The 119,699-nt window shown below is 43.2% G+C and overlaps 4 protein-coding genes and 1 long non-coding RNA gene across 6 annotated transcripts; 3 read left to right on the forward strand and 2 right to left on the reverse strand.

The window, feature by feature from the left end:
- Positions 1-21,354: 21,354 nt before the first annotated feature.
- Positions 21,355-25,627, forward strand: LOC146978003 (uncharacterized). Of its 2 annotated transcripts, none has more exons than XR_015036948.1 (7): positions 21,355-21,481; positions 21,675-21,703; positions 22,516-22,619; positions 23,099-23,387; positions 23,682-23,785; positions 24,555-24,663; positions 25,325-25,627. It is a non-coding gene; the product is annotated as an uncharacterized LOC146978003 (long non-coding RNA). The 2 variants fall into 2 exon arrangements; XR_015036949.1 differs by having other exon boundaries at positions 21,393-21,477; positions 21,668-21,703.
- A 2,229-nt stretch (positions 25,628-27,856) lies between these two features.
- Positions 27,857-32,182, forward strand: rbm43 (RNA binding motif protein 43). The gene is made up of 3 exons (XM_085790548.1): positions 27,857-27,923; positions 29,593-30,693; positions 32,066-32,182. The coding sequence occupies exons 2-3, from the start codon at positions 29,623-29,625 to the stop codon at positions 32,180-32,182; spliced, it is 1,188 nt and encodes a 395-aa protein (XP_085646674.1). The 5' UTR covers positions 27,857-27,923; positions 29,593-29,622.
- A 2,680-nt stretch (positions 32,183-34,862) lies between these two features.
- On the forward strand, positions 34,863-88,745 carry myo1g (myosin IG). The gene is made up of 22 exons (XM_085790788.1): positions 34,863-35,013; positions 43,879-44,087; positions 46,704-46,797; positions 46,923-47,088; positions 48,184-48,237; positions 48,357-48,452; positions 48,593-48,709; positions 49,904-50,110; positions 51,209-51,354; positions 54,558-54,672; positions 55,528-55,698; positions 57,631-57,701; positions 60,780-60,854; positions 62,393-62,525; positions 64,571-64,737; positions 65,926-66,133; positions 68,584-68,807; positions 70,722-70,866; positions 81,092-81,196; positions 81,859-81,972; positions 87,204-87,361; positions 88,582-88,745. Exons 1-22 carry the CDS (start codon positions 34,919-34,921, stop codon positions 88,742-88,744), a joined length of 3,033 nt encoding a protein of 1,010 aa, XP_085646914.1. The 5' UTR covers positions 34,863-34,918; the 3' UTR covers position 88,745.
- Positions 88,746-100,976: 12,231 nt separating this feature from the next.
- Positions 100,977-102,112, reverse strand: LOC146978006 (cyclin-dependent kinase 5 activator 1). The gene has a single exon (XM_085790314.1). The coding sequence runs from the start codon at positions 102,097-102,099 to the stop codon at positions 101,116-101,118; it is 984 nt and encodes a 327-aa protein (XP_085646440.1). The 5' UTR covers positions 102,100-102,112; the 3' UTR covers positions 100,977-101,115.
- Positions 102,113-114,868: 12,756 nt separating this feature from the next.
- LOC146978007 (major histocompatibility complex class I-related protein 1-like) lies at positions 114,869-117,455 on the reverse strand. The gene is made up of 3 exons (XM_085790550.1): positions 117,384-117,455; positions 115,491-115,793; positions 114,869-115,002 (listed from the first exon to the last, which is right to left on the reverse strand). Exons 2-3 carry the CDS (start codon positions 115,705-115,707, stop codon positions 114,869-114,871), a joined length of 351 nt encoding a protein of 116 aa, XP_085646676.1. The 5' UTR covers positions 115,708-115,793; positions 117,384-117,455.
- Between the last annotated feature and the right edge of the window lie 2,244 nt (positions 117,456-119,699).

A 119,699-nucleotide genomic window follows, 5' to 3' on the forward strand; every position in this document is an offset into this window, starting at 1 on the left:
GCCGAGGAGAAAACTTTTATCGTATCCTACAATTTTTATCCAATGAGGAGAGAGAACGGCATGCAGGGCTGTGTGTGCAGCCAAGGGACGCCGTGAATGTGGTGACGTAGGGACGAGGACCAATAGATCCATGACGAGGGCGGGAGCTGCTAACTCCATCGGCTGACAAGAAGTTATGGTGCGTTCAAGGCAACTCGTGTTTTTCCGACCTGTGAAGTCGTACCAGTTCAATCTGGTACGAGTTCACCGGTCAGAAGTTACGAGTGGCCGTTATAGTGACTTTCACCGGTAAAACAGGTCGGAAAAACACGAGTGGGTTGCCTGGAACGCTACAAAGTCGTAAGTTGTGACTTGAAGCTGTAATTTACGGTTTCAAAAGCCTGCCTGGAACGCAGCATTAGCCAAAACGACCGGATCGCTTACTTCTGCTTTACGTAATCCCAGGCTTGAGCCTTTTTAAAGTGTTTTCGTTGTGTCTTGTATGTCCTTGTGTGTTCTTTTTTGTTTCTCCACCTGACCTGGAACAACCGTACAAAAATTCTTATGTGTGTACTATGCACAAATGGCAAATAAAGATTTTGACTTTTTTGACACACACACACACACACACACACACACATGTAACTTATATCCCTGGTTCAAAGCGAAGGATCAATGATGTCGTCACTGTTCATAGATCAATAAGTTAAAAATAACTGTCTGATTGATCCGTGACGAAGCTGCAGCGCTCACATGACCAACCATCATCATCATCATATTAATAATGAACTGTCACGCATGACTAATAATAATAATAATAATAATAATAATAATAATGATGTGCTGACGCCATGTGACCTGTGACCTCAGTCTGATCAGGACGAGGAGAGACGGAAGAAGAAGAAGAGAGAGAGTGAGTGAGCGCCGCTTTAATCCAGATACAGTTACATCACCGCCGATGACATGACATCATCACAGAGCCCAGGACCGTTACATCACAGCGAGCCGGAGAGCAGCAGGTGCAGGCCTGAAGCAGGAAGTGGTGACGGCCAATCACAGAGCAGCTCCCCGAAACACAGGATGGGAACATTTACATAATGTCTGTTTGTGTGTGTGTTCTTCTCTTTCTTTGCATCTTGTTCTGTGTGTTTTATCTTTTAGCTTCACGTCCTGTTAAAGGGATAGTTCACCATTTTGTCAAATTGGCCCATCACCATAATCCCTATAGTCATAGCAGTAGGTTCGTTACCTTTCATTGTTGGTGCAAGCTGTTTTTAGAACGGCGGAGCAGAGCCGCGAGCTGCTCAGAGCTACGCTACGGAGGCTCATGGGATTTCTTGGTTTCCCTCATCAAACTCATCAAATACACAATCCAACAACTCCACAACGCTCTGGTGGACAAGTTGTGACCTGCACATTCACCACGCTATGAGATAATAACACAACGTTACCAGACAGAGTTGTTTTAGAGGGAAATGCAGAGACTGCTTGATGAAAAACTGTCCCTGAAGGCAACACGCATCAGCTGTTTTTCATGAATTTGGTTACACTTGTCAAACAGAACATGAGTTACTGTAAATATTTGAATTTTCCATCACATTCCTTTTTAGCATTTTTCTGCTAAAACACAATTTATGGAAAGTTCCACATCTCACTATGGAACGGCCTGTGAGTTCTGAGTTCTGGCCGTAGCAGCCGGACGGCGGTATCCCAGGTCTCCACCACGGGAGTTAAAGAGGTTCAACCAGCTGGTTCTGGTTCTGACTGGACCCAGAGAGGAACTCAGGGCCGAGCTCCGTTCCTCTGATCCGTTCTGGTCCAGTGGACGAGCAGCTGATGCAACAGGAAGAGGAGCTCTGACCTGCAGCTGCCGGCGCCGCTGGAGTCGCTCTGTTTTTAGCTCCGTGACCCGTCAGAGTCCACACAGATCCAACAACAGCTGCACCAGGACCAGGACCTGGACCTGGACCAGGACCAGGACCAGGACCAGGACCAGGACCAGGACCAGAGACCAGAGACCAGAGACCAGGACCAGGATCTGGTGGTCTGCTGCTGCAGGTGTTTGTAAATATGTTTGTTTATTGTGTTTGTTTTATAATTCTTCTGTTTATGTCTGTTCTGGCCTGAGGGCTGCTGTTGCCATGGAGACCTGTTGGACTGGGGGGGGGGGGGTCATGATCCGTCCTGTCTTGATTGATTGATTGATATCTTTATTTCGATCATGTAAACGACAATGTAAAAAAAAAAAATTAAAAAAAAAGATAAAATAATAATATAATAAGGAAATAAGTGAACAGCAAAAATGTATACACAAAAAAAAGTAACATCTCATAAGCAACGCAGTTTACATGAGCGAAAAGGAGTAGGAAGAAGTATAAACTTATCTAATCCTACACCTATAATTTTAACTATATGTTCTAATTAAAATCATAGCACAAGGACGTTCATTTATTATTTCATTCCTCCATTACACTTCACCTGGTGGTCGAGGTGACGGGAACCAATCAGCACCTCAACCACAGGATTTTCAGTCTAAGTATAAAATAAAAAGTGTCCAGCAGAGTTTCAAACCACTGACATCCCATAATACACAACAACAGCAGGGCCTGTACAGGAGCCGGTGGGCTGGGCTAACCAGAAATACTGGTCTCCACCGTTTCGTGTAAGTCCTCAGCAGGAAGATAATTAAGAACATCCCATAATACTCCGTTTCCCTGCAGCTCTTTGTTTCCTCTTCAACATGATGCAGCAAAAAGAGACAGAGAGAAAAACTTTATTTACATAAACTGAGTCACAGAACAGCAACAAAGAAAAGGTTCAGATGAATAAAACTGTATGTCATGTTGTTGCTGTTGTTACTGAATATATTGAATGTAACTTTGAATATATTATAGATAGATAGATAGATAGATAGATAGATAGATAGATAGATAGATAGATAGATAGATAGATAGATAGATAGATAGATAGATAGATAGATAGATAAATAGATAGATAGACAGACAGACAGACAGACTAGACTCAAGGTCCATTATAAAAAAACAAACACACATACAAATTTAAAAGAGACAGTCATACCAGTGTTTCCACATGGCTGACTGGTATCAGATTGAATTAATTTTGAATATATTGAATGAAACTTGAATGAATGAGTCTTGAATATATTGAATGAATCTTGAATATATATAATGAATTTTGAATATATTGAATGAATCTTGAATATAATCATAGGGGTTTGTAGTAGTCCAGAGTTTTTGGATTTCTATTTTGAATTTGCTCCATTTACATTTGTAGATGTAGTATTATATATACAGTACATGTAGTAGTATTTTCCTTGAAAAAATCCTTAGGCTATTTTTCATATGAAATAATTATATCTTCTTCTTCTTCTTTTTAAGTTTAAGCTTTATGCCAGGTTTAGGTTTCAAACATGAGTCTGTGAACGGAGGAGCTGGACATGAGAGGGAATTAGTATTTCAGTTTATGTTGATGTCTATGTGTGTATGTTTGTGTGTGTGTGTGTGTGTGTGTGTGTGAGCGTCATTAACATGAAACATGTGCAGTCACGTTACTGCTGCTCCGTCGGTCGAGGGAAACAAAGGCTCCTCTGTCGCTGCAGCAAAGATCCTTTGTTTGTTTGTCTGAGTCTGTGAAGTCCCACGCAGGTAGAGAGGCAGTGAACGCATCGCCTCCTCACAGGCCGGGGGGGGCAGACAGAGTTGTTTTAGAGGTAAATTCATGCAAAACCGCTGATGCGTGTTGCCTTCAGGGACAGTTTTTCATCAAGCAGTCTCTGAATTTCCCTCTAAAACAACTCTGTCTGGTAACGTTGTGTTATTATCTCATAGCGTGGTGAATGTGCAGGTCACAACTTGTCCACCAGAGCGTTGTGGAGTTGTTGGATTGTGTATTTGATGAGTTTGATGACGGAAACCAAGAAATCCCATAATGAGCCTCCGTAGCGTAGCTCTGAGCAGCTCACGGCTCTGCTCCGCCATTCTAAAAATAGCTTGCACCGACAATTAAAGGTAACGAACCTACTGCTGCTATGACTATAGGTGTCAAGTTCTCCTCACTCTAGTGAAGTTTCCTCCACTTGAAAGGGGCAGCTTGCTTCGGAAGATTTCAACTGGACTTCACTCAATGACCAGGAATCAATTCTTTCTTTTCTTTCTTTTATTTGAAAAGTTGTCATGGCCAAAAGCAGGTGAAAAACCTTAAACACAAATACAAATAGATCAAGAAAAAATAATAAATCAACATAACACCGTAATCTTAAACTACTAGAAATTAATCTGAAGAATATGTAGAAAAAAAGACCCTATTTAAAGCAACCAAAATGAAATAAAGACATGTTTATCACTCTCAATGATCATTTTAACCTTAGCAGCTTTAAAGCAGAAGTAAGCGATCTGGTGGTTTTGGCTTTAGCAGATGGAGTTAGCAGTCCCCGCCCTCGTCCCTACGTCACCACATTCACGCGCATCCCTTGGCTGCACACACAGAGAGGACCGCCCCTTTATGCCGTTCTCTCTCCTCATTGGATAAAGGTTGTAGGATACAAGGAAAGTTTTCTCCTCGGCTCAGAGCAGAGCAGAGTGACTGACAGACCCGTGTTTCAGACCAAACACTCTATAGAAGTGATTGCTGTCGGAAGATACAACTATTTAAGACTTATATTAACACAAACATTCTGCTTACTTCTGCTTTAACCTCCTATAAACACGCACAATCCATACTTTTAACTTTTTAACCTTTTAAAGTCTTTAGACATAGATTATGGCAATGGGCCAGTTTGACAAAATGTTGAACTCTCCCTTTAAACCTGTGGTGGTGCGTTCAGGTGCTGTTCATCACGGCTCCAGATAATAACTGATTATCTGAATGACTGAAAGAAGAAAAAGAAGAAGAAGTTTTATTTTGGAGGGCAACAGGAAGTAGCAGACAGACAGACTCGTCTTCATCATCATTAATCTGGATTAATTCTCCTCAGGACAGTTTGTTCTTTCACTTCTCTTCCACTTTGTGCCGAGCTCGCTCCACCAGAGAGAGAGAGACACTGACGTCAACCTCTTTCTCTCTCTCTCTCTCTCTCTCTCTCTGAGGAGCAGGAGGAGAGGAGGAGGAAGAGAAGGAGAAAGAGGAGGAGAAGGAGGAGAAGTAAGACTCAGGACTTTGTGTCTCCGTCTCTGAATGAGACTTTGTCCTGTTTCTGTTTCTCTTTGTCGTCTTCACGTCTCTTCAGTCCGTCCTCTGTCTGCTGCCGTGTGTGTGTGTGTGTGTGTGTGTGTGTGAGTGTGTGTGTGTGTGTGTGATGCTGCTGTGATGATGTCGTTGCTTAAGCAGCGATCCTGTTATTGTGTATGTAGGTTAATGCAGCTGCAGCGTCGTCTGATCCCAGAGCAGCAGCAGCAACATGAGACAGAGGAGACCGTCCGTCAGTAACCAATCACCAATAATCAATAATAATAATATTCAAATAATTGAAAATGGCTGATATAATAGAATTACAGACCCTAAAAATAATGTTTAAAGCAAAGAACAGATCATTACCAGAACATTTACAAAGCTTGTTTAAATTGGAGGAAGGGGATAAAACAGACTGAAGCTTGATTTTATAAACACACATTTGCAAGGTTACGCTTAAAACAAATGTGTATTTCTGTTGCAGGTGTAAAACTATGGCATTCACAAAGCAAGGAACTGAAAAGCTGTACAAGTATGTCTCAGTTTAAGAAAATGTTTAATGTTTAATGTGAAAATGTGTACACTATGTATATGTGCAACTATGTGAGAATGTAGCTACATACCATGAATGAAATAAATCGAAAATGAAATGAAATAATCAATAATCAAACCACCTGAGGTCACATGACTCCTGGTTCATGTGAGGAGGAGGAGGAGGAGGAGGAGGAGGTGATGAAGGAGGTCGGAGCTCTGTGTGTGTGTGTGTGTGTCTGTCTGTGTGTGTGTGTCTGTGTGTGTGTGTGTGTGTGTGTGTGTTCATACAGATTATTTTAAATCTCCACTTGTTTCAACAGATGTTATGAAACATCTGGAAAACAGATTAGAGAGCAGCAGCAGGTTACCATGACGACACTCAGCTGGACCTGACATGGCTGAACTCAGATCACACACATCTGTCTCGCCATGGTTACACTGATCGATTGATTGATCGACAGACACTGATGAATCCAAAAGAGAGAAACTCTGAACTGAGAGAAAACGAGTGAGTGAGGAGGAAGAGGAGGATGAAGAGGAAGATGAAGGAGGAAGAGGAGGAGGATGAAGGAGGAAGAGGAGGATGAAGGAGGAAGAGGAGGAAGATGAAGGAGGAAGAGGAGGAAGATGAAGGAGGAAGATGAAGGAGGAAGAGGAGGATGAAGGAGGAAGAGGAGGAAGATGAAGGTTCTGGTTCATCTCTCCATCCCTGACAGTTTTTTATTGCACTGTAGCTACTATATTTTGGTTTCGTTGTGTTCCCAACCCGTCCTAGCACAACTCCATCTAGAAACCCTGTTGTTGCATCTTCATCCATCTTATCCATAAACAGTCTTTTTTGTTTTTTCTTTTGTCATAGCAGCGTCATGTTAATTGTCTCTCTTTGTAGTTTTTTTGTCTGTTGGTTTCTGTTGGATACATGTGTGTTCTTCCTGTTTTATGAATTCTGTTGTTATGTCCTTGTGTTTATTTTAATGACTTTTAAAGCAGAAGTAAGCGATATTTTTGTGTTAATATAAGTCTTAAATAGTTATATCTTCAGACAGCAATCACTTACATAGAGTGTTTGGTCTGAAACACGGGTCTGTCAGTCCCTCTGCTCTGCTCTGAGCCGAGGAGAAAACATTTATCGTATCCTACAGTTTTTATCCAATGAGGAGAGAGAACGGCATGCAGGGCTGTGTGTGCAGCCAAGGGATGCGCCTGAATGTGGTGACGTAGGGACGAGGACTGTTATGGTGCGTTCAAGGCAGCCCGTAACTCGTGTTTTTCCGACCTGTGAAGTCGTACCAGTTCGATCTGGTACGAGTTCACGGGTCAGAAGTTACGAGTGGCCGTTATAGTGACTTTCACAGGTAAAACAGGTCGGAAAAACACGAGTGGGTTGCCTGGAACGCTACAAAGTCGTAAGTCGTGACTTGAAGCTGTAATTTACGGTTTCAAAAGCCTGCCTGGAACGCAGCTTTAGCCAAAACGACCGGATCGCTTACTTCTGCTTTAACACCTTGCCAGGAGGACTACAGTCGGAAACTAGCCGTCGGCTAACACTGGCACTTTTACATTTTATTATGTCCATTAATGTGCATTGTCCTCCTTAAATAATAAAAGAATAAAATAAAAAATAAAATAAAGATGAAGGAGGAAGAGGAGGAAGATGAAGGAGGAGGATGAAGAGCGTCTTTGTCGACGTCCTGCAGCTCGTCCGTCTCCTGTCTCCTGATTGGACGTCAGCTCCTCTGGACAAAGCTCCGTCTGTTTCCACTGTTTGTTTGACCTGAAGGAATTTTCCACTCACCCCCCCCTCCCCTTCACCCCCCTCACTCCCTCACGGAGAGAGAGAGAGAGAGAGCACCGTCTCTTCTTCTTCTTCTTGTTTTACAGTCTCAGGTGGAAGTGGGTCAGAGTCAGGGTTTATTTACCCAGAAGTCTTTGCTGCGTGTGAACCAGACGCTTCACTGGGACTCAGGTGACGGGGGGGCGGAGAACAGCTGGTTCTCTAAAGGAGCCGCAGTGAGAATCATAAATAATAATAATTAATAATAATAATCATAAAGACGTGGAGTCATGTTTGTATGAATGAATGAATGACTTGTATTATTGTGTCATGCTTCTGTAGGGGAGAGTGGGGTGAGTTGAGCCACTTTTTGTATTCAGGATCACTACATCAAGACAATTATAGTTTTGTTGCTAACTAACACATCTGCAAATAAGATGTGGTAAGTTGACCATATGAGTGGGGTAAATTGATCAACCCCCCCTTCTTTCCTTCCATCCATCTCCTACCTCCCCCTTTACTTAATATTTCACCCGTCCAGGTTACAGGTGAACACAAACTGCAGGGACTTCCTGCTGAGCCACCAACTCACTGAGATTTGGGGAGTTTTGCAATTACATTGCATCTTGGGAAGAATCCCAGATATTTTTCTTTGAAAGTAAAGTTTGGCCACACTATAAACAACTTTTCCTGTTTATAGGAACATACTTACTGTAATCACAAACATACAGAATCTTGATTTAATCATTTGGACATATACAGCCAAAATACATTCACTTATGGCGCATTTCCACTAGCACGGCTCGGCTCGGTACGGCTCGGCTCGGCGCGCTATTTGCGTGTTTCCACTAGCACGCAGTACCTGCAACCAGGTACTTTTGGTATCACCTCAGCCCTGGTTCCAAGCGAGCCGAAGCGTTACTAAAACGTGACGTCAGCCGACTGCCTTCCACTGATTGGCCGATGAGTGTCGTCACTGGAAGCGACGACCGACAACAGAAATGTTCCTGCTGAAGCCTGAAGCCTATTATTACCAGAGAATTTCTAATAGCCTATTTAGACTGGCTCTGTTATTACGTGACTTTATTAAGTTTTAATATTTTTTCATGCGAGAAAGTAACTGTTTAGATCCCCATGTGCGGTTAGTTTATCCAAACGACGGCTGTTTAGAAGTTTGCCCCGATGTTTTTCGGAGAAGTGAAGCTCCAGGTCCGAGCAGCGACCGCGACATCACAGAGGCAGCAGCCCGGCTCCTGACGTGCTCCGCCGGCCAGCCTACCACCGTCACCCCGAGGAGAAAACGACCGCTAATTAACTTCCCCGATGGCTTTTTAGAGGTTTACCACCGGCTGGTTAAACTTGGTCTCATTGATGAAATCTAACAATTGTGGCTGTAGCAGAAGTTTGTTTGTGGTTAGACAGAAGAGCAGCACTGCCTTGGGGTCTGTACGCACAGAAAACACCACATTTACATCAATAAATAAATGTTTTACAATGAACCAGGCCGATCTCAGAGCTGGCCAGACTCTCCGGTAAGGCACATTGAACGGTTAAATGCCGTTAACGGGACGAGAGCAGTCAAAACGGCGGTTTAAAGCTAGCTACAGCGAGGGTAGGTTCACTTCCTGTTTACAAAGTAAAAGCACCAATTCTATCGTAATGGCTTTCCTTATGATAAAAGGCAACGGGTGTTTTATTTTGTGAAAATAACCGGAAGTGCGTTGCTCACTACGGCTAGCTACCAACACCGACTTCATCGGAACAAAATTGTAAACAGCTGGTATTTAGTCAGTTTTTCAACACGTTGGGGATCTAAACGATTACTTTCTCGCCTGAAAATGATTCAAATGTTGCTAAAGTTATATACTTACAGAGTTTAGAGCGTTGCTCGGCGCCGTGTAAATGACGTCACGGCGGCACTAGTGATACTCAGTTGTAATGGAAACACAACCAAACCGAGCCGTGCCGTGCCGTGCCGAGCCGTATCGAGCCGAGCCGTGCTAGTGGAAATGCGCCATTTGTGTATAGGATAGGTGGCTCAACTTACCCCACAGCTACCTTAGCTTGGGTTTATTACTCCCACAGCTAAAATGGTGCAGTTTCATGCTAGGTTTACTACCTCATGTTGTAACTCATAGATACCACAACCCATGTATAAAACAAATTTACAATCATCTCTTTTGGTCTAAACACAATTCTCATGAAACTTATGATTGACAAAATTCACTCTCGAGAGTGAAAAATGATTTTTTGGTCATAAATGTTAAACCACTTTACTCACGTGGTTCTAATCTTCACAGACTCCATGAAATGATGCCTGCCTCCCAAATATTTGGTCACATGCTAATTTTTTCCTATAGTTTCCTAGAAACAAGAGGTGGGTCAACTTACCCACTGGCTCATCTTACCCCACTCTCCCCTACGCCCAGCCTGCTAACCGGGGTTACACAAACCGGGTCCAGATCATCGGCACATCAAAGAAATAAGAAAACAAACAGGTTCAAAACCTTTATCTGAAATAAAGAAAAGAAACGAAAAGGAAAACAATGTCAAGGTTCAAGAGAAATCATCAAAAATGAATGAAACAAAACAAATAGAATGTACAATATAAATGTAATGTTGTATTTAACATCTTCCCATGAGCTTCATTTACTGCAGGGAGTGAAATGTGTATCACGTGTGTACTTACAGCTACACATGTCAGCCCCCCCCCCCACCCCCCCCAGGGCTGTTGGAGGGTTAATACTTTACAATAACTTATAGGTTATTATAATGAGGTTGTAGTTGTGTTCAGAGTAACGGTGAAGGTTGGAGGGGTTGGGGGCTTGGGGGGTCAGGGCAATGATGTCATGAGGAGAGTCACGGCTCACAAAGATAGCTTTACAAACGTGTGTGTGTGTGTGTGTGTGGGGGGGGGGGGGGAGGTGCAGTGGCTCATGATCCAGTTGAGTCTCTGAACCGTCTCAGCTCCGAATGCCACGAGTCACATGCCCATAACCCCCCCCCCCCCTTTATCTCTATATCTACACACACACATTCCTGCTGCAGCCACATGAGGAGAATTATCAACGTCTCATGATGTTATGTAACAGCTTCACACCGCCGACCTTTGACCTTCACTGTGGCTGTGTCCTAAACCCCCCTACTGAGTCTATATAGTGACCAGGCCACGTTGTAGTGGTGTCTGAATGTTTAGTGATTATAATGGTCACTATATAGTGCACTGAATGTATCCCACAATTCACCGTGAAATGTAGTGAACATCTGATGGTCACTAACCGGAGCAAGATATCCCATCATGCGGCCGTTAGGATCGTGAGTTACTATTAGTCACTATATTGAATTCACTATATAGGCTAGTGAGTAGGGAGGAGGGAATGAGTGAGGGATTTCGGACACAGTCTGAGACTCTGGATCAGTGTTTCCAGACGCTCTATCCACCTTTTTCCGCTCTTCCGGTGGAATTTTATGTTTACGTTTCCATGGTTTCAGTAGTCGCGGTAAATGCATGGAATTTTTTTTTTTTTTTTTCCCAATGAAAATCTGTAAAACGCATGGATCATCACACCAGCTTTTAACAGTGGATATCACACAAATTGACATCCGTGTTAAAAGCCAGCGTTAATAGATCCGTGCGTTTACCGCAACTATGACAACGACTGAAAACCATGGAAACGTAACCGTACAATTCCACCAAACCGGCAAAACCGGCTTCCGGGTTTGCCCATAGATGACGTTCGGAAACTTGTGGATTGAAGAATCTCATCATAATGTACAGTAAAATAGCCTGTGTGTGTGTGTGTGTGGGATCAGCTGAGACTCAACAGTCACAAACCGTCATTCAGAAAGAAGCTGTGGTTAATCTGTATGAATGGATGAGCCGATGAATGGATGGGTGTGAACTGTGTGTGTGTGTCTCTCTAGTTGGATAACGCTGATCCTCAGGTCAGAGGTCAGAGGTCACAGTGAAGGTCGGGATTAAAGTAAATCTCCAGGAGATGAATGAGTCTGCAGAATGTGAGTGTGTGTGTGTGTGTGTGAGAGAGAGAGAGATAAATGAAGCATCAGTGTTTTTACAGTGAACATGAAGCTACAGGTGATTAGCTTAGCTTAGTGTGACAGTTGACAGGTCCTGTCACTGTGCCTCCAATTGATCATGCGCCCTGGCTACTTGGCCAAGGGGATGTTCCTTTGGGTGACTGGCAAGCGCACATGACTATTACCCGGGAGGTGTGGGTTCAATCCCCACCCGGGCCCTCTTCACCATGCCACACAAGGAAATAAAATAAATGTTTTCTCCTCGGCTTACAGCAGAGCAGAGTGACTGACAGACCCGTGTTTCAGACCAAACACTCTATGTAAGTGATTGCTGTCGGAAGGTATAACTATTTAAGACTTACATTAAAGGGATAGTTCACCCTAGAATGATATTTCGCTCATTATCTACTCACCCTCATGTGGACTAAGGGCTGGAAGAAGTTTCAGATTCCTCCGTGGCTTCTCTGAGTTACAGGGGGTCTTGGCGTAGCAGTGCATGTCCATATAACGGTTGCAAAGGGACACCGGAGCTCTTCGTAAAAAAACACACACAAAAAAACATCCAAATACCTCCATGATGCTCGTATGTAATGTCCGTCTTGTGCTGAAGCCCCAAATTGCGTAATTGTCCCGAAAAAAATTAAATAAGTCTATATTTTAAGCTTGTTTGTAGCGGAAGCTTCTCGAAGCTCCTCTTCCTGGTCCGTCCAAATCTCGCGTGATTCGCAGTAACCGCACTGACGCATGCTGACGCCGGCGCAAATCACGCGAGATTTGGACGGACCAGGAAGAGGAGCTTCGAGAAGCTTCCGCTACAAACAAGCTTAAAATATAGACTTATTTAATTTTTTTCGGGACAATTACGCAATTTGGGGCTTCAGCACAAGACGGACATTACATACGAGCATCATGGAGGTATTTGGATGTTTTTTTGTGTGTGTTATTTTACGAAGAGCTCCGGTGTCCCTTTGCAACCGTTATATGGACATGCACTGCTATGCCGAGACCCCCTGTAACTCAGAGAAGCCACGGAGGAATCTGAAACTTCTTCCAGCCCTTAGTCAACATGAGGGTGAGTAGATAATGAGCGAAATATCATTCTAGGGTGAACTATCCCTTTAACACAAATATTCCGCTTACTTCTCCTTTAAAATTTGTGTATGAAGCTGTGGAGCCGTGATCTCGTCTCCATGGAAACGATCAAGCCTTTCCCTGAACCAATCATGGTTGTGGTTTAGTTTCAGTCTCACCTGGAACCTGTGACATCACAGCTGCATGGTTGATCTAGTACGGTGGCCCTGAAGGTTCAACTCAGAGAAAACACACCACACTTCTGGAGACGCCATAAAGAGAGCGACGGGTCTGGAGTCTTTAGTGATGTTTTAAACAGGTAGAGGTCAGAGAGTTTTATCATCACACTATTCAATCACATTAGAAATAAAACTTTGACTCCCGTTCACTCACATGGAGACTTTTTCTGAATTGAGTTCCCATGGAGACGTTACTTCCTGATTCCGCTTCTATTGAAGAATCTCATCATAATGTAAAGTAAAATAGCCTGTGTGTGTGTGTGTGTGTGGGATCAGCTGAATGACAAACCGTCATTCAGAAAGAAGCTGTGTGTTACTGTAATCTGTATGAATGGATGAGCCGATGAATGGATGGGTGTGACTGTGAACTGTGTGTCTCTCTAGTTGGATAACACTGATCCTCAGGTCAGAGGTCAGAGGTCACAGTGAAGGTCGGGATTAAAGTAAATCTCCAGGAGATGAATGAGTCTGCAGAATGTGAGTGTGTGTGAGAGAGAGATAAATGAAGCATCAGTGTTTTTACAGTGAACATGAAGCTACAGGTGATTAGCTTAACTTAGTTTGACAGTTGACAGGTCCTGTCGCTATGCCTCCAATTGATCATGTGCCCTGGCTACTGGGCCAAGGGGATGTCCCTTTGGGTGACTGGCAAGCGCATGTGACTCTTACCCGGGAGGTGTGGGTTCAATCCCCGCCCGGGCCCTCTTCACCTTGCCGCATTAGCATAAAGACTAGAAACAAACAGATGGAATGAGTTGACTGACATCAGCTCAGCTTCAGCTATGGCTTTCAGCATTCACACGCATTTTCCTTATGGAAATGCTCTTTCTAGTAATTCTCACATCTTCCGGCCTTTTTTTCAGTCCGACTAGCCCTGTATACTTTCTGCTACTTCTACAATTAAAACATCAAAATGTGCAGCTTCTTCTGGACATTTAAAAAAAATACTATTTATACTCTTTTTCAAATATTAAACCTTATCAGATTTTTTTTTGTCCCATAGGAAATGCATTGGAACGGTCCTCATGTCAGGACAGGACACACCTGTTAAAATGCACAGTCTGACAGTAACACTACGGTAAGTTACAGTAATAAATAGTTACAGTAATATCTACATACGGACACAGTTTCACACAGTTATGAATAGTTTTTTAGTGCAGATGAGACTGGATCACAGACTCAGTTCTGATGCTGCAGGACTTCACACCATCTGTGTGTGTGTGTGTGTGTGTGTGTGACCTGTGTTGTTAACAGTGTGTGTGGTGGGGGGGGGGGGCTCGGGGGCCCAGAGAGTATTTTACAGTCAGTCTCTGGCTCTGACTCAACTGTGTCTGGATAATTATAGCAGGACACACACACACACACACACACACACACACACATGGCAGACATCTGCTGTTATGAGCCTTGTTGCCGTGACGACCTCCTGCTGATCTGAGTTCACTACGAGACACATCGCAGTGATTTTGTCCTTTGATGTGTCACAACAACACGTGTGTTTTCACTGTGATCATGTGACCTGGCAGGTCTCGTCGTCACGGAGACCACGTCTCAAACATCCATCTGAGACTTTAATGACTCAGCAGAAAAACGACAGCATCCAGCTGAGCTCGCAGCCGCAGCAGCAGAGGATTGTGGGAGATTCACAGAGAGGAATCCTCTCATCGTATGAACCAATTAAAACCATTACTGTGGTCGAGCTAACGAGCTGCTGTCGCTGTGATGTCATCGCCTGAACGTTTCATCACAGTTCAGTTGTAATGACTCAGCTCGTTTCAGTGAAGCTGCAGTTCCTCCCCTAACCCTCTATCTGGGCTTATCTAAAACAGAAAATTAAAGGTAAATTCATGCAAAACCGCTGATGCGCGTTGCCTTCAGGGACAGTTTTTCATCAAGCAGTCTCTGTATTTCCCTCTAAAACAACTCTGTGTGGTAACGTTGGGTTATTATCTCATAGCGTGGTGAATGTGCAGGTCACAAGTTGTCCACCAGAGCGTTGTAGAGTTGTTGGATATTTGATGAGTTTGATGAGGGAAACCAAGAAATCCCATGAGCCTCCGTAGCGTAGCTCTGAGCAGCTCACGGCTCTGCTCCGCCGTTCTAAAAACAGCTTGCACCGACAATTAAAGGTAACGAACCTACTGCTATGACTGTAGGGATTATGGCAATGGGCCAGTTGGACTAAATGTTGAACTATCCCTTTAATATACTTTAGCTTGATAGCATTAGAAACAAAACAAAACAATACAAAATAGATGAAACAACAACAAGTCTACAAGGCATCACAGAATCTGAATTATGTCGCCTACAACAATTTTGCCATCAGAGCATTTTTTAGTTTCAGTTTGAATCTGGGCAAAGACACGTGTCTCCATGGAAACAACATGTGGAACAGGATTAACTCCATCATCAGCCTCACTTCATTGGTTTTCCTGTCTGGGCGCCGTTCACCAGCGGCGAGCGGCCGTCCCAGCAGGTGGAGCAGGAACACACGACCAATAACGAGCAGCGGAGCAGCGTGTTGTGACCTTGGCCCCGCCCCCTCTGCCTCCTCGCATCTACTTCACAATTAAAGCTCAGAGAGAGAGCAGCACCATAATACATCCATGGAGCAGCACTGAGCCGAGCGCCGCCGCCTCTGCTTCCTGTCGCCAGCTGATGATGATGATGATGATGATGATGATGGTGATGGTGATGAAGGTCACTGAGTTTACAGCACAACAGGTGATAAAGCAGCTACAGAAGCTGAGAAAGGCCCAGCATCATCAGCATCATCATCATCTGTTATCATCACAAGACTCAAACTGAACACACAGAATTTTACGACTGTGTTCATGATCACAGGCCACTTATCCACAACTTAAAGGGATAGTTCAACATTTTGGCAAATTGGCCCATTGCCATAATCCCTATAGTCATAGCAGTAGGTTCGTTACCTTTAATTGTCGGTGCATTGACGGCGGAGCAGAGCCGTGAGCTGCTCAGAGCTACGCTACGGAGGCTCATGGGATTTCTTGGTTTCCCTCATCAAACTCATCAAATACACAATCCAACAACTCCAAAATGACAAGTGATAAAACTCGCTGAACATTAATCAGTAGCCTACTCTATGATAGACTACCGAAACCATGGAAACGTAAACATAAAATTCCACCGGAAGAACAAAACTGGCTTATGTTTTTGACGTTCGGAAAAAGGTGGATAGGCAAGTAGGCTACAGTAGCCTATGGAGAAAGGTGCTGGTGGAGTCAGGAACTGCAAGTCCATGAAGACAGGAAGGAGTTGGTCATTTCAACACTGATTTATTATTTTAATTTCAACAATAAATCAGTGTTGAAATGACCACATTGTGTTCAGTGGAACAACTCCTTCCTTTCTTTACATCTATGACTAATGCTAATGCTAATGTTAGCTCACTGCCTCATTAGCTCTGAATGAAGGTGTTAGTGATGAAGCTCATTGGTGTTTTTCCATCACTGTGTGTGTGTGTGTGTGTGTGTGTGTGTGTGTGTGTGTGTGTGAGTCAGGTTTACAACCTGTGGAGCAGTAAAACCTGACGACAGATCAGTCAGCAGACGTTAGATTAGGAAACAATGTTTGAACACACGACAATAAAAAATGTTTTATCACTTTATTGTCGTGTGTTCAAACATTGTTGAACTGCTGTTTCACAACAACAACAACAACAACAACGATATACTAAATATTGTTGTTATTGTTGTGAAACAGCAGCAGTGAACAACGTCGTGTCCCTGAACGCACCACGACACTGAGAACTGGTCGTTCTGAGACGAACCTGAGGAACCGCACAGAGATAAGAGTGTGAGGATGGATGTCCCAGGACAGAGATGACGCTCGCTGGTGTGTGTGTGTGTGTGTGTGTGTGTGTGCGTAGATGTCTGTGTGTGTGTGTGTGTGTGTGTGCGTAGATGTGTGTGTGTGTGTGTGTGTGTATATCTGCAGAGTCATGGACAGCGTGTCAGGATTAAGACTCTTAGCGACGGATCTGTCCTCTTTAAATACCCTGCAAGTGTCATGGAGCCATGGAGAGAGATGGGGGGGGGTAGATGTACAGTGGTGCACGGGCAGGAGGAGAGAGAGAGAGGGGGGGGGGGAGGAGGGTGATGGGGGAGGAGGGAGGAGGGAGGTGAATCAGAGCCCCAGAGGGAACATCCTGCCTCCTGTGCAGCGGTAAGAAGCTGAGTCAGAGCAGCAGGAAGATCCTGTCCTGGAAAAGTTCTGATAATGCATCAGCACACACACACACACACACACACACACACACACACACACACACACACACACACACACACACACACACACACACACACACACACACACACACACACACACAGACAGAGACACACACACGTGTCATGTTCACATGCCAGACAGACATCAATACTGACTGAAACCTGTTATTGATTGATTGATCGATCAGTCGTTTCTGTGTTTCAGAAAAGTCACAGCATAATGAAGACTGGAGGTCAAAGGTCACAGCATGAGCTCCATGTTGTTTCACACACAGATAGCCTATATCCACCTTTTTCCGAACGTCAAAAACGTAAGCTAGTTTTGCTCTTCCGGTGGAATTTTATGTTTATGTTTCCATGGTTTCGGTAGTCGTGGTAAATGCATGGATTTTTTTTTTCTATCATCACACCAGCTTTTAACAATGGATATCACACAAATTGAGGTCTATCAACAATTAACATCACCATAACTCACTGAATATTCAATGATTTTCAAGCTGTTTGGTTTATTATAAATGTCCGACAGATATTTATGATACAACATAGAATGATAGGCTATATATATATAGTTTAAAATTTATATTAACGGTACATTATGTAAGTTCTCCTGTTATCTATTCACAAAAATCGATTATTTAGTTCAAAAGTCATTCATCGTGTTTTTCATTCATCAATAATTACCCCCATCAACAAACTGAAGTGTTCCTTTCAGCTCTGAATGAGCCGTTCATATCATTCATATCTCCATGGAGACGGTAAGCTCGGTGCTGCTGCCATGTGGTGTCGCCATGTTTTTACGTTCAGTGGCAGCGTGACGGTAGGAAACCACGGAAACTCAGCGCAGACACCGGAGCTGTCGGCTCAGGTCGAGGTGGCGTCTGTGAAAAGTCACCACGGTAACGCAGTGAGGAGGAATGGAGCGTTACACTGATGCTGCATTCACCTGCAGTCGGGCAGACGGCCGTCGCTAACGAACCAGATGTCATTTTAGTCACAGAAGTCCAGAGAAAGATGGTAAAACGTGGGTCAGGTAAACAATACGACATCGCCATGACAACATATTGTCACGTGTATTGTTTTGCCTCGTGCTTGTTTACATAGAGGCTTGTTTATGCCGTTACGTGCAGCGGCTGTTGTCCGTCTGCCGTCTGCCCAATTTCACGTGAATGCAGCATGAAAAATACGATTGAGTTGCTTGTGATATACAACCACAACGCTAGATGGGAGTAATTACTACACAGTGTACCTTTACTCCTAAACATACACTTACATACTCAGACACACACCCACATGCATTACACACACACACTGAAATGTGATCTACAGGGTCTGACTGCGTGACGTATGTGTCTGTGGTCAGAACGCCCTGACCCAAGATGGCGGCCGTGCTGACGCGCCTGACAAACCACATATCTATGGTTTCACATTAATCTTTTTGTGTCTGAACAAAAACTAATGTTTGAATGAACTCAGTGTTTCAGTCGCTGTGGCAACACTGAGTCAGACAATATGAAGCTTTGTTTACGTTCTGCTGGACTTGACCTCTGACCTCTGACCTCAATTATGAATGGTTGATTTTGGGTGAAGTATCCCTTTAAAGTCAGATTTCAATCAGACGTGAAATTGAAGTGAAACACAGTTGCAGAGTGTGTATGTGTGTGTGTGTGTGTGTGTGTGTGTGTGTGTGTGTGTGTGTGTGTGTTGATAGCGAGCTGCTGAGTCTTAAGGCAGAGTTATGTAAGAGGCATTAGAGCATTCTGGGTCGGCATGTGAATGATGCCTTTGTGTGACTGTGTGCAGTGTGTATAGTAGTCTGTGTAGTGTGTGTATAGTGTGTAGTGTGTATAGTGTGTGTAGTGTGTGTGTCCTGTGTCAGCTGACCACCATCACTGAGCCGTAGGAAGCTGCTGTTTCACATTATAAAGATGAAACAGAAAAAGAAAGTAAAAGCTGCTCGTTCAGATCGATGACTGTAATGATTAATGGTATCAGAAATATATGAAGTGTGTGTGTGTGTGTGTGTGTGCAGCATCAGATTCTCAATCTGGTCAAGACAGCTAGCAAAATCTTGGGTTCCCCTGTCCCACGCTCACCTCAAGATCTGTTTGAACAGGCCACCATTAGGTTGGCAAACTCTATTCTAGCAGATCCTACGCACGCACTTCTCCCTGAATATGAGCTCCTAAATTCAGGTAGAAGATACCGAGTTCCCCTGTGCAGGCACAATCGCCTCAAAAACTCGTTCATCCCTCTGTCCATTAAATTTATGAATGAGCAGCTTGTGTGATGATATGTATGAATGTTTGCGTGTCCACACATCTGCCACTACTTTCTGAGGCATATTGCACTTTAATGATTTTACTGTTTGTTTTTAGTACACTGCAGCACTGCTCTCTGTCCGAGAGAAATTTCTCCTACGGGAGACTAATAAATGATTTTGACTTGACTTTGAGATCCTGATCCAGATGAGGTTGCATTCGTTCTGTTGTCACTGAGCTGAGTGACGTCAACACATCCTTCTATATCTATCTATCTATCTATCTATCTATCTATCTATCTATCTATCTATCTATCTATCTATCTATCTATCTATCTATCTATCTATCCATCTATCTATCTATCTTGCACTGTAATGGGTGGGGGGGGGTTATTTTGCATTAAGCAGTCGGATGGCTAGGGGAAAGTAACTTATCATTATTACTTTAGCAAAAGATTATTGACACGAAACAACCTGGCTAAAGAAGCTCCTCCTGTTACAGCTGTAAAATACCAGACCTGCGATTATATCTGAACTACTGGGAACATAAAAAACATAAACAGTAAACTGGCAAAAACCATGAGATTATTGAACATTTTGACTGTAGTGTTTATCAGACCTCAGTGTGTGTGTGTGTGTGTGTGTGTGTGTGTGTGTGCTGCTCTGTTTGGTTTAGTTATTGATCATTCTGTTCTTATCTCATCAGGTTTTTCATTGATCTCTGAATCTACTGACTCTATTGAATGTTATTTATTGTCTCCATTGAGGAACACTGAATAAAGTTTGTATGTGGCGGCCATCTTTAACACGTTGCCGCCCCCTGCTGGTCGACCCCGTACATCCTCACATCAGAAACTTCATGCTATAACTCTTCCTTCATTTGGACGTCACTGTATGGAGATATTGATTCTGTCTCAACAATAAGATCAATAAAGTATCTTTTAAAATTATACACAGGATATACCCAACAACAAAACATTAGAAAGGTTGAAGATTAACATTAATACTCCTGTAGTTTTTGTGATATGGATGACGAAACTATTACTACTCGTAGAATTAATTAATATTTTTCATAATTTTTTTTATTTATATTTTTTTCAACTCTTTGTGTATATAATTTTTATGACTATATTACCCCTGTCTAAACAGTTTTGTTCTGTATAAAGAAGAAAGAAGAATGTCAACAAATGTGGGGCAGTGGAGAGACAAGAGACACTTGTGTGCTACAACAGGAAGTGGGCAGGATGAGATGAGTCAAGAGGAACTAGTAAAGAAGGAAACAAACATAGGGTTCATCCATCTGGTCTTTGTGACGACTGTTCAGTAGAAGAGTCTGTAGAACAAGTTATTCTGAGAGACGGTCTGAAGTGTAGAGTTAACATTGGAACATGTAGGCTATTAAAGGGACAACAAGGAGTTTCTCCATCGGCAGAACGAAAAATTCTGCGACAATAAAAAAGTCTCATATTAATGTGAATGAATCTACGTTGCCACTTGTTAATGGGCCCATTTTCGATAAATATAGGCCTATCGTTTTGTTTCTATCGTTATTTTGTTATTATTAGTGGTGGCGCGCCGGTTTCCTTACTTTCGGTTTCGCGGACACTGCCCGGCGAGTCATGAGAATAACGCCGCCGAATCGCCGTTTATGGTCGGGACTACGACGGTATGTGATCGTCTTTGAACCTCTGACTTTAATTCTTGATGAATGAAAACATGAGTCTGTCTTGCGCCGGTCAAATAATTTCACGGTGCGCAGAGGCTCATAAATGTAGTGTGAAAACGCTTCGCTTTTCCAAAACTCCTCGTTGTCCCTTTAACCACTGGGTTGGGAAACTTCTTCAGTTTATGAAAGACACAGAGTTGGATAGAAGAATTTATTTATTATTATTATTATGGGAATAGGTGACTCTGGTTCACACTCCAACACAGTAGGTGGCGGTAATGCGCCAGGTGCCCCCGACATAAATGCCAAAGAGGTACGACGTCACATCCTGCGGAGTTACGTCACATCCGGTGCTCAGCTCAGCCAGAGCCAGTCTACAGCTACAGCATGGTCCTAGGTCTCTGGTCCTGGTCCTGGTCCTGGTCTACAGGTTTACAGGTTTACAGGTCTACAGGTCTACAGGTCGACTACAGCAGCAGGTGAGTCGGTGCTGAACAGAATCTGTTTCCATCGGTTTCACTCTTTAATGCGTTGAGTCCAGACCGGAAGTTACAGCTACACGTTGTTTTACTGTTGAGACGAGTTCTAGTTTCAGACACTTTAATTAGTGAGTGAGTTAGTTAGTTGAACATTAAACTCGTTATTAATAAAGTCCCGTCTCATCTCCAGACAGAAGACTGACGTCATCATGATGAACACGAGCAGGTAAAACACGTTCAGTTGTTTCAGCAACATGATGCTACATGCTACATGCTACATGCTACCACGTGGGGGGGTGGTATATAGGTGTGTGTATGTGTGTAAGTGTGTGTATGTATATATGTATATGTATAGGTCTGTGTGTATGTGTGTGCAGACCGTCCAGAGGCCTGTCCTGCTGTGGGACATGCTACATGCTACCACGTGTGTGTAGGTGGGGGTAGGGTGGGGGGGCTGTATATATGTATAGGTGTGTATATGTATATAGTGTGTACATGCAGACCGTCCAGCGAGGCCTGTCCTGCTGTGGCCTCGTCCTCTCCTGTCGTGTCTGCTACAGAGACCTGGGGCTGTTTGAGGCTCTGCTGTTGTTACTGCTCAGCAGAGTTATAGGTAAACCCCACACACTGATCAATAGACCCTTTCAGAGAGTATAAACAAAGACAGGTGTGGCTCATTAGAAAACGCTCTGCTACACTAAATGGAATGGAGCCTTAATTAGTATCCTTGGTAACACCTGTATTTGTTTATACTCTCTGAAAGGGTCTATACTGATCATTGATCATTATCTGATGGATGTGTGTGTGTGAAGTCTGTTACACACACACACACACACAAGTAAATACACATAATTAGAGTAGTTAATGAGAAACTATTACTTCATCGTTAGTTACCCTGTTTCTGTGTTCACATCAAAACTACTCATTACTACACACATTGTGTACCTTAGTTCCTCAGTAACTACTCTAACTGTGTGTACCTTGCTGTAAAGTATAGTGTTGTGTAGTAACATGTAGTGTTGTGTTGTTGTGTTGCAGGACTGACGGAGCGGCTGCAGCTCCAGACTGACGTCTCCTCACCAGTCGACTAAACTCTGAACTGTGTCGTCCTGCAGTGGAGACACGGTCCTGAAGGTGCTTAGGTGTGTATGTATAGATATAGGTGTGTGTATATGTATATGTGTATGTGTGTGTGTGTATAGTGTGTACATGCAGACCGTCCAGCGAGGCCTGTCCTGCTGTGGCCTCGTCCTCTCCTGTCGTGTCTGCTACAGAGACCTGGGGCTGTTTGAGGCTCTGCTGTTGTTACTGCTCAGCAGAGTTATAGGTAAACCCCACACACTGATCAATACTGATCAATATTGATCATATTGATCATTATCTGATGGTTGTGTGTGTGTGAAGTCTGTTACGCACACACACAAGTAATTAAAGTAGTTACTGAGGAACTATTACGGTACTTAATCGTTAGTTACCCTCTCTGTTCCCTAAAGTAAAGTGAGACATCAAAACTACACACATTGTGTACCTTAGTTCCTCAGTAACTACTCTAACTGTGTGTACCTTGCTGTAAAGTATAGTGTTGTGTAGTAACATGTAGTGTTGTGTTGTTGTGTTGCAGGACTGACGGAGCGGCTGCAGCTCCAGACTGACGTCTCCTCACCAGTCGACTAAACTCTGAACTGTGTCGTCCTGCAGTGGAGACACGGTCCTGAAGGTGCTTAGGTGTGTATGTATAGATATAGGTGTGTGTATATGTATATGTGTATGTGTGTGTGTGTATAGTGTGTACATGCAGACCGTCCAGCGAGGCCTGTCCTGCTGTGGCCTCGTCCTCTCCTGTCGTGTCTGCTACAGAGACCTGGGGCTGTTTGAGGCTCTGCTGTTGTTACTGCTCAGCAGAGTTATAGGTAAACCCCACACACTGATCAATACTGATCAATATTGATCATATTGATCATTATCTGATGGTTGTGTGTGTGTGAAGTCTGTTACGCACACACACAAGTAATTAAAGTAGTTACTGAGGAACTATTACGGTACTTCATCGTTAGTTACCCTCTCTGTTCCCTAAAGTAAAGTGAGACATCAAAACTACACACATTGTGTACCTTAGTTCCTCAGTAACTACTCTAACTGTGTGTACCTTGCTGTAAAGTATAGTGTTGTGTAGTAACATGTAGTGTTGTGTTGTTGTGTTGCAGGACTGACGGAGCGGCTGCAGCTCCAGACTGACGTCTCCTCACCAGTCGACTAAACTCTGAACTGTGTCGTCCTGCAGCGGAGACACGGCCCTGAAGGTGCTTAGGTGTGTGTGTGTGTGTGTGTGTGTGTACATGCAGACCGTCCAGCGAGGCCTGTCCTGCTGTGGCCTCGTCCTCTCCTGTCGTGTCTGCTACAGAGACCTGGGGCTGTTTGAGGCTCTGCTGTTGTTACTGCTCAGCAGAGTTATAGGTAAACCCCACACACTGATCAATACTGATCATTGATCACTCTGATCACACTCGGTACGTTTACATGGCCTTAATCCGACTGCGACTGAAGTTCATGTATAAACGTGTTAGTCTGTCTAATATAGGAGTTCTCCTAATCAGACTGAGACCAAGATGATCTGATCAGAGATCAGTTTCCTTCAGCGTCTTCACCCTGATCAGAGTTAAACTGGACGATGTGTGTTAACGCTCCACAACAGTAGAGACGACACAAAGTGGAGCAGAGGAAATAAAATAGTGAGTGTGTTTGACACGGTTCAACCGGTGGAGCGACCAGGCTGCTCCTCTTTCACCCTGAAACCAGACCGGACCGGTCCAGTCAGGAACTGAAGCTGAGAACAAGTTATTCAACAGGAAGGAGTTCATATGAACCTGATGACACAGCGCCCCCTGGTGGTGAGGAGGAGGAGGAGACAGTAGATTTACTCTGGGACTAGACACACATGGAGCTGAGACTGTAAACGTACTGACTGATCACTATGATTGATCATTGATCACTGATCATTGATCATTGATCACTCTGCTGCTGCTCTGAGGAGGTTGTTGTTGTGTAGTAACATGTAGTGTTGTGTTGTTGTGTTGCAGGACTGATGGAGCGGCTGCAGCTCCAGACTGACGTCTCCTCACCAGTTGACTAAACTCTGAACTCGGGTGTGTTGTCCTGCAGCGGAGACACGGCCCTGAAGGTGCTTAGGTGTGTATGTATAGATATATGTGTGTGTGTGTTGTTACGGCCGGAAGGGGTTCGGTCCCCTCTGGGCCAACAGAGGACTGGGGCGTAACATGTGTGTCTATATGTATAGTGTGTGTACATGCAGACCGTCCAGCGAGGCCTGTCCTGCTGTGGCCTCGTCCTCTCCTGTCGTGTCTGCTACAGAGACCTGGGGCTGTTTGAGGCTCTGCTGTTGTTACTGCTCAGCAGAGTTATAGGTAAACCCCACACACTGATCAATAGACCCTTTCAGAGAGTATAAACAAAGACAGGTGTGGCTCATTAGAAAACGCTCTGCTACACTAAATGGAATGGAGCCTTAATTAGTATCCTTGGTAACACCTGTATTTGTTTATACTCTCTGAAAGGGTCTATACTGATCATTGATCATTATCTGATGGATGTGTGTGTGTGAAGTCTGTTACACACACACACACACACAAGTAAATACACATAATTAGAGTAGTTAATGAGAAACTATTACTTCATCGTTAGTTACCCTGTTTCTGTGTTCACATCAAAACTACTCATTACTACACACATTGTGTACCTTAGTTCCTCAGTAACTACTCTAACTGTGTGTACCTTGCTGTAAAGTATAGTGTTGTGTAGTAACATGTAGTGTTGTGTTGTTGTGTTGCAGGACTGACGGAGCGGCTGCAGCTCCAGACTGACGTCTCCTCACCAGTCGACTAAACTCTGAACTGTGTCGTCCTGCAGTGGAGACACGGTCCTGAAGGTGCTTAGGTGTGTATGTATAGATATAGGTGTGTGTATATGTATATGTGTATGTGTGTGTGTGTATAGTGTGTACATGCAGACCGTCCAGCGAGGCCTGTCCTGCTGTGGCCTCGTCCTCTCCTGTCGTGTCTGCTACAGAGACCTGGGGCTGTTTGAGGCTCTGCTGTTGTTACTGCTCAGCAGAGTTATAGGTAAACCCCACACACTGATCAATATTATCAGGTATTGATCACTCTGAACGTATTGATCTCTGATAACTCTGCTGCTGCTCTGTGGGTCTGAAGCTGTTGTCTCTGTCTGAAGCTGTTGTCTGTTCAGTCTGGTGGACTGACCCCCCACATGTTGTTTTCTTTACCTGAAGAACTTTAATGGACTGTATCGTTATCATGCTTTTATTTTGTAGAGGAAACGGGAAACAGGAAGTGGAACCAGACGTTTCTCACCTGGTGGCGTGTGCCCCCCATGGTGCCCCCCCCCCCTCTCCTGGAGAAGAACCGGAAGTAGCAGCTGGAGATCAGAGTTCCTTTGTGTTTTTGTAAAGATGTGAAACATGAAATAAAACTGATCTGAGCTCAGTGTGACGCTGCTGCTTGTTCTCTCATTAGACAGTCACATTATACATACATACTTTATATTTAAATAAAACTGTTAGAAAAGGTTTGTTACTGATCTCTTCAAAATAAAAGTCCTCCTGGTTCCACCACTCAAATAACTTTACAGTGAAAAGTATTCAACAGGAAGAAGAGACGGTTTATATTGTGTGTCCTATTTATGTAACTTATTATTGTGCACTTTCGTGTATATTTTGATGACACATTTATCTACACACGATCAATCAGGTGACTTGCTTTCCCACCTGTCTTAGTCTGAGGAAGTTCTAACCTTTTCTGTTGTTGCTGTGCAGACTTTACTTTTTCTTATCTGTGATTAAAGTAAAAACACGTCAGGTCATTAAAGAGTTAATGGATCTGGAACAGACTCAGTTTTACAGTTTTTCTCAATTGCTAAAACACTAAACCCTGTTGTCTGAACCAAATTCTCAGTTGCCTGAACCCACTGATTGAATCAGTCACTTCTTTTGGCAAAACCATCAGCACTTTTCACCTGTTTAGACACAACTTACCAACACATTTTCATTGTGATGCACCTGTGTTGCATAATGCTGAGCACAGGTGGAAAAAGTCAAACACAAGTAAAGCACAAGTTTCACCGGTTGAACACAACAACTCAAAATTGATCACACTTGTGTCCAATGATGTGAGGGAACATAAACTGTAAGTAGTAGTTCAGGATGAAGTCCCGTGGCCTGACCCAGTACAGAGAAATGATGCTGTGGCTGAGTTATGCACTTCTCATTTCTATATTTTTGTACTTTATTTTTTACAGTATGTAGGCCTACTGCATACAAGTGCTAAATGCACAAGATTTGTGTTTATTTTTGTACTGTACAAGTGCTACCTGTACAGTAAATGCACAGGATTTCTGGTTTTTGTACTTTTTTTTTGTGCTAAATGCACAGGTTTTTTGTTTTGCAAGAGGAGAAGATGAGAGACGACAGGGTGAAGGAAGAAAGGATGAGGGAGGGAGGGGTGAACTGGGAAGAAAAAAGAAGAAGGAAGGAAAAGGGGATGGAATGGACGTGGGGAGGGAGGGAGGAGGGTGAAAGAAAGGGAAGGAGAGAAGTGCTACAGTGTAAATGCACAGGTTTTTTGTTTTGCAACATGCATTTAGCTACAGTGAACGATAAACATTTATTTCTACAGCTTCATGTGCTGAGCATTGTGTTTTCTATTTTTCTATGTAGTGTTTAGTAGCTGCTCAGTAGTGTTTTTAATTTTGATTCACTCGGGGCACGATTTGACAACAGAGTTCAGTTTTGAGCACAGAGTGAACTGTTTTGAGGTGAAAGTTTGGTTTTGCAAGAAGAGTCTGAGGTTTTGTGAATGTAGCTTGAAAATTGGGGTTTGTGTTCACAGTTTAGAGAAAATGAGAGAAGCTTTCGAGAAATGTGTCTTAGCAATCGAGAAAAACTGTAACATGAACTTTAATTCAAGAAGAAAAATACCGACATGGAATTTGACTTGGAAGTTTTATTTTGAAAGGTATTGTAGCCTACCTGCGGACCGGATGTGACGTAGTCAGTGTTGTTAGTTTCGGTTTGGGGTCGGAGGATCAAGACGCTCAAGTTTTTCTTCCAGTGAAGAAAAGAAGAAGAAGAAGAAGAAGGTGAAACAGCGACGTCAGTGACGTCACACTCTGTCACAGGTTGTTGTTGTTGTTGTTGTAAACAACTGTTTGTTTACGTTCTGACGTCACTGAGGTAAACATGAGGTCATTGTCACATTTCACCTGAAGCTGAAGTGTCTCTGTGTGTGTGTGTGTGTGTGTTGCCTTCACTGTCCCGTCCTCAGGTGAGAGAAGGAGGTTGTTTGACCAGCTGATAGAGGTGAAGCTGCTCTCCTGTCCTCAGTGACCTCTGACCTCTGACCTCAGAGCAGCTGGTGAGTGCTGGATTTTATACCAGTCTTGTTTAGTCCGGTTCAGTGGTGGACAGTAACAGAGTAAATTTACTTGAGTACTGAACTTAAAGCAGAAGTAAGCGATATTTTTGTGTTAATATAAGTCTTAAATAGTCATATCTTCCGACAGCAATCACTTACATAGAGTGTTTGGACCGAAACACGGGTCTGTCAGTCACTCTGCTCTGCTCTGAGCCGAAGAGAAAACATTTATCGTATCCTACAATTTTTATCCAATGAGGAGAGAGAACGGCATAAAGGGGCAGTCCTCTCTGTGTGTGCAGCCAAGGGATGCGCCTGAATGTGGTGACGTAGGGACGAGGACCAATAGATCCATGACGAGGGCGGGGGCTGCTAACTCCATCGGCTGACAAGAAGTTATGGTGCGTTCAAGGCAACTCGTAACTCGTGTTTTTCCGACCTGTGAACGCGTACCAGTTCGATCTGGTACGAGTTCACGGGTCGGAAGTTACGAGTGGCCGTTATAGTGACTTTCACAGGTAAAACAGGTCGGAGAAACACGAGTTGTGGGTTGCCGAGAACGCTACAAAGTCATAAGTCGTGACTTGAAGCCTGCCTGGAATGCAGCATTAGCCAAAACGACCGGATCGCTTACTTCTGCTTTAATTCCTAGGAAGGCTGAAAAGTACTCGTTACTTTCAGGTCTGCTCTTTTTTCTTTTTTTTTTCTAAAATCCTATTGGACACAAGCTGTGTTTGTCAAAGAAGGAAACCCTAACCCCTAGAAGCAGCACATCAGTGCAGCTGGTTTCAAAGAGTTAATTCTCAGAAACAAGAGTTAAAAAGCTCCTTAAATTCATTTAGAAAAAAATATAGTAATTCATTGATGTGAAAAATAAGAAATTTACTCTTACTCTTACTTTTACTTACAGTAAAGGAGCATTATCACAAATTACAATTCTTTGTTTCTGCCACTAGATGGGGCTGGTGGTGCAGTGTATCTGAAGTAAACATCCTACATAGCAGGAGCGGCCGGGCTGGCTTGTCTCACAACAAAAAGAAATTCTGCATTTGCTCCACATACACTACACTGTGGGCTATATTTTGTATACATATAGTCAGGGTGTGATTTGTGAAAAAAACAGAGGGGGGGAAAATCCCCACCACCCCCCCCGGCAAATCGCACCCTACATATAGTTATGGCTCCCCTCAACCTATTTATTGCATATTTCAGTTTTTTTTCAACCCTCCGGTGTAAAAAGATGAGAAAGAATGTATTTATTCCTTGTTTTCCAAAAGTATCCAATTACAGGAGTAATCCAAAATCAAAGTTTTCTCATTCAAAAAGGCACTACGGCTCCATCCTCACCAAGCCTCAACTGCCTCTGTGTTCTTAAAGCCACAGTAACAAAGGTTACAAAAAACCTTTTTAATTTATCATGAATTAAATCACATGAATTTAATTAATCTAATCAGATATTTATCCAATCAAATCAATTATTTATTTACACTCATATGAACTTTACAATATAAACTCCCACATATGTAGTTATGCAAATTATATGTTAATATAAATAGTTGTGACTGAAGTGTAAGTTGTACAGAGCCTCTGCCCCTGCCGCTGTGCCAGTGTAACCCTGTGTGTCCTGCCCCTGCAGACGTGCCTGTGTAACCCCGTGTGTCCTCCTCAGGTGGTCTGACCTCTGACCTTCTTCTTCTTCATGGATTTCCCTGTGGAGTTCACGCTGGACCTCCGGTTCTTCTCCGACCCGTCGGAGGTCAGAGAACTGCTGTGGTCCCATGAGCTGGTGACCTCTGACCTCGGCGCCGGCCGTCTGAGGGTCAGCGGGTCGTTCCTCCGCCTCCGAGCGGTGAAGCTGCGTCTGGAGCGGCGAGCGGCTCAGACCGTGGTGGCGGACGGCGATGTGTTCAGGTACGCCGCGCGGCTCAGGAGAGGAGACGTGGACGCCATCATGAGGAGGTCAGAGGTCACGGCAGCGGTGACGCAGGTGGGAGGAGACGCCTCCGTCAGGCTGGAGGGGAGCGGGGCGGAGTCGGCCGCCGCGCAGCTGCAGCGGCTGCTGAGCGGCCTCAGCCAATCGCTGCGCACGCAGGAAGTTCCCCTGAAGGACCTGGGCCCTGAAGGCACCGCGCTGCTCCAGAGGCTCCGCGGCCAGACGGCGCCGAGCCACGACCCGGTTCTGGTCCAGGACTCGGTTCTGGTCCGTGAGACGCAGGACGGACTGCACCTGGTCGGACCCTCGGCCCAGAGCTACCAGCTGCAGCAGCGGCTGCTGGGGGCGGCGGCCGGCCAATCAGGACGCAGCGGGAGGACGGACGACCAATCAGGACGCAGCGGGAGGACGGACGACCAATCAGGACGCAGCGGGAGGACGGACGGCCAATCAGGACGCAGCGGGAGGACGGCCCACGGCGGCGCCAGGGGGAGGAGCAGCTCCCTGCCGCCAAACAACCGCTCACACAGGAACAGTGGTGGAGCTGCAGACTCCTCCCCAGCGGGAGCAGGAGGAGCAGGAGGAGGAGGAGGCAGAGGAGCAGGTTCCTCCTTAGCAGCAGCAGGAGGAGCAGGAGGAGGAGCAGCAGGTTCCTCCTCAGCAGAAGGAGGAGGGTCGGGAGCAGCAAGAGGAGCAGTAGCAGGAGCAGGAGGAGCAGGAGGAGCAGCAGTTTCCTCCTTAGCAGTAGCAGGGGGAGCAGTAGCAGGGGGAGCAGGAGGAGGAGCAGGAGGAGCAGGAGGAGCAGCAGTTTCCTCCTTAGCAGCAGGAGGAGGAGCAGTAGCAGCAGGTGGAGCAGGAGGAGGAGGTTCCTCCTGGTGGCGGCCTGCTGGGCTGAGAGCAGCAGGTTCAGCTCTGTGGGGGAGAATCAGTAAACGACGTCCAATCAGGAACCAGAACGATGACGTCACTCAGACCAACAACAAGAGCAGGAAACAGAAAATCAGTCTGAGACGTAAAAAATAATAAACTTTATCATCATCAGAGCGTTGAAGCTGTTTGATATTTAATCACTTTATCGATCATTGATTATCGATGAGCTGTTTGCTCTGGTTGATCATCAGTGATGATGTCACTCTATGACACAAAACACTCCAGACTCTTCATCACTGAGTTCATGTGTCTGATTATTGATTATTGGGACACTGGGACTGTTTTTATTTCCTGTGTGAACATGTGAACCCGCTGATGTTGGAGGAGGAGGAAGAGGAGGAGGAAGAGGAGGAAGAAGAGGAGGAGGAGGAGAAGGAGGAGGAGGAGAAGGAGGAGGAGGAGAAGGAGGAGAAGAGGCCTGTGAGAGATGAAGGGATTCAAGTTCTAAAATGAAAACTGTAAACTCATGTACAGGTGAGTTACAGGTGTTTAACAAATCAATAAAAAAAAACTAAAAATCTTACTAAGAATACTTGTCTTATTTCTAGTCAAAAAAAAATCTCATTATACTTAAAGGTGTTCAGAAATGTCAGTTTTATTGGTCATTATCGAGCGGGCGGGATATTCAAAGCTTGGGGCGAGACCGAGCTCGATGTGTGTGTGTGTGTCTCAGACGTTTGATTGACGGATGACGGATCCAATATCAGTGGATGGTGAATCGTGAGCAGCATGACGCATAATCCGTGCGCCTGCATTATCCAAAGCGGAAAAAAAAAAAACACTTTCACCCCGGATTTACTCCAAAATAGAATTTTGCACAAAGTTTGGGCTCCATCGTCTGATAGATGAGTTATTACACTAATGTTAAAACCCACAGTGGGCTCAAATTCAATTTTCTTTTCTGCACAGCTTTAAAATAAGACTCATCACATTAAAAAGTAGCTAGTTTTTAGACACTTTTTACCTTTTTTCAAGCATATTTTTATTTGAAATAAGTAGAAAAATCTGATAGTGGAGCAAGTTTTTCTTACTTATTACAAGCACAAAGAACATGCTTTCACTGGCAGATTTTTCTACTTATTAGAAGTGAAAATTAGTTTGAAACAAGTGAAAATGATCTAAAAACAAGTTAATTTTTAGATGACGAGTCTTATTTTAAGTGGAAAGAGTTTAGTTTTGACTAGAAATTAGACATTTTGACTAGAAATAAGACAAATATTCTTGGAAAGATTTTGAGTTTTTGCAGTGCAGGCTTCTTGTCTCTGTTGTGTCTCTGCAGACGAGGACACACAGAGTCGTGTCCATCGGAGACTCGTTCATACTCCAGCAGCTTCGTGTTTCTCAGTTGGACGATGAAGCGGATTGGCTGAAGATGAGTCAGAGGAGGAGGAAGTGACACAGGAAACCTGAGCTGAGGCGATATGGTTCTTTGTTATCAAACCACCCAGTGTCAGTGAACGCATCACCAGCCTCAGTCAAACGTGTGAACAGGTGGAACTCGGTCAAAACAGTTAATAACATCAACACAAACACAGAAACATATAAATGTTGGTGCAGCTCCTCCAGGAAGAGACGTATAGGAGATGATATCTATCTACCAGATTACAGTGTGAGAATATGAAGACAGTTAAATATCACTTTGATTTTTGTCTCTTTCTCTCAGAATAACAAGTTTAACATTGTCAATCTGTTCATACTGCTGGGTAAATTCCAACATAAAGTTAAAATGTCCATATATAATATTGAAACTAACAGAAAATGCTCATCAGCTCTTCAGTTTTACTAAAATGACATTAAGTGAAGTTGTCTGTCACTTTATTATTTATCTCTTTCCTTTTTTCAAAATTTATTTCAATTTATTTTATTTTTTTATCACTCCTACATTACTTAATAATTTTTAATTTATTAATTTGACCATGTTTGTCTTTATGCCTCCTGTTATCAGTTTATGCCTCATGTCTTGTAATGTCTTTTATCTGTTCCTACACTCTTTATGCTGTTGTCGAATGATTAGCATAATAAAATGTATAAAAATAATTTTAAAAAGTGTGAGGAAATGAAACGTGTCGACATCCCATCAGTCACTGAACAGCTAGCGGACGGCTAACCGTTAGCAGTGAGCTGAACCTGCGGATGAGTCACTGTGGTTGCCACGGGAACAAAATGTTGAGCTGTGGTTGCTACGGCAGCAGAGTGTTTAGGTGAAAACAGCGACGTGCTTCCTGAGCTGCAGCGGTTCCTCTGTTGTATGAGGTGTCGTCAGTGTCACCGGTGGCTCCTCAGCACAGGAACCAGAGCAGTTCCCTGTTCTGTTCCCTGTTGTTCCCTGTCTTTCCCTATTGTTCCCTGTTGTGTTCCCTGTTGTATTCCCTGCTCTGTTCCCTGTTGTTCCCTATTGTTCCCTGTTCTGTTCCCTGCTCTGTTCTCTGTTGTTCCCTATTGTTCCCTGTTGTGTTCCCTGCTCTGTTCCCTGTTCTGTTCCCTGTTGTTCCCTATTGTTCCCTGTTGTGTTCCCTGTTGTGTTCCCTGTTGTGTTCCCTGCTGTGTTCCCTGTTCTGTTCCCTGTTGTTCCCTATTCTGTTCCCTGTTCTGTTCCCTGTTGTTCCCTGTTGTTCCCTGTTCTGTTCCCTATTCTGTTCCCTGTTGTGTTCCCTGCTCTGTTCCCTGCTGTGTTCTCTGTTCTGTTCCCTGCTCTGTTCCCTGTTGTGTTACCTGTTCTGTTCCCTGTTGTGTTCCCTGTTGTGTTCCCTGTTCTGTTCCCTGTTGTGTTCCCTGTTGTGTTCCCTGCTGTGTTCCCTGTTGTGTTCCCTGTTGTGTTCCCTGCTCTGTTCCCTGTTGTGTTCCCTGTTGTGTTCCCTGCTCTGTTCCCTGTTGTGTTCCCTGCTCTGTTCCCTGCTCTGTTCCCTGTGTGTGATGGTGAGCTGCTCTGTGAAGCTGCAGCTCTGAGCTGAGCGAGAAGGGAAACCCTCAGGGACACGATGTGCTGCTGGTGCCAAGTGAAGAAAGGAAATGCCAGGCTGGTTTCAGGGTTTCAGGGGGAGCTGCTCCGATCTGGCTCCGGGTCGGCTGTGGGTTCCTGAGTCTGGGAAGAAAAGTTCTGCAGACTTCACACAGTCGGAGCTGCAGAGTTGAACAGCTTTAGAGCTTCAGAGCTGCAGAGTTGAACAGCTTTAGAGCTTCAGAGCTGCAGAGTTGAACAGCTTTAGAGATGCAGAGCTGCAGATTTGAACAGCTTCAGAGCTGCAGAGTTGAACAGCTTCAGAGCTGCAGAGTTGAACAGCTTCAGAGCTTCAGAGCTGCAGAGTTGAACAGCTTTAGAGCTTCAGAGCTGCAGAGTTGAACAGCTTTAGAGCTTCAGAGCTGCAGAGTTGAACAGCTTCAGAGCTTCAGAGCTGCAGAGTTGAACAGCTTTAGAGCTTCAGAGCTGCAGAGTTGAACAGCTTCAGAGCTGCAGAGTTGAACAGCTTTAGAGATGCAGAGCTTCAGAGCTGCAGAGTTGAACAGCTTTAGAGCTTCAGAGCTGCAGAGTTGAACAGCTTCAGAGCTGCAGAGTTGAACAGCTTCAGAGCTTCAGAGCTGCAGAGTTGAACAGCTTTAGAGATGCAGAGCTGCAGAGTTGAACAGCTTTAGAGCTTCAGAGCTGCAGAGTTGAACAGCTTCAGAGTTGAACAGCTTCAGAGCTTCAGAGATGCAGAGCTGCAGAGTTGAACAGCTTTAAAGATGCAGAGTTGCAGAGTTGCATCACTGCGTGTGTGTGTGTGCGTGTTGTTAGTGTGTGTGTGTGTGTGCGTGTTGTTAGTGTGTGTGTGCGTGTCAGGAAGAAGGCGACAGCAGAGGATGCAGAAGTGCAGTGTGTTAGTAAAGATAGCCTCCTGCTCTTTATATAGGTTAGCGTGTGGGTGCGGGCGGCTGACAGGATGACGTGCTGCAGCTTGTCGACCGCCGTTCTGTGTGACTTGACTGAGCAGCGCTGAAGGCTCCGCCCACGGCCGCGGCCACGCCCACTCAGGACCATTCTGTACTTTCTTCCTCCTTGTGCTGCTCTCTGCTCTCTGTTCCTGTCTCTGTCTCTGTCGTGTCTCTCGCTGTCTGAGCTGCCGGCGGGTGGAGGCTGATTCTCTCTCTCTCCGTCATGGCCGAGCTGGAGGGTCTGGAGTTTGGGAAGTCGGACTTCGTTCTTCTGGACGAGGTGACGATGGAGCAGTTCATGGAGAACCTGAAGCTGAGGTGAGAGAGGGAGAGAGGGAGGGAGGAGGGAGGGAGATGGACAGAGGGCATCGTCTTCATGTTGTGTCCTCAGGTCTTTGTTGAGTTGTTGTTATAAAGTTAAAGTGAAGAGGCTGTAGACGTTCTGAGGACAGAGGAGAGATGTTCATGAGCTGGAGACAGAGACAGAGACAGAGACAGAGACAGACACAGACACGAGGCCTCGGGCTCAGACATGAACCTGGTCTGACATGTGGAGCAGCTGAGTCCTCTGAATCTGAGTCCTGAGTCTGTGTCCTCTCAGTCTGTGTCTTCTGAGTCTGAGTCTGAGTCTGTGTCCTCTGAGTCTGAGTCCTCTCAGTGCTGCCTTCATGTGCTATGGTAATTATGGTAAATACCAAAAGACGACGTGAAAAGTGCACATGAACACCCTCTCATGTGGTATTTTCCACTGGGCAACTCGTAGAATTTTTTGATGCCCGAGTTGCCGAGATGAGAATAACCTTTGACCTTTTCAACATGGCGGCGAGCATCGCAAGATTCGTTAATGGTAAGCAAGGCAAGCCTTTAGAAAACAGTTAGCAGCTATTCACTTTATGTATGCCTGCATGTACAGTAAAAACAACGCTTTTAAAAAGCTAGCCAAATAGCCAGTGCTAAATCTCCATGAATATTAATATTTGCCGTTTGAGTTTTGATAATTCATCTTCTTGCTGTAAGAGATGGACTAGGCAATCCAAGATTGTTTTACCCCATAGATATATACACGTAGATGCCACACGTGTCATATACAGTATCTATGGTTTTACCCAAGTAACAAGTCTGAATCTGTGTGTCCACCATCTTTACTTTCTCTGTACAACAATAAAAGCACATGAACACAACGCACTGGTAAATACCAGGTCACAAGTGGAAAATACCAACTGTACCATAGCACATGAAGGCAGCATATGTCCCGGCTGCTCGTCTGCAGCTCCACACACCGTTTTATTTCTGTCCAGTCTCACTTCCTCAGCATCGTCTCCAAGGCATCGAGTCCTCAGGTCCAGAAGACAGAGAGACAGAGAGACAGACAGACAGACAGACAGACAGACAGACAGACAGACAGACAGACAGACAGACAGACAGACAGACAGACAGACAGACATGTCAGTTCATATTGTGTATAACTCTCTACCATTGGACTCTGTCTCTGTGTCTCTGCCTGTCTTTCTGTCCTCAGCCGTTGGCCAACACTGTTGCAGCTACAGTTTCATCACAGGCCTGATCAGACTTGTCTCTCTCTCTCTCTCTTCTCTTCTCTTTCTGTTCCGATGACCCCTTCACTGTCTGCTGGTTATTTCTACACTTCTGTTGAAAGAGGGAAAAAAAACGTACTGTATGCACACACAGCACCGGTGATGAATGCTGCCAAAAGATTTACTGAGAGAAGGACAGTGTTTCTGTTTGAGACTGAAACCTTGACTTTCTCTCAGTCAGTTTTTTGGGACCATTCACCGGTCTGCGTATGTTTGTGCACCGTTCTACCCATTATTTCTACACTCACCACAGAGCGACAGCAGAGTTAGTTAGTCATTAGTCTGAGTATGTTTTTATGGTGACAGGTGAACTCGGCCTCACGCTGCTCTGTGGCGTTTATGAGCAGGAAGGAACCGGGTGACTTCTGTATTCGGCCTCAGAGGAAACCTCAGCTCCACCTCCGTGTTTCTGCTCTCAGCTGTCGATCAACCACCCGAAACTGGTGTTTCTGACCAACACAACACGCAGCGGCTTCATAGTGAAACTTCCCAGCGCTGCTCTCAGGCTGTAAATGACCGACTGTGTGTAAGACGAAGAAGGAAGTGTAGAAAGGTTCACAGTGTGTATGAGCAGCGACTGCAGCGTCAGAAAAACCTTAATGAGACTTAATGACCTGGAGGTGGATGTTGTTAACAGACTGAATGGCTGGTTTAATTCACCTCACTGTCTGACTGTGACAGGTACAATGCAAAAACTCAAAATATTACTAAGAATATTTGTCTCATTTCCAGTCAAAAATGTCATTTGTAGTCAAAACAAATCTCATTCTACTTAAAATAAGACTCATCACATAGAAAATAGCTTGTTTTTAGACACTTTTTACTTCTTTCAAGCAGATTTTCACTTGAAATAAGTAGAAAAATCTGACAGTGGATCAATTTTTTCTTTCTTATTAGCTACAAACACAAAAACTTTCTTTCACTGGCAGATTTTTCTACTTATTTCAAGTGAAAATTAATTTGAAACAAGTGAAAATGATCTAAAAACAAGTTAATTTTCAGGTGATGAGTCTTATTTTAAGCGAAAAGAGTTTAGTTTTGACTAGAAATGAGACATTTTGACAAGAAATAAGACAAATATTCTTGGAAAGATTTTGAGTTTTTGCAGTGTACGGATGGATTATTATCGTTAGCCTCAGTTTTAATTAACAACAGCTTCTCCAGCTTTAGCCTGAAGCTACAGTTCAGCTAAATAAATAACTGAAGTTAGCGTTTAGTTTTCCAGAGTTAGCTCGTCACTTCATCACCAGTGTGAAATGTCACTGATGATGTAACTGAGCAGAAACGGATGAGTCATGACACTGAGCTGTAAACTCACATCACCCCCCCCCCCCCCCACCCCGCTCCAAGGGCCCTAGTTTGCTGGCGCAGCGCAGGTGGCGCAAGGTAGCGCAGCTGGTCTAATGCAAGTTTCGACCAGCGCAGCCTAGCGCAAAGTCAGATTGGAAGATTGGCAGATCGCGCTGCGCTGAGATAGGCGTGGCCACGCAGCAGGGGGAGGCGTCACAGATTCAGCTTGGTGCAGTGGAAGTTTTGTCCGAAAATGTCCCGCCGAGGTTGCGCTGAAAGCTCGCCACCTCCAACCAGGTCTAGTCTCAGCGCAGCGCGAAGCGCAGCAGGTGCAGTGGAAGTTTGGCTGACTGACCTGCAGTGCACACACGTCACCAAGACCTCACAGGCAGATCTCCACAGTTCCAGACACATTTCAATGCAATAAATATCCACAATAACCACTATTTAATGCAACTAACGGAATCAACACGTGAATTTATATCTATATAGATTGTCCCGTCACATCTGACGTCAGATCAAAGCAGAGATCAAAGGCTGTGGCACGCGCAATGGAAACTCCACCTGAATTAACACAACAGGGACGAACTGGCACTGAAAAGCAGCTGTGGATGTCCCAAAAGCAGGACTGAGGGTGGATGACTGCATGTCGCTGCCGTGTCGAGATACCACTCTGCCCTTGTGATGATCGCTTTATTTATTTATTTACTTATTAATTCATTAGCGGAGAGCGACCGCATCACGCAGCCGTAATGAAAAACAAAACACAAATCATCATCTCTCTTAGTCCACCACAACAGCCTCGGTATCAGATAGTCAGTATATAGCCTACTACAGTATACTCAGCATCTCTATCACAGAAAAAAAAGAGAAAAAAAGAGACGGACAGAGAGAGAGAGAGAGAGAGAGAGAGAGAGAGAGAGAGAGAGAGAGAGAGAGAGGGAGGGAGAGAGAGAGCGCGAGTCCTTTACGCTGATTTAATCCACATGGTCTGTGTTTATGTTGTGATTAGTGTACACCTGTCATCTTGCTTACATAGGGTTTGAATAAATGTGAGTTTCTTTATTAGTGTATTAGTTGTTTCTTACATTGGGCAGGGGTTCTCAGTATATCAGATCAATCCTGGTTAAGTATATTAGTAAACTCATTATTGGTCACTCTGAGCTCGGACCTCCGGACCAAAACAGCTGTTTCCTCCTGGGAGAGGTTCGGCCTCTGGCGTCGCTGTTTCCTCCGTCCATGTCCAAGTATAAAATGACAAACTTGCAGCGCGCATCACCCGCCGCGCAGTTAAAGGTGAGGAGAGGAGCTCCTTTGATTGGTGAAGATCTGACTCGGCTGTGTCAAACCCACTCCACGCCTTTCTCTCCTCCTCCTGTCTCCCTCCCGCCCTGTCTCCTCCCTCTTCACCGTTTGCGCCGGTGGGAGGGACGAGGGGAGGGGTTGCGCTAGTCTAAGTCTGACTGCGCGGCCCAGCAAACTTGCGAAATGGACCTGGGCCACACCCCGTTGGCGTGGCGAAGCTGCGCTGATGCTAGACTTCACCTGGTCGACGAAACTAGGGCCCCAAATGTCTGTTCATGTGTTAAACGGTTCATCAAGTTGGAAGATGAAATGATCCCAAAAGACATAAAGTTACAGATGTTTACATTTTAAACTATATCGTTTTGCTTTTATTTTCATCTTTTACATTTTTTATTTCATTCCATTAGTTTGTTCCAGTCCTGGGATTTAAAAGGAGCAGGATGAAGAGAACTTATAAAAAACAAACACTAACATCAGATGAAATACCATAATAATGAACCGGTTACAGCCAACAATATACAAATCAAAAAATCCATAACTGTTCTTTTTTATTACATGTTTTTATCTAATTTCCCCCTCTTTTTTTTTGCTTATACAATATTTTTTTGCTTATATTCTCTTGAACTGAAAAATATTTCCTTTGACTGTTAATAAGGAATTCCATATTATTTTAACAGCCGCCACAATTTGGTGCTTGAAAATAAATTTGTCTTCTGTGAAACTGATACAAATAAAAGTCCATGTTTAAACTACAGAAAAGGAAAAGGATCGATCCCAGTGTGTAAATAGTAAATCTCTTGTCTGATACCTTGGTCAAAGTTTCTCATTCTTTTGCTGCTGCTGCTTTGTTTCCCTTTTTCACTCTGAAACTGTAGAAAACTACAATAATACACTGATATTGATTCAAATATTGAAAAAGAGTGTTTCAAGTTTAACTTTAAGTCTTTTGGAGATCGTTTCATCTTCCACTGGATGAACATTAACAGACATTTTAAACCAGGGGGGGACAAACCTTGGAGGTGAAGTTGCCCCCCCCAGGAGGTTACACAAGGCAGTGACGCCCTTTGAACCACAAGTTTCACTTCCTGCTTTCAGAGAACAGACTTGTGTCACTTCCTGCCAGAGACACGATGAGGTGACGATCTTTATAGAACTCAAGTCTTGAGGTTTTTCATGGGTGGTGTGAAACTGTCAGAGGAAACTGCTGTTTGTTCGCTGTTGGAGCGCACACAGGTGGAAGATATCAAATATATTACATCATATACTGTATCATATAGGCAAGGCAAGGCATCTTTATTTATATAGCGCATTTCATACCAGGGGTAGACAATAAGGGAAATTTGCCACTGGCCCTCTGGGCCAGTGGCTTTTGAAGATCACTGGCCCCACCATTCTAACCACTGGCCCAGGACAATAGGTATCGATCCCCATATTAACGAAAAACAACATATCCCAGCCAATTCCTGCGGTCTCGCCATCGAGGCTGGAACTTTCTGATACCATTACTAGTCAATTTCCAACATTCTTGATACTTATTCAATACCACGATCTTGTAGTTTCTTGAGATTTTGGGGGATTATTTTGTTATATGTATTTTAGTGATTATGTATGAGTTGGTATATTTGTGTTTAATTTTTGTATGTTGTTATTTATTTGAGTCTGAGGATTTATATCCTGTATCAGATATTTTTCATTCAATTTCATTAAAGAAGGTCAAAAAAAGTGCTTTTAAATTCATCAGGCTACTTTATTTAATAAATAAATAACTGTTTCACATATTTAGCCTCCACTGTGGTTTAACAATGAAGTAAAAACAGAGTTAAAATGGTAAATATGCCTCAACACAAACATGAAGTTATGTAGTCATTACTTTTATCCTCCAAGTAGTTCAGTGATATAACTGTTGTTCTCATTCATTCACGTTTCCACAGATTGGTGCAAAACTGACTCATTGTTTCATTTTCAGCTCAGTTTTGCGTTTACACACGTTTTTTTTTTGTTGTTATTATGGTCTAAATGTCACGTGACGTGCCACCGCTGTGGCGCACACCGAACAGCTGGCGCCCCAGCGCGAGCTCTGGCCCGTGTGTAACGTTCGCGTCGGTCCCGACAGGACTCGACCCGACGCGCTGAGGAGGAGGGAAGTTTCATGGTTAAGAAAAAGGTTTTTATGGGTTCTTGTGACGACCTTCTATCAGCAGCAGTGAGTGAGCTGGAGCTGCAGCTGCAACTGCTTGCAGGTGGTGCTGACGTGCCAGGGCACAGCGCTGGCTGCGCACAGAAAGTAGATGTCTCTGTCGTTGTCGATCGGGTCGGGATCTCTTAGCACTAATTACCGAGACGATTTGACAGTTATCATTTCAAACCACAGGGATTTAATGTGAAATTAGATTGATTTATTTACTTGTTATATTTTTTTCAAGGCATTATTTTCACTGGCCCCACCGGGCCAGTGTTTGGAGCGTTCTGGTGGCCCTGACGGTTTGAAAAGTACGTCCGGGCCACCGGGCCATTTATATTGTCGACCCCTGCATACCAAGGCAACTCAATGTGCTTTACATAAAGACAAAACATTAAAAAAAGAAGAAGCATAAAACAGAATAAAAACAAACAAAACACTAAAAACAGAGTTAAAAGCAAGAGCAAATAAAAGTAAAAGAAAAGAAAATAGATAAAGTTTGAAGTTCTTAAGAGAGCTCAGCTACTATGCTATATGCTATATCATATACGGTGCTGTGAAAAAGTATGCCCCTTTCCTGATTAGGTTTTTACATATTTGTCACACTTCAATGTTTATGACCCTCAAACTAATTTGGATATTAGACAAAGACAAAGAGACCCAAGAAATATAAAATGCAGTTTTTAAATGATGATTTCATTTATTAAGGGAACAAACATATCCAAACCCACCTGGCCCTGTGTGAAGACGTAACTGTTAAATCATGAACTAACTGTGATCAACCTCATTTTCTTGAAAGCTGAGTTCACATTAACTGTAGACCTGTTGATCAATAAAACACTTCAATAGAAGTGAAGGAGGCTGAGAGATTTAAAGACGATTATCCCCCGAGACCCCCTGAAAGCCTCAAAAGCAAAATTTGAAGGGAGTCTTAAATTTTGTCAAAAAATGAAAGATAAAAGACGATTGTACAGGATGAGACAGCAGCCGACAGATATGATGTCATGTTTATGGGCGACAAAGTCATTGTTAACAAAATCAACATCTCTCTGTCCCTTCAAATTAAAATTTGTGAGGTGTGTGATTGGAGCAGCTGCTGACAGATGTGCAGCTGACAGGGACAGTTTCACTAAACCTGAGCCACCATCCGACCCCAACTCATTCACGTCCTGACGTCTCTTGGACATATAAAGACATAAACCTCTGTATATTCTGTGTTATTCCTCTCTTCTTCAACCGTCTCGTTTCAGTTTTTGCCGGTCGGCAACGTGGAATCTGGTTCTCACCTGTTTCTGTCTCGTTGCTCACTCTCGATCCGCACATGGAAAATAAAAACTAGTGAGGAAGAAATACAGACGCATGAAATTGAAATAATAGTTACAGTATTTCGATTTCATGTTTGCTGTGGTCACAAGGAGTTATTATAACTCCTTGTGACCACAGCTGGTCACCTCACCTGTCAACGTCTCCATACGGGCTTCTTTTATTTATTTATAAGAAACTAAGAAACGAGGATTAACGCTCGTGAGTCCAGCTGCATCGGGTCCAGGCTTCAACATCTGGACCAGACTGGGTCTCTGAGAACTCTGGCACGAACGAAGAAGCGGCTTAGAAACGGTGTAAACGGGCGATCGCTGGCTAATAGTGGTTTTTACATTCACCAGAACTTGCAGAAAATAAAAACAGAACTTGCTTTTAAATGAAACCGGCTTTTATTTGCTCAAACCTGAAGCCAGACCAGATTGAGACTTACTCTGCGGTATTGCGCAACAATATTGACGGGTAGCCCATTTCACACACTGGTAACACATTTTTTTTTTTTTTTTGCATTGTTTGATGTGATATTTTGTTTTATGTTTGTTTTGTGTTATACTGTGTTTATATTTTGTAATGTTTCTTTGTCACAAGGAACAAGTGTCTTGGACGCAAGAACAATTTCAGAAGTGATTCTGACAAAAAAAGTACTCAACTCAACTCAAATATGTAAAAAAAACTAAGAATTCAGGAGGGTGTGGGGAATCCTTTTCTACAGCTCTGTGATCTGATACCGAGAGAGCAGGGGGGTATTGCACAAAAGTTGAATAAAGAAATCCAGGATAACTGAGCAAGCGCAAATTCCTTATAATCTTAAGTAGCCTACATAACAAGTAATACAAGTTCATACAGCTAAAGTGGCCAAAAGTTCAACATGTGAAAATGAATTACCGGTAAATATAAAAACATTAAGCAGTCTGCTGCTTCAATAAATTGCTGATAACAATGTTCACATGAGGTGTATAAATTATTTGGAAGGTGGTTGCTCACAGTCACTCAATTTTATTCTCATTTTCTTACCTCAACCAATATTTAGGCCAATATATTAACATTTTATAAAAATAAATCTATATGCCATTTTTGCTACATTGCTTTTTATGAGAAGCCAGTGATGTATAGCTACTAGTGGTCATAAAATATCATAGATGGACACAGATTTGTAAATGTATTTAGTTTGTTTAGAAATCAGGCCAATATGTACCTACATAAGAACATGGAATAACTGTATGAAACACGTGGATTTCTGATCAGAGTAACTGCTGACTTCACAGATAAAGACAACAGAATCAACTAAGCCTGGCTGTTATTATGGTCTGGAGCAGGCTAGCTGCAGAGAATGAATCACCATAGTAACTTGACCAGGATAGATTTAGCCTGCTTTTGAACAACCGACTTGAGGCCAAATTAAGCCAGGATAACCAACATATCCCGGCTTAATCCCTTATCTAGGTTTTGTGCAATACCCGGTGTGACCTGTGCTGCCGTGTGATTGGTCGACAGGTTTGAGAAGGGGCGGATCTACACCTACATCGGGGAGGTGGTGGTGTCGGTGAACCCGTACAGACAGATGGACATCTACGGTAAAGACAACATCGACGCCTACAGAGGCCGCGAGCTCTACGAGAACCCGCCGCACCTGTACGCCGTGTCCGACGCCGCCTACAAGGCCATGAAGAGGCGCGCCAAGGACACCTGCATCGTCATCTCAGGTGGGACAGGAAGTCACATGGTCAAACATCTCAAACACAACAACACACGATGCCTTCACTGACCTCTCGGAGACGCTGTGTGTAACCAGTGTTGCCAGGTCAGATCGACAGTTTCCAGCCCAAACCACCACGTTGCCAGATCCCCGCGTAAAACCGTAAAATCATTACACATGCAATAGAAAACACTTGTATGTATCCAGAGCTTCATATCTCAGATACATGGTGCAGGAGATAAACAGGTTAAAGGGATAGTTCACCCAAAATTCAAATTTCACTCATTATCTACTCACCCTCATGTCAACTAAGAGCTGTGAGAAGTTTCAGAGTCCTCCGTTCCTTCTCTGAGTTACGGGGGGGTCTGTGCAGCAGTATTTGTCCATATAATAGTTGTCAATGGATACCTACTTTCTTCGTCCAAAAAGACACACCAAAAAACATCCAAATACCTCCATACTGCTCGTCTGTAATGTCCCTCTTGTATTGAAGCCCCGACATGAGAAATTGTTCCGAAAAAAATTAAATAAGTCTAGGTTTTAAGCTTGTTTGTAGCGGAAGCTCCCAGCGTCTCAGTTCACTGCTCTTCCTGTGTCAGTGCAAATCTCACGTGATTTGCAATGACCGGCGGAACAATTTCTCATGTCGGGGCTTCAATACAAGAGGGACATTACAGACGAGCACTATGGAGGTATGTTTTTTGGTGTGTCTTTTTGGACGAAGAAAGTTGGTATCCATTGACAATCATTATATGGACAAATACTGCTGCGCGGACCCCCCCACCCCCCGTAACTCAGAGAAGGCACGGAGGACTCTGAAACTTCTCACAGCTCTTAGTCGACATGAGGGTGAGTAGATAATGAGTGAAATTTGAATTTTGGGTGAACTATCCCTTTAACAACGGCAGCTGTTGCGTGTAAAAAGGTGGAATTTACTTTGGGCATCAAGACCATAGATCAACACCAACTTATTTCTGTGTAACCCACCGTTGCTAGAGACGCTGCTTGGATCTGCTGCTAAATCGTTGCAGGTGCAGATTTATATAGACTAAATGATGCAATTTATACGTCAATAAACGTCGTATTTTTATCAACATTGTCAGGGTTCCCACGCATCCTGGAAAACCTGGAAAACGGTTGACCAATTTTCCAGTCATGGAAAACACATGGAAGATGAGAAAATCATTGTCTTGGAAAATGATCAATCACATGGTGACATCAGCGACCAGAGATCTGTCTGACTTTTTCAGACCTCACTGAGGATATATTCTCCCCCCAAAAAAGAAAGAATAGTGAGAAAACCTTAAAGGGGTAGTTCAACATTTTGTCAAATTGGCCCATTGCCATAATCCCTATAGTCATAGCAGTAGGTTCGTTACCTTTAATTGTCGGTGCAAGCTGTTTTTAGAACGGTGAGGTAAATGTAGAGACTGCTCGCTGAAAAACTGTCCCTGAAGGCAACACCCCATCAGCGGTTTTGCATGTATTTCCCTCTAAAACAACTCTGTCTGGTAACGTTGTGTTATTATCTCATAGCGTGGTGAATGTGCAGGTCACAACTTGTCCACCAGAGCGTTGTGGAGTTGTTGGATTGTGTATTTGATGAGTTTGATGAGGGAAACCAAGAAATCCCATGAGCCTCCGTAGCGTAGCTCTGAGCAGCTCACGGCTCTGCTCCGCCGCTCTAAAAATAGCTTGCACCGACAATTAAAGGTAACGAACCTACTGCTATGACTATAGGGGATTATGACAATGGGCCAATTTGACAAAATGTTGAACTATCCCTTTAAGTTGATGAGTGTTTTCAGTGTTGGAGCGTGAACATTATGGTTTTCTCTCTCCTCTCCTCTGCTGAGTGACAAAGAGAGGAGATATCATCAGACTTCTGGGGCTGAGAGAGGAAGAAACACAGAAACAAACTGGTTCAATGTACAAAACAAAGTTCAACTGTAGAAAAGAACTCTTCTCCAAAGCCTGAATGTGTCGGTGTTCGATGTGATAACACGTCTGTCAGACTGTAACAGCTGAAAAAGTCCTGGAAAATTATTTCAAGAAAAGAGTGGGAAACCACTCTTTCAGTCGGATTACTACTGAAATAAATAATCTGAAGCAGCCCACACTGCAAAAACTCAAAATCTTACCAAGAATATTTGTCTTATTTCTAGTCAAAACGTCTCATTCTACTTAAAATAAGACTCATCATATTAAACAGCAGCTTGTTTTTAGACACGTTTCCTTCTTTCAAACAGATTTTCACTTGAAATAAGTAGAAAAATCTGACAGTGGAGCAAGTTTTTCTTTCTTATTACGAGCACAAAGAACTTGCTTTCACTGGCAGATTTTTCTACTTATTTCAAGTGAAAATTAGTTTGAAACAAGTGAAAATGATCTAAAAACAAGTTCATTTTTAGGTGATGAGTCTTATTTTAAGTGAAAAGAGTTTAGTTTTGGCTAGAAATAAGACAAATATTCTTGGAAAGATTTTGAGTTTTTGCAGTGCAGACTCATCTACACACCCGATGCATTGATGCCATCAAACGTATCTGCAACAGTGAAGCAGCTGCTCATCACAGGTGTTGTTGTGTTGTTGTGTTGTTGTGTTGTTGTGTTGTTGTTGCTGCAGGTGAAAGTGGAGCAGGAAAGACCGAGGCCAGTAAATACATCATGCAGTACATCGCAGCTATAACCAACCCCAGCCAGAGGGCCGAGGTGGAGAGGTGAGGAGGGGGAGGGGGGGGGTGATATCAGCTACTGAACTGAAATAAAAAATAAATAAAAAACTGAAAAACTCAATAAAAGTAAAAACTATTGAACATTTTAACACTCTGATAACCTTCTTCAGCGTGAAGAACGTGCTGCTCAAGTCCAACTGCGTCCTCGAGGCCTTCGGCAACGCCAAGACCAACCGCAACGACAACTCCAGCCGCTTCGGCAAATACATGGACATCAACTTCAACTTCAACGGAGACCCGACGGGGGGACACATCAACAACTACCTGCTGGAGAAGGTGTGTGTCTGTCTTATTTTATTTTATTTCATTTGTAGTTATTTATTTCTTTTTAGTCTTATAGCCTATTTATTGTATAATTTGAGTTATTTTTATCATGTCTTTGCACTTATGCTAATTTGTAGTTCATTTTATTTATTTGGTTTTATCCAGTCCCTGGTGTTTCCTCAAGCGCTCCAGTTGCTCCAGTTGCCTTCTTTTAAGATCTATAAATGAGTGTGTGTGGGTTTTATTTTTGCTTTGTTTTGTCTGCTTTTATGGTGTAAAGAACTTTGTGCAACATTTCATTTGTATGACAAGTGCTCTATAAATAAAGTCTGATTGATTGATTGATTTATAAATCCAGTGGAGAGTCTAGACGAGGTCCCTGAAGGCAGCGCGGCCTCAGATTAACCGAGGTCCCTGAAGGCAGCGCGGCCTCAGATTAAAGGGATAGTTCACCCAAAATTGAAATGTCACTCATTATCTACTCACCCTCATGTGGACTAAGGGCTGGGAGAAGTTTCAGAGTCCTCCGTGGCTTCTCTGAGTTACAGGGGGTCTCGGCGTAGCAGTGCATGTCCATATAACGGTTGCAAATGGATACCAACTGTCTTCGTAACAAAAAGACACACCAAAAAACATCCAAATACCTCCATGCTGCTCGTATGTAATGTCCGTCTTGTATTGAAGCCCTGAAATGCGAAATTGTCCCGGAAAAAATTAAATAAGTCTATATTTCAAGCTTGTTTTGTAGCGGAAGCTTCTCGAAGCTCCTCTACGAACCAGGAAGAGGAGCTTCCGCTACAAACAAGCTTGAAATATAGACTTATTTAATTTTTTCCGGGACAATTTCTCATGTTGGGGCTTCAATACAAGACAGACATTACATACGAGCAGCATGGAGGTATTTGGATGTTTTTTGGTGTGTCTTTTTGTTACGAAGACAGTTGGTATCCATTTGCAACCGTTATATGAACATGCACTGCTACATCGAGACCCCCTGTAACTCAGAGAAGCCACGGAGGAAATTTCAATTTTGGGCGAACTGTCCCTTTAACCGAGGTCCCTGAAGGCAGCACACGGCCTCAGATTAACTGGTCTCATTGTGTTCAGTCCAGGGTGGTGCAGCAGCAGGAGGGGGAGAGGAACTTCCACTCCTTCTACCAGGTACAGTCTCACCTGAGGATGATGATGATGATGATGATGATGATGATGATGAAGATGTGTGATGCTGACCCGTGTGTGTGTGTGTGTGTGTGTGTGTGTGTGTGTGTGTGTGCGTGCAGCTGCTGCGTGGCGGCTCAGAGGAGCAGCTCTCATCCTTCCACCTGCAGAACGACGCTGCAGTTTACGTCTTCACCAGAGAGGGCGCTGCAGCCGCTGTGAGCTCATCCACTCTCACTCTCTTCCTCTCATTTAAAAAAAAACCTAATCAACCTGATCAGATCCGATCCGATCAATAGAACCGATCGGAAGCTGCTCAGCTGATCAATGACCCTGCATGTGTCTCTTCTCTGTCCAGACGTCCAACAACGACCGGTCCAGCCACCGCGCCGTGATGAGCGCTCTGGACGTCATCGGCTTCTCCCAGGACGAGATCCGCTCCATCTACCAGATCCTGGCCTCCATCCTGCTGCTGGTGAGGAGCTGCACTCACCAATAATCAATAATCAATATAATCAATGATAACTGATCAATACACTGCAAAAACCCCAAAATCTTTCCAAGAATATTTGTCTTATTTCTTGTCAAAATGTCTCATTTCTACTCAAAACTAAACTCTTTCCACTTAAACTAAGACTCATCACCTAAAAACTAACTTGTTTCTAGATAATTTTCACTTGTTTCAAACAAAATTTCACTTGAAATAAGTAGAAAAAGTTTTTTGTACTTGTAATAAGAAAGAAAAACGTGCTCCACTATAAGATTTTTCTACTTATTTCAAGATTATTTCAATCTGCTTGAAAGAAGTAAAAAGTGTCTAAAAACAAGCTACTTTTTGATGTGATGAGTCATATTTTAAGTAGAATGAGATTTGTATTGACTAGAAATAAGACACATATATTCTTGGTAAGAGTTTGAGTTTTTGCAGTGTAATTAATCAATGATCAATAATCAATGATCACTGATCAATACACTGCAAAAACCCCAAATCTTCCCACGAATATTTGTCTTATTTCTTGTCAAAATGTCTCATTTCTACTCAAAACTAAACTCTTTCCACTTAAACTAAGACTCATTACTGAAAAATTAACTTGTTTTTAGATCATTTTCACGTGTTTCAAACAAATTTTCACTTGAAATAAGTAGAAAAAGTTTTTTCTGCTTGTAATAAGAAAGAAAAACTTGCTCCACTATCAGATTTTTCTACTTATTTCAAGTGAAAATATGTTTGAAAGAATTCAAGTGTCTAAAAACAAGCTACATTTCATTTAAAAAAAAATAATTATTTAACCTTTATTCAACCAGGCAGAATCAATTAAGAACAAGTTCTTATTTACAATGATGGCCTGACAAGAGGCATAAGCTAGGTTAAAAGACAATAGCAAATATGCACAACTATAAAAACATTCAGCAAAAAAACAAGGCATAAAAGTTAATAACAAGGATATTCAAGCATAAAACGACAAGATGTGATGTGATGAGTCATATTTTAAGTAGAATGAGATTTGTTTTGACTAGAAATAAGACACATATTCTTGGTGAGAGTTTGAGTTTTTGCAGTGTAATTAATCAATGCTCAATGATCAATGATCAATCCTCTCTAAGACGTGTGACTCTAGTGCAGCTGTTGGATGATGGTGTGTGTCTGTGTGTGTGCTTGTGTTTCCAGGGTAACCTGAGCTTTGAGAGCGATGGCGAGGTGGTCCAGGTCGTAGGTCAGGAAGCCGTGAGCCACATCGCTGAGTTGACGTCCACGGACGCCGACAGCGTGAGCAAGACGCTGCTGTTCCGCACCGTGGCCACCGGGGGGGGCGAGGTCATCGAGAAGGGCCACACGGAGCAGCAGGCCTGCTTCGGCCGCGACGCCTTCGCCAAGGTCAGACTTCCTGTTCCTGCTGGTTCAGTGTAAAGTAGTCTGGGGCCGTTGACTCGTTGTTTTGGTAGGAAACAGATCCAGGGCGAGAGAGACAGGCCTTTCCTTCAAAATAAAAGCACCGAGCTAATAAAATGCGGTAAAACTCTTTAATTTAAGGAATATAATTTACAAGAAAGTCCCCGAGCCATTAAGTTAACATTTTGCTTTTATTGTATCACAAGTTAATGTTTATTTTATAAGTTTTATGTTGGTGAACACTTTTATTTTGGTGAATTTGGTGATTTCGGTTTCCGCTACAGACGGGAACCAGAATGCAGACGAAATTCGAGGTAACGGACACCGGGCTCTTCGCTTGTCTGAAGAGCCTGGTGATGCGAGGCTAGTGTAAAGCACTGGAAAAGAGAGTAACGACACGCATTGGTCCAATGGAAGCGCCTCCTGATGGAGGAATATGGGTTTTGCAAAAGCGCCCAAGAACTGACATCTCTGCATTGTTGGTGAATGAGCAAGTGTGGTGTTTTCAATAATTTAAGGACATTTATAGATCACCCACGTTAATAGCATCATTGAGGACCGTTTACAGATGAATATTAACACATAGGCGAGTAAAAAAAACCCCCAAAATACCAGTTGTCTGAATTAATGTTTAAATCTACATTTTGTAATAAACAAATTATAAGTATAATTTGATATGACCAAGACACCTAAAAACAAAAACACGGCCATTTTCATCAAATTTTTTTTTTCGTTTCATTTATTTCGGTCAATACATGTCATTAAAAGACAAAAAATAAAAAAATAACATCGATCAGAGTAAACAATAAGTAAGCAGACAAAGAAAATTTGGACCGAAAAGGCATAGGCAATTTACAAGCAAGTGGGCAACACACATAGGCTACATTGGAGTGAATGAGTTTTCTAGGCGCTTTTGCAATACCCACATCCTGCCACTAGGGGCGCAAAACCCTTAAACCCTTACCACGGGAGTCAATGGTGGTGTCGTTACTCTCTTGTTCTAGTTCAGTGTGGCGCTGCTGCAGGTGTTCAGGTGTTTGACCCCCCCCTCTCCCCTCTCTGAACCCCCCCCCCCCCCACCAGGCTCTGTACGAGAGGCTGTTCGCCTGGATCGTCGGCCGCATCAACAGCGTCATCGAGGTCAAAGACTACAACCCAGTGCTTCATGGGAAAAACACGGTGATCGGAGTTCTGGACATCTACGGCTTCGAGATCTTCGACAACAACAGGTCAGCTGGTTACTGCTGTTGTTGTTGTTGTTGTTGTTGTTGTTGACAATGATGATGTCGTTGACGATGTTGTTGACGATCGATGTTGTTGTTGTTGTTGTTGTTAACGATGATGATGTCGTTAACGTTGTCACTGACCTTAAAGGGATAGTTCACCCTAGAATGATATTTCGCTCATTATCTACTCACCCTCATGTTGACTAAGGGCTGGAAGAAGTTTCAGAGTCCTCCGTGGCTTCTCTGAGTTACAGGGGGTCTCGGCATAGCAGTGCATGTCCATATAACGGTTGCAAAGGGACACCAGAGCTCTTCGTAAAAAAACACACACAAAAAAACATCCAAATACCTCCATGATGCTCGTATGTAATGTCCGTCTTGTGCTGAAGCCCCAAAAGCCCCCAAATTGCGTAATTGTCCCGCGTGATTTGCGCCGGCGTCAGCATGCGTCAGTGCGGTTACTGCGAATCACGCGAGATTTGGACGGACCAGGAAGAGGAGCTTCGAGAAGCTTCCGCTACAAACAAGCTTAAAATATAGACTTATTTAATTTTTTTCGGGACAATTACGCAATTTGGGGCTTCAGCACAAGACGGACATTACATACGAGCATCATGGAGGTATTTGGATGTTTTTTTGTGTGTGTTTTTTTACGAAGAGCTCCGGTGTCCCTTTGCAACCGTTATATGGACATGCACTGCTATGCCGAGACCCCCTGTAACTCAGAGAAGCCACGGAGGAATCTGAAACTTCTTCCAGCCCTTAGTCAACATGAGGGTGAGTAGATAATGAGCGAAATATCATTCTAGGGTGAACTATCCCTTTAAAGCAGAAGTAAGTGATCCGGTCGTTTTGGCTAATGCTGCGTTCCAGGCAGGCTTTTGAAACCGTAAATTACAGCTTCAAGTCACAACTTACGACTTTGTAGCGTTTCAGGCAACCCACTCGTGTTTTTCCGACCTGTTTCACCTATGAAAGTCACTATAACGGCCACTCGTAACTTCCGACCCGTGAACTCGTACCAGATCGACCTGGTACGACTTCACAGGTCGGAAAAACACGAGTTACGGGCTGCCTTGAACGCACCATAATGTCTTGTCAGCCGATGGAGTTAGCAGCCCCCGCCCTCGTCATGGATCTATTGGTCCTCGTCCCTACGTCACCACATTCAGGCGCATCCCTTGGCTGCACACACAGCCCTTTATGCCGTTCTCTCTCCTCATTGGATAAAACTTGTAGGATACGAGAAAAGTTTTCTCTTCGGCTCAGAGCAGAGCAGAGTGACTGACAGACCCGTGTTTCGGTCCAAACACTCTATGTAAGTGATTGCTGTCGGAAGATAGAACTATTTACTTATATTAACACAAAAATATCGCTTACTTCTGCTTTAAAGCTCCAGTTGGTGAGTTGATGAAAGTGAAAGTAAACTCCGCAACTTGGTCAGAAATTTCAAGACGATACACCGTCAGGTCCCTTTATGAACCTCACACACACACAGACAGACACACACACAAAGTAGCCATAAACGCAACCACAGAAAATAGGCCGTTTCTTTGGGTCTGTTCACAACACTGTATGTTGTAAATCTCTGGGCAGGGCTATTATGGGCTGGCGTTGCTAACGGGAGGAGTGCAGAGAGTCTTCTACTGCAATTAAAGTACTTAGGGGCTATTTGTAGATCATACAACCCCACTTTAAGAAAATGATACTATCCCTTTAAAGTGAGATGACAATGCACGCTTGAACAAACTGAGAGTAGGGAGGGATCTGATGTTGGCAGGTAAATTATTCCAATCAGCAGGAGCTTTGAACTTGAAGGCTCTTTTGCCGATGGCCTTTTTAACCTTTTTAACCAAGTATGTCTAACTTGGTGGGTTGATGTAAAACGAAAGATACTGTTTCAAATATGGGGGATAATTTAGGGTTAAAACTTTTATATATGAATTCAAGCCAGTGCATATGTCTTCTCAAATCAGGGGAAGGGAGATTGAGGTTTTGATACAGTGCACAGTGGTGTGTATGGAAAGCACAGCCAAGAACAAATCTACAAATTCGGTTGTAAGCAGTGTTTAGCGGGGCTAGAACAGATTTAGGAGCACTGAGATAGACAACATCACAGTAGTCAAGTAAAGGAAATAGCAGTTGAGTAGCAAGTTTCTTCCTAACATTTAACGTAAAACAGTGCCGAGAGCGGTAAAGAGTGCCGAGACCAACGTTTACTTTGTGCAATATATGATCAATGTGAGATTTGAATGAAAGATTAGAGTCAAGCCATATACACCTAAATATTTAAAACTGTCAACTGTATGCAGATTTGTACCATCATTACAGGAAATAGCACAAGAGCCTGACATAGATTTTAGTTTGTCGGGTACCAAATATCAAGTCACGGACTTTACTTTCACTTTCGTCAGTTTACTACGTGGAGCCAGAGGAGCTAGATTTGGTCCTAAATGACTCATTTAAAGCAGAAGTAAGCAATATTTTTGTGTTAATATAAGTCTTAAATAGTTATATCTTCCGACAGCAATCACTTACATAGAGTGTTTGGTCTGAAACACGGGTCTGTCAGTCACTCTGCTCTGCTCTGAGCCGAGGAGAAAACTTTTCTCGTATCCTACAGTTTTTATCCAATGAGGAGAGAGAACGGCATGCAGGGCTGTGTGTGCAGCCAAGGGAGGCCGTGAATGTGGCGACGTAGGGACAAGGACTGTTATGGTGCGTTCAAGGCAACTCGTAACTCGTGTTTTTCCGACCTGTGAAGTGGTACCAGTTCGATCTGGTACGAGTTCACGGGTCTGAAGTTACGAGTGGCCGTTATAGTGACTTTCACAGGTAAAACAGGTCGGAAAAACACAAGTGGGTTGCCTGGAACGCTACAAAGTCGTAAGTTGTGACTTGAAGCTGTAATTTACAGTTTCAAAAGCCTGCCTGGAACGCAGCATTAGCCAAAACGACCGGATCGCTTACTTCTGCTTTAATGTCCAACCATCAGAATATAGAGACAGTTCCAGTAAACATGACTGAATCACTGTTACCAACTGGAGCTTTAACAATGATGATGATGTCGTGGCGTTGACGTTGACTTTTACAATGTCGATTTTGTTGACGCTGATGATGACGATGTTGTTGACTTTGATGTCATTGACGATGTTGTTGTGTTGTAGTTGTGTTGTGTTGTTGACGTGTGTCCTGCTGCTCCACAGTTTTGAACAGTTCTGCATCAACTACTGCAACGAGAAGCTGCAGCAGCTTTTCATCGAGCTGATCCTCCGACAGGAACAAGGAGAATATCAGAGGGAGGGGATCACATGGCAGCACGTGAGACACACACACACACACACACAGAGACACAAATTAAATTAGTAAATCATGTTAAGTTGAACTCAGCATGTTAAAACATCTGCGTTGAACAACTTGGTACATTTATGCTTCAGGTTTCCTCATGTAACTCCTCTATAATCATGTAAAAAACTATATTATTCCTCTTGATCATGTTAACACATTTACATTGTACTACATTTCTATAATCATGTTAATATATTCAGGATGAATGATTTTATGTTATTCTTTGTATAAATGCTGTAATGATGTAATTGTTGTAATAATTGTTGGGTTTAATGTGGAGCCCAGGAAGAATAGTCTTCATCTCTATGCACTGCAAAAACTCAAAATCTTTCCAAGAATATTAGTCGTATTTCTTGTCAAAATGTCTCATTTCTAGTCAAAACTAATCTCTTTCCACTTAAAAAAAGACTCATCACCTAAAAATTAACTTGTTGTTAGATCATTTTCACTTGTTTCAAACTAATTTTCATTTGAAATAAGTAGAAAAATCTGCCAGTGAAAGCAAGTTTTTTGATCCTGTAATAAGAAAGAAAAACTTGCTCCACTATCAGATTTTTCTACTTATTTCAAGTGAAAATCAGCTTGAAAGAAGTAAAAAGTTTCTAAAAACAAGCTACTTTTAATGTGATGAGTCTTATTTTAAGTATAATGAGATTTGTTTTGACTAGAAATAAGACAAATATTCTTGGTAAGATTTTGAGTTTTTGCAGTTTGGAGACTGATGGGGGTCCAAAGGAAACAATAAAACAAACACACAGAGACACACAGAGACAGTGTGATGGGTCTGACTGGTCACCATGACGACTGTGTCCTCCAATCCCATCCCAGATCGACTACTTCAACAACCAGATCATCGTGGACCTGGTGGAGCAGCAGCACAAGGGGATCCTGTCCATCCTGGACGAGGCCTGTCTCACCGTGGGCAACGTCACCGACACCGTGTGTCTGGACAGCATGGACACCAAGCTGGCGCAGCACCCCCACTACACCTCCCGCAAGGTATAGACCCCCGCCCCCCCCGCCTACACCTCCCGCAAGGTAGACCCCCCCCTCCCCCCACTACACCTCCCGCAAGGTATAGACCCCCCCCCCCCCCCCCCCTTTTTTTCAACTTCATTAGATACTAATCATGTGAAAAGAAAGCAATCGGTTACATGAATGTCACCACTCCTCCCCATTCAAAAGATTTTTTACTAGGGATGGGCAATGAATAGTCCTTCAATAAAAAAACATATTTTATGAGACAATCATCTTGTATGAAAAAATGTAAATGTTCCCTTTAAACCGGCGCAGAATAAGAAACATGGAAAGACTCCACTAGAAAATTCTGTGTAAAACTCTCGTCAAATAAAAAACAAATGAAACTGAGGTGCAGCTCAAACTCTGCAAGGTGCGGATTCTGACTGGAAGCGGCCGGAAAATATTGATGTAGCCTAATAGTTTACACCGGGAGAGGAGACTTCCTCGTTTAGATGAGCGCTCATTACGTAACGGGGGCTTCATTGAACGGTACCGCTGTGATCAGAAGCAGTAACGGTGAGTCTCACTGTCCGCGATTTCATTTTTAAATGACAGGCAGCTGTTCAGTCTTCATCCTGTCCACATGACGTCTCAGTGACACTCAGCTGGACAGCTCATTAACCCTCGGACGATCCCCTGGACAAAGTTTAGACATCAGTTACTCCCAAAATATTTGTGATACATAATAAGGCTGGGTCTGGACTAAACATGAAACTCACTTTTGACATATGTTTCAACATGTTTAACCCCTTCCTGGCCAGTTGTTTTTGCTGCAAAAACACATGATTTCTATAGGGCTCTATGGGCTTTAGGACTGGTGACAGTATTTTCTCATTTACAGAGTGATAAAAAGAGATATCCAAAATCCCCTTGGTGAAAACTTCTGACTCTAATATGTCAACAAAATAAAACAAGAATTTTGAAAGTAGCTTTATCCGTTGTTAAGATTTCGGTTCTGGAAATTAGCGCATATTTCATTAGATATTGCCTCATTTACATATTTAAACATAAAATTCGACAAAACTTGTAATACAAAAAATATTTGTCTTAATGTGAGTTATAAACTTGGGAAGTTTCATGGTGATATCTGTTAGTTAAAATTTTTACTTTATTTTTACATTAAACCATTGGACATTTTTGTCCGGCGAAGGGTCATGGGTGTTGTTAAAATTATTTACGGGTCCAATAATTGGACTTTCACTCTGAAACTGGGGACATTCAGAGTTTACCCAAAGATACACCTCCTCGCCAAAAACCAGGCCCCAGTGACCTTTCATTTGACCTGGACCTAAAAGCCAGACTGGATGTGTTGCAGATATCTGTAACTGGAATTAGGAATAGTCATAATTTAATTGTAGATGTTTATTATCAAGTTCGAGGCTGAATTATGATTAGGGATATCTGAAACTGGAGATATTACAGATATCCTGAATTAGAGTTTTGACAATAAGTGAAATGACGTTGCAGATTAAGGACAAAGACTGGTCATAATAACGTTTGAGGTATCTTTAACTCTCATTCTGCCTGGATATCTCTCTATGTCGTTTCCACTAGTCACAGTTATGTTACAGATCTCAAACTCAGCTTTTAAATGTTAAATCCTCTTGTCATAGTGTTTATTGATTGCAGATTATTCACTGCTGTAGTTGTAGTTGTGGTCAGTAGAGGGCAGCAGAGTTCCTCCACTCGTCACTGTTACAGTTTCATGCAGTTTTCAGTATCATGGTGACCACACTGACAGGTTCATTAATACAGCTTTAGAGGGATGAACTGTACGGTTTTCACCAGGTGATGCTCTTCTGCAGCTCATCACCAGGTTTTACTGTCTGGACTGATATTTAGAGAAAAGAGCCAAAGTGAGTGTTGACCTTTGACCTTTGACCTCTACCCCCCCCCCCCTCTCCCCCTCAGCTCAGCCCCACAGACAAAACCATGGAGTTTCAGAAACACTTCAGGATCCGTCACTACGCAGGAGACGTCACGTGAGTCTCACACACACACACACACACACACACACACACACACACACACACACACACACACACACACACACACACACACACACCATATAATCCCATTACCAGGTGTGTGTGTGTGTTACAGTAATAACTGTTAATTTACTTTATTAGTTTATTTGAATGGGACAACGTCACATTAATGGACAAAATGGACATGTAAATGTACCAGATTATAGTCCATTAGAGTCCCATAAACATAAAAACAGTTCAATAACAGTAGCTACACATTACACATAATAATGTAGGCAACACAAAGAGACAAAAAGGCGACTATATGACAATGAAGAACATATTGACAAACACATTCTACAGGTAGAGGGACCATAAGAGTTTAGTTCTGGGAGATAAAGTAAAATTAATAAAAGATAAAGTGCTGGTTGAAGTGCAGCAGTGCTGGTTGAAGTGCAGCGGTGCATAGCTACCAGGTTGTGCACTGCAAAAACTCAAAATCTTTCCAAGAATATTTGTCTTATTTCTTGTCAAAATGTCTCATTTCTAGTCAAAACTTAAAATAAGACTCATCACCTAAAAATGAACTTGTTTTTAGATAATTTTCATTTGTTTCAAACTAATTTTCACTTGAAATAAGTAGAAAAATCTGCCAGTGAAAGCAAGTTTTTTGTGCTTGTAATAAGGAAGAAAAACTTGCTCCACTATCAGATTTTTCTACTTATTTCAAGTGAAAATTTTTTTGAAAGAAGTAAAAAGTGTCTAAAAACAAGCTACTTTTTCATGTGATAAGTCTTCTTATCGTATAATGAGATTTGTTTTGACTAGAAATTACATTTTTGACTGGAAATAAGACAAATATTCTTGGTGAGATTTTGAGTTTTTGCAGTGTGTTGCACGACGTCCTAAAGTCACATCAGTTTAATCAGGTTAATAATCGTCTCCACTCACTAATAATAATGTTAATAACTGTGTGTTGGTGATGTGAGTGAATCAACGTGAGCAGAACTCACACACACAGAGACACACACACACACACACACACACACACACACACTGAGACACACACACACACACACACACACACACACACAGAGACACACACAGACACACACACACACCTGTGACCCAGATGTGTGACCTACATGTGATGACATCACAGGGTTTATAAAGGACGACGTCGCTTTAAACAGCAACATGTTCAAACTGTGGAGTCAGTGCGTGTGTGTGTGTGTGTGTGTGTGTGTGTGTGTGTGTGTGTGTGTCTCAGTGTGTGTGTCCCTGTCAGTGTGTGTCCTCTCTCCGTCTCGGGGCCACGTCGGCTCCAGCTGAGCTGTCGGACCCTGTTCATCTCCTTCTGGTGGCATCACCCCCCCACACACACACACACTAATACACACTGGTCCATCCTTTACTCAGGCTAAATATACTCTCTCTCTCTCTCTCTCTCTCTCTCTCTCTCTCTCTCCATCACAGCTCTGACCTACTTCACTGCCCCCCCCCCCCCCAGCAGCTCTAACATTCATCGTTTCTGTCTCAACACAACTTTATTTCCCAGAATCCTCCTCCTCCTCCTCAGCCTATTTGTGTGTCTGTCCTTGTGTTGAGTCTTGTTGTTGTTGTTTCCTCCTCCAGACTCAGGTCAGGTGCTGCTGTCACATCTGTCACCCCCCCCCCCCTCATCACCCCCCTCCTCCTCCTCCTCCTCCTCCAGATGTGACGAGGACACAGGTCACATGTGTGTGTGTGTGTGTGTGTGTGTGTGTGCGCAGCAGTAGTGGTGTAACTTAACGGCGCTACTTGTTTCAGTAACTAGTGATCAATAAAGTTCCTGTTTCCCCCGTTACAGCGTTGTTATGACGATATTAACATGCTCCGTTACTTCATTTCATTTCGATTTATTTCATTCATGGTATGTAGCTACATTCTCACATGGTTGCACATATTTACATAGTGTACACATTTTCACCATGAATGAAAAGGAGCAGGATGAAGAAAACTTATAGTAGCTACCTGCCGCTCTCTGTTGTTACAATTATATTGGCTTACTTCAACACCAATATTATTCTCTGTAATGAATTCTCTGCAACAGAACATTTGTTTTAAGCTTAACCTTGCAAATGTATGTTTAAAATCAAGCTTCAGTCTGTTGTCCCCTTCCCTCCAATTTAAACAAGCTTTGTAAATGTTCTGGTAATGATCTGTTCTTTGCTTTAAACATTAATTTTAGGGTCTGTAATTCTATTATAGCGGCCATTTTCAACAAACCCGCAGAAATAAGAAAATCTATTTGAGGGATCTCTATTACCTGCCTTGTGGATAACACTTACTGCTCTTTTTTGTAGCAGAAACAGAAATGTTTCTTACTTGACTCCAGACATCCCATAATAACATAATAAACCAGTTTCAGTGTAGGACGGTAGTCTAGAAACAGGTTGTTGTTGTTTCACTTCATCAACTGGTCAGGAACCGACTCACTCAGTAATAGTATCCCTCCACACAGACAGACAGACTCTATGGCGTATAGGGATACACACTGCAAAAACTCAAATATCTTACCAAGAATATTTGTCTTATTTCTAGTCAAAATGTCATTTCTAGTCAAAACAAATCTCATTATACCTAAAATAAGACTCATCACATTAAAAAGTAGCTTGTTTTTAAGACATTTTTTACTTTTTTCAAACATATTTTCACTTGAAATAAGTAGAAAAATCTGACAGTGGAGCAAGTTTTTATTTTCTACAAGCACAAAAAACTTATTTCAATTGAAGATTTGTTTGAAACAAGTGAAAATTATCTAAAAACAAGTTAATTTTTAGGTGATGAGTCTTATTTTAAGTGGAAAGAGATTAGTTTAAATAGAAATGAGACATTTTGACAAGAAATAAGACAAATATTCTTGGAAAGATTTGGAGTTTTTGCCGTGCATGCCTGTCTGTGTGGAGGGATACTGAGTGAGTTGGTTAGTTCCTGTTAAACGGAGCTTTAATTATAATTTGACACATTTGAGCATTTTATAAAAAAGAAACGCACTAGTTACTGTCCTTGTAATTAATGAATTTTATCATGTAACCCCCCCCCCCCCCACAGATATTCTGTTGAAGGCTTCCTGGACAAAAACAAGGACCTGCTCTTCCAGGACTTCAAACGTCTCATGTACAACAGGTGAGAGACTCCATGGACACAAATACTCTGAATAAAACTAAAACACATCATGTTCAGAGCAGAAAATACTCAGTTACCAGGAAACGTTCAGACTAGGTAAGTGAAATACTGTAGAACTGAGGGAGATTGTTTCACTTCAGGAGGAAAAGTCCAAAGTCCAAACATGGAGCTTTTCAAAATAAAGTCCAGACTCAGAACTCATGGATGTGTTATATTAATAGATCCATGAGGTCACTGCGCAACATGGAGCTACTTCCTTTATTAGTAAAACCTTTATTTGCTTGGTCTTGTTTCATTTCTCTGAAGGGGTCGGGGTAAACCCCTTCCACGTTCAAAAAGCTGCAGTTCTCCGCAGCCGACTTTACAGCTTAAAAAAACATATTTACAGCCTGGTACATTTTATTGTTTTGGTCTCTACCGATAGTTTCACTGCAAAAACTCAAAATCTTACCAAGAATATTTGTCTTATTTCTAGTCAAAACAAATCTCATTCTACTTAAAATAAGACTCATCACATAAAAGGTAGCTTGTTTTTAGACACTTTTTACTTCTTTCAAGCAGATTTTCACTTGAAATAAGTAGAAAAATCTGATAGTGGAGCAAGTTTTTCTTTCTTATTACAAGCACAGAAAACTTGCTTTCACTGGCAGATTTTTCTACTTATTTCAATTGAAAAATTAGTTTGAAACAAGTGAAAATGATCTAAAAACAAGTTAATTTTTAGGTGATGAGTCTTAAAGTGGAAAGAGATTAGTTTGGACTAGAAATGAGACAAATATTCTTGGAAAGATTTTGAGTTTTTGCAGTGTTCCACCTCCGTGAACACTGTGTGTGTGTGTGTGTGGGGGGGTTAGAGTTTTGAGTGACAGCTTCGCGGACAGTTTACCGGCCGTTGATTGGTTGCTTCAAGTTCAGTGGGCGGGTTCTCAGCCGGCTAACCGCCGCATCTCTCCAAATATGGAAAGTAGACTCCACCTAAAATCCAAGATGGCGCCGTTCAAATGCCAAACAGACTCTGTGGTTTACACTGCAAAAACTCAAAATCTTTCCAAGAATATTTGTCTTATTTCTTGTCAAAATGTCTCATTTCTAGTCAAAACTGAACTTTTTCCACTTAAAATAAGACTATTCACCTAGAAATTAACTTGTTTTTAGATAATTTTCACTTGTTTCAAACACATTTTCACTTGAAATAAGTAGAAAAATCTGCCAGTGAAAGCTAGTTTTTTGTGCTTGTAATAAGAAAGAAAAACTTGCTCCACTATCAGATTTTTCTACTTATTTCAAGTGAAAATCTGCTTGAAAGAAGTAAAAAGTGTCTAAAAACAAGCTACTTTTTATGTGATGAGTCTTATTTTAAGTAGAATGAGATTTGTTTTGACTAGAAATAAGACAAATATTCTTGGTAAGATTTTGAGTTTTTGCAGTGTAGACCTGGGCTCCGTCAGAACCGGTTCTGTCTGAGTCCACAGACCCAGACCAGAATCTTCTTCTTCTTCTTCTTCTTTCTCCTGATGAACGTGTGTTTGGGTCCACAGCGCCGACCCGGTTCTGAAGCAGATGTGGCCCGACGGCCAGCTGAGCATCACCGAGGTCACCAAGCGGCCGCTGACCGCCGCCACGCTCTTCAAGAACTCCATCGTGGCTCTGGTCGACAAACTGGCCTGTAAGGTCGGTGCTGGTTCTGGTTCTGGTTCTGGTTCTGACCCGCTTCCTCTTCCCCCTCCTCTCAGTCTGGTCCTGGTTCTGGTTCTGGTTCCTGGTCCTGGTCCTGGTCCTGGTTCCTGGTTCTGGTTCCTGGTTCCTGGTCCTGGTTCCTGGTCCTGGTCCTGGTTCCTGGTTCCTGGTCCTGGTCCTGGTCCTGGTCCTGGTTCCTGGTCCTGGTCCTGGTCCTGGTTCCTGGTCCTGGTTCCTGGTCCTGGTCCTGGTCCTGGTTCCTGGTCCTGGTCCTGTCCTGGTCCTGGTTCCTGGTCCTGGTCCTGGTCCTGGTTCCTGGTCCTGGTCCTGGTCCTGGTTCCTGGTCCTGGTCCTGGTCCTGGTCCTGGTCCTGGTCCTGGTCCTGGTCCTGGTCCTGGTCCTGGTCCTGGTCCTGGTTCCTGGTTCCTGGTCCTGATCCTGGTCCTGGTTCTGGTTCCTGGTCCTGGTCCTGGTTCTGGTTCCTGGTTCTGGTTCCTGGTCCTGGTCCTGGTCCTGGTTCTGGTTCCTGGTTCTGGTTCCTGGTTCTGGTTCCTGGTTCTGGTTCCTGGTCCCTGGTCCTGGTCCTGGTCACTGAATTTAATATAAATTCAAACTGATTCAGTCTTGTTTTCCCTGAAGGCTGAGAGGCTGCGTGTGTGTGTGTGTGTGTGTGTGTGTGTGTGTGTTTACTGTGTGTGTGTGTGTGTGTGTGAGTGTGTGTGCGTGTGTGTGTGTGTGTGTGTGTGCGTGTGTGTGTGTGTGTCCTCTGCTCTGACATTTGCTGTTGTTATTCTGGGATGTCCTGCTGTCAGGACAACAGGTCACGTTGCTGCAGCAGCAGCTGCTCAGGTGTTCAGCACCTGAGTCCAGACTCTCTCACACACACACACACACTGACGGTCGTCATAGCGACAGCCGCTTCATCAGAATCAGAACAACTTTATTGATCCTCGAGGGGAAAATCACGATAGAAATGAAAATATACAGGAGGAGGAAATACAGTAGCTACCTCCATCTGCAGCCGCAACATGTAAAACACAAAGACACAAACTGACACACAACTAGACAACAGACGACACAGAAACACAGTCTACACATTTTACACATTTAAAAACACAACGCATTAGAGAACAGTTACACTATCCTGTATGATCAGAGAAAAGAAAAGCTGAGTCGTCTACATGATACAAAATACATAAAACATTTAAAATGAGTTCCTGAAGATCAGAATGATTCATTACATTTAACACATTAAAAGGTTCTAGGAACTACAGTAACTGAGCTACGAGTGTCGTTCTGGTTCTCCGCTAGCTGTTGCTGATGAATACTCTGGAGTAGTTTTTTATTCCTCAAAGTGCATCTGGAGACCCGGGAGGCCAGTTCCTATAGTCCAACAAAAACTTTAATCAATAGCGCCGACACGAAAACGTTCATGAAACTACACAAAACCATTTAATATTCCTCCACACTGCTCGTCCACTGTGATCCAAGTGTCCTGAAGGGAGATAGTCCAGAGTTTACTGGAAACTACCTCATTCAGGCAAGTCTGGTCCCTTTTTAAATTCAATCCAGGACTGTTTAGGCTGTAAAAATGTCCTAAATGAGGTAGTTTCCAGTAAACTCTGGACTATCTCCCTTCAGGACACTTGGATTGCAGTGGACGAGCAGTGTGGAGGAATATTAAATGGTTTTTGTGTAGTTTTATGGACGTCTTTGTGTCGAGCCCTTTTACCCTCATATAAAGTTTTGGTTGGATCATGAACCGGCCTCCCGGGTCTCCAGATGCACTTTGAGGAATAAAAAAACTACTCCAGAGTATTCATCAGCATGAGGGGGAGTCACTGATGACTGAATCTCATTTGGTGAACTATTCCTTTAAGTTATGAGAGATATTTAAAAAGTGTATTCTGCTTCTCAGGGTTTCAGGCCTGTTCCAGTCTGTAATGTCTGTCCCTGTGTGTGTGTGTGTGTCCCTGTGTGTGTGTGTGTGTGTGTGTGTGTGTGTGTGTGTGTGTGTGTGTGTGTGTGTGTGTGTGTAGGAGCCGTACTACGTGCGCTGCATCAAACCCAACGAGATGAAGTCTCCGGTTCTGTTTGACGACGCGCGCTGTCAGCACCAGGTGGCGTACCTGGGCCTGCTGGAGAACGTCATGGTCCGCAGGGCCGGCTTCGCCTACCGCCAGGTCTACCCCCGCGTCCTGCAGAGGTGTGTGTGTTCATGTGTGTGTGTGTGTGTGTGTGTGTGTGTGTGTGTGTGTGTGTGTGTGTGTGTGTGTGTGTGTGTGTGTGTCCCCCAGGTCAGTAGCTGTGTTTCCATTTCAGGTTTTCACTAAATCAAAGTGATATTTCTGAACTTTAGAAAAAGTCCAGTTGCTATTTGCAGCTGTTTCCATTGAAAGGTGTTTTTGCAAAAAAAAAAAGTCTAAAGTCTAGTCTAGTGACATCCCATAATTCTCTTCAATTCTCGTATTATATTTAAGCAATATATCACGTCGGGCCGAACAACACCCCTTAGCCGTGGTATAATGAGCACGGACTGGAGTGATATAGCCTATTGCTTTTATAAAACGGTTACCAATAAAGGTAATATGAAAGAGGAATACGCAATCAATTTCATGTAGTTTTATTTAACCAGAAATACATATTATCCAATAAAATAGCCTCACTGTGAAAAAATAGTCCCACCTCTCCAGACGTTAAGTTAGCTCTGCATCTCATCTTTTCCTCTGTCACTGCTCAGTCCCCTCTACCATTGTTAACCCTCTGGAGGTGAAAGTTCACCTTAAACATGTCAATTCAACTACTTTAGTCCGTTTTTTAACATCGTAAAAACATAAACTGTCTTTTGCTACGGACTGCAACAGTCCGTTGTCATGGATACATGACAGCAAACTTCCATTCATACCAGTCAGAGCGATTGACGCGGAGTGATAGCCTACACTGTGATAAGGCTTTAGAATAGTATACCGTGGTATATGCTCAATATACCACGGTTACAGCCAATCAGATCGCCGGATTTCACCTTTCCGTTTTATAAATATTATGTATATTATTATATTATATATATTATTATATTATATTATATTATATACTGTATATTATGTGTGAGAGTGTTGTGTATGAGGATTTCACAGATGAACTGTGGGAACAACAGTTCAGGTTGCCCTGGGATACGTTCAGATGTGTGATGTTCTCCAACCTGAATCTGTTTCCATCAGACTTTTATTTCGATACGTCTAAAACAAAAACCACCGCATGAGAGTTAAAATGTTTTAGAGGTTTATAGTTAAAATGTTTTAGAGGTTTATAGTTAAAATGTTTTAGAGGTTTATCTTCTAGCTGCTATTTCAGGGGAGATGTAAACGCGGCCACTGAGCAGCTTCTTCCTCTGCAGGTATAAGATGACATGTGAGTACACCTGGCCCAACCACCTGATGGCGTCGGACCGCGAGGCCGTGGAGGCCATCGTCAACCAGCACGGTTTCCAGGACGACGTGGCGTACGGCCACACCAAGCTGTTCGTGCGGACGCCGCGGTCGCTGTTCACGCTGGAGCAGGAGCGGGCGGCGCTCATCCCCATCCTGGTGCTGTTCCTGCAGAAGGTCGGTGTGATGTCACCGCTCATTAACGTCATGTGATCACAGCTCATCATCCTCAGGCTCAGAGTCGCCGTGGAGACGCGCTGCGTCTCATGAAGACCAAACTCCGCCGCCGGCTCCAATCTTAATGTCCTGGAACGATAATTGAGAAAATGAAGTAGAGAGAGAGAGAGAGAGAGTTCAGTTAAAGTGAAGCTGCTCTCACTGATCTCACTTTATACATCTATCTACATCTAAATCTACATAAATATCTATATCTACATGTAGCCTATATTTATCTAAATCTATATCTATATCTATATCTATATCTATATCTATATCAATATCTACATCTAAATCTACATCTATATCTACATGTAGCCTATATTTATCTAATCTATATCTATATCTTTATTTATCTATATCTACATCAATATCTACATCTAAATCTACATCTATATCTATATCTGTATCTGTATCTACATGTAGCCCATATTTATCTAAATCTAAATCTATATCTATATCTTTATCAATATCTACATCCATATCTACATGTAGCCTATATTTATCTAAATCTATATCTATATCTATATTTATCTATATCTACATAAATATCTACATCTATATCTTTATTTATCTATATCTATATCTATATTTATGGATATCTATATCTATATGTATCTATATCAATATCTATATCTATATTTATCTATATCAATATCTACATCTATATCTACATCTAAATCTATATCTTTATTTATCTACGTATATCTATATCTATATTTATATTTATCGATATCTATATTTATGTATAGCTATATCTGCATCTATCTATATCTATATTTATCTATTTATATCTATATATCAATATCAATATCTATATTTATCTATCTGTATATCTATATTTATCTATATATCTAAATCTATCTATACATATATATATAGATATATTTATCTATATTTTATATTTATCTATATCTATCTGATCTGACCCACTTTGACTCTGAACTGGAGCTGGAGCTCAGGCTGTCCTCATCTCCTCGTGTCCTCCTAACTCCTCCCCTCCGTCTGTAACTCCTCCCCTCTGTCTTTAACTCCTCCCCCTCTGTCTCTAACTCCTCCCCCTCTGTCTCTGACTCCTCCCCCTCTGTCTCTAACTCCTCCCCTCTGTCTCTAACTCCTCCCCTCTGTCTCTAACTCCTCCCCCTCTGTCTTTAACCCCTCCCCCTCTGTCTCTAAGGCCCAATCCCATTTCACCCCTTGGCCCTACCACTTACCCCTACCCCTCCGTTTTGCGCGTTCACGTGTAGGGGTAGGGGTGTCCCAATTCCGTAAGGACAGAGGGGTAGGGGGAAGTGGTAGGGCTACATACCCCTCCAAACGGAGATTTTTCAGAGGCACACTCCAAACGGAGGGGTATGAAAAGTTTCCCAGAATGCATCTTGCGGCAGCGGGCAGCGGTGGCTGTAAAACGAAAAGTTGTTTTATTTCTTGCTGTAGCGCTGTTATTACGTCACTTTCTTAAGTTTTAATATTTTTTCTTGCGAGAAAGTAACTGTTTAGGTCCCAAATGTGCGGTTAGTTTATCCAAATGACGGCGGGTTAGAAGTTTGCTCCGACGATTTTTCGGAGAAGTGAAGCTCCAGGAGGAGCGGCTCCTCACAGAGGCAGCAGCCGGTCTGCAGCGCTGCTCCGCCGGCCAAATTACGTCCTCGTCCCGGTCCCGCCGGGAGAGAAGGCGGTCGTTAATTAACTTATCCGCAGGTTTTTAGAGGTTTACCACCAGCATGTTACATTCTTTTTAGCATTTAAATGTTGGTCTCATTGATGAAATCTGACAATTGTGGTTGTGGCAGTAGCATTAGTTTATTTGAATGAAAAGTGAAGCTTCATGTGTGTATCAGACAGAGGAGCAGGCAGCGCTGCCTCTGGGCTCTGTATGTACAGAAATCACCACATTTACATCAGTAAATAAATGTTTTACAATGAACCGATCAGTCTGCATTAAGTTTTATCTTATTTTATTAAGTTATATGGTACACGCTATTTGATTTCTGGCAAAAGCTCGCCGCATCAGCTTACGTAAAAGCCAGTGACACTACGTGATGACGTATGTGACTGTTGAAGGGGTGTCCCAATTCGGAGGGGTTGACTTTCTACCCCTACCCCTTGTAGCTCCGTTTCAAGGGGCGAGGGGCAAGGGGTAGGGGAAGGGGTAGGGGTAAAAAAGAGAAATGGGATTGGGCCTAACCCCTCCCCTCTGTCTCTAACTCCTCCCCCTCCGTCTCTAACCCCTCCCCCTCCGTCTCTAACTCCTCCCCTCTGTCTCTAACTCCTCCCCCTCCGTCTCTAACTCCTCCCCTCTGTCTCTAACCCCTCCCCCTCTCCCTCTCTAACCCCTCCCCCTCCACCTCTCTAACTCCTCCCCCTCCCCCTCCACCTCTCTAACCCCTCCCCCTGTGTGTGACCTCTAGGTGTGGCGGGGGGCGTTGGCGAGGATGCGCTGTCGGAGGATGCGGGCCATCTACAGCATCATGGGCTGCTACAAGCGCTTCAAGGTCAAGTCTCACTTCTGGGAGGTGGAGCGTCGCTTCGCCAGCGTGAGGACGATGGGCGACTACGGGAAGAGCGTGGAGTGGCCGACGCCCCCGGCCGCGCTCGCTCAGTTTCACAACAACACGGTGATGCTGCACCGCAGGTCAGAGCTCAGCACTCACTGAACACACACTGAACACACACTGAACAGACACTGAACAGATACACATCAATTATCCTTAGGCTAACTTAAACATGGGCGAAGCAAACCAAATACAGGTGTCCAGAAAAAGTGACCTAACGTAAACATATAGTGTTCAGTCTAACGAACCTTGTTTCATATTATAACAGTCATTTACCTTCAGGCAAGTAAAGGACACACTTGGAGATGAAAGACAATTCTAAAGATAAAAGTAAAGAATTTAAAGTGGATAATATAGGCTACTAAACACAAAAGTAACCCTCAGGGTAAATTACTTACAAATTAGGAGGTAGAAAATACACTACATAACAACAGCAACAATCTGGTTGATTTACAATTGATAAATAAAATTTTGTGATTTCGTGTCGACCAATCTGGCGCATTGATCGGATCAGTCAGCCGTTGTCTTCGTCAGGTCATGTGTGTCGTACGTTGACTGAAGACTTTCAGGTCGGATCCAAAGCTGAATGTGTTTTATGCAGTGAAACTCAACCTGTATCTGTCAATGTTGATGCACGTCGTCATGCACTCACTCACAACCCAAAGCGACGTCGTAGCGGCGTGCATTCGGTTTGATTGATGCGCTTGTTTTTTTTCATGCACGTTGTCCGCGGTGCAAAGCTCCAGGACCTGCTCCTCTCTCCGGCGTTCTGTGTCTCTACTGTTTCAGCTCTACGGAGCTCTGACCCGTCTGAAAGGAGAAGGAAGTCGCCTCCGAGATGTAGAACGTGTAATATAGAAGAGAAACAGAACCCGTGAAGGGTTTTAGACTAAATATAATAGAAACAAGGCTGAAAATCACAGCTCATGTCTGTTCTGATGATACAAGTCAGTGTGTAAAACTCAGACATGTGTTAACCTGGGGAATATCTGAAAGTACAGCTGTCAGGATTATTTTTAATACGGCTTTATTACTATATTTCATGCACACATTGTCAGTGTATGGGTCATTCATGTGTAGTCATGGAAACTTGTTGGTCTGAAATATGTCTGAGTCCTGACATACGTTACAACACGAAGGATGAGAAGCTGAACTTGAGAGAGACGAGTAGTTTGTCACTGTTTCTAGTCTTTCAACTAAACTAAACCAGAGACGGTTTATAAACCAAGACCTTCCATGACGATTCAGCTTCCTGTATGATGTCACGTGGCTTTCTGCATGGCCACGCCCCTTTAGAGAGACCAGAGGCAGCTTGGAGTGTATTGACTCCAATGGGACAATTTACCGATTATGGTCGAGTCTTTCTCCCCACAGTCACTGAAGTAAAATTTGGACTCATTTTTCACAAGCCACATCTCTTCTGAACAGTTTGACATGAAAATGGCAATTTTCAGACGGACACATCAGGAGAAAATCCACTTTGTTCCAGACCTGTCTCTGTCTCTACGACACACTCTCGCCAGATTTAGCACAGATCTCCTAGGCAACGTCAAACAAATGGCCGCGAACTCCCGTGAAAATGATTTAAATTATTTTTGTCATGCTAAATATTAATGTTAGTAGTGTAAATATTTAATGTTATCATAAGAAAATATAAATATCTCACTTTCATCTACCTACAAATTGTATAAATCCACACACACGTTCACAGACGAGGTGGGGTGACGGTTGGCCACGCCCACTTAGAGAGACAGGAAGTGTCACCATTTCTATCGCTGGAGCAGCCTCTCATGGAGTATCTTACTGTATATTGAATATCTTTGACTAAACTAAGCTAAACTAAACTAAACCAAACCAAACCAAACCAAACCAAACCAAACCAAACCAAACCAAACCAAACCAAACCAAACCAAACCAAACTAAACTAACTGCTGTTGTGACTCAGTGACAGAATAAACCTTCCTCTTCCTCTTCTTCTTCTTGGGTGGTGTCAGGTGGTGGGCGCGGCAGATCGTGAAGAACATCCCTCCCTCCGACATGTTGGAGGTTCGGGCCAAAGTGGCGTCTCTGACGGCGCTGAGCGGGGAGAGGAAGGACTGGGGGGTGAGCCGCGCCTGGGAGAGGGACTACCTGTCTAATGTGAGTCACAACGACAACAACACAACAACAACAACAACAACAACAACAACAACAACAACAACAACAACAACAACAACACAACAACCACAATGAAACAATATCAATAACATTTATTTACGTTTCCTTGATCTCTCTCAAGTTCAAGTTCAAGTTCACTTTTATTTGTATAGCACAGTTAAAAAGACCTGTGACAGTCGTCCAAAGTGCTTCACAGAGCAGAGACAGAAACAAAGACAAATGCATGTGCAAGAAACAAAATTACATGCATACTATCACACATTCTCACACACAGATGTATGTACATATACATATACGGACATATGCGCATACATACACATACGCAAATGCAAATGTGCACAGCTACAGTAGTCATAGACAACATTGCACATAGATATTTAAACAAGAAACTCGCCAGGATCAGAAGTCCTTATGGATCCGAAGGCCAAGGAGAAAAGGTGCGTTTTTAAAGCACACTTAAACCTCTCCATGGATCCCGCATGTCTAACATGTAATGGGAGGCTGTTCCATAGTCTGGGAGCAGCCACAGAGAAGGCACGATCACCCTTGGTTTTTAATTTTGACCTCGGTGCATCCAGCAACAACTCACTGGATGACCGTAGATTTCTGGCTGGATTTCGGATTTGTATAAGGTCTGCTAGATATAGAGGAGCCAGACCAGTTAAAATCTTAAAAACAATTAATAACACTTTAAAATCAATCCTAAAGCGGATAGGAAGCCAGTGGAGGGAGGCCAGAACAGGGGTGATGTGTTGATGTTTTTTAGTGCCGGTCAAAAGGCGAGCAGCAGCGTTTTGCACCAGCTGCAGGCGACGGAGTGAGCTCTGGTCTAGACCAACATATAATGAATTACAAAAATCGAGCCTACATGTTACAAAGGCATGGATAACTCTTTCCAAGTCATTAAAAGATAAATAAGGCTTGACTTTTGATAAAATACGAATTTGGTAAAAAGACCCTTTTACCACTGAGTTGATTTGTTTCTTAAAATCAAGTTTACTATCGAAAGTAACCCCAAGGCTCTCTTATATTTTCATTCAGCTTTTAAAGGGATAGTTCAACATTTTGGCAAATTGGCCCATTGCCATAATCCCTATAGTCATAGCAGTAGGTTTGTTACCTTTAATTGTCGGTGCAAGCTATTTTTAGAACGGCGGAGCAGAGCCGCGAGCTGCTCAGAGCTACGCTACGGAGGCTAAAGGAATTTCTTGGTTTCCCTCATCAAACTCATCAAATACACAATCCAACAACTCCACAACGCTCTGGTGGACAAGTTGTGACCTGCACATTCACCACGCTATGAGATAATAACACAACGTTACCACACAGAGTTGTTTTAGAGGGAAATACATGCAAAACCACTGATGCGAGTTGCCTTCAGGGACAGTTTTTCATCAAGCAGTCTCTGCATTTACCTCGAAAACGGCTCAGTTTCGTAACGTTCCATTATTATCTCATAGTGTGGTGAATGTGCAGGTCACAACTTGTCCACGAAAGCATTTTGGAGTTTTGGGATTTTGTATTTGATGAGTTTGATGAGGGAAACCAATCCCATTAGCCTCCGTAGCGTAGCTCTGAGCAGCTCACGGCTCTGCTCCGCCGTTCTAAAAATAGCTTGCACCGACAATTAAAGGTAACGAACCTACTGCTATGACTATAGGGATTATGGCAATGGGCCAATTTGCCAAAATGTTGAACTATCCCTTTAACGTTTCATTTCTCATTAGTTTCATTTTCATCAGTGAATCTCATGTAAAGATATAAAAACAACCTCAGTGTAGCTCGACACATCCTGTGTTATAACAGTGTAATAACAGAATAACTGTATAATAACAGCATTATTACAGTGTTGGATGTTTATGACATTTCTTCACACTGTTTGTCAGATTGTTTATGTTGTGTACATATATCATAGCGTATATAACAACAGTATAGTAATAGTGTAATAACGTTGTTTTAAAGCCTCTACAACAACAACTTTCATCTTGTGTTGACTGGATACAAGTCGTCGTGTTTTAAAGTATATATACTGTATATATATTTTTTTTTTATTGCCTTTAATTGAATGAATGAATGAATGAATGAATTTATTTATTTTATTTCGGTATATATCAAGCTTATATAAGCAGAAAGGGTGTAAATAAAAAAATAAAAATTATTCTCACTAATACAAAAGGATCAGATCACAGACATTTGAAATTAATCCGTACACTTAAATTTCTAATAACAACAAAATAAAGAATAGTGCACAGTGCATAACCCAAAATAGTACAAAATCATTAAACTTAATTTTCCATACTGTTTAAAGCCGACTAGAGTACAGCATAATTTTATATTTTCAGGACAATTATTCCAGATGTTAACCGCTCTAACAGAAAGACAGGGATTTTATTTATTTATTTATTTATTTTTTACAGTAGTTCGAGTCTTTGGTTTCTCAAATAATAGTGTTCTTCTCAGGTTATAACTGGAATCCTTCATTTTAAACTGATTCTGGATATCTGGATAAGATGCTTAAAATAATATATTATTCTAATCTGATTAGCGTGGCGGGAAAACAAGGTGCAAGAAGCAGTTTTAGGCAAATCACTTTGTAAAAGTATTTAAACTCCTTCAGAGCAGGACAGGAAGCTGAGGTCTGAGGTCTCCTGCTGCAAGACGCTGCTCGCCGTCTGTGTAGCCACAAAAACAAAATCCTCTTTGTCCCGACTGCTCCACACTCCCCGAGGTTATTAATTATCATCCTAAATGCATATTTTTACGGGACGGTGTCGGTCTGAGTGCCGTGGAGCGACCGCCGGCTCCTGGTTTCACCGTTTAGAAACAGCTGATCTTCACACGATGACCTCATCGGCTGTTGTACTGTAGGTCACAGAGACGTCAACAGGAACCAGAGACTTAAAAGTTCTTAGTAGGAGCTTTAACAGGCTAGTAACACTGTAGTAATAGTGTAGTTACAGTATATTAACACTAGAAAATTTCCTCTCGGGAAATTTTGAATGGGCCGCGGGGCTACTGCCGATTTTGCCATCTCTGTCAACATGGGAATCAAACCCACGATCTTAAGCGCAAGACAGAGCTGATCAGACAGACACATGATCATCTTTCTATAAGCACTGATATGGAGGAGCTGTAACCACATTAGGTTAACTGTGTGTGTGTGTGTGTGTGTGTGTGTGTGTGTGTGTGTGTTTGTTTGTGTGTGTGTGTGTGTGTGTGTGTGTGTGTGTGTGTGTGTGTGTGTGTGTGTGTGTGTGTGTGTGTGTGTGTGTGTGTGTGTGTGTGTGTGTGTGTGTGTGTGTGTGTGTGTGTGTGTGTGTGTGTGTGTGTGTGTGTGTGTGTGTGCGTGTGTGTGTGTGACTGTAATCACATGAAGCTGGCTCTAGAGTCTGTGTGTGTGTGTGTGACTGACTTGACACATAGTTAGTTAGTAGCTGCATCCTGTGTCAGTCTGATTTAGCTGTGTCTGTGTTTATAAACATTTAAACGAGCGCCAGGTGGATTGTTTATGAAGTTAACGAGCCCTGGCCTGAGGATCAAAGAGGTTACCACGGCGATAGGGGCCCCCGCAGGCTGAGGCAGACAGAAACGTGGAGAAAAACAGCCATTTTCTGCCTCTAAACCGGTCTCACAATTAGGCTTAGCATGACAAAACGGTAACTCCTATCAGAACAAAACACAGATCAACGTTGCTCTAAGGACTTACTGAAAATTTCGGTACGATTTGGTGTTTCTACAGTAAATATTTTGGCGACGCTGGCAGTTTTAAAACATCAGGCCGTTCTGCTCCTCTCAGAAAATATTTGTATTGGACTCAATGAGGAGCAGAGACAGACGTGGCCGCACTCAGAGGCTGATTCTGTCAATTCTGTAAGTCTCTCTGATATTTTGAGCACATGACATGAGAGATAACAAGTTTGTCTTACAAATTCTGAAAAAATTATGTGTGTAGAGTGAAAATTGTGGCCGTGCTGACAGTTTATCCAGAAAAAATACAGAATGTTTCTTCACTCTCTCCCACTCTAACCGATGATGTCACGCACTCTGACACGAACATTCCATGCAATACACACCCATTATAAACTCATAATTTCTCCAAAAATGATCATGGTCATTGATCAGGGATTGATCAAAAACTATATGACCTATCAAAACGTGGAGTAATACGACAATACACAAGACTTGTGTCTACTGTTTAAAGTTTAAATGGAGTCTCTAGGTGAAAGTATGCCTGAGCAGTAGACTTTTGTTAAACTCCGATGATTGGTCTTTTTTTTCCGCCCGTCCCATTGACTTACATGCAAAAATTTTGCGCAGTATTTCGCGACTTACGTCGCGAATAATTCGTACACTGTTGAGAAAAGTAATAGCACACCGATCCCGATCAGGACGCACGTTTTGATATATAATATGTCCTGCAACTCTTCGAGTTGCAGGACTAGTAGCGAATCGAAAGTTGGCCGGAAGTGGAAAAATAACTAGAAAAAGCATTTCCAAGAATGGAAATGGTGTGACTGCTGATAGCAACTGAACGCTGTTGCAGAATTAGCAAATAGTGCAAGCAGTGATCACCATACAAATGTTTGACCAAGGTTGGAATTGAACCCACAACCTCATGGTCATTAGACTTCCACTCTGCCTCTAGGCCACGGTGCACACACAGTTGCAGAGACTGTTGTCTGTTAATGATCTGCACACTGTCAACATCAAGAAAGCTTGAGAGTCAAGCTTGAATGACTTAGAATGAAAATTTCTGTGAATTTCAGGCTGAGAGCAGCAGTTTCAACATGAAGCAAGTTATCAGAAGTCAACAGAGGACAACTGGGAAAATAATTCACTATAATTGTTGTTGAGGCAAGAATTGAACCAGCAACCTTCAGGTCTCCAGACCAGCAAGCTAACCACTAGGCTACAGACAGAGACAGTATGTGAGGGGTAAAGAAAACCTTTGATAAGAGGATCACTGGCTTCTGCTTAAAAAAAAAAGTAAGGAATCGAACCCATGACCTCATGATCAATAAACCTTTACTCTGCCACTTCGCCACAGAGAGCACAGACATAAGCATGTTTCAGACAGAGTTGTGGAGAATTCTCAGCATTGGGCTGAATGAGAGCAGAGAGCTCCCTGGCTGCATTTAAAAAATATTTAAAATTATTATCTAAGTCTCTTTGCATTTTCTCCAGTTTTGTAGCCAGAAGACAAGTGTGGCTACAAAACTGGAGAAAATAATTTGTCTAGAGTTTAATTTGCAGAAAAAGTTAAATATTTTAAAAAGTATAAATAGTTAAAAAGAGAAAAGTAACGCCGATAAAGTTCAAAAAAAGCTGCACGTTTTGATATATGAATTGTTGAAATAGCACAACACCTAACACACTAACCATATGGCCACAGAGAACCTGAGTTACAATGAGCTTTATACTATGAGGAATCAAAGACTGTCCAATGACAGCTGAATAATTGGAATCAAAAGTCAAGCAATGATGTGAAATGACTGAGGCAGGAATCGAACCTATGACCTTATGATCATAAATCCTTCACTCTGCCACTCGGCTACAGAGAGCACACTGCTTTCAAGACTGTTGTCATTCATCGTAATGTGATGATGTGCTGCAAACTGGTATGAGTAATCAAGGAGATAACAAACACCTGTAACCAATTGAAGGCGGGGGAGGAGAGCAGAATTCAACATAACATAACAAGAGTTCTTCCCTTGGATTCGAACCAGTGACCTTAGGGTTGGCAGGCAGTTACCCTAACCCCTACACTACAGTGGAGTTGTGAAGAAGAGAGGTTGAGACTTTGATGAATGTGAGATTTTTTGTGAAAAAGTTAAATATTTGAAAAAGTATAAATAGTTAAAAAGAGAAAAGTAATGCCGATAAAGTTCAAAAAAAGCTGCACGTTTTGATATATGAATTGTTGAAATAGCACAAAGTATGAAGGACTAGAAGAAGACCGTAAAAAGGCGGAAGAAAATGGCCAAACAGAAGAACAATAGTGTGACTGCTTCAGCAGTCACACTAACTAGAAAAAACATTTCCAAGAATGGAAATGGTGTGAATGCTGTAAGCAATGCTGAATGAGCTGAAGAAATTGTTGAAAGAAAGAAAGAAAGATTGAAACAAGAGAGAAAAAAGAAAAGGACAGAAAGAAAGAAAGAAAGAAAGAATCAAACAAACAAAGAAGTAAAAAGACAGAAATGGAGTGAAAGAAAGAAAGAAAGAAAGAAAGAAAGAAAGAAAGAAAGAAAGAAAAAAGAAAGAAAGAAAGAAAGAAATGGAGTAAAAACAAAGGAAGAGAAAAGGAGTAGAAAGAAAGAAAGAAACAATCAAACAAACAAAGAGGTAAAAAGACAGAAATGGAGTGAAAGAAAGAAAGAAAGAAATGGAGTAAAAACAAAGGAAGAGAAAAGGAATAGAAAGAAAGAAAGAAACAATCAAACAAACAAAGAAGTAAAAAGACAGAAATGGAGTGAAAGAAAGAAAGAAAGAAAGAAAGAAAGAAGAAAAAGAGAGAGGGGGATGATAGATAGAAAGAGGTAGATGGATGGATGGATGGATGGATGGATAGAGAGGGAAGGATAGAAAAAGTGAGTGAAAGAAAGAAAGAAAGAAAGAAAGAAAGAAAGAAAGAAAGAAAGAAAGAAAGAAAGAAAGAAAGAAAGAAAGAAAGAAAAAAAGGAGACAGAGGGGTTAAAAAATAGGGAGGGGAATAGATAGATAGATAGATAGATAGATAGATAGATAGATAGATAGATAGATAGATAGATAGATAGATAGATAGATAGATAGATAGATAGATAGATAGATAGATAGATAGATAGATAGATAGATAGGACACATGTTAAAAGCTGCATCCTATGTCCCAGGCTCCACCTGTAATTGTACTACTATTAATAGAGTTGGAAAGACTAAACGTCTGAACTTAAATTCATGAGAAAAATATAAATTGTTGGAGATGTTTACATCAAAAGTATAAAATAATTGAGAGCCTGATGAATTTGAGCTGAAAACCTGTGTGTGTGTGTGTGTGTGTGTGTGTGTCTGGGTGTGTGAGTCTGGTGGTCTCTCTGTCTGTGTGTACATGTGCAGAAAGTAAAACTGTTAAGCGCCACAAAACTCCTCTCTCCCTAATGATCTGATTGATTACACCTGTGTGGCAGCCTGCCCTCAGAAGTTACCATGGCGACTACCATGCTTACATTTTACTGTGTGGAACAGTGTTGTGTTTGTGTGTTTGTCTGTTTGTGTATGTGTGCATGTGTGACTGTGTGTGAGCGTCTGTGTGTGTCTGTCTGTGTGAGTGTGATGCCTGTGTTTGTGCGTGGACATCCTCTGTCAGTCTGGTTTATCATGTGTGTGTGTGGGGCTGTGTTTAAAAACATCTTAACGAGCGGCCAGGCTGCACCTGCACTTGTTCTATTAATAGACATGATAACGAGCTGGCCACTACAGCTGGACCAACTGCACACAGAGCAGAGCAGAGCAGAGAGATTTGAGCTCAGTGCAGCTTCCAAAAACAGCCCAGTAAAAGAGAACCGTAACTCTTATCAGAATGTGGTCTGACTACTGGGGCAAGGAGACCTTCCTGAGCGAGCCAATGTGCATTAAATGTTTGTAGGGCAAAAACTTTTCTTGCCGTCGCAAGGTAGAAAAGGGGGGCATTTCTGTTTTTCTAAAAAAATCTGCTCCTACTTTTATATTGAAGTGGATGAGCCACTGGAGCAGGTCTAGCTGCATAATTAGGCTCACTGAGACAATTCTGTAAGTCTGTCTGCTGTTTTGAACACATCAGATGAGACACGACAAGTGTGGCTACAAACCGGTGAGGAAATCATGTGTCTAGAGTTTAATTTGTGGCCGTGCTGGCAATTTATCCAGAAAAAATCCTGAATGTTTTTTCGATCCCTCTCACTCTAATGATGATGTCACTCACTCTAAGCCCTGCTCGTTAAGCGCAATACACAACCATTATAAAGTTGGATTTTGTGAAAAATTTTAATGATTTTAAAACAGCCAACAATCTAAAACTGTTGAAGATATCAATAAGATGAGTCATACGGGAATAGATTAAAAGTTTGTCTACAATTTAAAAGACAAATGGAGTCTGTGGGAGAAATTATGCTGACGTTTTAGAGGTTCAAAGAAGTAAGAAGATTTTAAAAGTTTGAAGACGTTTTCAATGCATTCCTATGGGAAAAAATTTGCAGAAAAAGTTAAATATTTTAAAAAGTATAAATAGTATAAAAGAGAAAAGTCATAGCACCCTTGTCCTGAAAAAGCCACACGTTTTGATATATGAATGGTTGAAATAGCACAAAGTATGAAGGAGTAGAAGATGTCTGAAAAAGGGTGAAAGTAGTAAGAATAATAATAAGTATAAAGAAAATGGCCGAACTGAATAACAATAGTGTGAATGCTTCCAGCATTCACACTAATAAGAAGAAAAAATCCACACAATAACAGTAGTGCCCGGGCTTCGCCCGGGCACTGGTCCCTGCAGCTATTTCATAGCTGTTGGGACCAGTGCCCGGTGCGATTGCCCGCGGCCCTAATTATAGCCTACTAACTTTGTAGTAGCAGTATAGTTACAGTTCACTAACAGGACTTCAGTGCTTCATAAACTAAAAGTTCTTTGTAGGAGCTTTAACAGGCTAGTGACACTGTAGTAATAGTATAGTTACAGCATATTAACATTATACTAACATAATATTAGCACTGTAGTAATAGAATAGTTACAGTATATTAACATTATACTAACATAATATTAGCACTGTAGTAATAGAATAGTTACAGTATATTAACATTATACTAACATAATATTAGCACTGTAGTAATAGTATAGTTACAGTTTATTAACATTATACTAACATTAAAGCAGAAGTAAGTGATATATTTGTGTTAATATAAGTCTTAAATAGTTATATCTTCCGACAGCAATCACTTACATAGAGTGTTTGGACCGAAACACGGGTCTGTCAGTCCCTCTGCTCTGCTCTGAGCCGAGGAGAAAACTTTTCTCGTATCCTACAGTTTTTATCCAATGAGGAGAGAGAACGGTATGCAGGGCTGTGTGTGCAGCCAAGGGACGCCGTGAATGTGGTGACGTAGGGACGAGGACTGTTATGGTGCGTTCAAGGCAGCCCGTAACTCGTGTTTTTCCGACCTGTGAAGTCGTACCAGTTCGATCTGGTACGAGTTCACGGGTCAGAAGTTACGAGTGGCCATTATAGTGACTTTCACAGGTAAAACAGGTCGGAAAAACACGAGTGGGTTGCCTGAAACGCTACAAAGTCGTAAGTTGTGACTTGAAGCTGTAATTTACGGTTTCAAAAGCCTACCTGGAACGCAGCATTAGCGAAAACGACTGGATCGCTTACATCTGCTTTAAGGAATGCTACAGTGCTTCATATAAACTAAAGGTTCTTAGTAGGAGCTTTAACAGGCTAGTAACACTGTAGTAATAGTATAGTTACATTATATTAACATTATACTAACATTATATTAAATATAGTAGCAGTATAGTTACAGTATATTAACAGGAGTTCAGTGCTTCATATAAACTAAAAGTTCTTTGTAGGAGCTTTAACAGGCAAGTGACACTGTAGTAATAGTATAGTTACAGTATGTTAACATTATACTAACATAATATTAACACTGTAGTAATAGTATAGTAATATATACTAACATTATATTAATTGTATAGTAGCAGTATAGTTACAGTACACTAACAGGACTTCAGTGCTTCATATAAACTAAAAGTTCATCAGCGTTGTGTGTGTGTGTGTGTGTGTGAACGTATGTGCAGCACGTGATGAGGTCACAGTAAACAGCTGTAAACAGCAGCGTGACTGTGAACGCTGCTTCTTCTAATGAGGCTCATTCACTGTTAATCTGAGGCCTGAAGGCTGAAGGCTGAAGGCCTCCCCCCCACTCCCCCAACACCCCCCTGAAGGCTGTGACACACACACACGCGCCGCTGTGACCCAGTCCAGAGCCCCCCCCCCCCGTGACCCAGAGCTTCACGTGACGGCGCTTAACGCCACAAAGACCCAGAGAGGAGATGAAACGTGCACAGAGTCTGAACTGAACCAGGACCTGGAGGAGTCTGACCAGGAAGTGGAGAGACAAGTCGACCAATCAGAGCTCACATAACGATAACCCCCCCCCCCTCTACCCTCCTGTGCCCCCCCCCCCTCTCCTGCAGGTGAGGGACTGTCCTCAGACCAGCGCCGCCTTCGTCCGTGTCTCCAAGGAGCTGAGGAACAAGGACGAGTTCTCTCAGGTCATCTTCTCCGGCTTCTGCAGGAAGGTACACAAACACAAACACAAACACAAACACAAACACAAACACCTCAACACACCGTACTGTACTAAAGGAACTAGTTACTCTGCCCAGAAAGTAACTGAGATAAAACGATAGATAGATAGAATGATTGATAGAACGATAGATAGATAGATAGATAGACAGATAGATAGATAGATAGATAGATAGATAGATAGATAGATAGATAGATAGATAGATAGATAGATAGATAGATAGATAGATAGATAGATAGATAGATAGATAGATATACTTTATTGGGAAATGACAGTGCAGCAGCAGCAGCATTACACACAGTGATGATAACAACATATGTTTATAACTTTAACTACACTTTAACATGTGTGTTGTTATTATGTATCTGGACGTTGAGAGTCAGTAACGGAGCGTTTTATCGTCAGTAACAGAGTTAAAACAGTAACTTTACTGATTACTGTTACTGATAAAAGTATCTCCGTTAGTAACAGTGTTTATTTATAACGCTGTTCCTCCATCACTGACCTGGACTCAGCTGTGACAGGAAACTCACTGAGCTGTGACATCAACATCAACATGAAGCTCAGATGAGTTCCCTCTGATCCTCTAATGAATCAATAATAGTAAAACAGATCCACTGACCCTCAGCCTGTTTGTTTGTTTGTTTGTCTCAGGTGAACAGGTTCAATAAAAGCTCCGACCGCGGCCTCTTCATCACCGACAAGTTCATCTACAAACTAGAGCCCAAGAAACAGTTCAAGGTCCTGAAGAGGCTTCCTCTGGACACGGTGAGGACACACACACATTTTCATTCAGCTTTAAAGGGATAGTTCAACATTTTGTCAAATTGGTCCATTGTCATAATCCCTATAGTCATAGCAGTAGGTTCTTTACCTTTAATTGTCGGTTCAAGCTATTTTTAGAACGGCGGAGCAGAGCCGTGAGCTGCTCAGAGCTACGCTACGGAGGCTCATGGGATTTCTTGGTTTCCCCACGACAATTAAAGCTATGAACCTACTGCTATGACTATAGCGATTATGACAATGGGCCAATTTGACAAAATGTTGAACTATCCCTTTAAACAACATTTCATTTGTCCATCAACTGATCAGCTGATCAGACAGACACATGATCATCTTTCACTGAGCTCTGATATGGAGGAGCTGTAACCACATTAGGTTACCTGTGTGTATCTGTGTGTGTGTGTGTGTGTGTGTGTATCTCTTTGAAGTTACCTGTATGTGGGAGAGGAGTGCGCGCATGTGCATGTTACCTGTGTGTTTTGGTGTGTGTGTAACTGTAACCACATGAAGCTACCTGTGTGTGTTTATAAACATGTTAACGAGCACCAGGTGGATTGTTTATAAACCTTAACGAGCTCTGGCCTGAGGCTCAAAGGTTACCACGGCAACTTGAGGTGGTTGTCAATGATGATAGGGCCCCCCCAGGACAGACAGAGGCAGACAGAAACGTGGAGAAAAAGAGTGATTTTCTGCCTCTGCTCTGGTCTCGATTTAGGCTTACTGTGACAAAACGGTAACTCCTATCAGAAAAAATACACAGACCATCATCACTGTAAGGACTTCCTGAACGATTTTGCCACGATTTGGTGTTTCTACAGTTAATATTTTGCAGAAATGTGCGATTTTAAAACAGGGGTCCGTTCTGCTTCTCTCAGAAAATCTTTGTATTGGAGTCAATGAGGAGCAGAGACAGACGTGGTCGCACTCAGAGGCTAATAATTCAAATTCTGTAAGTCTCTCAGATATTTTGAGCATATGGTGAGAGACAGAACAAGTTTGTCTACAAATTAGGAAAAAATCATGTGTGTAGAGTGTAAATTGTGGCCGGGTGTGGAAAGAGAAAAGTTTCAGAAGATTTCAGACAACTTCTCCCACTCTAACCGATGATGTCACGCACTCACACGAACATTCCGTGCAATACACACCCATTATAATCTCATAATTTCTCCAAAAATGATCATGGTCATTGATCAGGGATTGATCAAAAACTATATGACTTATCAAAATGTGGATTAATACACCAATACACAAGACTTGTGTCTACTGTTTAAAGTTCAAATGAAGTCTCTAGGTGAAAGTATGCCTGAGCAGTAGACGTTTGTAAAACTTCTTTTTCGCTCTTTTTTTTCAGCTGTCCCATTGACTTCAATGCAAAATCTTTCGCAGTTTGCTTCGCCCCGAGCACTGGCCCCTACAAATAACTGTAGGGGCCAGTGCTCGGTGCGATTGCCCCGTGGCCCTAATAAGAGTATATAGTACAGTATAATACCAGTATAATAAGAGTATATAGTACAGTATAATACCAGTATAATAAGAGTATATAGTACAGTAGAGCAGCTCAGTGTGTGTTTGAACTATTTGAGGATGAATGAGACTCAGTCTGTTAATGATGATGTTTGTTTGTGAGCTGCAGCCTCACATGGAGGAAACACAGCTGCTCTGTTCACTGCTCCTCTTCCTCACCGCTCCTCTTCCTCACCGCACACTATCTGGGTCAGTCTCACTTCACCCAGCTGTCACACACACACACACACACACACACACACACACACACACACCTTCCATCATGTTTGACCTGGTTCACTGCCTCCATCAGTAAGTGAGAGAAGTATGAGAGGAATAAAACTTACAGTCCAGAGTGTGTGTGTGTGTGTGTGTGTGTGTGTCCCTGGCTCAGTCTGATGTTAGAAAGTGGATCAGAGTTTCCCTGGAGGCTGGAGGAGACACAGTCCATCACATCTGTGTTTAACCTGCTCGCTTAAAGGACGATTCCGGGCAAATTCAACTCGGGGCTTCATGTTCCTAACATTTTAGGCCTAAAAGAAGGAATCTGAAGGTTTTCAGTTTAATTGCTCCTGTTTTGCGGTAGTTGTGTCTGTCCCCGCATCGCCACGGCAGCAATGAATGGGAGCGGATTGAAGTTCTGCTGCTTAGGCTGTTTACATCCCTCAAAGCCACAGACAGCGTCAGATGGCGACTCAAACATGCACCCAGAAGTTTATTTACTTCAAGCAAGCCGACATGTTTGTAAAACTAGATCTAATTCAAAGTCTGGCGGAGTCAAGACCCAAGTTGACGCTCGGTGTGTTCACGTGCAGTCGGAAGCTCCCGTTTGTGTCATAAACACAGGAATATCAACTCTTGACTTGCTTGAAGTAAATAAACTTCTGGCTGCATGTTTGAGTCGCCATCTGACACTGTCTGTGGCTTTGCGGGGACATACACAACTACCGCAAAACAGGAGCAATTAAAGGGATAGTTCACTCAAAATTGAAATGTCACTCATTATCTACTGAAAATCTTCAGATTCCTTCTTTTGGACCTACAGTAAAATGTTAGGAACATACACTTGAATTATGTTGAATTTGCCCGGAATTGTCCTTTAAGGTGTGTGTGTGTGTGTGTGTGTCAGTGTGTGTGCAGTGTGAAGACATGTGACTGTCAGTGTGCAGCTTCAAACTGAGGCCGATGCATGTGACAGACAAACAGCTGATGATGAGGAGGATGTAAACACACACACAGCTGATCTCTGTGTGTTGAACATGAAAAGCACCGAGACTCTGGATGAACCCGATGAGCCCGATGAGTTCTGTAACACTTCACCGGTTTCCCTCCAGTCGACTGGATGAAACACACACACACAGTGAAGTCACGTGTGTGTGTGATGATGGATGAGCAGATGAACTGATCGATCCCTCTGACTCTGGATCAGTGACCAGTGAGCAGCTGTGTCAGAGCTTCTCTGTGTTCACACTGCTTTTAAAGGGATACGCCAACATTTTGTCAAATTGGCCCATTGCCATAATCCCTATAGTCATGGCAGTATAGGTTCGTTACCTTTAATTGTCGGTGCAAGCTATTTTTAGAACGGCGGAGCAGAGCCGTGAGCTGCTAATGGGATTTCTTGGTTTCCCTCATCAAACTCATCAAATACACAATCCAACAACTCCACAACGCTCTGGTGGACAAGTTGTGACCTGCACATTCACCACGCTATGAGATAATAACACAACGTTACCAGACAGAGTTGTTTTAGAGGGAAATGCAGCCGGAACTACATTCCAGACACGGCTGCTGGGCGGAGGGATTTCAGGAGAAACCTACTGCTGTGACTATAGGGATTATGGTGAGAGAAGAAGCTGACTAAATGTTGAATTGTCCCTTTAATATCAATAACCTTTCAATGGGTCAATGACATGATACAACCTAGTCTCTAGTGGTGTAACCAGTATTTCTTCCATAAAAATCAAAATAAATCTGGACTCAGATGTGAAACACGTGTAATCCACCTTTACAGCAATGCCATGTTTTTAGGGTCAGTCCTGCTCAGTTTTAATTTAATCTTTTCAGAATAAAATATATATATACTTTTTATAAGTACACTTAAATTCACTGTAGGTGGATAAAATATTTAATATCATTGACATTTGTCTGACTTTTGTTAAAAATTGTTCAAATTTCATTTCAAATGACGTAAAACCAACATGAATTTATTTATTTATTTTGGTATATCAAGCTTATATAACTGAAAGGGTGTAGTGTAGGTTGAAGCCAAACTTATATACCCCTACCCCCTTTTACTGTAACAAGAAATGATGTTGTTCTTATAAAGTCTTTTAAAGTTGACTAGAGTACAGCATTTTCAGGACAATTATTCCAGATGTTCACCCCTTTAACAGAAAGACAGTGTTTTTTTTTTGTTTTTTTTTACAGTAGTTTGAGTCTTTGGTAGTGATGTGCGGATCGATACTGAAATATCCATACTTCCGATACCAGGTCTGTGTGCTCAAAAATTGATTCTCAAATGAAAATATCGATACTTTTGATACTTCATACATGCATATCATTAACAGGAACATGGTGGAAAGTAACTAAACTATTGAGACCTTGCCTAAATGACATGCAGTTTTTAGGAACTACTTTTTCTTCCGCCTGCGTAATGCGTAACCCGCTGCTCACTCAACAGTCAGTCTGTCTGAGTCAGTCTGTGTAGACAGAGTCAATGGCGCAGTCATGTGTGGAGCTATTTCAGCTCCACAAACAGCGAAGACGGATATCTGTGGGAAAATTATAAATAATATTTTGGTTTAATGGTTTTATTATTTTACAATATGTTCCTTTTTTAGTGTTTTAAACACCATTTTCACATATTTTGTACGATTGTGTGATTGATTATGTGATGAATTTTACTCAGTATCAGATCGGAAAGAAAATTTGTAGTCTTTGGTTTCTCCGATAATAGTGGTCTTCTCAGGTTAGAACTGGAATCATTTATTTTAACATATTCTGAATACAAAACCTAAGACAATGTTTAAAGATATTGCTGAACTGCTCCTCTTGTCCAGCCGTATTGTCACCGTGGGTTACGGTCAGGTGACCTCTGTGCTGGGGGGTGGAGGGGGTGGGCAGAGGACGTCCTGCTCCATTGTCTCCGCTGGATTAACCTGTGTGTTGTGTGTTGTGTTCTGGGGGCCGTAAGAGGCTTAGTCCACCCTGACTCCGCCCCCCTTCCCTCCTCCTCTGGCTCCGCCCCCTCATGTGACTCACCTCCAACCGTCCTGTCTCTGAGCTCCGTCACTGTGATGCTGTTTCCTCTGCTTCATTTACCCCCCCCCCCCCTCCAACACCCCCCCACAGTATTAATCCTCTGCTCCACTCATGTGTGGTCTTTGATCCTGACTCTTTATATTAAATCATACGTCGACCTCATTCCTCTCTGCTCCGCTCTGCAAATTAATTTACACCGCTGCTCTGTCCAGGAGGCGACCCTGAACGCCACTCAGTGTGTGTCTGTGTGTGTGTGTGTGTGTGTGTGTGTGTGTGTGTGTGTGTGTGTGTGTGAGTGTGTGTGTGTGTGTGTAGCCTGAAGCTGACTGTTAGCATGGTTAGCTTTAGCAATAGCATCCAGATAACAGGACGCTTCACTGGTATTATCATCACAACACTAATGTGTGTGTGTGTCTGTGTGTGTGTGTGTGTGTGTGTGTGTGTTACAGCTGAGCGGGGTGAGTGTGACGTCTGGCGTGGACCAGATGGTGGCGCTGCACACGTCCTGTGAAGACGACTTCCTGCTGTGTCTGCAGCGAGGACAGCTGAGCCCCAACCAGGACCGGGTGGGAGAACTGGTGGGAGCGCTGGTTGACCACTTCACACGGTCAGTACAAAACAACAACTACTACTACAACAACAACAACAGTTCTCCTCAGCTAACACAACTAAAACACATTTTTACTTCAGTTATAGAGACAAACTCTGTTTATAGATGAGATGTTACACTGACTTACCACTGACTGAGGCTCCTCCAGCGTTACACAGCAATAGTACTAGAGTACAGTAGAGTAGAGTACACTGGTCAATAGGTGGGTACAGTACAGTCGAGTATACTAGAAAATTTCCTGTGGGAAGTTTTGATAGGACCACGGGGGGCTACTGCCGGGCATACCATCTCTGTAGACATGGGAATCAAAACCCACGATGAAGACAGAGCTGATCAGACAGACACATGATCATCTTTCTATAAGCACTGATATGGAGGAGCTGTAATCACATTAGGTTACCTGTGTGTGTGTGTGTGTGTTTAGGTGTGTATCTCTTTAATCACATGAAGTTACCTGTGTGTGGGAGAGGAGTGCGCGCACATGTGTATGTTACCTGTGTATTTTGGTGTGTGTGTGTGTGGCTCCAGCTGGATTGTTTATAAACATTTTAACGAGCTCCAGGTGGATTGTTTATGAACCTTAACGAGCTCTGGCCTGAGGCTCAGAGGTTACCACGGCAACTTGAGGTGGTTGCCAATGACGATAGGGGCCCCCCAGGCTGAGGCAGACAGAAACGTGGAGAAAAAGAGCGATTTTCTGCCTCTGCACTGGTCTCACATTTAGGCTTACTGTGACAAAATGGTAACTCCTATCAGAAAAGGCCATCATCGCTGTAAGGACTTCCTGAACTATTTGGTGTGATTTTGGTGTTTCTACAGTAAATATTTTGCAGAAACGTGCGATTTTAAAACATCGGTCTCTCAGAAAATCTTTGTATTGGAGTCAATGAGGAGCAGAGGCAGACGTGGTCGCACTTAGAGGCTGACAATTCAAATTCTGTAAGTCTCTCAGATATTTTGATATCATTGTGAGACACAGAACAAGTTTGTCTACAAATTAGGAAAAAATCATGTGTGTAGAGTGAAAATTGTGTCCGGGAGGAGCGTGGAAAGAGAATAGTTTCATACGATTTCAGACAACTTCTCCCACTCTAACCGATGATGTCACACACTCTGACATGGACATTCCGTGCAATACACACCCATTATAATCTCATAGTTTCTCCAAAAATGATCATGTTGTGTGTTGTGTGTTGTGTGTTGTGTGTCTGTTCCAGGATCAGGAAGGTCCCGTTCCCGGTCCAGGTCTGTCGTCCGACTCTTCAGATCCACATGAGAGGGAAGCCCAAGAGCGTCGCCGTGGAAACCAAACCGGGTCAGACTGTCGCCGACTTCAAGAAGAGTCGAGACGGATTCATCCTGCTGGTCCCCGCAAACTGAGAGGGGGGAGGGGGGGGGGAGGGGGGGGGGCAGGGAGGGGGGGGTTTATACTGGAGAAGAATCTGAACGACGAGAAGAGAAAGCAACCAGTTTTTGTTGCTCAGAGAGAAACCAGAGATATTTTTGTACGTTGAAGAAGAAGAACAAACAAACAAATAAATAAATTATTATCGTTTATTCACCAAGTCTGTGAGTGTGTGTGTGTGTGTGTGTCACTTGATGCTGTCTCACTATGTGTGTTATTAACACTTCGACAGGTGTTTCCCCCCCCCAGCTGTCTGACACAGAAACCCACTGACCCCACAGAGAGGAGGGGGGGGGGGGTTAACAACACACACAGAGTCACTGACCTGTCAATCAATCAATGAGCTGTAACCATGGCAACACTGTGGCTGCTGCGCCTCCACAGAGTGAGAATTTTCACATTAAAAGTCTTGTTGACCTCTTCTAATAGAAAGGCTTTTAATGTGAAAAACATTCACACACACACACACACACACACACACACACACCTCTGACTGTGTGTATTAGACGTGTGTGTGTGTTTATGTGTGTGTGTGTGTGTGGGGGGGGGTTCAAGATGGCCGACGTTCTGCAGGACTCAGATGATTTCCTATTTTATTTCAGATGAAGCTGCAACAGAACTGGGAGGAAGCAGCAGGAAGAACCACACACACACACACCTACACACACACACACACACACACACACACACACACACACACACACACAGACACACACACACACACACACACCCACTGCTGTTAATCCAATGTGAACTCGGGCCTCTGGTGTCTCTGCATTATGGAGAATTATGTGCTGTTGTGTTTGCAGCTGAGCAGCGTGTTTGTGTGTGTTTGTGCATGTGTGTGTGTGTGTGTGTGTGTCCCATTGTGTGTAAATCACATCAGCAGCCGCTGTGAGGAACAAACACGTCGTCTCTGATTAAAGACGTTTCACTGACGGAACTGCAGCTTCTTCTACACACACACACACACACACACACACACACACACCTACACTTACACGCGCACACACACACACACCTACACACACGCACACACACACGCACACACACACACACACACACACACACACTCTGTGCTGCAGCAGCTTCGCTCCATAAACAAGAGGAGAAACTTTAAAACCAGGTCAGTGAACGTCTCACGGGTTAACTTCCTGTTTAACACTGACCCTGGTTACCACGGTTACCGTCCATACCATCAGCACCAGGACCAGGAGAGGTGGGGGGGGGGGGGTAGATGTAGAGATGTAGAGATGTAGGACGAGGCAGCAGAGACTCAGAGTTATTTCAGTCTGACGACGACGTCACGACCTGAAAAGTGAATTTAAAAAAAAGAGGCGAACGACGACGACAAGGTCGGAGAGGAAGGTCAGCACATCTCTATGGCAACAGGTCACTGTCTGTGTGTGTGTGTGTGGGGGGGGGGGGACATCACAAGACTCAGATCTGCTGTGAGTTAATGAAATCAGGTTTATTTTCCTCCTGGTGGGGGTGGGGGGGGGGGCGGTTGACCCAGAAGCTATTAATGAAACTCAGCTCATTACATAGTCATGAGCGAAGAGCTGGTTTAGACAAGAAGAAGGAGAAGAGGCGAAGGAAGACTTTCACTGTGACATCACGGTGACCTTTGACCACAACATGGAGCATCAGGGAGACAGAGCTGTGACTCAACTATAGCATTGATTATGGATCAGTTTGAAATGAACTGATGGAGTTGATCATGAAATGTTTGTTTTAAACAGAGTGAAACTATACATATATATCACATATATCACATATCACCTATATATTGTCTATATATACAGTATATAATCTCCATACAGTCTTTATGGCCTATATTAGCTGTAGTTTGTCTCTGCAGCAGCGTCTCCATTGAAAACTCACAAACTACTTTAAAGTAAAGAGCCTACCCCCCCCCCCCCCAGCTGTCCCAGCAGATGGTCCACCCCCCCAAACACACACACAGCTTCCTTCTCTGTAAACACACACACACACATACCAACACACACACCCTCCCAAAAACCAAAACAAAGGCACCACCAGACTGAGACTCATAAATCCTCCTCATGGGGAGTGTGTGTGTGTGTGTGTGTGTGTGTGTGTGTGTGTGTGTGTGTGTGTGTGTGTGTGTCACAGTGATCAATCACCATATTAGGGTTAACTCCTCCCACACTGTGACATCATCTGCACATCAAACCACTGATTGGTTGAGGAACCTCAGGCTCCGCCTCTTCCAGGTCGTATCCCTCCGCCACCCAATCTAGTTCCACTCACTTCCTGTTTGTGCATGAACCATCTGTGAGGTCACACTGACCTTTGACCTTTGAGTTAGTTGATAAAGATCGATCCACTGGTTTACTTACATCTCATTTTAAATAATCAATTTAAACTTTGTGTGTGAATTAACACGTTTTGATTCATTGATGACAGGTACTGATGGTGCGTTCCAGTTGTGCTCGGAAGTCGGGATTTCCGAGATCCGAGTCGGAACTTTCAACTGGAACGATCCCCGAAAGTCGGACGATCCACACAACCCCCGAGTTGACATTTAAAGATGGCTGCCCCGGTTGTAAATAGTAATAGAAGCTCCTGTAATAATCCTTTTATTAACACTTTGGACTATTTGTCGTCACAATAAGTCAGCCGTATACATAGTATTGTTAGATGTTTATGGAAATGCTGTCATAGCATATATATTAACATATGCGTAAACTGCATATAGGTTTCATATATGCGCATATATATCCTATACATCCTCATGAGGATATATGCGCATATATGAAACCTAAATGCGTATATATGAAAACAGCCAATTTTATATATTCAAACCTATATTAAAACCTATAGGTTCTTTCTGTGTGGGTCACAGGCGCCAACAGGACAATAACAACGAACATGTCTGATTCCACGAACTTTTGCGTCACCATATGTCCTACGCAAATTTCCCCCAGAAACACTCGTTTATTTGTTTATTTGTTTATTAAGATCCCCATTAGCTGCAGCAACGCCACAGCTATTCTTCCTGGGGTCCAACAGTATCAAATATACAGTTGAAAACACAAAACATAAACATTATAAAAATTAAAAAAAAAAAAAAAACAAGTGAGCGATATGCTTAACCTAACAAAACAAAAACAGAATAAGTGTTTACATTTCTTAACTGTTCTTCATTCATTCTTCGTTATATTAATTGTTCACATACTAATCCGATGTCCGATTACCGTTACTCGTCTACACGTAGAATAAAAAGTGAGAACGCAACGTTTAGATTGTTTCCATGTAAACATATAGCCTCAGTGTGTGTGTGTGTGTGTGTGTGTGTGTGTGTGTGTGTGGCCTCATCATTAACATCTGTATTGCCTGTTCCACACAGCTGTGTGTGTCTAACACCTGACAGGTCCACACACACATGCAGCTCTGAACTCAGGATAATCAATAATCAATATTCCTGTCAACCAGCTGCTGGAGCTCTGGTTGAGGAAGGTGAGTTCTGCTGGCGAGGACGAGTCCTACGCTCCTGATCTGGTTCATGAGGACGGGACAGTTGTTGTTCCAATCACTTAGAGCAGGAACCAATTCCATTAGAGGACGAGGCACCTGGTCCGTCTCCGTGGAGATTAGACCTGTAATGAGTCGGAGAGGATTTACCAGTGGGAATATAAAACATGTCCCAGAGCCGCTGCTGTGTTTCCCTCTAAATCCTCTCTGGTCTGGTGCAGGCTGCAGGTTCCAGCACCGCTCCGTCATCAGGGGGTGGGGGGGTCACATGCTGCAGATTACAGTAACATGAGGGGGGAGATTGGTTTTTGCTTTGGCTCGCTCTGAATCAACATCAGTCTGAATGAGTCCTAATCAGGAGAGATTTCAGGACCGGAGCGACTGGACTGAGACGGAGCGAGGACAGCGGCACGGACACTTAGCTTAGCATAGTTTAGCAATCAGGGATCAATATTAAAGGTCAACATTTAGTCAGATCCTCCTCTCACCATAATCCCGATCCCGTTGTTAATTCCTGACGTCAAAACTTTATTTCTGGGTCGACCGGCGTTATCGGGTCCATACGGCATCGTCATGGTGCCATGACAAACAATGAAAACCAGACATATTCATGAATGTATACAGAGACGTTATCGATACGTATTAAGTTTGTTTATCTGCTAATCGATGTAAACTTAACAAGTAGCTGCTCAGCTACAAAACATCGCCGTCAAAACGTAGTTGCCGGTCACAACGATTACGGCGAATACGGCAAAGACGGCTTCCTTTTTCTTTTTTCAGCCGAGTTTAGAAGGAGAATTGTCTCTAATCAGATGGACCATGTTGGGTCCAGTGTTCAACGCCGCTGTCGGACCAGGTTTTAATGTTTAGGTCCGTTTATAACTGCAGCAGCAGCAGAGACAGGAGCAGCTCCTGGATGGGGAGCCTGGCTCTGATCTCTGTGGAGGCACCAGAGTTGAACCAGTTAAGCAGCTACACTCTCTACTCTGTTTGAATTAAATGAATTCAATCCCTTTTTTACTCTCAGAGATGTGTCATGGAAGAAAGAGGTTATAGATTCACTGGTTCTGCCAACTTGTAACTGCCGGCGCTTGAACACGGAAATGTTCTTTGTACTTGAAGCTTGAAGTCTGTTCTATCCGTTCTGTTTCTGTTTCCTCTGGCGTCCTCCTCCTCGGCCTCTGGTCACAGCTGATTGAACCATCTGTTCTTGGCTCAGATCAGACTGAACTGTGAACTGTGAAGAATCTCGGTGTAAACTGACCTGAGGTCAGTTGTCAGATGATATTTTCCCCTTCCAGCTGCTCCTCAGGCTGCAGGTGAAGCTGTTTCCTGCTGCTAGATGACATCATTCCTCTGGTTTTACAGACATTATGTGGATCAGTGGCTGTTTCTGCCACGGAGCTGAAGCTGCAGCAGCGTCTCCAGCAGCTGACGTGTCGCTGGCATCAAACATCTGATCGTCCTGCTCAGCTGTTTGACATCAGCACCTTCACATACAGGACAAGATGCTTCAGGACGATGTGATCACTGAACCTTTGTTCTGCTGCTGACGCTCAATGGTCCTCTTGCTGTTAGTTGACGGCTCAGAGCGCCGTTAGCTCAGCTGATCCAGAATCAGGGGTCAAACTTCTTAGAATCACTCCTAAAAACACTGAGTCGATTTATGAGTAAAGTAATTCTTCGCTGAAAGCTGTTATCAATCATTGACCCAGACTGTTAGCTGTAAACTGAACTAGACGACGTCACGTCCATAGGAACGACCATGTAGAAATATTTTAGCAATACCTCAATGAATAGTTCAATGGCCAATGGGAGTTTATATTCAACTATATTTTGACAATAATCTATAAAAATAATACTGAACATATAGCTACACTGGGAAATAATCTAAAACATGCAGTATAATACAGAACAGATATATTATAATATAATATGGCCCCAGATCTTTTAAAATGTGTTGAAATGTTAAATGTGTTGTGTTGTTACAGATGCAGCCGTTGGTCTTGATGCAGTTTGTGTCTAAATTAGATTTCAGGACGTCGTCTGATGCCAAACTGAAGCTCTGACCCAGAATCCTCATGAGGATGTTTTGTTGGTTTAAAGTTGTGTTGGAGCCAAAATTCCCACGTCCGCTAAACGTCTCATACCAACGACACCGCGACACAGACACAAACACAGACACAAGTGAGTCGGAGCATCAGGTATCAACACACCTGAGTCAACGTTAAAGGGATACGCCAACTTTTTTTTTCGTGTCTTGCCTCAATCCCGAGTCCATGACCAGCAGATAGACACCATCCTTTCGACTGTGCGTGCAGTAACAAGGGAGATAGAGCCGTATCGCCCGTAATTAGCTTAGCTCAAACGCTGGAAGTGTATAGGTAGTGTTAGCCTGCCTCCTACCCGAGCCAAAATCACCAGTCAGAAGCTGATATCATTTTAGCTCTAAACTCTGTAAATATATCACTTCATCGACATTTCAAACATGTTTAGGCGAGAAAGTAGCCGTTTAGATCAGCAGTGTGTCGTTAATTTGTCTAAATACCAGCTGTTTACATTTTTGTTGGGACAAATTCACTTCCGGTTACTTTCACAAAATAAAACACCCGTTGCCCTTTACATACAGAAAACCATGACAATAGAATTTGTGCTTTTACTTTGAAATAGGAAGCTAACCTACCCTCGATGTAGCTAGCTTGAACCAAAATAAACCGTCTTTGCTTGAACCCTCCGTTTTGACCGATCTCGTCCCGTTAGCGGCATTTGACCGCTCAAGATGCCTTACCGGAGAGTTTTGTCAGCTCTGAGACGAAGATCGGCCCGCCGGTTTTCGTTTAGAGTTGCTGAAGAGTTTCTCTGATGACTTTAGGTGGAGGCAGGCTAACACTACCTATACACTTCCAGCGTTTGAGCTAAGCTAATTACGGGCGATACGGCTCTATCTCCCTTGTTACTGCAAGTACAGTCGCACAGTCGAAAGGATGGTGTCTCTCTGCTGGTCAAGGACTCCAGGAGTGAGGCAAGACACAAAAAGAAAACAAATGTTGGCGTATCCCTTTAACGTCACATCGACACATTTATGACTGAACACACTCGATCCGTCTCAGCGAGTGAATTACAAACTCGTCCACAATGAAAAACTTCCTGCTTCCAGTTTAGTTTCTCACGCTTTTACTGTTGTGAAGATGGCGAGCCCCCCCCCACCCCCCCACATGGCAACAATACAACACCTGTGGTCACTGAGACTCTGCTGTTTGTTGGTTTGTTGACGAGATGATTTGCGTCCTCAGAGGACAACAGAGAGTCGGCCATCTGCAGGACGGCCCCCCCTCCTCCTATCCATTGAGGGTGCATGGCCTCGGACACTCACCCCCCGACCCCCACCCCTCCAACAGGACCAGCAGCAGATGGTTCCTCCCCTGCCGTCGTCTCAGTGCAGATTTGTGACCAGATTATCAAGAATTTAAATAATGATTCTCCAACAGGATCAGACGCCTCCTGCAGGAACCAGGAACCAGGTCTCACTGAGACTCTGAGACTGGTCTTTGGTCTCTGGACTCTGGTCGTATTTATTTATCAGATTCCTCCTAATGACAATAAAGTTTTAGTCTGAAAGCTGCAGTTAAAAGTTAGTTATCAAGTGACTGAATCTGAAGCTGAGTTACCACAGGACTATGAGCTGTAAACTGAATTTAAGACGTCACTTCCATAAATCCATAGGAACGACCAATCACTGAAGAGAAAAAAAATAGAAACATCTCAGTGAACCGGTAAATGACCAATAGGAGTTTAGATTCAACTGTATTCTGACAATAATCTATAGAATAATACTAATTATATTTACACTGGGGATGAATCAAAGATAAATGTTTCCTAATGTTTCCACTTCATTAATTCAGCGTCACGTTGTTGTTGAGACGACGTCTCTTATTAACCAGAGACAGAGATGAAACCTGCTCTGTCACAACGATGTCGTCTGATCAACAAAGACAGAACGTCCTCCTGCTCCGTCTGTCAGCTCCTCACACTGGAACATCTGGAGCCTCTGAAACATCTGGAGTCTCTGAAACATCTGGAGGTCTCTGAAACATCTGGAGCCTCTGAAACATCTGGAGGTCTCTGAAACCTCTGGAGGCCTCGGAAACATCTGGAGGTCTCTGAAACCTCTGGAGGACTCTGAAACCTCTGGAGGTCTCTGAAACATCTGGAGGTCTCTGAAACATCTGGAGGCCTCTGAAACCTCTGGAGGTCTCTGAAACATCTGGAGGTCTCTGAAACCTCTGGAGGACTCTGAAACCTCTGGAGCCTCTGAAACATCTGGAGGTCTCTGAAACATCTGGAGTCTCTGAAAAATCTGGAGGTCTCTGAAACATCTGGAGGTCTCTGAAACATCTGGAGCCTCTGAAACATCTGGAGGTCTCTGAAACATCTGGAGGTCTCTGAAACATCTGGAGTCTCTGAAACATCTGGAGGTCTCTGAAACATCTGGAGTCTCTGAAACATCTGGAGGACTCTGAAACATCTGGAGGCCTCTGAAACATCTGATTGTCTCTGAAACCTCTGGAGGCCTCTGAAACATCTGGAGTCTCTGAAACATCTGGAGGACTCTGAAACATCTCGAGGACTCTGAAACATCTGGAGGTCTCTGAAACATCTGATTGTCTCTGAAACCTCTGGAGGCCTCTGAAACATCTGGAGTCTCTGAAACCTCTGGAGGCCTCTGAAACATCTGGAGTCTCTGAAACCTCTGGAGGTCTCTGAAACATCTGGAGGTCTCTGAAACCTCTGGAGTTGGAGGGATTCATAACTATGGTGCAGAAATGTATCATGTTTTATAAGAAAGTGTCAAATAAAATCAATCAATCAATCAATCAATCAATCAATCAATCAATCAATCAATCAATCAATCAATCAATCAATCAATCAATCAATCAATCAATCAATCAAGTTGATAAATAATTGTATTCTTAAATTTGAGAGTCGGACTAAATTCCACTAATTCTCAGCTCTTAAAACTGAAATCTCTAAGACGCTTTATAAATACTCTACTATATATACTCCACTCTACTATACTATAAATTCTCAGTTTTCTAGCTGAAAATTTAAAATGTAACGTTTCTATTCTAGTTGATTATTTTTCAGATCTGTCTTGTCTGGATCCAGGAGGAGAGAGGATCACCATGGTTACCACCACTAGTCTGTAGCCGATGTCATATCTGGCCCTCTACGTTGTGTTTCTCACGGCGTCTTTTATGGGTGGGGTGAGTGCACATCCGTTACACTAAGCTAGGCTAAGCTAGGCTAACCAGCTGAGTGTGAGACGTTCAGGGACCATAGAGGAGTCGGTGTTTGGATTTCAGCTCAAAACTTTATTAAATAATCAACAGTAAACAAACGTCATCGTCATGAAAAAGGAAACAAAAAACAAAAAACATCGACAAATGAAACAGTCACATTTGTTTTTCTTCAAGTTTTGACGTCAACAGTTTTTTTTTTCTTTCACAGCTTCGCAGGTGAGGAGCTGCTTCAGTCAGGTGACGACAGCTGGTTACCATGGAGATGGGGGGGGGTAGACAGGTATATACTGATCTCAGTGAGATGAAGGGGCGGAGCTACATGATGATGGCGCCTGTGTACGGTGGCCCTGAAGAGGTTTCCTGCTCTCAGGGGGGGCGGGGCTTCAGCCATGTGGGGGCGGGGCTTCAGCTCTGTGGGGGGCGGGGCTTCAGACCCAAACATCTGATTTCAAAATAAAAGCTGTTCAGTTCTAACTCCTGTGTTCTCATCTCTGGTTCTAAACATGAACACATCGTCATGACGACTTCATACCGCTGACGTCGCGTTTCCTCCAGTTTCGGTTGCTATGGAAACAATCCGTACATATAAAAGTCAGAAGCAGGTAAAAAAGTAATGTGTCTAAACTAGGCGGCCGGCATGCACGCAACGACACAGCGACGTCTCCTTCCTCACGGTGCCACGTATTTACATCATCATCGTCACCTTCATCATCGTCATTGTCATCGTCAGTGAAGGTGTGACCCCCCCCCACCCACCCTGCAGCAGGTGAGATGCTCTGATATGAAGCAGCTCACAGAGCCGCTGATAGATTCATACTCTTAACACCAGACTGGACCGTGTCTCCATCCGCAGCTGAAAGTAGTCCCAGCAGAAGAACCGATCTGAGGAGAACTCCTCTTGATTGGTTACGCTCCAAGTTTCTCAGAGTCTTTCCTCTGTCTGTCCTCAGAGGTCCTGGGGTCACAGCCCCCCCCCCCACACCTGATCTCTCCGAGGCCTTTGATTGGATGAGCTCAGGTGGAGAACAGAGTTAATTGGCTTTGAGGCCGAGAGAAGCAGCCCTGGTTCCTGATGTGTCCTCTCCATCTCCATCTCTGTCCTGATTCATCTCAGTGTCACAAACATGTTGGACTGAATCTTGTGATTTCATTAACGTGAACAGGAGACGAGCAGAGGAAGCAGATGTTGCCTTAACTCTGACCCACATTCACACACACTCACTCACACACACTCACACTCACACACACACACACACGGATGCCAACAAACAGCTCCTTTCTGCTCGTCTTCTCCTGACAATGGAGGAGGGTGTTGGTGTCAAATCTAATGAAACAGGCAGAACAACAGCTGAGTGTGTGGAGATGGGGGCAGAGAGGGGGAGGAGGGGGTGGGGGGGTGAAGACACAAGTGTCCTTGTTGCAGCCAGAGAGAGAGAAAGAGCTGCAGTGACCTCAAAATGGCCGCCAGGCTCCAGTAGAACCAGAGACTGAGTCAGAGCAGCCGGGGGGGGGAGGAAGGGGGAGGAAGGGGGGGAGGGGTGGGGGGTTGGGGGGGTAAAGGTCACATCTACTGGAGACACATGTTTATCTGTCATGTGACCTCATGTGTGAATCAAACAACACATGGGGAGGGGGGGTTGGGGGGGTTGAAGCTGATAATCAACAATTTAACTTTTCTCTGATGTCACGCAGGAAACAGCTGTTGTCATAACAACAGAGGGTCCGGCTGCACTCACTCACCCATAGAGGACGTGCAAACCGTTGTGCCAAGCGGCCAGTGACCTCTTGGCACAACGGTTTGCATCGTCGCCCACCGTGCAAGGTTCAAACCCCACCTGGGGCAGAAACACAGCGCAGAGGGCCAGATAACACCGGCTACAGTGTTTCCACTACGTGCTACCGACTCGACTCAATTCGACCTTTCTGTGTTTCCATGGCCCTGTTTCTGCTCGGCCGCGGTTCCAAACCAGGTGAAGAGGAACTAAACTGTGACTTGTGAACGCTGCAGAGCTCTGATTGGTCAGAGATTCACCGCTGGCTGAGATAAATGACTAGATAGCCTAACTAAACAACTAAACAACTAAACAACTCCTTCTGACAGATATAAGTTGGTTTTCTATAAAGTGAATCTTCAGCGCTGCCTCGGGGTCTGGACGGACAGAAACCACCACGTTTACATCAATACACGTTTTAAAATGAACAGATCTAAATTAAATTCTATTTTACTCTATTCACTATGACGACCGGCTACTGTAAACGCGCCGTCACTATGGCGACCGGCTACTGTAAAGGCGGTGAACTGTCCTGTAATGGAAACGCTCTCTAGAACAGAACCTGGTACCAGAGTCGAGCCGGAACCACAGAGTGGAAACACAGCTTCAGATCCGCGCGCGCACGTGTGTGTGTGTGTGTATGTGTGTGTGTGTGATTAGCTCTGATGCTCCCGGGGGGGCGGGGGGAGGGGGAGGGGCTACAGTAATCTGCTAATCTCATTAAAACCACGACTGTCAACAAGAGGCCTGGAACAAAGGGGGGGTGGAGGGTGGTAAACAGCTGACACACACACAAACACAAACAAACACACACACACACACACACACACACACACACACACACACACGTGTCAACACACACACACGTCCAATTTAAATCCAGATTCCTCAGGTGAGAGACAGAGACAGAGGCTCCGCCCACAGACGGACTTCCTGTTGGTTCTGATGATCCACAGAGAACAGCAGGACCAGGACTAGGACCATGGATCCCCCCCCCCCCACCCCGTCTGATTGGCTAAAAGGGCCAGGACGATGACATCACCCTGGTACCAACATCAGAGGCTAACGGCGGCGGCGGCTAGCAGGCTAACACTCAGGTCGCTAGTTTCTCATTAAAGTCTCTATGGAAACGGCTAACAGCTAATGTTGCGTTCCATTTACCTCGGAAGTCGGAAGTTGGAAGTCGGAGTTGGAAACGACATCATCACCCAGTTATAAAGTTGGAAAACAAGATGGCCGCGTCTACGAAAGCTACCAGGCTACTGTTAGCCACTGTTAGCACGGCCTGCGTTGTAGTTCACACAGAACCACGTTAACATGTAAATTAAACTACGGCAGCATTATTTAGTGCAACAAAAACTAGTCGGATGTTTAAATACACTGAACAGCTTCTACTTTGTTTACACACGGGGCGGCCATCTTTGAAGTCAACTTGTGAGGATCCTCCGACTTTCCAAGTAGTAAATCCGACCTCGAGGCGTTCCAGTTGAAACCTCGGACTCGGAACTTGGACATTCCGACTTCCAAGTAGAGCTGCAACAATTAATCGATTAATCGTTTACATAATTGACAGATTAATCGATAGTTGCAGCTCGACTTCCGAGTACAAATGGAACAGCTAACGGCTAACGGCTAACTGTTGCAGTGGGTCAGTTCCTGAATCTGTGACCTATGATTGTGGCTCAGTCTGGTGGGGGTGGACTTCACTGGGGGGGGGGGGTGAACGTAAAGAAAGGCATGCGTCCAGTGGGGTGGGTGGGGGGGGTTGGACCTGTCTCACCGGTCCAGGACGCGGCTGTAGTCCTGGGGGCCGCAGCCTCCTTCGCTCTTGAGCTCAGCGAACACCTGAGTGAAGTAGTGCGGGTCGGCGTTGATGCGCAGCATCTTGGCGCTGGTGGCGTCGATGATGGCGAGGCAGCGGTCCCAGAACGCCTCCTTCCCCGCCTCCACCAGGAAGGGCTTGAGCGGGTAGGAGATCTCGTTGCCCATGTAGGAGTAGGACAGGTAGAGGCAGGTGAGCAGGATGGCCTGCAGCTCGTGCTCCGACGCCACCGCGTCTCCGTCCACCACGTCTCTGCACAGCATGTAGACGAAGACGACGTTGGCCGGCGTGACGAAGGCCACGTCCTGCCAGCCCTGCAGCAGCAGCGAGCGGTCGACGCCGCGCAGCCACAGCACCGGGTCGGCCGGCGCCAGGTGTTTGAGGCGGTAGCAGCGGCAGCACAGGAACTCTCCGAGGCAGCGCAGCAGCTCGCTGGTCGACGCCTGCACGATGACGCGCTTCGGCGACGAGGTCACGGCGGCCGGAGGGACCGTCTTCACCGAGGACAGCGGCTGGGACTGGCTGTAGGCGTAGGCGTGGGGGGGGGCGAGGCCGTAGCCCAGACCCAGACCCAGACCGGCTGGGCCGTCGTAGCTGGACAGGTTGGCACACGACAAGCTCTTCTTCACGTTGTGGCGGTTCAGCTGCAGCACGCCGGCGTTCTGGTAGATGTTGATGCTGTTGTTGTTGAGCGGCTCGGCGAGCGGCTTCTTGGCGCCGGTCTTCTTCTTGGTGGACGCCACCAGTCTCTTCCAGGTGAGGGCGGGCAGGAAGATGGACTGGCCCCGCCTCAGGCCGCCGCCGCCGCCGCCGCCACGCTCCTTCTGGCTGTTGAGCGAGCGGCTGCTGAGGCTCGGGTAGTGGCTGAGCGAGCCCGGCCGGTTGTCATAGTAACTGGACTTCCGGGACCCGGGGGAGAGTGACAGCACGGTTCCCATGGTGACAGAGGTCAGAAGTCAGGAGGAGGAGGGGGGAGGGGGGGAGGTCGTCTGTCGCTTTAGTTCTGCAGATCCAACAGGTGAGAGGACGAAGAGGAGGAAGAGGAGGAAGAGCCGGTCGCAGGTTACATCACCTGCAACACATACACAGATACAAGTTACACACACACACACACATACACACACACACACACACACACACTGACCCTGTGTGGACTACATTACCCAGAAGACAACACTGCATCACTCATATGGTCACTGACTAATCATCGTCCTCTCACTGTCAACCAAAGTGTGTGTGTGTGTGTGTCCATAGGTGTCATGGACACACACACACACACACACACACACACACACACACACACACACACACACACACACACACACACACACACACACACACACACACACACACACAGATTCTTTAAGATTCAGTAGATTCGACCCTGATCAGCTCATCATCATCAGATGTTTTTGCTTCATCCATCAAATTAAAATCAAAGTGAGTTTAAATGTTCATCAGCTGCTGTGACGTCACAGACTCAGGGTCAATATGTTAATGAGATGTTATAAATTATATAATTAATATATAGGCTAATAGCCTAATATTAATTAATATTCATTTCCTGAGGAAGCTCAGTTTTGTTTCTATCAACAGGATCAAAACAGAAGAGGATCTGATCCTCTCTCCTGGTTTTCCAGATGTTCCAGATGTTCCAGCTGCGGCTGCTCTCTGACCTCTGGGCCCGGGTCACACACACATCAACTCCGGTTCGGTACCAGTGGACCAGCGGACACTCACCTGTTTTCTCAGAGGTTCAGGTTCGAGTCCGCTGCGGTGTCTCAGTCACAGAGCAGAAGGCGCAGACTCAGTCCTGGTCCTGGTTCTGGTCCTGGTTCTGGTCCTGGTCCTGGTTCTGGTTCTATTCCTGGTTCTGGTTCTGGTTCTGACCCGCTCCTCCTCACTGACCCCGGGTCCGGAGCAGCGTGGGTCCGGTCCCGGTCGGTCCCTGTCGGTTCCGCTGCGGCTCCATGACCCGGGAGGAAGCTCCGTGATCAGCGGCTCTGTCTCCGCCGCTGCGCCGCCTCATCGCGTCTCTCCGCCCGCAGCGTCTCCTCCGTCCTCCCGGACTCAGACCCGCAGCTGGAGCTGGAGCTCGGTGCTCGGTCTCCGGTTCTCTGGTTCTCTAGTTCTCCTCTCTCTCTCTCTCTCTCTCTCTGAGCCTCCGCCGCTCTCTGACCGGGGATCGGTCCCGGCGGCTGCAGCCCGTTGCTGCAGGCAGCCAATGAGAGGAGAGAGCGGCTCCTGGCCTCGCCCACTCACACACATACTCTCTCTCCCATAGACAGTCGAAAGCTCTCTCTCCCTATGTAAACAGATGTAAAAGTAAAAATATAAAAAAATATAATATATACGTAGCCTAATATATTTTAGCTATATAATATAACAGTGGTGGACAGCAACGGAGTAAATTTACATTTCCAGAGGATTTATACTTTACTTGAGTTGATTTATTCGATAGGTTAGCCTATTACTCTTACTTGAATACATTTCCAAAAGACAAATATTTTTACTTTTACTCAAGTTAATTTCTAGGAAGGCTGAGTACTCGTTACTTTCAGGTCTGCTCTTTTTTTTCTTTTTTCTTTTCTAAAATCCTATTGGACACAAGCTGTGTTTGTCAAAGAAGGAAACCCTAACCCCTAAAAGCAGCACATCAGTGCAGCTGGTTTCAAAGAGTTAATTCTCAGAAACAAGAGTTAAAAGGTCCTTAAATTCATTTAGAAACAATTGTAGTAATTCATTGATGTGAAGAAATTTACTCTTACTCTTACTTTTACTCAAAGTAAATTTAAAAGCATGTACTTTTGGATACTTAAGTACCTTTAAAAGCAAGTACTTTTTTACTCTTACACATGTCGACTGATCGAGCTACTTTTACTTGTAACGGAGTAAATTTTGAGCTGTAGTATCTGTAGGCTACTCTTACTCAAGTACTGGGGTCGAGTACTCTGTCCATCTCTGTAATATAATATAAAATATATAGTTGATATTGATAAACTGTGTTATTGATACTTATTGATACAGTGTGTTCTTGTGTGTTTGGTCTTTGTGTTGCACCAAACTTCTCTACGTTAGTGTTGGTTTCTAATGAGATGGTGAAGATGAGCAGGACTCAGAGGAGCAGGTCAGACTTCACTCACTTCTTCTTCTTTTTATAACATTTACAAACGACATTAGCGGCTTCAGAGTGAAGGTCTGATCTCCACATGAGACAGAGTCTCTGTGCTGAGGAGACGTTTCCAGGAAAACACAAGATAATGATGTGTGTGTGTGTGTGTGTGTGTGTGGGGGGGGGTTCTCCTCAGAGATGGGAAATTTCCGGAAGCCAGAGAATAAACAACATGAACTCAGATCAGATCAGAGGCTGAAGACAGAGGATGAAGGATGGCGATGAGGCACAACTGGAACTGGAACTAAACCTGAACTACAGATGGAAACTAGCTGCTGAAGCTAAATCTGCTACAACCATCTTTTCATTGCTTTATAATCGATCAATGGTTTTGTTCACTGTCCTGTATTCAACTAAACTTTAACTTGTGAAGCTCCTGGAGGCGGAGCTACTTCAACATGCAGCTGAGGCTCCGCCCACTCTGTCAGAGGCTGCAGGCGACTGTGAGGAGCTGTAACAACTTTATAAACTCACACTTTATGATTGTTTCATGTTTTTATGTCTAAACTCAGTAACTGCAGCTGTCAATCATTTTAAATATGTTTGTTTCTCATTCGAAGGTTTTTCATCTCGTTCAACAACAACTCACAAACTCAGCAAAACAAAAACACCAGGAGAAGCAGACGGCCAATCAGAGAGCTGCTGACACACACACACACACACACACACACACACACACGGTGTAATTGCTGTGAATTGAGAATAATGTGATCCCAGAGGAATTTGCTGTTGAGCAGCTTTAACTCTGATCTGCTCCGTCTCCGCTTCCAGTAAGAAACTCAGTCCACTTGTTTCTGTGACACAAAGAACTGATCTGAGACCTGTTACCGTCTCTCAGCTTCTCTGGACCTCTGAGTCCTGACCGTCTCCACGGAGACCAGACTGATGGAGACACATGACGTAACCGTCTCTGACTCACTTTGACTTATAGCTGATAAACTTTCCATTGTTTTGTTGCATGTAGCATCATGCTAACAGGCTAGCTTCAGGCCAGCTCACCCCCCCCCCCCCCCACACACACTGTAACCACAACAACAGCTGAAGCTGTCAGCAGGTCTGGGGGCTGAACAGCTGTTAGCGCTAACGCTACGTTAGCCACATAGCGTTAGCAGCTAAAGTTTAAACCTCGTTAAAGATGAAACAACGATCCGAGTGAGACGCCGCTCCACATAAACCCATCTTTGTTTAGGGTCTATATCAGTGTGAGCTGCTCTCTGATTGGCTGGTTTAGGGTCTCTGATTGGCTGCTCTGGCTGTATAGGGGAGATCTCCTCATTCAGCACACACACACACACACACACACACACACACACACACACACACACACACACACACACACACACACACACACCAGCTGCAGGACCCTCAGCATCTCCTGCACAGCTGACCCGGATACACTGATACACTATGAAGAGAGCTGTTGTCCCACACACACACACACACACACACACACACACACACACACACACACACACACACACACACTGTCTCCACTCTGAGGGTTTCTAGTTGTAAGTCCTGAGCTGAGACGTAGAAATGATGAATAAACTGAGTCATCTTAAGTTCCTTCGTCTCTTTTTTTTTTGTACTTAAAGTTTTTATTTCTTTGTGTTTGACTGAGACATCTTATGCACATTACATGTAGCATCAGTGGCATAGCAAAACAAGAACATAATAAAATAAAAGTACCATGTAAATGATGTAAATGATGTATAGGGGACATATATTGATGCATTTACAACATGTTGGATACACTCAGGAAAAGGTATTCAAGCTGTAGGGCCCTTAGCAAAAAGTAGTATACTTTAAGTTCATTTTATTAAGTATGCTTTAGTAAAAGTATAACTATAAGTATAGCAAGTATACTATGGACCATGTACTTGTAGCGTAGTAGAAAGTATAGGCCTACTAATTTAATACACTCTAAAATGTGACAAGTTCAGCTTACTTAAAAAAATCTAGGAAACCGATTGCACTAAAAAAGGTAAGTAACTCTAACTAATAGTCTTAAATTAAGTTTACTTCATATCTACTTGTTAAGTTTACTTTAAATCTAGTTGTATTCACTTAATTTAGTTAAGTTATTTAAACTTTAAAAAACTAAGTATAATAAACTTGATCTTTCTAAGTGGTACCAACTTAAGTAAGTCAAGTTAGTCAGACTTAACTGAACAGTTGTGTTTACTTAGTAGAATCTAGGAAACCGATTGCACTAAAAAAATCAAGCAAGCAGAACAAAGAATGATACGTTTGCAGACTTATTTTATTGAAACAAAATGCCAAGGCCACTCTGTCATCAAATGACACAATAAAATACACCAAGGATATCTCCTAACAACCTATGAAGTCAACAATGAAGTCAAAGGTGTTCTTTGGTCTTTTTGGATCATCCAAATGAAGATCGTATATTAGTCCAAATGTAACACAAAAAGCTTGTGCATGGCTTCCAACGTCATCAACGACGATATTGCCTTCCAGTATGGTAGCAATGCTGGAGGGTTCAAGGTGCAGAGCATGTGGACCTGGCTGCTGTCTGTCTTCGGGTATGACAGTTAAGACTCCAACAGGGACTTGAGTGACGTCTGCAATGGTGTCGGTGTCCTGCAGATACAAAGGAAGGTTAAAAGCGTTTAGCTCACTTTGGTAGAGCTGCCGCCCCATGTTGAGGCTACAGTCTTCACTGCAGACAGTCTCGGTTCGAATCCCGCATCTGGCAGCCCTTTCCTGCATGTCATTCCCCCTCTCTGCCTCCCCATTTCCTGTCCCTGTCTCCACTGTACCGTCGATTAAAGGCAATAAAAAGCCCCCAAAATATACTTAAAAAAATAAATACATAAACGTCCCATAACACCTGAAACAACAGTATCTCATTTCAGTGTGTAACATGAAATACTTACTTTGGAAAAGTCACTTCCATCATCCCCGAGGAAATGGGACATTGAATGGAGACATTGCAGGACAGCAGTCCTCAAGGCTTCGACATCATCGGTCTACAATTAGGAAAACAGGAAAAGAAAAAGCTAATAAATATGGAAAAGCATTTTCTGAAGAAACTGCATCACATTTTTCCAACTTAAGTTATTTAAAGGAATAGTTTGACATGTTAGGAAATGTATTTGCTTGCTGAGCTAGATTATAAGGTCAATATCACTTTCATGTCTGTTAGCAGGGTGTGTGTGTGTGTGTGTGTGTGTGTGTGTGTGTGTGTGTAAACTAGAACACTGTCAGAAAGGAACAACTTGCACGATTTCCTGCACTTATATAAAATGAGAAGGAGTGCTTACCTTTGTTTCAACCTGGGAAAGGATCTCCCGAAGTGTCCTTCCAATTATTCAAAGAAGTCCCGCTCAAGATCTTTACTTGCCACTCTTGTGAATTCTGCAAAGACCTTGAAAGACAAACACAACCCAATCACAAACACAATCAATTATGATTACCCCTCCTAGCACATGTTTAAGTTGCATTATAATTTGATGGTACATTACAATTAATTTATATTTTAGCACAAACCATGGCACATCACACATTCACTTTTCTGTCTTCTCACTCCTTTACATTCTCTCTCCCTGTTGCAGCTGCTCCAACACAAGTCGACATGTGGGTTTTAGTTAGCTGGCTTAGCTAATGTTAGCTAACAATAGCATTAGCCTATCTCCAGAGATATTTCCCATGTTCAGAAAAAAATGCCCTGCCAAAATTTTAGTTGTACGCTAAGTTATGAAATTGTAGCTGACAAAAGACTTTGAATAACTTACCAAGAGACCCAGAAAATGTGGTGTTCCTCCAAAGCTTTTGTCCACGGCTTCTGGAAACTTCCCTTGTGCTGCTCTACTGCGCATGTGCACTGCCGAACCTCTGCGTTAACTCCAGCAACAGAATGTTACAAGTCCAGTTTACTCAGATGAACTTAGTTTCAAACCTCTTTAAGGAAAAATGACTACATACTTACATTCCATGAGTTAAGTCAACAGGATAGGGACAGATAAGTAAAGTACACTTTTATGATTTGAGTAAGCACAGTTGTTACCTTTTAGAGTGTACTTCTTTTATAAATGTATACTTTATAAGGTAATTTTAAGTTTACAAAAGTACACTTTCAAGTATACTGCCTCAGTTTTAGTATAAAATGAGTATACTTGCAGTACACTTTAATAAACTACTTTTTGCTATAAGGGGATCATCAGTCAATGTGAAAAAGTCCCAGACTGGAGCCTTGATCTTATTCCTGTTCCTGTTCTTGTCGAGCAAAACGTCATATGAAGCTGTTTGAACCTTAATGTTTATCCACTCTTTTAGTTCAGGGGCTTTAGGTGTTTTGCCCCGGCAGCCGTTTCTGGCTTCTGTCTCCTAATCCAGTGGTTCTCAACTGGTGGGTCGCGGACCCGTTCTGGATGGGTCGCAGACAGCTGGTCAAAAAAGTAAATAATATTTAATGTACATCTGATGTTGGACATGTCTTTTATTTTGAAAAATAACTTATATTGAAAGGCACACGTGTCACATGAACACATGCAGTTGTAATGGTCCTCCTCAGTTTCTTATTATTTGCTCTGAATGCAAAGATATCAGTTTCTTATTAAAGCAGAAGTAAGCGATCCGGTCGTTTTGGCTAATGCTGCGTTCCAGGCAGGCTTTTGAAACCGTAAGTTACAGCTTCAAGTCACAACTTATGACTTTGTAGCGTTCCAGGCAACCCGCAACTCGCGTTTCTCCGACCTGTTGCCTGTGAAAGTCACTATAGAGCGATTCGGCGACGTCACTGGAAATCGAACGGCCGCCATTACTGCGGTGACAACTCACAGTCAGGCAGCTGTTGGCTCTGTGCGCGAAGCGGGCATTTGAATGCAAGTGGACCTTTTCTCTTCCCTTTCTCTTCTGCGAACATGTCCAGGAAGGCTGGGAGGACATGTGCCGTCCTCGACTGCTCTAATATCAGCAAAACACAGCCCCTTACTTCAGGAGGAGTGTCCGTGTTTAGACCGTAACGTTACGTACAGCGTGTCAGCAGCAGCAGCAGCAGCAGCAGCCGCCAGCGATGCAGTCACAGCTGACCTGTACAACCTGGCTACTCTCCCTTCTCACCGTTACCTTCACATCGTGTGGACAGTCTGTGAATGTCTCACTGATCCCTTCAATATGATGTGATCATGGTCGTCTAAAAGCCGGTGTAAAATATGTCCGACCCATCCGGAGCTCAGGTAATTTTGACCATAAATCAGAGACCTGTAATTGACGTTTTTTCTGATCATCGGAGGCCAGCTGGTCAATAAAATATTCTTGAATATCTAAAACAAAGCAAAAGTTGTTGTTGTTTTTATAATCTTATTCATGTAGCCTGTCCACATGATTAAATATCCCGCTGCTGGCTTGCTAACGTCAGCACGCATAACGTACCGGTATGTTATATCGTTTATGATACAGTCTCTTATCTCCCTGTTACTCTAATCTTTCCTGCTAATCGCTCAAACAAATGATTAATTACTAAATGAATATTGGTATTCATGTAAGATACCTTAATCAGTTACTGGGGGGCACTAAACATCACAAATGCAGCCTATTTATGATGCTGTCATAGAGAATCAGTTTACTATGACTGACACATGTCACCGCAGCAATGGCGCCGCCGCAAGATGGCGGCATACACAAAACGTTCTCCGAATCGCTCTATAACGGCCACTCGTGTTTTTCCGACCCATGAACTCGTACCAGATCGAACTTCACAGGTCGGAAAAACATGAGTTACGGGTTGCCTTGAACGCACCATAACTTCTTGTCAGCCGATGGAGTTAGCAGCCCCCGCCCTTGTCATGGATCTATTGGTCCTCGTCCCTACGTCACCACATTCACGCGCATCCCTTGGCTGCACACACAGACCTTCATGCTGTTCTCTCTCCTCATTGGATAAAACTTGTAGGATACCAGAAAAGTTTTCTCCTCGGCTCAGAGCAGAGCAGAGTGACTGACAGACCCGTGTTTCAGACCAAACACTCTATATAAGTGATTGCTGTCGGAAGATATAACTATTTAAGACTTATATTAACACAAAAATATCACTTACTTCTGCTTTAATGTGGCCTGAATGCAGTGAATCTTGTTTTGTTTTGTGGGTCTTTATTTTGTGCAATTTGATATTTATTCACTTTTGTGAATATGCTCTGAATGCAGAGATGCATTAGAAGTCAAATATATCGTTTTGTTGGTCTCCATTTTGTGCAGTTTGATATTTTTTTATTCACTTCCTTCTGTACATGCAGTTGTCATGGTCCTCCTCAGTTTCATTCAGGTGCTCTGAAATGCACTTTGCTCAACAAAGAGCAAAATTAGTTTTTAAAGGCTTTAAAAAAAAATAAATCTTGGTTTGAATTCTATAAAAGTGGGTCGCGACTTAATGACCATGGGACAATGTGGAGCCCAGAGTGAGACTAGTTGAGAACCCCTGTCCTAATAGACATCCTTCGTCTCATTTTAAACGACCTGGTTAATTAAAACTAAAGTTTCCTCTCATGTTTTATTTCCTGGTGTTACTTCCTGGTTCTCTCCTCTGGCTCTAATTTTAGCTGCTCTCAGTCTTTTTGCTGCAGTTTGACCCATTTTCATTATGTAATTGTGATTTGTGCCGTGGTGTCCCACATTCTGCTGCAGTCCACAGAACTCATGTTGTCTCTCTTTCTGTCGCAGACGAAGCCCCGAGGCCGCAGCCGAGCCGACGCACCGTCATGACAACACCACCCAAACATCCCATAATCACCTGGCAGCCATGTTCCTCTGAGGTCAAGGTGTTGTTGTTGTTGTTGTTGTTGTTGTTGTTGTTGACAGATCGTCTCAGTTTGAGCACTAACAAGTTGCTGGATGATGAAAACCTGAAGAGACGTGAGCTACTTGGTGTGTGTGTTCATGTTCTTAGTGTCAGTTCAGTGTGTCGTGTGTTTCTTTCTTTCTTTCTTTCTTTCTTTCTTTCTTTCTTTCTTTCTTTCTTTCTTTCTTTCTTTCTTTCTTTCTACCCCTTTCTTTCTCTCTCTCTTTCTTTCTACCCCTTTCTATCTCTTTCTTTCTTTCTTTCTTTCTTTCTTTCTACCCCTTTCTATCTCTTTCTTTCTCTCTCTCTCTTTCTTTCTTTCGTTCTTTCTTTCTTTTTCTTTCTCTTTCTTTTTTTCTTTCTTTCTTTCTACCCCTTTCTACCCCTTTCTTTCTTTTTCTTTCTTTCTTCCTTTCTTTCTACCCCTTTCTATCTCTTTCTTTCTCTCTCTCTCTTTCTTTCTTTCTTTTTCTTTCTCTTTCTTTTTTTCTTTCTTTCTACCCCTTTCTATCTCTTTCTTTCTTTCTTTCTTTCTTTCTTTCTTTCTTTCTTTCTTTCTTTCTTTCTTTCTACCCCTTTCTATCTCTTTCTCTCTCTCTCTCTTTCTTTCTCTTTCTTTTTTTCTTTCTTTCTTTCTACCCCTTTCAGTCTCTTTCTTTCTTTCTTTCTTTCTTTCTTTCTTTCTTTCTTTCTTTCTTTCTTTCTTTCTTTCTTTCTTTCTTTCTTTCCTTCTGACCAGGTAGAAAGTTACTCAGCCATGCGGAGACGGGACTGGGTCAATAAAACCTCCATCCTCCTCCTCCTCCATCTTCCTCGTCCACCTGCTCTGATCTGATCTGGGCTCATCTCTCCTCCGGGGGGAGGAAAGGAAAGCAGCAAAATAAAGACCAGCGACAAAAAAAAAGCTTCAAACTGAGAGAAAGGAGGGCAGAGAGGAGGAGAGGAGGATGAGAGGAGGGGGGGAGGAAAGGAGGGCAGAGAAGGAGAACGAGGACAGACCGGAGTCAGACAGGTTCACCTGACGACACATCTGTCGCTGCGACTCACCCTCTATAATCCCCCTGGGGGGCGGGAGGGGGGGGCAGACTTTTATTAAACATCCAATCAGAGCAGTCGTCCAGGAAAGGGAGGTTTACCTTTGATTTCTATCTATCTATCTATCTATCTATCTATCTATCTATCTATCTATCTATCTATCTATCTATCTATCTATCTATCTATCTATCTATCTATCTATCTATCTATCTATCTATCTATCTATCTATCTATCTATCTATCTATCTATCTATCTATCTATCTATCTCCAGTCCCAGTCCTAGTCCTAGTCCCAGTCCCAGGACCATATTATGTTTTATATTGTATTCTTTTAAGATGTGCAAAATAAAAAGAAAGAAAAGGAAAAGAAAGAAAGAAAGTGACCCCTACTGCAGGGTCTAATGACTGGTCATCTACAGGAGCCATCAGATGTCAGATGGGGTTTTCTGTCTTTGTTGTTGTTGTTGTTTCACATTTCAATAAAGTTCCCACTTTTCAAAACTTCATTCCACCCTGTTCATCTGTGACTCCAGTTACAGTGATATTTTTCTTGCAATTTACCCGTCCATTCAACTGAACGTATGGCGGCAATGCTGTTTATAAAATCCTTCTTTAGCTTCAGTAAATGTGCTGCCATGGTGACTGATGACTTCCTCCCTCTGGTTCCTCTGGATTATCGGTTAGTTACCATCTTGTGTGTGATAAAATAAATGTTGAGGTGTAATTAAGTTTTCTCACAGCTTCTGTTGTCTGAAAGAAACAGTCTCATCTGCTTCGTACAGGTCGTCATACTTCACCTGACCAGGAGCAGGTCTGGTAGAAATGGCTGTTTTAAAACGTTGGAAACAGCGACACCTCCTGGCTAAACCACAGTATTGCAGGAGTATGTACTGTATGTGTAAGTAGGAGAATGTATCACATTATTACAGTAAAACTGCAAAACACAAAGAAGATTTTATTGAAAAACCATTGTCTATCGCACTGAGCTAATTGACAAGTGGCAGTGCTATGGTGGCTTCACAAATTGAGTAAGCCATTCACTCGTCGTGCAGGCAGATTTGAAACCACTGTAAGAAGAAAAGTCAGTATTTTGAGGTAAGATTCAATTCTATCTATTTTGTACATTTGTTTCACAAAGACCATCTGATGTGTTATCATAAACTCCCTCTTTGGGTCTTGAACCCACATCCTCTGACACCAAGAACCAGCGCCTAACTCACTGAGCTAATTGTCTAAGAGAGTGACTTCTCAAATAGACTCAGGGAGTCAAAGCCAGGCAGCAGTTGTCATGGCAGATTTCAAAAATGGTCAAAATGTCAGAAATTCTGTTAACTGAACAAAAATCTGATAATACATAAATTCTATCTTGACAGCATGGGAATGTTGGTGATTTGTTTTTAGCGATACGTGTTTTGTTTCTCAAGAGAAAATGTGATGTTTAGAAATGTCACTCTTAGATTGACTGCAGTTGTTCCCATGAGAGCAGAATTCAAAATGTTCTAGAAAATTCAGTTTTTGAGATAAAATTCTGATATTTGCCAAACTTCATCAACCAATTGAGTGAATCTGGCATGGGACTGGACCTTTGTGCAAAGTTTGGTGATTTTTCAGCCATGGGAAGTATGATTTCCTCGGAAGAAGAAGACGAAGAAGAAGAAGAAAGAATTCCTAGGAATACAATAGGGTCCTGGCAGCTAAGTAGCCCGGACCCTAAAGACGAAACAAAACAAACAAACAATTATGTCGCTCTCCAGTGGCCACATGAGGAAAAACACGTAAGACATAATGATCCACTGAATGATCCACTAGACAAGGTTTTATTGTTTGTGCCCCAACTGATAAAGTGTTTATATGAACTCTGGATGAAGATGTTAAATTGACTTCACTAATGAAAATATCAAATCTTTAACCCTTCGTGCTACATCAGTGTCTTTTTCTCTTTCAGTCCTGATTTCAGTGAGTTGACAGTTTGAGCAGACGTCAGGTTTTCAGGACTCTGGTTCCACAGGTCAGTTTATATTATGATTGTTGATCTGTCCCATAAGATGATTAGCAGACAGATGTAAACTGAATATTGATTTGTCCAAAAATCATTTAATTCAGCATTTATATCTGAATTTATTTGATCAAATACACATACAGATATTTACAGTTTGAACTTAGTGAATTAAAAAAATACAGATAATGAAAAAACAGGGACAAATACAGTCCAAACCAAAATGTAACAGCTGAAAGTGATCTCTAAACACTGAGTGTCCATTACTAAAGTAGATCAACACAGATGATTAACACCCCTGGTTACGTTTATGATTAAACATCATTAAGTGAACAGTAACATCACAGTTCACCTACACCTACATATTCAGTGACGTTGACACGATGATCAGTCCAAAGCTGAATCCAAAGAAACTAAAGCGTCTGAACCGAGAGACAGAAAAAAGACAAGTAGTTTCATTTGTAAACTTACTGTTTGCAGGTCTGAATCCTGAAACACAGGACAGATTAGGTAAGTAATTGAATGAAAACACACATGTGCAAGTTTTTAAGAAACAAGTTTTCTGCTTTAGCTGTAAAGGTGGAAGACCACCTCTTGACTAACACACTGCTGTTTTCCACTGGCAGAGCAAAAACCCTTTGAATATGTTTTTATGTATTCTCCCTCAGTTGCACCTGCACGGCCTGGCAGTGAAATGATCATAATATATCAACAGTGGAGTAAAAATAGCTTCTTGAAGGTGAGTCTCCATCTCCAGATGATGAATCCAGAGGTGCAGAGAACCAGCAGCAGGACAACAACACCTCCAACAACAGCAGCAGCTGGAAACTCTGAGGGAGAAACTGGAACCAACCACAACAATCACACTTTTTTGGTTAAAGGGACAACGAGGAGTTTCTATTCGGTTATAAAAAAGTCTCACGTTAATGTGGATGAATCTCCGCTACCCACACTTGTTAATGGGCCCATTTTCGATAAATATATCGTTCTGTCTCTATCGTTATTTTGTTATTATTAGTGGTGGCGGAAATGCTGGTCGAGCCGACCAACGTTTCCTTACTTTCGGTTTCGCAACGAGTCATGAGAATAACGCAGCTGAATCGCCGTTTATGGTCGGAACTACGACGGTATGTGAACCTCTTTGAACCTCTGACTTTAATTCTTGATGAATGAAAACATGAGTCTGTCTTGTGCCGGTCAAAATAATTTTACGGTGTGCGCGGAGGCTCATAAATGTAGTGTGAGAACGCTTCGCTTTTCCAAAACTCCTCGTTGTCCCTTTAAGAAAGAGTTTGTTTTCAATCTCCATCATCTCTGATGTCACTCTTACCCATGTTGGTCCTGATGTGAGCTTTGTCCAGTTTGGTGACGATGTCGTCCTTCACTCCAGAGAGCTGAAACACACAGTCGTACCTCCTCCAGTCTTCAGCTTTGACTGATGAGACGTCCAGGTCAACACTCATCTGGAAGGATCCATCATGGTTGGGGAGGATCTCTCCTTGGTCCACGTCCTCATGAAGCTCCTCTCCATCTTTGGTCCAGAACATCAGGGCTCTGTGAGGGTAGAAACCTGTAGCGTGGCAGCTGACTGGAGAGGAGGGAGTCTTCTGGAGGAGAGACACTGAGGGACGGACTGGAGAGAGAGAGATGTTAGATGTTAGATCCACATGTCACCAGAAACATCTGTGCAAAGATTGTCTGAAAAATGTGATGATGCATTGATGCAATAGTCGTCGAGACACTTCATCCTGATGTAGTGAACCTCAGTTGTGGTTGTGAATGTAGCTCACCTCATTAGCTCCTCCCCCTCCCAGGTGCAGTATAAAAGAGCCAAGATGGCTGAGCTCAGTCTCTGCTGGTTGCTTCCCAGGGTGGTGAGTAGGGTCCCCGCTTTTTAATTCATTTGAGTTTCAGTTGTTTTTCCCTTATTAATTTGTGTCTTCTGTTTTATAGGATCCCCTGCTGCTGTTCTGTTTTGTTGTTTTTGGTTAGGTTTGGTTTTGGTTTATTTCCCTCTTCTCTTTTGGACCAGTGATTTCTTTGGGCCTTTAACTTTTGGTTTATTTGGCCATTTGTGATTTCTTGTAGTTTTGATTTACTTTCATGGTCCTTTTCTGTTCTTCAGTTAAATACACTGTTTGTCAATTGGGTTGTTTTGTTTAACCTCTGTTTGCCTTTTGTTTCAGGGAGATCCTTTTTGTTTTGTTTTTTTGCAGTGTGGCCTGGATGTCATCAGCTGGGAGGCTAGTGGTGAAGACCTCACTCCTGTTGCATGCAAGTAGGCACTGGGGCACCTTAGTGCATGGTTTTGTAGTGTTTTTGTGTTGACACCCCAGGCTAGTGGGAATCGTCACATCTCTAGTAGTCTGCCTCCCACTGAGGCCCCAGCCCACTGATTTTAGTTTTGTTATAGTTAATTTGAGTGTGTTTAGCCGGCCTTTTAGATTTATTCTTTTATTAAAATTACTTTTAGATTTCTGTTAATAAAATTATTACCTTGTGTTTCCCCAGTTCTTTTGCAGCCAAAGTTTTCTTAAGTTTTATCCTTGTTTGATTTTTGATTTTGCAATAAAAATATTTTATTTACTGATTGTCTCTGCCTCCTTAGTCTTTCGAACCTGTATCCTTATAAGTTCTGCAATATAGTTTAATTTCTTTGTTCTTTATTTCCTGGGGTGCAATTCCCCAGGTGGCGTTGTTGGTCCCTTTTTAGTTATCTTTAATTATCCCCCCCTTCCCCTTTAATAGAGTTACAGTAAGCCCTTGTCACACTGACAGCAAATGTGGCTAATAATGCTGACGTTTATTCTTAAGGCCAATCCCACAACACGTACAACACATTGTATTAATGTAAAAAAAAAAGCAGAAGTAAGCAGAATGTTTGTGTTATAAGTCTTAAATAGTTATATCTTCCGACAGCAATCACTTATATAGAGTGTTTGGTCTGAAACACGGGTCTGTCAGTCACTCTGCTCTGCTGTAAGCCGAGGAGAAAACTTCTTGTATACTTCCTTGTATCCTACAACCTTTATCCAATGGGAAGGGCTGTGTGTGCAGCCAAGGGATGCGCGTGAATGTGGTGACGTAGGGACGAGGACCAATAGATCCATGACGAGGGCGGGGGCTGCTAACTCCATCGGCTGACAAGAAGTTAGCCAAAACGACCGGATCGCTTACTTCTGCTGCTTTAAGTATTAAAAAAAAGATGTGACTGTGACTCTACCTGTTCTCAGCAGATAGCTCTTCCCATATTGGACAGACAACTTCAGATATGCAGGACAAAGGTGAGTGTAGAGGTCCCTCTTGGATTGTGCTAATTCATCACTTGTTTTCTTTTTGATAATGCCATCTTCAGTTTTCACCCATTTTTGTGTCTGTCGGTCATATGCTACGTCTTCTCCATCATAACCAAGCTGCACAAAACTACTCATCTCCCCGGAATTGTCATCCCATTCACAGCCACTCCTATGCTGGAAGATGTGTCCACCTGGTAGAGAGACGGACAAAAGAGACTTAGAGGTTACTTAGATACATTTGCAAAAACCGGGAGCATACGTCAGTCCGACTGCCCACAAGTCCGACGGCTCATTTCTCCGACTACCCATTCTACAGTGTTGAGGTTAGGTTTAGGGTAAGGTCGGAGAAGTGGGAGGTCGGACTTATGACGCAAAAATAAAGAAATGTATGGTCGGAGTCGGAGAAATGGGTAGTCGGACAGACGTCATGCGCCCTGCAAAAACAGGATGTTGATATCTGATAACAGATTCATAGCCCATTTTTACAAACGGTTTGACTGAAAGGGCTTTACGCAGCATTATTACAACATCCTCTCTTTAGACCAGGGTGTCAAATGGCCCACAGGGTCCAATCCAGCCTGCAGGATGAATTTGCCATGTGTGAAAATTACATAGAAGACAGAAGAGGCATATTGTTGAAATTGCATGTATTTCTCTTGAGAAATTTCAGGTTGTTCATGCTTTTTTTTAAGTAGGCTATATTTTTGGGGGGCTTTTTTGACTTTAAAGCAGAAGTAAGTGATATATTTGTGTTAATATAAGTCTTAAATAGTTGTATCTTCCGACAGCAATCACTTACATAGAGTGTTTGGTCTGAAACACGGGTCTGTCAGTCACTCTGCTCTGCTCTGAGCCGAAGAGAAAACATTTATCGTATCCTACAGTTTTTATCCAATGAGGAGAGAGAACGGCATGCAGGGCTGTGTGTGCAGCCAAGGAACGCCGTGAATGTGGTGACGTAGGGACGAGGACTGTTATGGTGCGTTCAAGGAAACTCGTATTTTTCCGACCGTGAAGTGGTACCAGTTCGATCTGGTACGAGTTCACCGGTCGGAAGTTACGAGTGGCCGTTATAGTGACTTTCACAGGTAAAACAGGTCGGAAAAACACGAGTGGGTTGCCTGAAACGCTACAAAGTCGTAAGTTGTGACTTGAAGCTGTAATTTACGATTTCAAAAGCCTGCCTGGAACGCATCATTAGCGAAAACGACCGGACCACTTACTTCTGCTTTAATGTACAGGAGAGTTGAGAGAGAGACAGGAAATGGGAGGCAGAGAGGGGAATGACACGCAGGATAGGGCTGCTCGGCGCAGGATTTGACAGGAAGTGATGAAACTACAAAGGCATGAACACTAGTGTCAAGATAAAAGAGAAAGTCCATGAATTAGAGTCCTGACAAAAATATTTTGTGTCCCTCCCCTGAACATCAGCACAATCCTTGTCACTGCAGTCACTTTATAACAATGGATGCAGTTACACACTGTAACTTACCTTGACCATGGCTGAAGATCTGAGTTAAAGAAGTAAGGTACTGCCGGTTTACTTCAGGCTGAACATCAACACACTGTGTCCTGTACCACTCCAGATGGGCAGGGTTGTCCTTTACATAACTTTCCATCCAGTCATGGTTTAGTTTTACTGTCTTCATGTTGCTGTCACAGTAAAGCACTGTGATGTCATCAATCTGTACAAAAGCCATTAAGTCTGTGACGTTTGGGAGTCCATTGGACTTAGTGACGAAATACTTCAGGGAGTGTTCCTCTGTGGGACAGACAAGGTTATTACAAATGACTCTACAAATGACTCACAAAACCTGGAGTATTAATAGGACACATCTCACTATCTTTATGATATTATGATGATAAGCCACTAACACAAAACATCTTGCATGTGTTGTACGTTTTTGTGTTTTTCCAGATAAAAGGATTCATCATGTCCTGCACTCATTCACTATCAGCATAACATTAGATAATTATATAGATCAGCAAAAAACCTCTGCAGTGTGAGGATTGTTCATACAAAAACAAAGAAACAAGAGAGGATTGACATTGATTGTTTTCTTATTTTCATTGGAAAATTCATACTCATTCTCTGTAGCTTGATTTATGGACATTTTTGTTTGCTCAGTGAAAAATAATTTCCAAAGTCTCTGCTTCAGTAAACTGGTGATTGGTCTCGTGTTTCTGTCTGTTTTCTGTCTCCACATCAACATCAGACCAACTCGTCTTCACTCTGAGCTCAG

This window comes from Trachurus japonicus, chromosome 11 (genome assembly GCF_045865225.1).
Source record: "Trachurus japonicus isolate A0001 chromosome 11, Traja_1.0".
Lineage (NCBI taxonomy): Eukaryota > Metazoa > Chordata > Actinopteri > Carangiformes > Carangidae > Trachurus > Trachurus japonicus.

Excerpts from the sequence above, each read along its gene's own strand:
- rbm43 (XM_085790548.1), top strand. The coding sequence starts at position 29,623 with ATGGATTTCCCTGTGGAGTTCACGCTGGACCTCCGGTTCTTCTCCGAC. Across the intron at positions 30,694-32,065 it reads TAGCAGCAGGAGGAGGAGCA|ACGAGGACACACAGAGTCGT; the intron begins GTAGCAGCAGGT and ends GTGTCTCTGCAG.
- myo1g (XM_085790788.1), top strand. The coding sequence starts at position 34,919 with ATGGCCGAGCTGGAGGGTCTGGAGTTTGGGAAGTCGGACTTCGTTCTT. Across the intron at positions 48,453-48,592 it reads GAGAGGGCGCTGCAGCCGCT|ACGTCCAACAACGACCGGTC; the intron begins GTGAGCTCATCC and ends TTCTCTGTCCAG. Across the intron at positions 48,710-49,903 it reads TGGCCTCCATCCTGCTGCTG|GGTAACCTGAGCTTTGAGAG; the intron begins GTGAGGAGCTGC and ends TTGTGTTTCCAG.
- LOC146978006 (XM_085790314.1), bottom strand. The coding sequence starts at position 102,099 with ATGGGAACCGTGCTGTCACTCTCCCCCGGGTCCCGGAAGTCCAGTTAC.
- LOC146978007 (XM_085790550.1), bottom strand. The coding sequence starts at position 115,707 with ATGTTCTGGACCAAAGATGGAGAGGAGCTTCATGAGGACGTGGACCAA. Across the intron at positions 115,003-115,490 it reads TCACATCAGGACCAACATGG|TTTCTCCCTCAGAGTTTCCA; the intron begins GTAAGAGTGACA and ends GGTTGGTTCCAG.